Source organism: Eutrigla gurnardus (genome assembly GCF_963514095.1).
Source record: "Eutrigla gurnardus genome assembly, chromosome: 13".
Lineage (NCBI taxonomy): Eukaryota > Metazoa > Chordata > Actinopteri > Perciformes > Triglidae > Eutrigla > Eutrigla gurnardus.
In genome coordinates, this window is record NC_139936.1 from 19,681,796 (window position 1) to 19,806,194 (window position 124,399).

A 124,399-nucleotide genomic window follows, 5' to 3' on the forward strand; every position below is an offset into this window, starting at 1 on the left:
TATCCAACCTTGTTGGCTTTACAGTAAAATAATTAAATAAATAATACACAATCTGACTTGTTAAAATGGATGAATACTTCCAATAACCAATAACATTCTGTAAAACTGAAATCCAGATTAGTGGATGAAGACCACATTTCCTTAAATCTCATCAGTAAAGTAAAAAAACAAACAGGATGTTGTTATTTGTCCGTCAGGCTCCTCATTCCTATCCTGCTTTCAATATAGAGACCAAAGGTGAAGAAAGTGATTTATGTATTGATCTTTGTCCCCAATACTTGAAGACTGGTTTAGTTGTTTGTAATGAAGGGAAAAGAAGACCGCCCTCTTCCTGTCGGGAACCAATGCTGTGACGTCAACATGTAACCTTTACCTGCTTCCACTCATCTCAAAGCTGCCGCTACACTACCTCCGTCATCATCCATTTGTAAAACATCCAATTGTGTTTGTAATTAGAACAGAGACGTTACATTAGGTAAAGAATTTATTATAAAATGTAATACACTATAAAGTGTCAGAAGTACTAAGAACATGGCATTCCAAGACATGCTAAAAGAATGTAACATAAATAGCGACAAAAAAAGACAATGTGTGCAACGTGGTGGTTGGACCGGAGTCTCCGAGGGGGAAAATAGTATATTATATATTTCCTCATCAAACAGAAACATACAGGAGCATTTTAATTGAGGACACTTGTTTCTTTCAGAGCCATCCGGAACAAAAGACACCAAACGGAGACAAAGTTAATAATAATATAGTGATTCCCAGCTTTTACAAAAACATAATATTCACTTCCCTTTCTGAAACATCACTTCTCAGCTTGTATACTGTACAAGGCCATAATAATAATAACAATAATAAGAGGAAGGACCAGTGCGTTTTAGGCACACAACACTGGCAAACAAAATGGTGTTTCTGACCAGTTTAGGACGTTAGATTCCAGCGTGTTTCTGTCCTCACGTTGAGTTTTGCCACCATATCTTTGATTTGTTTGGATATTCTTAGGAGAGATGTGGAGTACATTCATTTTGCCTTGTTGAAGCTGGAATCAACATATTTGGGAGTGAACAGAAAAGTGAGGAGGGCATCGAGGAAACGGGCCTCGACCATCACAGCTGGAAGTCTCGCTGTGTGGATTGGTGAGTTCAGGCCGAGACAAAACCAGCCAGAGAAGAACAGTTTCAGCAATTCAAAGTTTTATCTGTGTGAACACTCAGTAACACTGGAGGGGGAAGTAAAACAGACAGGAAATACTGTACTCTGGCACTTTAGCTCATCTGTTTTCTTTTCTTCTTCTTCTATCAAACTCCTGAAAAAGGCCCTAACTTTTTCGGGATGAAAGACTCCCAACTTCAAACTTCAAAACACCAATATGTGGAAAAAAGGAGCATTCTTGTGCTCACGAACATTAGAAAACACCGGCTTACACAAAAGGACATTTCTGTCGTCAGCAGCCTTTGGCCTTTTTTCAGCTAACAACACTAAACTTAATGCCACCTTTTGCTTTGCGCTTGCCAAGCGGCCGCAGCTTCATGATATCAAAAGATGAAAGTGAAAAAAGACGCGACGCCGCTGTAGGAGCTCACATTTAGTTGACGGGTACAAATCGGACACCGTGGACGGTTACTTGATTGTTGACGTCACCGACGCAGAAAGCTGTTGACGAGGCATCAAAAAGGTGCAGTGTCAGGTGTGTTTACTGGTTATAATAAATACCTTTTCAGCTCAGTAGAAAATGTTTAAAATTTGGTGGCACTTTCTATTCAAAGTAAAGGAAGCTCGGCAGCACCGGAGCTCCACCCTGTCCGCCATGATGACTCTGAACATCTCTTGGCTTCGTGCCGCCCTCGACAGCAAATACATTTTGGTGCTGGGAGGATCAACATCCTTCATTAAGACACACTTTGAGGGGGAAACACATCTGTTTCTATAAGAAAAAACCTAATGTCACTTTGTGTGAATGAACAATAAGTATACAGATTTGTAAGTGGAAACTTTATAGTGACACTTGATTACAAAGGTCCCACAACCGGCTACAATGTCCAAGAAAGAAAATGTACATTTACATTCAGGGCATTTAAAATGCCACGTAAATGTTAAAATGCCACGTAAATGTAACCTCTTTGAAAAGTTCCTGTAAAGGACAAACTTGTCATTTGTAACCAAACTGCACATTAAACAGCAGCAGGATTTGAATGGAAAAGTGACGAGATAATGAATATAAAAAGTCAGTATGCAGACTGAAAAACACTCGATTGTTGCACATTAGCATTAGCCGACAGCTGCATTAAATGTAAAGTATTAAATATTTATAAAGGCTGGATGTCAGTAAAAATACTGATTGCTGCAGCTTAAATTTCAACCATAATATACCTGCTGGAGATGCCCAGCGGATGATTATTTACTCACATTTAAATTGATATCTTTTAGTTTTATCCAACGTTTCAGCAGCTCTTTTAACAAACAAATAACTGTCTCGTGACATTCATACCACATTACGTTGTTCTATCCAGGACACGTCTAGCAAATTATGGGACCCGTAAAGAAGTGTTACTTAAAATTAATTACTAATGAAGAAATAATATTCATACTAAGATGATTGAGTAGAATGGTGTAAACCCTCAAATGTTAATTAAGACATGGATGACGTTGTTTCCCCACAGAGCGTCGCGCTCCACACCGACTCCAATAACATGTTGCACTCCTGAGGCGACTCCCAAACACTAAACAGAAATATGATCTCTGATTTCTGTTTGGTTTTGCCAATAATATGTAATTGTAACGTGAGCCACGCTTTCCTTTTTTCCTTCATCAACCTTTTTGCCAAATGGCCTTTTCCTTTTTAAGACTATAGACTTGATTGACATTTTCATATTCGTGTCAACAAGGCACAGTTCTTCAAATGTTTTGTTTTTAAATAATAACTATGCTATTTGTGCTCTTTAGGGAGGTAGAAGGCCACAAAGGCACTCTGAAAAATGCTGTTGATTCATTAAACACTAAGCTTGAACGGCAAAAATGTCACATCAGTTAAACGGAAGCAAGGAGGGAGATAATATTATATGTAACTGCAGTGGATGGAGTGAGGAAAGATGGCCTCAGCTTTCACTTGGATATGAGAAAACGTCCAAACATGAGGCTGCCATCTTTCTAATCATTCCTTCATGTGGAGATGACGGGTTTTTAAATGTCCTTTCTGTCCTTCAGCTGTAAGATGAGCGAGACTTAAGTGTGCAGTAGAGTCGGAGGGATATTAAAAAGCAGCACGACAAGATTAAGAAGAGAATAAAAGCACAGGGTTCCTCTTTGGAGCTCGGGACGATCTGCTCTTTCACAACATTCATAGTGGAGGGAAAGGTCAGCTGTACAGGTGTGGAGAGCACAAACACAACATCTGGTTCTCACGCCAACTTAATGGAGCGATTAAGGAGCGAGCAGCTGAACGATTGCACTTCATGTTCATTCATACACGAGTCCCGTTTCAGGGGGAAAGGTCACATGGGACTGTCTGACACGTCTGACAGAGAGCCGACCCCGTGCAGTTCAGCGGGATATGACGGAGCTGATGGAGTTGTACGATGTGCCGCCGTTGCAGGTGGGGGGGTAGCCGTTGGCGGCCCCGACCACCGCCTCCATGTTGACCCTGAAAACAGGCGACGCTTTGAGCAGGAAGTCGGCGGCGTCTCGGCGGCCGAGCTCCCTCAGTTTGGCCATCAGCACGCCCACGGTGCTGTTCTCTCGCCCGCTCCACTCCTGCAGCAGCGCCGCGGTCGGGCTGGGCAGCAGCACGGCCTGCTGGGAGTCCGGGTCCGAGTCCAGCTCAGGGCTGCCATTTGGAGTCCCGTTGCTGTGTTTGGCCACCAAGTCTGTGAGGCCCAGGTTCATGGCCAGCAGGCACCAGTCTTTCCCCAGTGCGTCGGGCGGGTCCAGCATGCGGCACAGCTTCCTGCGAGCTAACAGGGGGACGTCTGATATGTGGATGTTCGCTCCCAGAGTCCCCTGCTGGTAGACCTCAGCGCAGCCGAAAGACAGAATGCTGCTGAAGCTCTCTCGGTAGCCGCCCATGGTGTTAGCGAGCGAAGTCTCCCGCTGGACTTGTGCCCGGAAGAAATCTTTGGGTTGGTAGATCATGATGGGGGCGTGGTGCTCCCGCAGCTGCTGAGGACTCAGGTAGTATTTGGCTGTGAGCAGTCCGGGGAGCGTGGAGGACAGCAGGTTCTCCGTTATACTACAGGCGGTGTCCAACAGGGTGTAGCACTTGGCCCGCTCTGACTCGTGCCCGCGCACCTGAATCTCTACCCCTTGGCCGTGGTTGACCAGCAGGATCATGGCCTCCACTCCTCCCTGGCTCACTTTGGCTCCGTTGGTCCACAGGTGGATATCTCCGTCAAAATCCTCCCCGCCCTCCTCCTCGGGCTTCTGCTGGTGGCTCCAGCGACACAGGTTCACCTGCAGTTTGTAAAACAGGCCACAGGGGAACGGGGTCAGGTGCTCCGCGGGGACGAGGCGCACCCCGCCGTAGAGCAGCGACTCCTCCTCCTCTTCTTCGGTCCAGGAGCGGTGGAGGCCGTTGGTCTTGATGAGGGCAGGAATGTCCACCATGGAGGGGTTGGTGGCGTCGCGGGCGCAGATGTCCATGGCGTCCAGGATCTGCAGCAACTCGTCCACGTCGCTCTCAGGGGCCAGAGCCTGCACCTCCTCCAGCCTGTAGCGCCCTCTGTAGTGGTGGATGGCCTTGGGCGTCTCCACGGAGAGCAGCTTGCCGAGGACGTTGCTGCAGAGCCACCGGGGCTCCAGCAGGACAACGTCCTGCACCGTCTCACTCTGCATGATGTTGATCTGTGGGAGCAAACAAGAAGTAAGTTAGACATAAGTTAATATAAGTCATGGATGGTGTGGAGAAACAGAGTGCGGATAAAAAAAATCTGAAAATAAATTGAAATGTGTTAAATAATATCGACAATGATACAAAACAACGTAGAATCAAAAACGGATGGAAAGATGCTGCAGTGATGGTGAACAGGAAACCTGTTTCCTGAGCTCAATCATTCTGGTAAATAACATGTTCCTTCTGCAATTATGCTGAGTAATTGTTTACAGATGAAAAACAAAGGCTCTGCTTTTATTGATTCATGAACAAACAGCGCACTCTGGTGGTAGTTTGATGAACAGACAGTCAAGAAACTGTGATTTAATCTCACAACCATAACAATAACAATAATAACATTATACTTAGATTTTCTTGAGCTCAAAGCAACAAACGTCAAGGTTTAATTTCTGTTTAGCATCAGACTAAATTTGATTCGTGACACGTCTTATCCAGATAAATAATGTTCTTGAAACTATCCTGGTTACGTAAAGTATTAATAAGAATAAATATTTGTTTTTCCACTTCTGTTATTTACAGAGAAGCTAATTAGGGAATATTGTTTTATGTGAATTTAATCAAACCAAAACACTGTTATAATACATATTTTACATTTTTTTCCATGTGGGATTATTTTGTTGGGAAGCTCTTTAGGCATGTAAATCATATCCTCCCATGATCCTAACTTTTATTTTCCTGCAGTTACGTCCAGTCTGGTGAAAGAACCACCCACCTCCCCCATGCTGTGCAGCTGCAGGGCCAGCGTGCGGAGATGATCCTGGCTGACCAGAGGGTTGATGTGCTCCTGGACGTCGCTCACAAACTGCTGCCATGACGTCAGCTGGTTGGGTCCGCTCAGCTTCCTCCAGGTCGGCAGCGTGGTCAGCAGACGCTCCGACAGCAGCGTCATGGGACTACACGTCTGCAGCAACCAAGGATGGCCGATTAATACGTTATTAAATGACAAATGAAGAAGGAAAATGCTCCACATTCAAACGCTGGAATTCAGTTTGTTGGCTGTAGAAATCATGAAAAAAAAACACTTTCATGTATGATGATTAAAGAAATTGTGGTACTTTCAACCAGGAAAAAAAAATGTATTTCCATACAAATACCGTCTTTTTTATCTATGAATTGCTCTGTATGCATGTGCTCTTTGATCAGGATAGGTAACGACAGCTAAAGACAAAGTGTTTGTATGAATGTGTGTGTGTTTGCTCACAGAGATGATGTTGGCGCGAAGCTCCTGCAGGTGATTCCTCAGCAGCTTTATGTCTTTGGCGTTTGAGGCTCCGGCGTCCATCACAAACAGCTGGTCGCTGATCTGCAGGTCGACCCCGAACCTGGACGTTAAAAACAACAAAGACTCTCTTTAAGGAGTGCTGAGATGTATGAATGAATGCTGTAAAGGTGGGGGACAGTCAACTTCTACACCTGACATTTATCACTGTCAAACATATGTGATTTCAGTATGTATAATATTATATTTTGTTTCCCATAGCAACGAATGCTGAGGCTCCTGGGTAGTATAGTAGTGTATTAAAAAACACTTTAAGTCAATTAATTACAGGACCATTTACCTCGTCAGATCTTATTAAATAAATAAGAGGGATGATGAAACATGTCCATTTCCATCTGTTGTGCTCTGGTTTGACTACCAACCTGTTCCTGACTTCCTTGAGCAGCGCGTTCTCCTTGTCGTAGGTGAACTCTCCGGAGAAAGCTCTGGGGATGTCAGCGAGGTCGGCATGCGTCGCCACCAGCACGACCGTGAGCGGCTGCTGGACCCGACCTCCGAACGCTGGCGGCAGACAGGAAGACACAAGTTCAGTGCAGGAAAGTACATTCAATCAAGTACTGTACTCAAGTACAATGTTGATGTACTTTACTTTAGTATTTTTTGTTTTCTATGTGGTGTTGTGGGGGAAGTGACCCTGTCGCTAAGCAACCATGACCACACATTGGTGTAACTTTATTTTTTTCCTCAGAGTGATGACGAAAGTGTAAAGGAATTAGTCATTGGGTATTGGGTAGTTCACAACTATGAACTTATTTGAGTAGGTTACTTTGGGTAGGTTACTTTAAATATATTTTCATGCTAATACTTTTGTATTCTGCAGTACATTTTTAATGCAGTACTTTTACTGTTACTTTTTAGTGTTAACTATAATTATAAATAATTGTCAGATGTCAAAAAACAACCTTTTATAAGCTTAATGTTGACATTAAGAAAAAGGTATTCTCTCAACAACGATCTATTACTGAGATTCAACACAATAATTATGGCTTTTACCTTAGTTGCATTAAAAAAAAAAGTTAATATTTGGCGATAATGTCAAATATATGCGTGTATTTCAGGATGAACAGGACATATTTCAACATCCCATCCAGGAATCCGGTGACGGTAGAAGGCGGTGGGCTCACCGATGTTGTCCTGAGGCAGGTTGAGGGCTTTCAGCAGGTTCAGCCAGTAGGTGATGTGTCCCAGCTGGGTCTCGTACGGCTCCTCCAGGCTGAACAGGACCACGTGGATCGCCGTGGCGTCGTTGGCTGCAAAGTAGTCGTAGGAGCAGTAATAGACTGGGTTCCCCGAGAACTCCCACACGCTGAACTCCCCCACACCTACAGAGAGGGAAATGAGGGACATGTTATTATCATCGCCGAGCTCGTTATTCAAGGTATTCCCCGCGTCATGCTCCGGTTGTGGTTTAAAGGAAGCAGTCTTCTCACCGTGGATGCTGCTCTGCTGGATGTCGATGGCCTTCGTGGCCTGGTCGTCAGCTGTGGACAGAGCATTGTGGACGGGGGAGAAGACCTCCAGGACCCCTTTGGTCAGGCTGGGCTCGAACATCATGCTGCGACTCCGCACGCTCACGTTCTCACAGCCGGGGTACAGGTTGGAAATGCTCACCGACACTAAACCCACAGCAGAGGGACATTATGGAAACTGTTCATCAGGGTCAGATTATATATCATATTGATGTTCTACAATATTTAAAAATATAATATTCAAGGTTTTTTTTTCAACATTCAATTGTATAATGATCTTTTTTTTTACTTTCAGACTGATTGGCGTTCAATTGTGTATCATTTCATTGTTACAAAGTTGAGGTTTTGATGCTTTTGTCTAAGCATAAACTTTTAGTGTGTAAGCAATTGAAAAACACAAACAAAAACTAACCTTAATATGATTTAATTATATTTAAAATCTGTGAAAACAATAGCTGGAAGCAGGAAGCAGGTGGTTTCTTTCAGGAGAAACTGAACACAGATCAGACCAGAGCACCGCTACATAACACAACATGGGAAACAGATTCTAACTACAACGTGAGGGAAAGTTGCTTAGATGTGGTATCAATTCTCAACAGATTAAATATAAGGGAGGAGTAAATGTTCCATAAATCCCAATTGTACTTGTGTGTCTCAATAAACACTTGAATAGTGAAATATTGTCAGATTATTACTATCTGCACAAAGAACAAAGTGAGCTCAAGTCTGCATGACTTCTGCTCTTTACAAGAATAAACAGACCTGCTTTGCCATCTCCAGTCAGATTTTTATCACAATAACTGCTCACTTTCAAACACATGGTGGTGCTATTTTCTTTGCAAATAAAATCCACAATGCAGAACAACATTTGGATTTCCTTCACGCTCCGACGGACCACACCTACAGTTTGTTTACTGTCAAAAAATGATTTTTTTTTGGTGCAGTTTGGTGTTAGTTTAGCGTCATACTGCCTCATTTGGACATAATCTGAGGTGCAGCCAAATGTCACATGGATTCAGTCATTTTGGCGGTGAAGAGCTTTCTGAGTACGGGGAAACTGCTGCAGATGGAATTCGACATCAGGTTTTTTTCCCTCGCAGCCAGTAAATGTTCTCAGTCTTAAACAATCAGCCAAGCACCGAAGTGAACACATGGGGAGTGAGTGCGGCAACATTTATGGTCTTGATCAATACAGCACTTCCGAGCGGGTCACCTCCGAAAACGAACCAAACGTTCTCCCAACCCAAAAGGAGAAGAGAGAAGCTGTTCTGTTCTCTGCTCACCACAAATAGGTTTTTCCTCCAGGACTCAGTGACTCATGTATTCACATTGTAAAATGACAGCTGTAAAAGCATCAAATGAGAACATGTCAACTGAAATGAATCGCCTGGTTTTATGTTGGAACTCTTTTTTTAATATAAGAGCTGCTGTTGGTTCGGACTTCAGGGATGCAATATATCTGTGTCAACACCTTCTCTCTTTATGACGGGACTGAACATCGCACAAGAAAGGGCCATTTATAAGAGCCTCTTCTCTGGCTCTTTTCATAAAAAGTGGATGAATAAAAGAAGATCAGTCTCACTCAATAAGCTGAAGCACGACCAACCTTAAAGGACAGAAATCAATGCAGAGTGTAGAATAGTGCCGGGTGTCATGCTGCGGTGTGTTGCCGACAGCATCACCAAGCAACAAACGTTGACGGAGGTAAATGTGCGTTGAAAGTCGAGCTGAGATGAAAATATCTCTTTAAACCTTTGAGATCACGTTCCTGCTCATATTGTGCTCCTATTTAACAATATGCATAAAAAAAAGAAAAAAATGTTTCCAATTTTCTTTCTACCTGGAAACAACATTTAACACGTTTACATCAGTAATTACCAAACAATAACATCATGACATCCATCCATCAATCAATCTGAAACTTCAGGACAAATTTGTTTCGACCAAATGAAATTCCTGCCAATGTTCCGCCTGCTTGTCCTGTTTCACTCACAGATACGTCGTCAGAAGCTAGGAACTCTTGGAATGCCGTGTCAGCTCGACATTAATGTGACTTAGACTTTCTTGTGGCTTACAAAAGAACAAAATTGATGCACGTTCTCAAAAGAAATCTAAAAAACTAGACGGACGACGTGGTGACGACCACTCGTTCCCCCTCAGCTCTGCTCTTTTGTGCTCCACTGTGGACTCGTGTCACGTATCGCTGCAGATAGAACACAGAGTCAATAAAGGCCGTTACTGAGCTGGAATCGGAAGAACAAGAAAAAAAGAAGCTCTTTCAACCCCTCTGCAGCTCTGACAGAGGCTGCAGATTTCCAGATAGTATAGAGGACGGGATCGGTAACACTACACGGCTCACGTAACCGGCCATTATCTGAGCGAGCATCACGTCTGTCTGGGAGGTAATGGCCCTGAGCGCCACCAAAACAGAGCAGTTAAAGGAAACACAATGGCCTATATGTGTGTGTGTGTGTGTGTGGGGCAGACGGAGTGAAAATGCAGAGACATCCTGGTGAAAGCAGGTGTTTTCTACATTTTGCTTTCAGCTCATTCACCTCGGTGTCAGATCAGTGAGGTGTGTGTTGCCGCCATGTGATCACGTCGTCCACACTTCTATCTTTGACCCACTAGGGGTCACCGAAGTAAGGGGTCATTCTCAACAAACAACATCCATAAACACATTCTCTGTACTACATCACTATGTACTGTATGTTCATTGAGGTTGACCATTGTTTATAAACTGAGCTGCTAGTGAAGCCAGGATGCAAAGATTTTTCGTAGAAAAGTCTGGTGAAATTTGTCTTTGGTGGATAAATAGGCAAGATGACCAATGAAAAGAAATAAATACTCCCCAACAGGCAACAAACCTCATCCTGCTTCTCATCTAACGTCTTCATTTCTTACTCTCCTTTCTAAATTGTAGCAACTCACTGTGCGAGTGCAATGTTAAACTACAACCAATAGTCAAACTTAACAAATAAGACACCAAGTGTTGGTAAACTGGAATTATTGTTCAAAATATCTGCTGCACGTTATGATGAATGATGGCTGTCTGAAAATGGGGAATGCTGCAGCTATGCACGGGATAGAACGGCTAATTCATTATTCTGGCAGAATAAATCATTCTGGTCGGCGGCAGGTGGGAGCTTAATCTTGTGAAGGATTATCTCAGCCTCACCGGAGCCGTTTGTCACCTACCGGCAGGTTTGGAGTTGACGGGGGAGTTGGGGTGGCGGCTCGTATTGGTCATGCGTGTCCTCTTCCTCCTGAAGAAGCTGCGGAGGATGCCGCATTTCAGAGACTCCAGCATGGTGCTCTTCCCGGCCCCGGAGTGTCCGAACAGCTTCAGCTTGATCCTGGGCTGGACGGTCTGAGTGGGCCGCAGCTGCTGGATGTAGCTCAGTTTGTGGTTGTCCTGAACAAATAAATATATATAATATTAAACAAATATAATATAAAATATACTATAATATAAAAACAAAAACACCACAGAGGAGGAACAGGGCACATTAGAAAGAGCTGTTGGCGTTTGTATATGATTTCCATAAATAGAGCTAGTAGAGCTAATTATGAGGGCAAATATGGGTTCTGATTTTAATATTATTATTCAGTGTTTGTGACATTCAAATGAGTCTGTTTTGGAGTTAATCCTCTTATTATTATTATTTAGATCAACTTGTTAGAAGTTTAGCCGTGTAAGAAACATGCTGTGTGTGAAACAACACATAACATTTGTGAACATAAAAGACAGCCTCCAATAGGTGAGTCATGTATCAGAAGTGGTTTCAAATAGTGCGAGTGGTTGTGTGGGGTATGAAAAGCACTCTTTACTCCCACCTGGGTCACATTAACACACATTCATTAAATAAACTGCTATTCACATCTGAGCCGAATAAAACTCATCAATGTTTTCTCTTTTAAAGTTGGAGGAACAGGACAGTGTTGTTTTTTTCCTCCGCTCCGGTTTCTCAGGAAGTCAGAAACTGGCATCGACGTGCCAAAGAGTCTCGAATTAGCCCAGCATATGCAGAGGATGACTGTTTTCACAGTTGCTGCTGTCATGTTTTCACGCCCTGCACTGAATCTCAGCGGGTTTTCTGGAAGCGAACTTGGTAACATCTAGCTTTAGGTGTTCTGATGGATATCTAGTCTGGGAACACTGGAGTTTACTCGCTGTACGACTCTGGACCAAAGAGTTGAGAGAAGCTGAACGTCATAGTCCTGTTGAAGTACCTTTGAGCAAAGCACCGACGCCATACCGGCTCATTCAATATGCTTCAAGTCAGTCAGAAAGCGGAGATGCAACATTCACACAGCATGATAAACTTCTGAAGCTGCAACTCCATAAAGACTATTTTGCCATCCTGGTTCCTCAGCTCTAAAATACAGACGAGCAGCATCTGATTCTTATTTAAAGAGAAAAACCCTGATAATCTATTCTACCTGTATGAGGAGAAGTGCTGCCACAAACTGTCTAAAGATGGTTGAATGCTAAAATCTAACAGCTTACTGACGTCTCTCTCCACACCTCGGCACTGAAATAAACCAAGTGTGATGAGCGTTTGTGAAACCTGGTTCTGCATCACGACTTTTCTTTCCTCCCCTCGTTGGATTTCAATCGCGGAAAACATTTATTGATCAGTTACGTGGCGTCGTGCTTCACCTTTTTGAGCTTTCCCAACAAAGAAACGATGAGCTCGTGTTGATCAGTGTGAGCCAAATCCTCGGCCGTCTTTCCGTCCTGAAAGAGAGAAGACAAAGAGAAAAGGGGATGGATATCTGTGCACGGATTGTCCCTCACATTAGGTTTGTTGGACACTCAAGTGTCTCTCATACACATTTTATTTGTTGGCATCTCATAAGGGAAGCCTAATATCTTCGTTTTAGAACAAGGCTGCTACTGTCATACTGTCAACAACAACATCTAACCTTTTAATGAAAAATAAACATATAATGTTATAATCTGCTGATAGCGCTGCATGATTATAGTTACAAACACTTATACACAAGTAGCCATAATGCTTTATAACAATAATCATAAGACATCATAAAGCACTTGAGGTCAAGTATGATAATACTCCATAAAACACTTATCATAGTGCATTATAATTCCCATTGTTGTGATACATTATAGTCTTTTCATAATGCATTATAATCACTGTTATAATGTGATTAAGAGTTCTCTCAGTGGTGATGGTTTGCTTTAAGTAACATTCTACACACACACACACACACACACACACACACACACACACACACACACACACACACACACACACACACACACACACACACACACACACACACACACACACACACACACACACACACACACACACACACACACACACACACACACACACACACACACACACACACACACACTTCATCCCTCCTTCCAGCTCTACAACTGCCCTCATTTGTTACTCTCTCCCTACATTCTCCTGAACACGGCGACACAGAAACACCACAGTCCTGACAACTTTCCTGTCCCTTTCAGTAACGCAGCCATCTGTCAGCGGTCGGCTCTGGCTGCTGCTGCTCCACAGGGACAAGCAGCATCGACAGCCGGAAACGCCCACAGAGAGCTTCCTACCTCTGCAGGCCAGTACGGCAAAGCACGCTCATCTGGGTTTCTCATGAAGAGACACTGATTGTTTTATATAGAAAAACAACAATACTCACTAAAGAACGTGTCTGGCTTCATATTCTTCTTAGTTGTATCATTTTAAGAGCACAGAAATGTGAATGCAGCTGGAACCAAAAGATGACCCCTTGTGTGATTTACATGAGAGCAAATTGATGGGCATCACCCTTACAGATGGCAGGGTGTTACAACTACTATCGCTGCTTGGCAACTGGCAGAGAGAGGGTGATATAAAATGAATATTAAAATATTAGATCATCTATAATACCTCTTCTGGGGAAGAAGAGGCAGGATGACATACAACAGCGGATGGAAATTAAATTCAAACTCACAATGCTAGCTGACCCTACTGAGCCACACATGCATTCTACTGGATTCAACTGCATCCATTGACATGTTATAATGGAGCAAATGGTAGAAATGAAGCCCTGAGCTCACTTTCAGCTGCTCCACAAGAAACCTCTGACCAGCAGGCCACTGGACGATGAATAATACATCTCAATATGTGCTTTTAGATTAAACATGCACAGCACCTCAGCTGTCATACAATATTAACAGCTAGAGAATGCAGAGAGAGAAAAAGAAAGCTCAGTGTAGGACGTCTGGCCTCTTGAAACAACACTTTTAATAACTGAATATCTGAAATGATATTTGCTCACCAGAGCAGAGCGAAAAAGTGCTTTAACTAAAAGAAATAATTCAACTTAGAAACAGCACCACACTTTGGTCTCTTCCATGAATTTCAAAGCCAGATGTGTAAAACTGGTGTAAGATTATGACAAAGAATACTCAAAGAACCGATGAACTCCGGATCAGAATTAGGATTTAAACAAGTCTTCAGTTTGTTCATTGATTTAAATCTGCTAACATTATACAACACTTTATTGACACCAAGAGGTCAAATTCACAATAGGATAACAAAATAATCTGATATAATAATCTAAACTTTTTCCCCACTTATACCAATGTTAGTTAAAGTTAGGGTATATGCCAATACTCATTATTTCATATTGATCTGATATCTGCTCTCTACATCCTTAAGTATATTTTAAATCCGTAAACCGTACAGCTGCAAACTGCCACTATTTCCATTATCCATTCATATTTATTCCATTGATATTTTCTCGATAAATCGTTTTTGTCGTAAAAACCTTTAAGCTTTAAACCCAGCGCGGCAGAGATTGTGGAAAAGGAAGGCGGTGCAGCTCAGTATCAGGAGGGCAGCGCTAATAACGTATTTCTGCCGATTAAATCCAGCTCGAGTTAAAAAGCTGCCGTCAGCTTTTCTACTTCCATTAAGTGTGCGTGTAAGAAGTGAGCAGCGACGACACGCTCTGCAGGTCAAGCAGGAAATTAACAGCTCGCCAACAAAAGGACAAATGGAGACGTTTTCAGTTAAACTATGTGAGTTATGTCACGTATGTTGCTAATCCATTTTATTCAACCACGGCAGACAGTTTTAGAAGATGTACATTATAAAATGTCACGGTGGCAAATTCTCTCCACGTACCGATGCATTCAGCTCTACTGACAGCAGCCTTCTTCATATAAAACCCAGTTTACACAGTATAATTAATGAAAATGCCAAGAAGCTGCGACTCATGTTTAGCTACCGTTGCTGTAAAGTGAAGGTGAAGGTGAACAGAAGGCAGCAGAGCGGTGACTTACGTTGGTGACGGCGTCAATGTTGGCTCCAGCCAGGCAGAGATGACGGACAACCTCGAGGCTCCCGTTGTTAGCAGCCAGGTGGAGGGGAGTTCTGCCATACTGGATGAAGACAGAAAAACATGACAGCCTGTCATTTAAAAAAGAACCCTGCAAAGCCTGGAACCGACACACAGGTTACTCAGCAGAATGTTCCGTCAATTTTCATGTCAAGTGGAAAATAACAGGAGGACGGTCCTCCAGGGTGAGACACGGCTGGGAGAAGAATGTCTGGTCCACCTTATATAATCCAAAATACAAAAGCCCAAGTTCTACCATCTGCATCCACATTTCCATCCGCCCATGGCCATAAAAGGTCCGCGTGAAGGATCCTCAAGGTCATGTCCACATGGATATGGGCAATATGATTTGGGTTTCTACGAAGCACTGAACATGGATACACAGTTCTTGTTTATATGACACTTGTTGTATGTAAACACAGATTGTCGGCTCGTACAAATGCATATTAAACAGGTAGATGATGATTGTGTCACACAGATGCAGAGAGGATAACTTATAACTCCCGCAGGATTTGAGATCAAGGCTCTGATGCTGGAAGTAAATAAATATTAATAACTACAGTTCATAGTCTGGTATTGTGATAATATACGACGTACGGTGATAAAACAGGCTAGAAAAATGATTTATTATGCCGTCAATCACTGGAATAGCTGTCCACTACATAGTCCTATAGTGAATCCTCAGTGAATTTTGCACAAAATGTAAATGACTGACAATCAGGACACAAAGTTTGTTGCAACAGGCTTAATATGCTGTGAAAGGTTGGATTAGATTCGCTCAATCAGCACATGAATTAATGAGTTATAGCCAAAAATGTGTGTAGTGAGATTTGACCTTTGACCATCAAATTCACTGTTGTACGTTTGAGCCAAATCTTTAGAAATTCCAAGGTGCTGGCTTAACCAAACTGTTTATCTTGCAATAATAATCTTGTGGTCACAGTGCTCTCTGTCGTTTACCACAATACAGTAATAATCAATAACCTACCCTATTTTTCACCACACCAAACACTGACACTGGAAAGTATCAAAACCCACGAATATGCTTGTTTGCAAGCACCGTTTCAATCAATTCCCCTTTGTCACAACTTGGGGAAAAACAAGACGGCATTCTTCCCGTTTTATTCTGCTGTAAACAGAACAGGAGACGTTGTTCGATTCCACCCGTCTCATTTTTCTCCCCAGTGTCTGCAGCCGACGGTGGAGACAAATCCAGGCCCGGACTGTGATGTGCTGCTGTAGATAAGCTTGAAAAAAAAAAATCTGCGACTGAAAATAATGAATAAATCAAAACATCTCCGACAGCGCTGTCTGCTCACAATGCACATCGCTCCCCTGAACTATTCTGGGAAAATAAGGTTTCCGTGGATGTGGAAGAAGCAGAGGGTGCTTCCAGCGTCTGACAAGAGCAATCCCATCGCAGAATACATTAAAATGGATTACATCAAAACAAAAGTGAAGAAGGCAGAAACATGGGGGAAGTCGTGCCTGGCAGAGAGGCAAATATAAAGCAGGTATATGAGAACGCCCTTAAAGGACCAGTTCACCCAAAAAAGAAAAAAGCACACAAAAAAAGACCTAAATACTTTTACAAGCAATGTACTGAATGCCAGGTATTACAGAAACATTTGCTTTCTATGTTTATTTATCCGGGTGTTTGGCCTGCGATCAGTGGTCATTAATCTGCAGCTGAAACAAACCCTCTGCTCTGTTGGGAAGGCTTTCCACCACATGTTGGAACCTGGCTGCTGGGATTTACTCCCGTTCAGCCAAAAGAGCATTACTGAGGTCCAACACTGATGCTGTTGGGTGGAGTTGAGGCTCTGTGCAGTTCTTCCACACCAAACCGTGCATGAGGTCAAGTTGAAACATTACCCTCATTTAGAACTAGTGTGAAACCAGTGTGGAATGGATAGGGGTGTCCACATACTTCTGGCCCTACGCAGTATTATTATAATAATAAAATACAATATGGATAAATACATTTCAATAAAGTAAAACTTAGAAAACATACTTTTTGAAGAATGATTTAAAAACAGTGATAGATTAAGTGACGCTAATCTCTACAGGTAAATCATTGCACAGCTATTAGCTACAAGCTGCCAGCTAAGGCTTGGCCATGTTGAGAGAAATCAAAATGCTCCAAATCTCATGTTATGCAGTGGTTTGTCCTCACCTTGTTGGGGATGTCCAGGCTGGCCTTAGCGCTGCAGATCGCTGTGACGACAGGCAGATTTCCATCCTTACAGGCGATGTGCAGCGGCGTGTTGCCATGGCGATCCTGCTGGTCAAGGTGACAGTGGTGTCTGAGGAGGCAGCGGACCACATCAACCTGACACCTCCGTACAGCCAGGTGGAGGGCTGTGTGTCCGTCCTACACACACACACACACACACACACACACACACACACACACACACACACACACACACACACACACACACACACACACACACACACACACACACACACACACACACACACACACACACACACACACACACACACACACACACACACACACACACACACACACACACACACACAGTGAGGGCTTGTTTCCACAGACAGAGAGATATCATCATAACAAAGACCAAAAAGCACATTTTGCTGGAGCAGATCGGCCGGGTGGACACATGGTTGCTGGTGCGTGTTGTAGTTTTATCCTTGCTCTAACGTTACGGCTGTCAGAGTGGTGACAAGCTCATCCATACAAAGTATGAAGCAAGCATCCTCGGCTTGGTGCTCATGGTGAAAAAAACAAACGATAGATAGCAGCCCGAATGGATAATAAAAAGCAAAGGGATGATGCTAGTCTATCACACATCAGTGGTAAGATTGGTGATATGTTGTCATAGAAACATTTTTAAAAAAGCAATTTGAGTGCTTTTTAGATGAAACTGGGATGAAGCGCTCCCCAGCGCCCTGCGGGAGCTTCTTTGCCAGGTTGAGACGCTGTGTGGGGAGAGGCCCTTAATCCTCCAGAGTCACATTATTGAATGTCGGTCCTTCAACACATTTGTGTTCAGCTTCATGTGAAAATAACCGCAGGGAAAGTGCATTGCAGAAATGAAAGCATTCAATCCGTCTGTGATGCCCTGAGAGGTGACATGTACCGCCTGTTTTTATTGGCCTTGTTTTAAACCCACCTCCCAATGAGGTCCCCGAGAGCAAGGCGAGAATCTCACACATCTTCATACATGACACAGGCTTGAGTCTGCTCTTCTAGATCGCCACAGTAAATGTTTAAACATTAAAATAGAGCTTCATCTTAAAAACGGCCTCACATAATTAAAGCATGCATCGATTTAAAGAGTGGCGCTGAGCTGAGTTTGATCACCTTGTCAGTCGCCTGTATATCGGCCTTGTGCTCCACCAGGCACGCCACAATGTCCACGAAGCCCCGAGCAGACGCCGTCAGCAGCGGACTCTCCCCTTCGCGGTTCTTTGCGTCCACGTTGCATCCTGCCTGGCAGAGCGCTCTGGCTACTGGCGAGTATCCGTGCCACGCAGCGCAATGCAGAGGGGTCTCCTGCTCCTGGAGAGGGAAACGGAGGGCAAAAGTATGAAAACCTTTGGTTCATTCAGCAACATGTGCATGTGAATGCGTGCGTGCCATGTGCTTACCCGGTCAGCCAGGTCTGGGTTGGCCCGGATGCTGCACAGGTAGCTCACCACATCCACGTTGCCATAGCGAGCCGCCACGTGAAGAGCAGTCTCCCCAGACTGGAGGACACAGCAAAGAGTTAACACACAGTATACAGCAGGATGGCTGTGTACAATAAAAACAACAATAATAGGTCATTTTAGAATTTTAACAATAATTACTTTCAGGGAGTGTGATTGACACTTGAGACCCCTCAAATGTCAACTGAAATTGCTTAAGCTTTAAAGGTACATTCGGACCAAACACAAGTTTTTTGTGCGGTAGTTGATTGCCTTGGCTTGCATGCAATCTTGCATCTATCGTACTGAGTTTGTAAGGATTCAGCACTTTGGTACAAAGTCTAAGTGAGGTGGACCTCCGAATCCTGGAAAAACACTTGAAAGCAGTGACTTCCAAGGATATGATGATTTTCCTGTTAGTCATGTTAGCCATTTACGCTGAGTCAGCCACTCGGACACGACAAGACAAAGAGATTTTCCCGTGTGCGGAGACATTGAACTGGTTAGAAATCGATCCATCAGCATGAGCATTATGGCTGCGAGTCAGAGTGGAAGCTCGTTAGCGGAGAAATGCTCGTGTGAAACGGCACCCAGGAGGCCGTGTTCGCTTAAAATAACATCTAATGGATCTATATTGGGGGGAAAACAAACTTTACAGGTGGCTTTAATTAAGAGAATTACATAAAAGCGCAGAGGACAAAGAGAAAAGATTCTCCTCGTTAAAAAAGGCCTTTCCCTTTCTCGTAAGACATATTACACATGTCGCTTGTGATTTCAGGGTTTTAGTGCAATAAAGTGAGATGAGACTTTAATGACTGTTTGCGTCAGTGTTCGCAGACAGAAGAGGACACCACCAGCAGGGAAAATGATTGGAGAGATCAGAAAAAAAAGAAGCTTTGGGGATTTCGTCTGCTCAAGCGAGCTATGTGATGGAGGCTCCATCGCCATCAAAAGCAAACACACACACATACGCAACCCCATCTTCCTCAGTAAGACCTGTTTCTATAGCAACAGCAAATAAGCTGATAAAATGCCAGAGTAAGTGGTTTTTCTCCCCAGGTGCTTACTTACTGAGTGTGAACGTGTGAATTGTGGATGTGTGTATCTGGACGTTGAGAGAATCGACGTCATGCTTTTCAAGACTTCTGAGTGTGAGTAATCGCTGACAGATAAGTGCGGTGGGTAGTGGAAGCATGTGTGTTTGTATGTGTGAGGCGCTCCCTTCACCTTATCTTGGACATCCAGAGGGCATTTCTTTTCATGGAGGAATTTCAGGGTCTCGACGTGGCCGTGTCTCGCTGCGTAGTAGATAGCGTTGGCTCCACTCTGAAGGTTGGACAGAGAAGGGGAAGAAAATCCAGGATTTATCCCTGACCTTTACTAGAAAATCCAGCTCCCCGGGAATGTGTCTGCACCCCGATGATATGACACATCCTTTTAAAAGACTGCATAGCGTGACAATGTGCTTGGAACTAGTTTGTGCTAGCATTCTGCCTTCCCAGTTAGAGCTGCACTCACCGACTTGTTAATGTTGAATGTCAGTGTTTAAAGGTGAACCTGCTAGAAATCAGTTTTTCTTATTTATTTATTTTTAGCAAAACAGTTTGTAGTTGACATTATGAAGCTGTTCTGTTGGTACAGATTAATGGAAGGATCAGGTATCTATCAATCTGAAGGGCTTTTTTCAGGCTATTTTAAACAAATAGCATGCGCTCATCTCGACAGTACGGCCGAGTGCAATGTTCATGTGTTTATGGTGTCGATAGCCAACGTAATAATCCACATGACAGTCTGTCACATTCTTCTGCTCCGACACCCTTAATGCACGTCCGTTAAACTCCCCAGCTGGCCGTCAGAGCGACACTGATTGGACCAAACAGATGAGTGTTTACCTTGTCATGGGCCTGGATCTCGGCACCTTTCCTCATCAGCACCTCGATGATCTGAATGTTGCCACAGCCGCCTGCAATCAGGAGGGGAGGAGTCCCATGCTGCAATGAATACACACACAGTTATTTTTGACTGATTTTGGACACAAATATGTCCGGATGTATGTGTCTACGAGTGTCTGAATGGTGATGGAAACTAAGGCTGCACTACAAGAGAAGAAGGAGAGTGGTTGGAAGAAAGATGACCTTTCCTGAACTTAAACTTAAAAGTCTCTCTCCATACTGCCATTCTCATTCTCCCTCTCATCCTTTTCTTCACACGTCACTGAGTTTAATAAGATATCGCCCCCCCCCCCCCCCCACCCCATTGCTGTCAGCTGACGTCAAACAAATGTGCTCCATTGAAAAAGCGAGAAGAATGAAGATGTGGGAGTGAAGGCTGGATATGCACCTAAACATCTGTTCTCCACGCTTCATTCTTTCATTAAATGTATGCAAGTGTCTGCTGCTTTAACTCGGCTTCTTTCTAGAAATGTCTGAAAAGAAAAACACGCTTGCTGCAGGGTCAAACATGTGGACGCCCTGACAAATGGTTAAAAGACCAGGCAGCTGCTTCAGCGATGACACTGAACTGAACTGAAGTCTGTTTGTGGGAAAGTGGACTCGGCTGCATGCTTGTACAGACATGGCATTCCTTCAAATCATGGAGGATGTAAATGCTGTTAGGTTTCATTTTCTGAGAGGTGGGAGTTTGAATTTATCAAGAAAATGGAACAGGAATTATTTCACACATCTCACGAATAATAATTCATTTTTAATTGGGTTGATAGTATTTATGTACATGTTGTCTGTGTCGGTCACCTTGTTGGGCTGGTTGACGTCGTAACTGTTCAAGGAGCCGAGCAGGTGCTGCAGACCGGGCACGTTGTCGTCGTTTATGGCGTGGATGATGGCCTTCATCACAAAGGAGTCTTCCTCGTCCTAGACGGGTGGGAAAGACAGTTAGGGATGATTACACATTAATCCTGTGAGTTCTTTCTATCACATGCTCCACCCTAAGTCTCTCTTTCATCTTTTTCTCCTGCATGAAAACAGGCAGAAACAAAACAGACCTCTTTTTTTTTAATGCATCTGCACTTCAGGTTCAAAATATACTAAGATTTTTTTCCTTCCCCCCGCCTGTGACATGTGACCCCATAACTCAGAAATCAGCGGTGACGCTCCGCTGCACAGGGAGACGAGGAGTAGAAAGGCAGGGAGGTGAGGAGGAGGGAGGGAGGTGAGGAGAAGGAGGGAGGGAGGTGAGGAGGAGGAGGAGGAGGAGGGAGGTGAGGAGAAGTAGGGAGGGAGGTGAGGAGACGGTGGGAGGGAGGTGAGGAGAAGGAGGGAGGGAGGTGAGGAGAAGGAGCGAGGGAGGTGAGGAGAAGGGAGGAGGGGAGGTGAGGAGACGGTGGGAGGGAGGTGAGGAGACGGTGGGAGGGAGGTGAGGAGAAGGAGGGAGGGAGGGAGGTGAGGAGAAGGAGGGAGGTGAGGAGAAGGAAGGAGGGGAGGTGAGGAGACGGTGGGAGGGAGGTGAGGAGACGGTGGGAGGGAGGTGAGGAGAAGGAGGGAGGGAGGTGAGGAGAAGGAGGGAGGGAGGTGAGGAAACGGAGGGAGGGAGGTGAGGAGAAGGAGGGATGTGAGGAGAAGGAGGGAGGGAGGTGAGGAGTAGAAAGGCAGGGAGGTGAGGAGGAGGGGAGGTGAGGAGAAGGAGGGAGAGAGGTGAGGAGAAGGAGGGAGGGAGGTGAGGAGAAGGGAGGAGAGGAGACGGTGGGAGGGAGGTGAGGAGACAGTGGGAGGGAGGTGAGGAGAAGGAGGGAGGGAGGGAGGTGAGGAGAAGGAGGGAGGGAGGTGAGGAAACGGAGGGAGGGAGGTGAGGAGAAGGAGGGAGGGAGGTGAGCAGAAGGAGGGAGGTGAGGAGACGGTGGGAGGGAGGTGAGGAGACGGTGGGAGGGAGGTAAGGAGAAGGAGGGAGGGAGGTGAGGAGAAGGAGGGAGGGAGGTGAGGAAACGGAGGGAGGGAGGTGAGGAGAAGGAGGGAGGGAGGTGAGGAAACGGAGGGAGGGAGGTGAGGAGAAGGAGGGATGTGAGGAGAAGGAGGGAGGGAGGTGAGGAGTAGAAAGGCAGGGAGGTGAGGAGGAGGAGGAGGGGAGGTGAGGAGAAGGAGGGAGAGAGGTGAGGAGAAGGAGGGAGGGAGGTGAGGAGAAGGAGGGATGTGAGGCTGATGTGGCGTTTGTTCTGTCAAGCGTGACACTCCTGCTACATTCCTGAACCAAAGCTCCCTGCTGGGGGAGCCGTGACTAAACCACCTCAGAGGAGCTGCGATCACAACACAAATATGTGCGAGCAGCAAACCGCCTGCTGGGGATTCGACATCAACACAGTCCGATAAATTGTAATTCATGACACAGGAGGGAGAGGTTGAACCAATCTACCTTGTTTTCTATGTGATGGGAAATTAGGTTATCCACCCTTTAATAGAAAAGCTTTCCAGGACTTTTTCAGGCCTTCTTTAGTGGCCAAACATGTTCATATAAAATGGGCCATTCTCCATGCCTGGCGACTTCTATGTTTCTATGAGGAAAAAAAAAAAATGAGGAGAACACTTTTGAAATAGGATTTTAGAGTTATGTATGATTCTTACTCTATTTTGGAAATTTATATTATTTTTAGACTAAATTAAGAAACCTCAGATTAATCAATAATTAAGATAATCATTAGTTACAGGCCGGCTACTTGCACTTTCTCAGCTCTCACTGCCTCCCCCGATGTGTGCACTTCCTCCCACTCTCTGATACAGAGCCTCGAACAAACAACTTCTTAGGCGAACGTTTACAGAGAGGCGGCTGAACTTAAGCCCACCTCTGACTGTGGTCTTTAAGTAAAGCACTTAACCCGGGAGCTGCTCAGCCAAGAACAAGACAAAAGGCCGATTACAAAGCTTGCACTCTTGCTGCAACTCTGTCTGTGGACTGCAGGAGGCGCTTCGTTCTACCTGCAGGCTCACCTGTGACAGGAGGAAGTTGCAGCGTAATCCTCTGATGAGGAAACAGGCCTGGCCTTGGCATGCAGGTAAGGCTTTGTTAATGATTAAGCCTCTTGCTGAGGCTGCAGTGTTTACATCTCACAGGCTTGGTGCTAACAATGTATAGACACTCATTATATAACATATTTTCTTATGTGTCACTATTTGTCTTCAAACAAGCGGACTTACACAAGTTTGCTTATTATATCATTATAAGCTCAACCTGTTTTTAAGTTACGCGTGCTCCAACACACACACACACACACACACACACACACACACACACACACACACACACACACACACACACACACACACACACACACACACACACACACACACACACACACACACACACACACACACACACACACACAGAAATTCCAACAACCCGATGAACACCTGACCTGTAGCACTGTGGGAAACGAGCAACAGATCAAGTAAGAGTTAAGTAAGTACACATAAGAGCTCAAGAGTCTCAGAGAGATTGCCGTGTTAGAAATATCATTGCTGGGCCTGAGAGCTCCTGGTTCCAAGGAAATGCACTTCAATAAAAAGCAATGTGAAACTCATTAAGCTGCAAGTCTCCCGTTAATGACGTTTATTTCAGAGATAGAGCAGCGCAGATAAAAGTAATGGTCCTCTTGTTGTAGATGTTTTACTCGAGAGCAATTTAAAGCCTCGATGGCAATAATAGCTGCAAACGCAATCGACTTAATGAATTTGGAGCAGGATCTTTGTTGCCCGTCCTGTGCCGTGATGTCTTTTTGTACCAGGCGAAGCACAACACGGAGTCAGATCTTACCAGTGTGTCGTCGCTGCGTGCCACGCTGATGTTGCTCCTGGACAGGAAGGAGCGGGACAGGCGGTTGCATAAGGAGATAAGCCGGACGGATTGCTGGAAAAGAGGAGAAGAACGGCAGATTGTGAACGAGGACAACAAGAACAAGTTCATTTCAAGTTCAGGGGACGGTGAACGGGACGAGGCAGGTGTAGACACGAAGCAATTTTCTGCTCTATTAAAATTCTCTTCAGCTACTTGGAATTCATGCTTTAATAACCTGGAGCCCCTTCACGCTCTCAGGTGACTCGACTCTGGAATTCTTTCTGGAGCAATCGGAGGAAAGCATGTTTGCAAACACAAACAAACAAAACATGAATTCCCACATGTAATAAATACAACATATAAGCTGAAATACATGAAAGGTTAATGGCAGAGACCATTACCAAGACACATTATTCATCAAGCATTTAACTATATACACAAGATAAACTGACTGTATCTTACACTGCAGCTCTTCACTAAAGCTCCTTCTTGGTTTTTACCAAAAAGTCAGAAGCCTCATTCATAACATTAGCATTCAGATTCTTTTTTGGGGCATGTCCATTTATTGGGTTTAAACCTGTATTTCTGCATAGCTGCAGATAAAGATTAGGCTACTCTAATATTAGTATTTTACTCTTTGTTGAATTAGATTCCACTGGTGGCTGCGTAGGATTGCTGCAGAGTCGTGTGATCCAAACATTTCTAATAACTAAAAACAGCAAATGTACAGATTTGATTACACTTGGTCTCAGTCTTGAATCTGACTATTTGATCTCTTATAGACTTGCAAGAATCTTACACAATCTGGTCTTTATTACATCTGGATTTTATTTGCTCTCACAATTAATCAAGATATTTCATAACCTTGACATTTTCTAAAATCATTTTACATTTTTTGCCATGAACTTTACACGTGACAATAAATAAACTCAAAGTCAAATCAAGGTCACGGGAGAGCCAGAAGCCTCCAGTGTACCAGACTTGAGCGTGAAGACAGAGACGTGGCATGACAGCGCTGCCAAACCACCACAGATAAACCATCCCAGCATTCCTTGCAAGCCAAGAAGCAACGCTGTCAGCCGTGATGGACTCAAACAGACAAGGAGACCACCACTGAAGCAGCACTGGCAGCACATCTGATGGCTGTGGCGAGCCTGCAGCAGTTATGGTGACATCACAGAGGCGAGAAGCCGCCAACATGAAGTGTTTTGGGGGTGAGACGAGCTACTGGGCAAGTTTTGTCCTCTTTCCTGAAGCTTGAGTTCGGGATTGTGAAAACCAGAGATTTCAAAATTCAAAGTATCACAGTGAAGCATCAAAGTAAAGCACTTACTTTCCATTTTCTTCGAGCTGCAAACTTCTTGAACTTCTCCATGTTGACAGCAGACTCCTTTCTGCTCAGTGCTTGTTGAGTGTCTTTTGGCTGATTTCACAAACAACAAATATATAGTTAAAAAAAAAGCTTAGAGTAAAATATCATTGAAGATTCGGGTGAGGATGAGTTGAGTTTAAACCAGAGTCCAACCTTGATCCAGGGGTGCAGGAGGCTGTCTTGAATAGTCATTCTCTTTCTGTGGACACAAAAAAGTATTAAGGAGAGGAGATTATTTAGGTAATTGCTATTCCAGAGTTGAGAGTTAACAGTCTAACTCTGTGCTTTCTAGTGTGACACAGCAGTTTAATGCTCAGAGTCGTGTTTATGACCACAGACACACACTACTTTACTTTTACTAATGTATTTCTTAAGAGGAACAATGATGGCCTCGTTCTCAGGTGGTATAAACAAAAATCTAATTCCTGGTACTCAAGTAGGTGGCTAAGAATCAATGAAGCCTTTAATAAACATGGGCTTTGGTTAATACAACCATCCTCCTGTTCATAGTCAGAGATACTGAGTGTTGTGAACAGTTCACAAAAAAAACTGTAATGGGTAATTCATTTATTTGTATAAACCATCTCACTTCCTTTTTTAAACTCCATACTTCTCTTAACCAACGTGGTGAATAAGGTATTGAAACCATTTACATGACAACCACATTGTTCACCACTGTCATGAGATACCTGTATCGTTACAGACCGGATACCTCATTGGGAGAAGAGGTTTCAAAACATCCACGTGGAAATTCCATTTCATTCAGACGAACAATTAACAATTAAAGTGTGGTTTAAAGTAAGAAGCACATCCCTTTATTAGAACTGCCGTGACATTGTTGTGAAACCGTTTCAGTTTGTTCAATGTGAGCCAGTATAACCATGAGGGAAACTGTGTGTGTGTGTACTGGACTGGACTGGACACACACACACTTCCTCCTGTCACGTCTGTTCAATATCACATGCCTGTTTCTAACTGAGGCTATTCACACACACACACACACACACACACGCACACGCACACGCACACGCACACGCACACGCACACACACGCACACACACACACACACACACACAGAGTGAGTCACAGTAAAAACCCACAATCCTTCACTCTACCGACTGAGGTGTGTTTCCACATTCTCGTGAGGAAATGTAACACATGCTGCATGGTGGAATCAGTGATAGTGCTGCTGCAGTCCAGCGCCCTGGTGAACATTATCAAAGTGTGTCTTCTTGGAGGGAACCTTCATTAATCTTCCTGCCAGCTGAGCGGATCCAAGTCTGCTCGCGATGTAGATCAATTACACGCCGTTCCGTTCTGATGCACCCGGTCGGGACATTTCTAAAAGCCCCATTAGTTGAAGTTTGTAAAGTCAGTTCCCTCTGTCTGCTACAAGCAATGCATGCCGTTTCTTACTTCAGCTCCATATTTATAATTATTCACCACAGCAAAAACTATAGTTTTTAATTATTTTTGCATTATTTTTGAATTGGTAATGAGCTGCAGTCTTTTACATTTGAAGTCCCTATTGACACTCCTGTTCCACATGTATTCACAAAGATGGACTTCAGATAGGGATTTCCCCCCAAAAATGTATAGAATTTATCACCACAGGTAAAATTTACACAGTATAGTTGATAGTCGAGAAGTCGATCTCTGCTGGATCAGTCAGACACAGAATACTACTGGCTGATTTATTCGTATTAAATTAGTGGGTAAGTCATTTATTTTGTTCCAAATACATTCAGAAAATGTCATCAATCAGATGAGTGATTTTTAAAATCAAACACAAAGGGTGAGATGGGACGCAGTTTTGTTTGAGGGGAGGCCCACAGTCTCAGTCTCCAAACCGCTGATATGGACTCTTGATTGGAATAGAAGCAATTTGAAGACGTCAACCTGGACTGTGGGAAAGTGTGATCTATTGGTAAGTGCCTACATTGATGTCATGCAGCTCATGCCGTGCAGTTACTACACTTAAGAGAAGCAGCAATATCGTCCTCTCAAATAGCCGACACCTATGATGATACATACTTGGGGTCTTTGACTAGAAGTCTTGCTATGAAGTCTTTGGCCAGGATGCTAGTGCTGCTGAAGAACTCCTCGTCGAACGTGTAGTCCACGGCCGACACGTTGGCCAGCGTCTCCTGCTTGTTGTCACCCAGGAAGGGGGACGCACCGCTCAGACTGCAGAGACGGGGGAGAGGTCACCAGTAAGGTTAGAGGCGTACATGCCCAAAGAGAGACGATGAACACAACACAGTCAAACTGATGTTTGCCGAGACAACTGGAAGAATTTGTTTTTGTTGCGTGGTGTAATCAACTTCCAAACCTCCAATTAAATCTGCTTTAACAGCAGCAGTGCTCTCTCTTCATTTAACGTGAGACTTTGCATTTCCATTCAAACACCAACTCACCAGCCACTGATTAGCTCCAGCCCTCGAAACCGAGACCGAGACCTTACTACTCGTTGATGTGGGGAATGTGATTACGGAGCCGCGTGGAGACTAATGGTCTCTCATTAGTCAAGCCTCACTATCAACCTCAAGTATTTGGTGCGCTAGTCAAACACCGTCACAGGAGAGCCAGCTGGGACGGCTCTCCCTTACAAAGAACGTGCAAGGAGTCTGAGTGCAGCGCAGGATTCTTATTGGTTAATGTGCGCAGCAACATGAGATAAAAGCTCGTTTTTAATGGACAAACAAAGACACAGTAGAGCGCACACAGAGGACTGAACGATGATGCATCTAGAAGAGGTTTTTAAAAGCAGTTAAAGCAAACGCAGGTCTCTGACAGACCCCCGGCCTTCCCTCTCCAGCTTGTCAGCACCAGCCGCTAATTACCATGCCAGCTGGGAGAGACATGGAGTTGGTGCCGGGGTCAAGCTCAAGTTGAGTGGCGATGTATGAGTTTATCGACTGTAAAGAGGTGCAGCTGCTCACAACAAACAAGTAATTAAGTCAATTCTTCACTGAGCCAGGCAGTAAAATCAGCAGGAAGGCGTTCAGTCGGGATTCCGTGGCAATGTTTTATCCACAACGTTCCCCAGCTGAGGCATAAAGATGCACTGAGACCGAGGTTTATGCTCAAATACAGCCGGTGTTAACAAACTGAAACCCAAATTACCGACTTCAGTCTAGATATCAATAACTGCGTTTGATTAATAAGCTGTAAACCTCATTAAGGTGACTGGGATCATTCTCATCAGGCTTGATTTCAACATTGCTTTCCTCACTTTGTTTAATAAAATTGTAACAATTAAATACATAGATTTACTGAATTGCTATTTATCACCTAAATATTTCTGTCACAGTCGGTGCTGATTAACATCCACCCAAAACATTTTCAGGTGACATATCTACAGATTTCAAACTATTTAAAAAATAGAAATTGTAGTATTTTTGAAGACGGAGCTTTTTGTGAAGCATTACAGTGTAGATATAAGAGTTTGGAGATGCTCCCAAAAATCGTCCCCAACGTTTAGTTTAATTGCCCTCCCCTCCTTCACCCCATGTTGTTTCTTACAATAAGAGATGAGCACCTCGCTGCTGCTCAGCTGTGATAATAGGCATAGAAGGACCGATGTTACCTCGCCAGAAGAGCTCTGACAGCTGTGTGGGTGGACAGCGTGAAAAAAGAGCGTATGTGTACAGTATGTGTGGAGCCATTCCTGTTCGTGCAATGTCGAGACAAAATGACGCATCAATTCTAATAGCACCTACATGTTACCCTTTTAAAATGAAGCATGTGATGTTTGCAGATGCTAATTATGTCATACACATTAGTGTGGGCAAACGCACCTAGCGTGCAGGTTTTGTGCACATATTCTTTTGTGTCTGTGCTCCGTGTAGGTGTCTCTATGAAGGATAAAAGGTGTGTGGGAGCTCAGAAAACCTTGTTGCTGGGTATAAAGAGAGGAGGATACTACAGCGTCGTTGAGAGGCAACAGCAGTTGATCTGTGGGTCGCTGAGGGCTCGGACTTGTGGCTCGCTGTCGAATTAAACTGCGCTGACATGGCTGCTTCAAGAACACTAGTTCGATAAAAGCTCTCAGCTGTAAAGGATGCAGACCGTCGTTTTAAAGATCAATTGGTCAACTGAACAATAAGAGTAGCCATACAGTTAAATCATCACGTAATATGATGGAAGGGATATGTAATCTGGACTTCAATAACGGCATAGCAGGGCGAGAAGATTCAAGAAGACCGACAGACCTCGGACAGAGGACGAAGTCCAGAATTAGCTACAGGGGTTTAGCAATCTAGCAGCATAGACGTATTGTTTTCTGATTATTTTAGCTTTTTATTAAAAATACTAATAATCTGGGAATGTATTTTGATTTAAAAAAATGTTTTTAATCAGATTTACAAAAAAAATCATACTACAAAAATATCTACATAATCATTTAAAAAAAAAAAACCAAGACATTTGTAGCACAAATGATTTACTTTGTTTAAGTTTGTGTGATTCAAAACAACTCAATTTACATCGTCAATGAGTTAAAATACCACAGAATTAATATTAATGGAAGCCACCGTGTCTTTTTAGGATGCAATTGTGCTTGAACCCCATGCAGCGGTGGAAGAACTATTACTTCAGTAAAAGCATCTTATATTTAATGTACTGAATGCCATTATCACGATGCAGAATGACATATATTACATTACTGCATAAATGTGGTCATCACTTTACTTTAATATTGCAGCAGGTAAAGCTAGAATGACTTTTAATTACATTTCACTGCTGGGTACCTCAATCTATATTAATGCATCATCATTTATTTGTTGAATATATTTTATATTCCATCAGTAACTAAAGCTTGTATCTCAGTACCTGTGAGTAAATGTACTTAGTTGCTTTCCACCACTGACCTCAGGTGGAAAAAACACATTTATTGGCAAAAGCAATATACATTAATATAATAATTAATAACCAATGACTACAAGAACATGAAAAAAGGGTAAAACTACCCATCAGAGTTTGATGTAATTATAGTCAGGAAGGAGGCTTTAACATGGTCAATGACTCACTGTGATTGGATATCTAATAAGAAGATATCTAATGAGAAGCCAATGTCAGTTAGGGAAAGAATAGCTCTTGAAATAAAAGGGAACGTCAACATGGCTGCTGAAACAATATCACATATAGCGGTTTAATATGCTCGACGCTCCTTGCTCAGGCCGTTGCATTATTCAGGACAACCAGCTCCGTGGCTGCTCAGCGAGTTCAGCGACAGAAAGGTCAAAGAGCAGGCGGGAACCTCTTTGCGTTCCGACTGACTGTCATGTTTATTGAGCGACGACGCCCTGGGGTTTGTGAGAAAATACACCAAGGTGGACGCGGCCGTTGTGAAAGCCCTGCAGTGACGCATGTTTCCGATTAATTGCGTGTTTCACATTTCGCACAATTATCCATCATCGCTGGTGACGTTTCAGATACTTACAGAATGTAGGTTATCACACCGACACTCCTGAGGACAGACGAAGGAGAGAAGAGAAAATCATTGTGCATTCTGACAGAAACAACAACAACATATGTGCACAATGCTCATTGGAGAGCAGAATTACTTCTTGTTTACTCACCACATGTCTGCCTCCAGGCCCAAAGGTTCATAGTTGACTACCTCTGGAGCTGTGAGGCAAATACACAAAGGGGAACATTATTACTATTCAGGCCAGCACGCATATTTTCCCTCACTAATTAACTCACTCGGTTTCTTATTGCAATGCCTTTTTGATGAGTTTTGTTTGAGCTCGTTATCACATTCCGTTTTTTGTTGTTTGTTGACGCCACTGTTGTCCTCAGACGGGTTCAATACAAATTCATTTCTAATCAAATTTAAACAAAACAGTCTTGATATGAATCAGGAATTCTGCAGGAGAGGATGCAGCCCCTTCAGCTCCCTATTACACACTAATAACGGCACTCCAGTTATTATTTGTCTTACTTCTATTTGAGGGATTATCTTGCATTAGTGTTGATGGGTGTTGAACTACATTTCCCATAATTTGGGGGCCGTTTTTTGTTTTTCTGGTTTCTGTTTCCATACAGCTTTTCTAATGTGGTACTTGTGCAAAATGCACAATCAAATCCGTGAATGGAAAAACGACTACTAAAGCAAGAAAAGAAGTGTGCATATGTCTGCGTGTAAGGTCATAAAACTGGTTTACTGATTTAAAAAAACACATTGGTGGAAAGGCAAATGGAAAAGCAAGACTCGTTATACGTATTTGCCAAGAATTTACGATGCATTTCACTTGTACCCCATACATTTCAGAGCAGCTTCGCCTGTTTTGCTGCATCAGCTATCCAAGTCACGATTTCGGCTTTCTGCCACTTGTTCTGTATTTGGACCATTTGATGGCGTCCATCCTGCTGAACTGGGAACAGGCTCTGGTTTTGGCCCTCAGGCAGGGGGAGATTGGGAGTGTTGGCGGCCGCCCCGGGCAAACAGAGGTAGGTGAGGGCAAATGGGACGGAGCCATTAATGTGTCTATTAGCGTGTACAGGAGGGAGCAGTTCTCCAGTCTATTATCAGGTCTCTCTCACTTACTCCCGATGGTGCATTTGGCACCTGCTCTCACAATAAGCAACCCCCGGGATTAAAGCCAGGAAAACAGGGAGGTGCAGCGCTCGTTTGTTGCTGTGTGTCTCGTACAGAAACGATGGAGTTGCAAACTCCTCTGTTGGGACTATAAAATCACGATTTTTCATAAACACACACAAAGAGATACTGACCTACAAATTCTGGCGTTCCAAAAATGTTTTTAAAATCATTGCCAAAATCGATCTTGTGGGCCAGGCCGAAGTCAATGAGCTTGATCCGCGGGTGAGGCACTGAGCGGTTCAGCAGCATGATGTTCTCCGGCTAGAAAGAAAGAAAGAGAAAACTTAAATGATGCTTTCTTTTTATGATTTCAGTAGCATGATGCCAACTGTGCATTGGAATCTCAGTAAGGAACAATGGAACAATGGACATTTTTATCACAAATTTAAAAACTGTCCCCTGAATCAGCAGGGGAGGACACAATCTAAGTGTAAACGAGAGAACGAGAGAGACAGGAACAAGATGGCAGGAAGGACGCTCATCAGCCATGGAAATCCCATGCAAAACACGGGTAACAACCTCTCGAGGAAGTGAGAGAAAGGAAAGGACGGGCAAAGATGTGCTCGAAGCAAAGCCGGACAACAGAAGCCGGACATTCCTGAGGACACAATGTGTCTTGATGAAGCCATTTTCCTTCCAAACTTCATCCTTTCAGCTCCACTATGAGCCCAGTTTGAGGATTAGGTTAGTCTGGGAAAGAACAAGAACAGACTGGCTGTGGGCAGCAGGGGCAACAGGAGGCGGACTCCAGATCAGAAACACTGATGTGGCTGCACAATCTCACACCACACTGAACTGAAATGTGTAATGTCTTTTTAAAAAACACAAGAAAAAAAGACAAGATGTTGGTTTGACAAAGCAAATAAAGACACTTTGAGGTTGAATAGTGCACTATTGCAGGAAGTCATTCAACTAAAGAAATGAAGTCTTCATCCGAGCCGCTGTGAGACGGTGAATAACAGAGGCTGAAACACGAGGCGGAGGCTGCAGCGGTTGGTGAAAGCTCTCCTATTGATCACAAGTGGCTGGCTGGGCACGGTTATTATTTTGTGGAGGCCGAATGTCCTGAACTCTGACGGATGATTTGTGGAGACTGTTCTGTTAGTGGAAGAGTCGGTCTGGACTGTTTCTTATGAAGACGCAGCCGTAAGTGGACAACCGATCGATGATAGTGACTTTAATGATGTACCACAACAATATAGTGTCGTCCCGATACTGGAATTTCAAAACCATTCAAAACCATTTTTGATACCACAGAGAAGAATTGACACAATATTGAGGGCAAAAAATGTTTACATTTCTATTAAAAATATAAACAGTGGTGTGAGCTGATTCACTGAAAATGAGTATTGAAACCTTTAGTAATATTCAGATTATATTTGGATATATTTGTTAATGTGCCGTGTCCAGGGACTAAATTAGGATCCGTTATGTTTTTATGCAATCTGGCACCTTATTTACATTAAAAACACATGTCTTAATCAAACATTGTGATATATTACTACATATTACTTTATACTGTATACTCCCTAGCAGTATATAAAGTAATTAAAATGAGCTCCACCTTCACGAGCTGAAACATTTAAGTGAGTCCTCTGTCTGTCTCCACTGTGATTTTAAGAAAGAGTTTACATTTTTAATTTTGGAGCAACGCTGTAATGTAAAGGTGTGTCAAATAAAATGAAACGTCACCGATGGCAAGAAACACACTTCACATTGTAAATCACTTAGGTTATCTTCCTAACCTTTCTTCTCTTTAAATAAAGATAGATTTGTTTTTTCCCACCTGGACCCGTACACTATGCAAATTCCCCTCTAAAATCCCAGCTGTGACACACACACACACACACACAACAATAAAAAATAACCTTCACTCGTTCCCTCAGGAGTCTTCGACTACACACTGACTCCAACAAACAGCAGAGAATTCCAAAACAAACCCAAAGTGATGAGTCGAGGTAATTAGCCTCACAGAAGGACACAGACTCAAAGAGAAACCGATATGAAAGGAGAGGTAGAGAAGAGGCCGATGCAGAAAGAGAAGCACATATTCACTTCTCCAGTGAGCTGGAGGTTTGGGGAAATTGAAGGGACCTTCTCTGGGGAGGGAGGCTGAACAACTGGCAACTCTTTACCGTGACCCCTGATAAGAGGGTCACAGTCTTTTTGTCTTTCCAAAGAAAACATCCAACAGCTTTGGCCAAACCCAACTTTAAACAAGTTGTGCATCCTCTTTGTCCAAAGTGTATTCATGGAAATCTCACAATCATCGGAGGAGTGAACCTCTTCTTCAGTAACACTGCATGATTCTGTTTTGGATCTCTTTTTGAGGATGCTACAAAGACTCATCACTAGAAGAGTCTCATTTCCATTTGTTGAAGTGTCTGAAACAAAAGATCTATTAAGGCCAAACGCATAAGCTTAGTATTTACTGCTGTAACTCAACGACATCCACATTGCTAACCGTCAGTATATAAGGACTATGTGTAAGAACATATAGGGAGGCAGCAGATTTAAATCGAGCTATGACCTTGGGGACGACATTGTCAATTAAACTTAAAGAGAAAGCAATTTGTCAATTAGTTGACATATCGGTCATTTTAGTCGACTAATCTCTATAGTCAATGAGTCAGTTTAAGTTGTGCCTTTGTCCGATTCTTTTTATTTGCTTCAAACCAGTTAATAATAATAGCAATAATAACTAACTTATATAGTGCCTTTCAAGGAATCCAAACCAGTTGATGGAAAAGATTCGGGAGCTTTACGGATCTGTTGATTATAAATCAACAAATGTATTAGTCCACGTAGATTTATGTTTTCTCAGATCTTCCAAAGCTCTGAATTGTTTGTTTTATATTCAAAGGAGAATTAAAAAAATACTTAGCTAAATGATTTTATTATTGATTAGTCTGCTGTTTATTTTCTTGATTAATCAAGGCAAGGTTGCATCTTCAAATTAAGTCAAAACCAAGGTATTCAGTTTACTATCATAGCTAGACAGAGAAAAGCAACAAAACCTCACATCTGAGAATATGGAACTATAGAAAGTTTGTAGTTTCTACTTAATAAATAGTACTTTATCAAACTCGAAAATAGGTGTAATATTTTATCGGTTGATTTTTTTCAATGCACAACATACGTATAACCTGTTTAGTAAGTAGAGAAGGAATGTATGTTGTCAGTACAACACAAGATTAAATAGTCTCTCCAAACCTGGCTGTACATGACTGACAAAAGGAGGCAGACATAAGACAGGGATGATGTGGCCTGTCTGTAGTTGCAGAAGTACCTTCAGGTCGAAGTGAGCGATTTGTTTGGCGTGCAGGTAGAAGACTCCATCCAGGATCTGCTTGAGGAACTGAGTGGCTTCCTCCTCGCTCAGCGACTCCTTCTCTGCCAGGAAGTCAAAGAGCTCGCCGCCGGCCACGCTGGATGAGAGAGAGAGAGAGAGAGAGAGAGAGAGAGCAAGAGCGAGAGAGAGAGAGAATTAAAATGTGAGATCTCTCAGATTAGAGCCGGCTACAAATCCCTGTTTATCAGAGCTGATCTGATGTAATCTAATCATCCTGGTGCATTAGAGGCCGACCAATTTACACAACCAACGCACATTTTAATCAGCGCTACTCTCAAAAAAATCTATTAAAAACTACAATTGGGCAGCTATGGAAAAAAGGAATATACAGTATATATATATATATATATATATATACACACACACACACACACTAGTATTTGAGCCAAGTTTGTTTTATTGGAATATTTAAAGTCTACCATTGTCATCTTAAAGAAAAAAGACATTGAGGGAATGATGATCAGGGTAAAAATGTGGTTTCAATAATTGAGTACAAATGAAAATCCATTAGGTCTTTATCAAATTAAAATCCACACAGCTTGCATAAATGGACAGGATAATCACACACACATGATCACATATTGGGACCAAATACCATTTTGAGTCACGGCAGTTAGTGAACAATACTGACCCAGACCTGGCTAGTCTTTAGAGTAGGGCCGTCCTCGGGGGAAAAAAGACATTCTTAGTCAACTAATAGTCATACAATTTTGCCAACTAATTGAATAGTTGATTTAATCGACAGAGCTGTAAAAGTTTTTCCACAAATAATCATTCAAAAAGCATCACTTTAAATCTTGCATTTACAAGCTCATACTTGTAAACCCTTTAGCACTAAAAAACCCTGATTCATTTAAATGAATAAGTGGTCGCCTAATTGACTAGAGAGGGGGCAGCCGTGCAAAAGAGATTAACATCGGTTTACTCATATAGCTCCTTATAAAATCCTCTTTTTTTCAGCACCAGTAATTGCTAATGACGACTAACACATTACCCGAAATTCTATCACTCTAAACTTTGCTAATTTAATGAAAGCATGGCATGATGTCGCGCTTCACACTCAAAAGTTGAAAAGAAAAGTGGAGACGAAGGAATGGAGAGAGCAGCGGATTGGTCACGGTCGTAGCATGATAAGCTGAAGGCCGGCAGCGAGGGGAAGTGTGGCGGAGAGAGGAAGAGAGACGATAACTGTAATTACAGCCGTGCTTATTTAGTGGTTGAGCATCCACTCTGCCGTACAAACGGCATACATAAGAAAATATATATTTGAACGTTGCTGCAGAAAAAACTAACACCAGATAATGCTTTTTCCACATGGGTTGGTCAGTGATTAGCGGCAAAGGACAGTGGCTGCCACGGTTGTTATTTACCCAGGGTGCAGCAGGACGAGGAGAGGATGACAAAAGGACACAACATGAAGCCAAATATATTTAGCATCCAACCTACACCTTGTTGTTTTACCTGCTAGCATCATGTCACCCTACCAGCTCTGAATGCTAATTACAATGTAGGAAGAACATTACTGTCATCATCTAAATTACCGTCTCCTAAATCCCCAGGGGGGATTTGCAGATTACTCCAGATTTCCTAAATTGCCACATTTTATTGTGCCTTATAAATAAACATAAAAAGCTAATTGCAGCACATTAAATTATTTTAAATCTAATTAATCTCTTTTGTATCATAGTATAACCGCAGGCGCTATGAGAGCTTCGGCGGCTCGTTCTATTCTCAGTAATCGTATGAATACGGGCGGGTGCGTGCTGGTCGACTTTGAGTCTGTTGTTATTATTCAAGTATGAAATAAGTGGCTTAAAAATGACTTAATATGCTGTTTGTGTGTAATTCATTTTGGTCCCAGTTAGAGTGCACAGAGCACTGTAACCATTTAGTTAATAGAGAGTAACGTGCAGATTTTTCCTTCTCCCACCGGCCAATCGATCGGTTGAAGGTTAGGTGGAATTTCAGTTGACTGAGCAGCCCTAAAAATGAGCAACTCTATTACATGTTAATGATTAAGAGCCTTTCAGACCAACTTTATCATTGTAGGAAAAGTGCAAGCACCCCTCATCTCCATGCTTCAACGACCTAATCCACCAAGCAGGAACTACGTGTTTTTGTATTGAAAAAAGTCTCCAAGCTACACTTCCTGGTTCCTATTTCATCTTCTAGCCGTTCCCCCATAGCAACATCAACATGACACAGACGCACACAAAAGCAGCCTGACTGACATAACAATGAGAAACAACGTGTCATGTGACTTCCTTCGGGGAGAAAATACTATCAAATGCTTGTCAGTAGCTCAGACGGAGAGCATCTTTCTGGGAGTGCTGGATGGATGAGTTTGCTAAATGGCTGGTCAGGAGAATAAACTCTCCACAGAGAGTCTTAAATTAAATTTAACTTGACACAATTAAACAATGCAGCGTAGAAGTGAGCAATATCCTCACTGAGAGCAAAGCTTGAAAGTGTGAGATGCGGTCTGTGTTGTGGAGGTGTTGGATGAAGCCAAACAACAGACGGTATGGATGCCAGCTGGAACAGAGGGAGAGCTAATGGGCCAGTCTTATAAAGGCTTTAGGGTCCAGGCAGATCAGGTGGGAAACATCTCTAGTGAGTTCCTCAATTAAGATGTTTCGGTCTGGCTATCCCCCCAGAAAACAGTAATAATAAACCACCGCAACCAGAATCCCCAGCCGTTGTGAGCATCATTGACCAACAAGCCACACTTTGCCCCTCATGTGATTTATAACAACTTCAATCCAGGACAAGTCTGACATGAAAACATTGAAAAAAGGTCATAAATAATCAAATAGATCACAGAAAAGAATAGAAAGTTTCATTGCTCATAGAATAAAATTGCTCTCGTTCCGGTCAACGTTTATTCGGAGAGATGTGGTTCGGCATACTTGCTCTTTATAGCATCTAAAGTCCAATTACTGGTGAGATCCCCTTTTTAAAAGCAAGATATTATAACCAACAGCTGCTACAAAAAAGGGAACTCAGTGGTAATTGGACTTTTCTCAGCCACATTTCCCCCAGATATAGATGTAGTCCACTCTCCATCGCCTGGGTTTATTCTGTCTGCACAAAGATGAACTCATTTGATTTAATTCAAAGAAAAGATAAACGATGGATCCGCCCTAATGGCTGGAATGATGCAGTATCAGCTGTGGCATTACCAGAAACTGTTAATCTGGATTCATTTACATTCATCACATTAGCTTTAGCTGAGCTATTTTGTTTTCTTATGATTCTTAATATAACAGTTAATACTGGTTAGTGACACCTGCTGTAAAGTAGAAATATCCTGCTCATTTCTAGGATCATACTTGCATTTTTGGGTTTCTACGGCAACATGTTCACATGCTTAAATGTTAAAAAACTAAATTATTCTCTCTGTCATTATACTCTGTCTGAAACGCCCTATTTCAGCATGTTTCAACCAAAATTGTGTTGCTAGGTAACAACTTAGGCCCATGTTTACTTCTTGACAACTGCTGTAATGAATGTTCATATTTATATATAATATAATTGAATAGATGTGGCCTACAACCGTACAGATATTCTGACGGCTCGTTAAAAAATGGGGTTTTTATGCTTTCATAGTATTTATACAGTACTTAGACCTGCTTTATCATAATAAAAAAGACATGAGAAATCTCACTCTTCATAAAATGGGACCTCTAAGATTGTTTAGGCCACAAAAGCATAGTGTTCCTCTTTGCTTATTGTCAATAACTGGACAACGTTGATAGCATTGGGGTGCAAATGTGCATTATTGCAAAGCAAGCATGCTATATGGTTGGACTGATACATTTGGTCGTTGACAAACTTGTCTCTTTGCAGAAGGAGATATTATATAGAAGTGAGATTCCTGGGATCATGTTTTTACTGTTTGTAACTGAGATTTTAGGAATTCTCCTCTGAAGCATTTAATCAAGTGTTAAAAGCATTCAGATGTCATTTGTAGAAATAGTGACCTACTCTACCACTTAACAGTACTGAGCTGGATATGAGCCATGAGACCTGGACTGGTTTTGTGCTCGTTAGTTCCTCGTATGTGATCACGGGTCAGGAATGTGGTCCGGCCACCTCAGCCCTTCACATGACTGGTGGTTGTTAGGTGACCCACGCTTTGAGGTCTAGTCTATTCTGTTTTCAGGCCGATTTGTTCTGAATAAGTGTGTCAGCTGGATTATAATTGGACTGTAATGTAAACATGAATTATCTTCCAGTGTTCGGAGTTCCACCTAACCTGGTAAAACTGGTCTAACTGGGGCTTTGCGGGCTTTGAGCCACACGACACCTCTAACAGGTTACAGCCACAGTTTATATCCTGTCCAACTTGAATACTGGCTATTTATTTGGCAGCCTAGTGTTTTTACAAATGTAGTTCAGTTTACACTTCATGAGGAGTAAAACTGAAAGGAGTTTAATATTTTTAAGGCCCTGAAGGGAGCTTTCCTCAGTTGATGTCACCAGCAGTTTTGGAGGTTGATCGGGATTATCCTCAGCTTTGAGTTTGACATCATCTGGTTTTTTTTGTTTTTTTTTAATTTGTTCATTCTTGCGAGTCCTTCAGCTTTATGGAAGTGTGATACTAAATCATCGGATTTTAAAACAGAACATTTCCCTGACAGCCACTTAAATATTGTATTTATATTTTTATTTTCATACTTAACAACACCATAATAATTTGGAAAAAGAAGCTGGATTTATACGTCTCTCTACATGGGCTGATAATATAATTGATCCTAAATAACATTTTGTAAAAAGTATTTTGCGTATCAGTAGGCAGAATGATGGCAACTTGCCTAATTTTGTCAATAAGTGGTCCGTGATTTTATAATACAAAAGTTATGGGTTTTTGGTCATTTCCTCTTTCAGAATCTCATACTACCACTACTAATAGTTAAAAAAAGAAAAAGCTTCAATGTGCTGTTGTGATGAGTACACAGACGGATAGATAAAAGACTCACAGCTCCAGGACCAGGATGACCTCTGCCTTGTTTTCAAAGACCTCATGGAGCGTGATGATGTTGGGGTGCTGGATCTCCTTCAGGATGTTCACCTCACGCTCAATGTCGTCCCTCGTCACCCCTCGTCTACTCGACTTGCTGCGCCGCTTCTTGATGGACTTGGCGGCGTAATCCACACCCGTATTCCTGTGCCGACATCTTCGGACCACAGCAAACTGGCCGCTAGCAGAGGGAGGAAAGTAGAGAGTGTCAAAAAGTTATATAACATGTTATATCTCATTGGTTTGAGCCAAAAGAAGTGGTGCTCAAGTGGCTGGTAATATTTAACACATATAGCCGGTAAATTGACCTATAGATCAACATGCATACCCGGTCAAACATTTTGGTGGTTAGCCGATTAAAAGTTGATATGAAAGTAGTTTAATTTTGTCATCTCTCAACTCTCGGCAAGAAAAGACAATAAGTGTATTTTTCAAAATGTCTAACGAGGGCTTTAACACTTCAAAGTTACAATCACTAACAAATAAGAACGTCAATAAATCATGACTAACATTCATCTGCTTTTAAATCAACTACACCAAAGGGATCAGAAGTTGATGTCAAATAATAAAAGAGGACAGTAGCCAAAACCAACTAAAATTAACTACAGACTGATATGTTACAAAAATAGATGGGAGTGACCGAATCAATTGGCTTTAAGGACTCTCAAGGACTTCCAATGACTCTCAAGTGTTAAATTCCCACAGGGTTCACCATTGTTCACTAATAACTGCTGTTGGCTGTATCTACGTCAGTTTCAATGTGGTAAACATAGACATCTGAGCCAAAAGGAGTGGGCGGGATAATAAGGCAATAACGCATCTTTAATTAATAACTGGCTGATGCATCGGGCCCGACTACGCCTGGATACACAAAGAGCAAAGAGAGCTGAATAAAGACGCAAGTATTCAGATACAGAAAAACAACACCTGCCCTCACCGTCAGCAACCCCTCATCATCAGTTTGACAACAATGTGAAAATGATATCCAGGCAGCACAGCTCTCACTGTCAGCAGCACGTTGATAAGAATCACAGCTCAGCACAACATCAACACAGCTGACGAACATCCAAGCAGTAATCCTACACACACCAACTATAAAGACGAGAGCAAAGACCTTTACTGCTTATAGGCATTCATTATTCACTACAATGAAGTTATATAGATCATGTTGGTCTAGAATGTTGTACAGTAATAATGAGTTTGTACCTCCACAGTTCAAATGAGCATACCTGTTGTTATGTATCAGCTGCAGACATTTCTGAATTTATATCTTATCTACCCACAAATATGATTAAAAAAACAAACAAATTCACCACACAACAGACAGTGTAAATTATTTGCCGATCAAACTCTAAAATTGACCACATCCATTATTCATACATATCCAAAAATGAGCTGAAACTATTTAACCACTTAGCAGATTTATACAAAAATCATCTGCAACAATTTGGATCATTTTAAGTCATTTTAAACCAAAAACATGTTGGTTTTAGCATTTCAAGTGTTGAAGCTATATGAAGCTATAAATTGCAGCAATGTGACAAAGTGAGCGAGTTTTAGCAACAAAGAAGAAATTTACCAACACTTTTGTGTCATTTTTACCAAAACTATTTAAATCCCAACCAGAAACATTTGATCATTTTTAACAGCTTCCTCTCGTTTCCCTACATGTCCTTCTATATTCTATAGCCATGGACTGAGTAAGTGGATATGAAAGAAAAAAGATAAGCACTTTTACTGTCAGAGCAATCCACATGTGACGAGCCTGCACAACATTTTAGCCTGACAAATTATCTATGTAGGAACAACACAGACGGCGTTATTGAAATTCCGCCACTGTGCTACGATGCACCGGCGTTACCGAACGCTGCTATCTGACTGGATAACGCTGAATCAACTCGCTCACTCCACCAAAATCACTGCCAGAAAAACCACTCGGGGGAAGCAAGGACACTTGGCTGAGGGCTGTTGACGCCTCCGGCGATTGTGGCTCCCTGGCAATCATGCGGCACTTAGTGTACCAAACACCCACGGAGGGAGGACGAGAACAAGGGAGTAGGGGGTGAGGAAAAGAAGGGTGAGAGAAAATGAGAGAGAGAGTGAGCCACATTTTGTCTTTTTTTTTTATTTCCATCCACAGCCAGATTTATGGCAAAAGCTTCCACTGCCTTGGCAAAAAATGACCACAATAAAGAGAGAGATCCCCGCGCTGTCATGTGACTCCCACGGTCCTGTCGAGACGAGAGAGCACAGTAGTCAGGAAACAGTATAGTATTTAGCTATATGTTCCCACTCTAATTCTCCGTCTGTGTGTCTCCCAATATTTGATGAGTAAATGCAGGATCTAGACTACAACACGGCCAGCTGCAGAGGAGCTTGAAGGGGAAAAAGAAATAAGGCCTCAGGGAGTGTCTGGAACAAAAACGTCCCCGCTCTATGAACCGGGACTGCAGTGTGTCCCCGTTGATCACTTGTCACGCGTCCACATTCAATTTTAAAACCTCTGCATGCACGCAACACTTTCTGGTGATTGTGAATGTTTGCTGCCCATATAATGCCAAATATTCCCTGTTGGCCGGACTAGACAAGCACTTTGAAGACTTTGGGTTCTGGGAAATTCAATATGTTTGGATGATTCATTGACTCAACGACTGACCGATTAATCGAGGAAACTAATTGCACATCATTATGAAAACAATTACTGATGTGGTGTCAGCATTTTGAGACTCTCTCAATGTCATAGTTGTGGAGTCACCCAACCGTGTATTGTCCAATTGGCTATATGACACACAAAATAAGCATTTTCAGAAGGAGCTGGATGGTGTAAAAAGCCTGGGGGTCAAAGGCAGCCTGATTTCCAATCTACATGATAGAAGAACAGTGTTTTCATCTACTTTGGCTACAGTAAAGTAGAGTGGATGGCAGGACAAAACCAAGGAAAAACAGATAAACATTTCTTACGTGTTAAAAAAAAGACAAATGCTCGGGTATATTATTTAAATCAACAACAATAAAGGGAAGTCATCGGACTCGGACGGTTGGAGAATTGTTTGCTGACAGACTGAACTGCCGACTCCCTAAAAGGGAATGATGTCTCTTTAAGGAAGTGACTTCTCCTGCGACACGAAGCAGACAATGTGAAGAGGAAGAGAGAGCTGAGGATGAGGGCTTTCTCATGTTAATGTCTCCTCCACCCCCAAGCAGACTGGCTTCGCCCTTTTGTGGTCCCCACCTGTCAGTCAGGCCTCCCCCATGTAGACAGAAGGCACCGAAACATCAGGATTTAATCTGCGCCTTACAGAGACGTTGATAGAAGAGAGTAGAGTTCATATTGTGTATATACCGTATAATATTATATTTATTATTTAACCAGGAAGTCCCATTGAGATCAAAAATCTCTTTTACAAGGGAGACCTGGCCAAGGTAGCAGCCATACAATATATGTGGACCGTCAGGACAATCTGTATTCAAATGACCTGTGAGTTAACTCTGCATGCGATGATACCTCGATAGAAAATCCTTTTAGCTGCAAATGTATCGCTGTGAGGGTGAAGTTTATACAGCCATGGTTACATGTTTGGTACATAAGTTCATATTCAACACTTTTCTAGAAAAACATCAGACAACCAGCTGAACAGGGAGGAAACAGGAGGTTCAACAGCTAAACATGCAACTTCACCAGCTAACCACCAGACTGGGAAAGTAGGAAAAACAAAGATATGTTGGTATCTAACAGACCTGAAATGCCAACATCAGCAAACCAGAACATCCTTAAACGTATTTGTGTGCTGTCAAACTGTCCACCGCCGAGAGTTCATGCAGAGGGAAGTGTGATCTGTGAAGCCGTGGGACTTGGGTGTGACAATACTATTGAGAAGAACACAACGGATTTCCTGTTATTGAATGATGAATGTTTGATGAGGCTTTGCCAGTATGTAGCACTGATGTACTAATGTTTATAAAGCACTTTCGTGTCGGCTGGGGGGAACTCAAATCAAGTTATGAGAAGGGCTGGATATCGTTTGAGAATTTTCGATACCGATTCATTGAATACAACCTTCGGCATAATTAGAACAGCTGTGTTTCTATTAAGGACTAATTTTTTCTACTATATGTAAAATTGCTTATTTTGAAAACATTCAATTTCTTGAAATTACTATTCATAATGTAAACAAGAGGTAGAAGTTCACCGCATAACATGCAAGCAACATCAAAATAAATTCATTAAACACCCATTCTACCACCTCACCAAATTCTGTTCTCACATTCAACACTTATGTTGAATATTTATGAATTTCTTTTTTCAAATATTTATTATCAGCCACTCTTCACATCAGCGTAAATTAGATCCACTGCACACAGCACCGATTACAAAAGAACATACATTACGTTTAAATCTCGTTGACAAGCATATAAAAGGCTATTTTCAGGGTTGACTCCATTTACTCCATTGCAGTGCTCCCTCCACCAAGCCTACATCACATCCAGCAACACTGAAATATGAAAAATATATACTTGTCCAACCTTGTAAGGAGAAACAATCAGATCCATATCATGAAAACAAATATGGGAAATAAGTTTCCAATCACCCGTTTAAGAACACAGACTGTGTCAACACGTACAACAACAACATAACAATAAAAATGCATCAGAAAAACGACTACATCAGTGTGACGGCATGTGGTCTGTGAGAATCAATCTCCACACTTCTGTTATTTCCAAAGCTCTCCCACTGTACACACAGAAAGAGAGGGGGAAGCCCACCTTTTGTTCAAAACACCAGCTGCACACACATACAAACAAGGGGAACATGGCAGCAGTTCAGCTGAGCTCTCTTCCCTTGGTGAGGTAGTGGAGGGAAACCAAAACCCAACGCTGCCTCGGAAATCGGAAAACGCCCTTTCCCCGGTCGGGTTCCTCTTTCTGAGAGCTGCAACGCTGCTCTTAAAAACCTAGCTAAGAGCTAACTTAACAGGAGTCAATGTGGCGGATCCCCTCAATAGATGTTTAGCGTTTACCTGAAGGCTAGTCTGGAAATCCCTCTCATCCTCCAGGGATGCTGAGGGAGAGCACTGACTTGCTGAGGGAGAGCACTGAATCGCAGAGATGGAGCAGAAATAATGAGCAGGCAAAGAAGATAAAAAGCCTTCCTGGGAATCACTGACAAACCAGAGCCAGAGAGGCTGTTTTTTCAAGAGCAGCTTCTCACCCTCAACCCTGATGCAGCGCAAAACCCCAGATAGTGTGCAGGATCAAATTGCTCTGTTGCCTTTGTGGTGCTTAAAGAACAGGCCAGGCTTCCTACTTTTGGCCTACTTGTTTCTCTAAAGCAGCTGGAGGGGGGGGGGGGGCTGTTTGGGAAGGTTTGTTTGTGTCTATCAGGAGCTGCCTGGCTTTGTGACAATGCCTTTCATTACATAACACTGCTGGCTGGAGACTGTTTATCTGTGGAAAGATACAGATTTATCTATTAACGGTGATAAAGCATCGAGTCTGTCTGACAGAGACAGTTAATCGACCGATACCTCAGGTTTACTATAAAGTCCGGCCTGTTGAATGTACGCACAGATGCATACACAAGTACAAAGTATCTGACCCTGCTTCATAAAGCAGACCTGCTCTCAATCAACTTACATGCAAACAGCCATACAGAAGCCAGGCTAAGAGCCTCGGTTCAGCCGCTGCAACCACGGCAAATTGGATTTGGTGTCCGCCGAATTGTTGCTTCAAAGCTCCAGCTGTACACAGGCGTCGATTATACAGCGCTGATGCTGGAAGCGCCTTTAAGAGACTTCTTCATACAGCAGATCAAGTAACTTATAACGAGTCAGAGTCACAGGCAGACAAGCTGCTAAATGAACGTAATGCAATGAAGTCGAATTATTGATCAGCAACTATTTTGATGAACTTTTTTTTTTTTAAGTTTAAATTTGCTGCATTTCTCCACACTGTGATAGCAAACTCATCATTATCTTTGGGTTTTAGACTGTTGACATGTGTGGACTTTGCCTCAGGCATTAGGAAATCTTATGGACTTTCCCCACTGTATTCTGACATTTTATAGAACAAACAATGATTAATTGAGTAATAACTGCCAGACTAATCAATAATGAAAATAAACATTCCTACAATTAAGCCATATATTTGGGAGTGCAACATTCCATCCCTATAAAAGTCTCTGTCCACTCAGTAAGAAGACCAATCACTGGACACTAGAGTCTGCTGTCAAATGAGCGCCGGCCTCGCCTGGATGACTGGCTGATGTTAGTTAGACGTAGCTGCTCTGACTGGAGTGTGGCCTTGTCAAGATGAGGCAGCGCTGGAATGAACAAAGTTCAGTGGTAATGAGCAGCAGAAAGGCCTTGTAAACAAAAATCAGGGAAGTGGGAAGACGAGGGGGCGAGGGATGAATTTGATCTGGACGCACACAACACAAAGTGTGGCCAGTGTGTGACGTGCAGTGGATAAAACACTGTTGATGCATCATTTTTAAGAACAAAGGTCACAAGATAGAGAACAGGAAATAACCTTGAGGGAGGGATCAATTATAATTATTATAATATCGATGCATCTCGGAACGTTCCCCTCATAAAGAGTACCTTTACAGTGGTTCATCATTTCCTTTAACACTACATTTTTGAGGAAGCATTGACTACACCAAGTCACACGTCTTAAGTAGTTGATTATAACGACTAAGCACTCTGTGGCACCAATTATTGATGCCACGAAATGATTCATGCAGTGGCAACCAAGCCAAGAGAAAAAGTGATCGTCTTGTTCTTGTTGACAGGAACCAGACCTATATGCATTTTTTTATTTATTTGTGACGCATGATTTTTCTTTTTAGCTTTCCAAGTAGACAGGGAGTTGTGTTGAGAAGGCAGCTTCCTCGGTGGGAACGAGGTGATAACAAGCTCAGTGTGAAGCTCAAGTCATCAACTCAGGGTGTCTGGCACAGCTTGGTCCGACAGCAGCTGAAGATGACACACATACAGCTACTTTTCTCACAAAAACACACACAAATCACTTCCTGGCTAAAAAATCTGTGTGCTTCCCCTTCTGGAGAGTCGATTTCAGCACAAGCTGCAGCTGGCCTGAGAATCTCCTTAACACAGAAAATAAACCTGGGATTTTACCAGGAGAAACATTTTGTCTTGCGGCCAGAGGCTCCATGACCCAGCTTTCTCTAAGGCCTAGCTTATGCTTGTCTGGATAGTATTAGATCAAATCATTTATTGCAGAATAATCTAATGTGTAAGTAATTCCTATTGAGACTGGGCTGGAAATGGAAGGCATGATACTCACCTTTGTAATATTTGCCCTTAATCCCACCATAATCCATCTATACATTACATCCTCTTAAATACAGCCTACACTCGAGAGAATAATGTATGTCTATCATGACATCGAAATCTATCCTTCCATCCATCGTCAACCGCTTAGCCTGTTATGGGTGGGGGGGGGGCATATATATATATATATATATATATATATATATATATATATATATATATATATATATATATATATATATATATAAAATGTAATTAATGACTAATCTGTCAAAATCATATCAATCTGTTTTCAATTCTCTTTTCTGAGGAAGCAATTACTCATTTTTTAATTTTGAAAAATTCTCACATTTGCAAGCTGGAACCAGAAAGCCTTTTGCATCTTTGCTGCATAAATTAATGAAACAATGAACAGAAAATGTTGGTAATGCATTTTCTGTTGAAGGGCTAGCTGTTATCTCACTCATAACCACCAGCGAACAACAAAAACTACTTGTTAACACAATACACGAGGAAGCACAGAACGTGTATCAACTCTCCTCCACTACCATTTGCCAGCTATTGATTGGCTCCGTGCACTACTACTGTGAAATAGGAGATGGTGCTGAAAAGCTGAAAAGTGTTAAGTACAATAGCAGGCAGGCTAGCAGAGATCCAGGAAGGTAGACACTGCACACACAAAGCTCCTCTGTCAGAACTGATACTGATGCACATGGACGGGTGGCACAATGAGCGTGATCTCACTCACAGCTTGGTTTCCTTTGGTGTGAACCACAGAGGAACTCTGCATTGTTGCATTTTTTGGTATTTTGTTCATTGTGGTTTATGCTGCCCAGTGATAAGCAAAACAAACAAGTCACATGATGGGAACTCATGTGACATCCTTCAAAGCTGCAATAACATTGCCGGATCACCATTTCTTAAGCGGATATGTTGAACTGGTTGGCAAACTATTGTCTATCGTCGCATACAACATACGTGCTGTGGTACTGACCTCATGGCACATGCATGCAAGATCACAATTAATTCTCTTTTAGTTCTGTATTTGGTCTCCATCTTTCAGACTGTTGCAGACTCTGCTATGGTTCGACATACTCTGTGGAAATGGTGATTTGATGTCATTAAAAAGGTATAACGGAACATTTTCCTAAAAATAAATGTATAGACTGACACAAAACTATCTTCACTTAGGACCAAGGACAAGTGTGTGTCTTAGAGATGCCCGTCTTTTCTCTTTGCGTCACATTTTGTTGTGTTCGGGTAGCAACGCTCACAGACCTCACAGCCTCAGACAAGCACAGAGAGAGCAGACAGGCCACGGCACGATGAAGTGGCACATTCCCCCCAATTTATGAGGTGTGTTTATTTGTGCTTTAGAAGCGCCGTGAAACAATCAGAAAATAAATATTTGTTTTATTCTTGTGATTCACAGCTTGGTTCGTTTACATGCCGGTCCCTCCCTTCATTTACTCTCTAGCAACCAACAATGTGACTTCATATTATATCTTTAAATAGAGAGCTACATGTCAGGATGGATAACGCAGCCATCTGATTAAAGTGAGGTGCTGTAATCTGTCACAGATCTCCATCTCTGTCAGCTTTGTGTCAAAGCAGCTTTAATGCAGCGCAATGATTGGCTGATGGCATCAGTCATCACCATGTCAGCCTGGGAGAGAGCAGTGAAGTGTGACAGGCTTTTCATGGGTCCAAAAAGACAATCAACAGTAGTCCAAATCATCAATTTTTAAACCCAGAGTCGCTGTTGAGTGGATAACACAGGGAGATACAACATAATAGAAGCTCCATGTAACCTCTCTTTCAACTGCCTGCACTGCATTTACTCAACTTCTTTCAGGCTGAAGTGCTCCTATGTGCCCACTCCCACAAAGTTTGCAGTACTCCAACAACTCGTCTCAGCAAATCGATAGATATATGACCTCGCTACTGCTTACTGGAAACAGTGATTTAATCGGTGAAGGACAGAAACTGTAAATGTTGAAATGAAGTAGTGTTTCAAGGTTTTACACACCCCTCACAAGTAATGATTGCTCATTCACAAGAACTGAAATGGATAACTGTACTGTCCTTCAATCGGCACTTAGAGTCTCAGGTCAGCCAATCCATTAGTTGTTCATTCGTTTCCAGACTTTTCTCTCTGCAGAGAATGATCTGGAAGCGTTTCCATACTTGTAGAAGAAGCAACACGGTGAAACTCATCCATCCAACACAGCAGCAGCTTGCTGTTTGCAGATTTGGTGATGAACTTGAGCTTTTAAACAGGACTGCCAAGTGTTTTTCGTGACGATCCAAAGAAAAACAGGCATTCTGATAAACCTCGGCTGTGCTGAATTTAGCTTTTTATCAGATTAATATTTAATGAGGATAAAAAATCACTTTCCTGCATTGCTGCCAAATTGCTTGGCACTTGGAATAAAAACAAAAGACAAAGTGAGAGTGAGAGAAAGAGAGCAGGAAGACTCAGTTATTCACGGTTGTTCTTACTAACTTCCCAGGAAAATATTTCAACATTGATAACTGGTCACTTCCTTGTTTTAAACAGAAGCTCTACCCAGCTCAACTGAAGAACCACAAAACCAGTTCCCCAACCATCTACCCCTGTGTGAATTTGGGGGTCTTGCATAGTTTTCCATCCACAACTTCACATGAAAAGAAATGAACCAACAATCTTTGTTTTTGTGCAAGATGCCAGGTCACTGTAATTACAGTTATGCTTCTCTAGTTAATTAAATCTCCCTTGGCTCATAGGGAATGAATAAAGCTCCAAGGCTCTGCACACCGTCCTTTGTCAGTGCCCAAATTCACCAAATCTGACTACTCGTCCAGAACTGCTCAGAGCACTTTAACACTCAAACACCTGAAACTTAGATAAAGGAAATGGTACGTTAAGATGACATAGCAGATAAAAACCAGAACAGAAACCACATACTGCTGACAAAGTATAATTTACTAATCTTTAATACCGCCCATTCTGTGCCCTGCAAAGCAATGTTTTGATATTCTCAACAGTTATGCTATTAAGAGTATAATTGACTGATTAGTAGACAGACTAACTACAGATCCTGATACATTCTCTTAGTCTGTCTCTGAATATATTGTACTATTAGTCGTTCTGGACATTAAAGAAGTCACCTTGGGCTTTCAGAGATTGTTAAATATTTCTTTCTGAGACTTTAGGCTAATCTGAAATATGAGAAGACAAGGGATGGTACAAAATAGATTTTGACCGATTTATGCTATCAGTTAAACAGTCAAAAGAAATTAAAAATGATCAAAAATAGCTGTTTCACCTTGAAAGGTCAGCCAACTTCTAGTGAGCCAGGTTGGTAAACCCGCTGACTTTAATCAGCAGATTGCTGACGAGACACGGGAACTTGGCTTGGGTGTAACATTTATTGTACACAGAAACTGTACACACCTTTCACTGCTAGTTCACAGCTAGAACATTAGAAAGAAGATCAATGAGATGTTTAACATTATACTGTTAAACCAGTAACCAAATGGTTATGCGGCATACCACTTTACCATAACATCCCTGGTTCAATTCTAACTGGAGACCTTTGTAGTGTGTCACACCTCTGTACCTCCCCTCATTTCCTGTCTGCCTCTATGTCCAATAAAAGGCAGAAATATTAGTAAATGATTGATTAGTAATTGATTAGTGATTGATGTTTCCATTAATCCATCATTATTTATTAATTTAAATTCATTTATTAATGTTGGTGAATAGTGAAAAGTCCAAATGTCTTATTTTGGCAGTGGAACGATAAAAGATGTTTAATTTACAATAATGTAAAACTGAGAAAAGCAGCAAATCTCCACATAGGTTAAACAATAGTTGATTATTCTTCTGTCCATCGATTAATTGATGAATCGCTTCAACATCATACACCCCCAAAAAACGGAATCGTTTTACCAAGTTTTTATCGCCATTACAGACCTTTACTGAAACTTTATTGCATTATGTCTGATGGAGTTTACACAGTAAATAATTAATAATCATATCCAATGAGTGCAACACATGAATCATTATTTTGCCATTACAGGTATTGATCCTTGGTAATAACAAGTTGCACACTTGCCAAATTAAAACTTCCCCAACATCAGTCCAACTTCTGAAACAACATCACTGAGAGTCCCACCATGTGCTCACATTGGTGCACAAACAAAATAATGCATATGCAAAAATGTCTCCTTGCTTACTTTTATTATGGTAGAGCAAAGATACGTTACTCAAACAGATCAGTCAGACACCTTAATGTGACCCCGATTGAAGACTGTTTTCCATCAGATTCATGCACCTCCCACATCCCATTTGTTCAGTTTCTATCACCGGTTGTGTCAAACTAGGTTCAGACGAGAAGGGACGCTGCCTTTGCAGCAGGGAGGCAACCACAGGCTCCGAGGCTCTCTGCTGTCCGATATGATTCAGTGTGAAAACTCCCCAGTGAGGGCGAGCTTTTCATTAGCATGGAGCGAAGTGTGGGAGGGCGGCTCGGAGTGATCCCTGCCCACTCAGCTGTAGTGTGGGCCACAAACTGCACCGGCAGAAAAACATTATGCAACCACCACGGCATTGTGTACAGCGGAAAGGTAACCACGGCAACAGGATTCAGAGACTGAGCAGAGGAACTAGTGCTGGTTGGAGGAAGGAAGAGTGTAGATCATCTTGGGTGGGCTTAAACGGCGTGAGTGAGAGATTGTGTACAGATATGGATTTTGTCCAAATGTCTCCATCCTCCAAGTTAGTTTAAACTATTATTAGACCTCAGTTTCTGTTTTTATTTTGAAATTGACCTTCATTTTGATGTCAACTACAAACCTGTTAGGTTTAATGACTGCATCGTGCAAAGTTATGATGCTATCGAGGTAACAAAATCTGTCCACAGATGTAATTGAAGTAATCTAAACCACTGATGTGGTTCCCGCCACAGTAAGTGTCTCCAGCACCACATTTTGCCATGATGACTCACATGCATAGCTAATACAATACCACACTATTGACAAGTCCACCGCAAGGGAAGGAAAGGAAACACTATTTTTCCTTTTGGAATTCTTTGCACATTTACACTTTGATACGCCAGCAGCATGACGAGGCGGCGGCGCTGTGTGTCTATTCTGCTGCATGGGGTTTTTTTCTGGTCGCATACTTTGTATGTAATAACACAGGGTTATTGCATACAAAGTCAATCCAAAGACGCAAATTAGGTGAATATGCAAAATGTACGTTGTATTGTTCAATCTTTCAGCCCTCAGCCACCAAGGCACCACTACCTCAAGGTATTACACCAGGTAACCACAGCAACATTATTTATCCTTCATGTAAGACTACAAGTTTACTCCCAAAAAAATAACATCAAGTTGAAAAGTGATCGGAGGCATCAGTAAAATGATCGGCCCCTCCAGTTTAAAACACAACCAAATCTTTATATTAACGCCAAATACTTAAACTGCTGAGTCAATAATGTTGTCAAGACCTCCAACTTTCTATGACTTGGGACCTCTCTGCAGGTGTTCAGACTGTTTACCTCACTCAGAGTTTACTGCAGCAGCCAAATGTGATCTCAGCAGGGAGGAGTCACAGTTGCAGTGTCAAAAACTATAAGCGACAGCACTGACGGACTGATTACTGACAGAAAGCTAAATGAGAGGCAGGCAGTGTTTGCCCTTGTCTAGTAGCCTCAGTGAAAAGCCATTCAACGTGTCAGAGGAATGTCATTCAGCTCCCCCAGCTCCAAGGTTTTAAGGCAGCGCCTACAATGGATACATTGTGCTTAGAGGTACAAGGAGGTGAAAGGTTTCTCTTACCATCTTCAGATTTTTTATGATCTTCAGCTGCAATGGTTACCAAACATTTTCACTGTCAGCTCCTGAACAGATTCCTCGAGCCCCAAAACGTTTAATTATTATGATCCCTGGGATTTTATTTGGTGTCATTCATTACAGACACACAGACGTGGATTAAATTCAGACATTCTTCCCCATATGAGGATAATCATACTTGATATGAATGATCCCTGTGCTTTCAAAACGAACCAAAACTCTCAAATGTTCAAACAAGATGACAAGCTTATGGTTTGAGCTGAATACTAACACCATCATGCTAACACGGTCACCGTGACGATTCAATTCACCACTTTTGTTTAGTTTTTTGCCGATTAGCTCTCAACGCAAAGAACAGCTGGGACTTATGGGGATGTCGTTAGTTTTGACCTGATGATGGCGCTACAGGAAAGAAGCACCAAGCTTATTACATTTCATCCTGCAGGGTAACGTCAATGTGAAACAAATGTAATGCAATCCATCCAGTAATTGTTGAGATACTTCACTCAATAGTCAATACCAAAAATGTCAACCTCACGCTGGTGCAGGAGGAAATGTCAGCGGATCGCTTAAGTCGGTAGGATTCATCCTCTGGGGAGCATTAATATCTGTATGACCTTTCTTAAAATCCATCGGACAGTCAGTGAACACAGAACAACATTTCTGCTAGCGGGGCTTAAAATATAAAAAGGCCAAAAGAATCTGATCAACATATAAATAAACAAGAATAGAAATTTGAACATTTAATGTAAATATTCAAAACTTGGCAGTTATCAATGCTGAGCACTGTGGACATATTTCGGTCCCTAGCATAAAACTGAGTTAAGATACCCAACCTCAATTTTAAGTTTACTCAGTAATATTCAAACATATTGACTCCTCTGACTCTATCAACCACAACAACCACATCCTTCTTTCATCCTTCAGTCAGGGTGGTTACGCTTTTCTCAGATAGCTCGCGAAACAGGGGGGAGCTTTGGTGTACCTGTCTTTAGATATCAACGTGCCAAGTTAACTTAATGGACTAAGAAAGACAGAGACACATCGAGAAACCAGCTCGATATCAGGCTGTGCATACAAATTTAGGGAAGTGCAAAAGCGTTGTTCTGACAACCAAGGAGATGTTGGCAGAAGGTGAGGAGGGGGGCCTGCTGGGCTTTCAGCTGGTCCATCCATCGTCTCCCATTTTATTTTGCCCTCGCTGTTTAAAACGGGGCCCCTATACGTCTGGTGAAACTGACATTCAGCAGGTTTCGATGTTGGCTGACTGTCATGACTCAGGGAAAGTCGGCAGGCAGGCACACAGACTGGTTTTGTTGGTTTAGCAAAGACTACATGTTGACGTGAACCTATTGTTATTATCAAGACAATCAATAAAAATGACAAGGAGGCAGGAGATGACATTCAAAACCTAAACGATGACGCTGCTTTCTGATTGGCCATAATGACTGCTGAGATCAACAGAGCTGGATTTCCTTACCTCCAGTCTGACCTGGTTGACATTAATTAAAACCGAACTGAGTTTTCAAAGCCCTTGCCCTTTCTTTTGATTATCTCAAAGCAGAAAAGCATCACAGTCAACACAATGATCTTCAAGGAACTGACCTTCAAGTAAACCAAACATAACAGACTGTGTGAGTATGAATATTGCCAAGGCAACACTGATCCACCTCAAATCTAGCGACAGAATAAGTTTGGCATCAAATTGTGTGAGAATGAACAGGACCTTGGGTTGTATTTGCATGTCTGCTTATACAAGGCATGGGAATATAATTCAATATTATTGACGAATGAAGCAGCACAGCTGAAACAGACTGCCTGATGAGTCCCGACAGAGCGAGCAAGAGAGACAAAACTCTTCAGCAGCTGATAAAACCAGACACAGAAGCAGACAGAAATCCGTGGGCGGGTATTTGATTTCCGTAACCGTGCCTGAACACAATAGGTGGCGCCAGCATGTGACTGTATTGATCAGGCTGATTATGCAATTATAAGCGCATCCTTCCTATCTTGCACAGCATGTGCAAACTGAATTTTCACCGATTTGAAATTGGCGATTGGGTTTTTCATGTCACAATAATCCTGGCCACAATAATTGTGATTCAAACTAATATCCTGAGTTCACTATAAGCAACGAGTCACTAATAAGGACTGAAAGTTTCACTAAGTCCAGTGAAAGTTTCCAAGTATGCCATAATGCAAAAAATTCCAATAACATCAATAATGAAAACAATAAATCAGAACCCAAAAAACAAGTGGGGCAGAAACGACTGGTTACTTAAAGCCCTGTTTGGCCACTGAGTGGATTGGACGGTCCTAAACAGGGCTCGACCAACATGCAGTCCAACATTGATGTATACGGTCAACAAAGCTGGAAACTCACGCCAAACAAAGACCGGGAATTCCTCAACCTCATTTTATCACCTGAATGAGCAGTGAGGCTCTCTTTGTACTTCTAATCCCAATTTGAATATGGCTTGAAGCTTGCCTAAAACCTTCTGTTTACATGAGCTAATGCCTCAAGACAGAAACAAGAATCAGTCATTCAGCGTGCACTGCTCCAGCCAGGGACGCTTGAGCCAGACTGAGGCTTTGCAACATGTCATACTTCAAGCCTTCAATAATGATCTTTAATCCCTCTCTGTACTGCTCAACTTTTACTCAGTGCTTCAAACGATCCCGGGTGCAAATAAACCACAAAGAAAACATGAGTGTTCTATTGCACTTTAAAAGATGCATCTGTGGAAACTGTGTAGGCGTTACTTCCTTGTTCATGCCGTTGTTAATAATTACACAAAGACGAGGAAAACAACATAAAAGTGGGGCAGCATGAGGATGTGTGGTAGCGTGTTCAGCGTCTTGTCTACCTGCATGTCCTCACTGACGGGTGAATTGGCTTCGAGGGCTGTTGACAGAAGACCGCCGCTTTGACATTTTGTCGTCAACATCCCATAACAAACCCGCATGGATTCTCTGATGCATGTATGGACAAACATACATACAATATACGTCAGTCGTCCTACAGACGCAGCCCTGGCCCTTGGCCTTTGTCTGCTCCGCTGCTGTCACCATCACTGCTCACCAAGCAGCAAACCAACTAACCAGGACTTTTTACCCTTATTGAACAAGCTGCTTCTAGTAACAGTAAAAGCATCACCTTCCATGCATTTCAGAGAAAGACAGCAGATGAATGATAAGAAAAAAAAGCTACCAATCAATAACAGAAAACAGCCAAATATGTACTGCATTTGCCATATCAGTGAAACTGCTTCATGTTTGTATGGAAATATAGTCCAACATCAACTGCTGCATCTTGGTGGACGAGCATGTGGGATGATAGAAATAAAAAAAAATTAAATTAAAATTAAAAACACATTGGATGGTGTGTTACATAGCAATCATACATCTAATGAATGTAATAGGAATCGTTTTTACCACCCATTCAAAATTAATAGATTTTTTTTTTCAATTTGATCTGGACGGCTCCATGTAAGCATGCAGTGTGTAAAGTTTACTTAAGTAATACGAGGATGAAAGACAGAAAAGGGGAAAGTTGTCTTTTTCCCTCCTGACGATTACTCGCCTGTCTTCAGATCTCTCCTAATTGACCACAAAAGGGTTGTAGAGCCCCCAACACACACACACACACACACACACACACACACACACACACACACACACACACACACACACACACACACACACACACACACACACACACACACACACACACACACACACACACACACACACACACACACACACACACACACACACACAGCATCCAATTATCCTCCTTTGACTGCAGAGATTAATTGAAAATAACTCATTACACTCCTCGAGGACATTCCAATGACTCTGATTTCAATTTGACTGGTGAGATGACGGCAATTTGAGGAGTCTGACTGGAACGATCACAAGGCTCAAGTGGTCCAGGCAGAGATGGACAGACTGGCCTTCGAGACAATGAAGACAGAGAGCAAGAAAAATCTGACTTCAAATCTGAACCCTGCAGGAATCCTGTCCGTTAGTACTTCCACTCCACTGCACCATCATCTCCTTCTCCACTCACGCTCAAGTAAAACAAAATGGACACTCTTCTAGTACTTCTCTCCAACATGATGATCATCACGCCTCTCTTATACTAAGGGGTGTGATGACACTTGTCATTGTGTTACTTTTGTGATTGGACACGCCAGATCCAAACTCACCGTGTCCACACTTGACACTTCAATACCACCTGCCTGATCAGATATATTTCATGGTAAATTAAGCAGCTGTAAAAACATTTTGTTTCCTAGAAATGATTCACAATAAAAGTCTACCATATTTTTGCCTGCTAACTGTACCCCTGCAGTGTTAGTAGACTTGATTTATTAATGAATAATAAGCAAAAGATCTGCAAATAGTGATCAACACATTATTTACTATATTCCTCATTAGTTTGTTTTTAAAAGCTTTTATTTTGAAGCAGCAAAATCGAGATTGGGGGGGGGGGGGGGGGGGGGCTGCTACTGCTGCTGGTAATACAGATAAGAAGCTTTTGCACTCAGTGTCACAAGTGTCAGCAATAATGAAGAAATATGCACAAATATTATGCATGAAGGCGGCAACCAATGGAAAGATACGTCTTGTGTTGATTGTTATCAATGACGTCTTCCCATATTATAAATTTGCTGTTTGACCTCTTGACCCTGCATCTGTCAACAACAAACATTGGGCAGATATTTTGTGGACATGTTGAGTTTTTAAGGTGACCGTCTTCTGCAATGATACATTCAGGCGACGCTGTGTTGTGAAAGCCTATCGAGATGACGTTATTGTGAGTGTTGATGGTGCAGCTACAATCTTAGCACGGCCTAGCATTGATCATTCCAAATTCCATTCAGAAAACAAGCTTTTAAAAGTGGTTTGCTTGTCTTCTTGTAGACGGACCTAACAAAGCTTGAAACCTTTTACAAAACAGCAGCATTATGTAGTCGTGTCAGTCTATTCTGGGTCTTCCACCACATGAAGAAAGCAGCAATAGTGGTTATTTTGGCGATGATTGATAAAAAAGTTCTTGGTGTCTACATAAAGGTTAGCCTCCTCTCTGCTCCAGCGTGTCTAGCATGAGTGATGCATATTAACACGAATGATCCTGCAGCCAAACTCGTTAAGAGTAATGCAAAGCAGCACAAGAGTAAGACCGTTCATGAATATATGTTATGGCCCTATTGAACTATCTCCAGTGTCTCTCTGCAAACAGGCATCAACTTATAAGAGGGTGACATACAGATTACAACAGTCACATATAGCAACCGCTGCAACATAATTCTGTCACAGTGTGGAAACAACGCATTTCCTCGGTTTCCAGTGTCTATCGTTATTATAAAACTACCTCAAATTGAAGCCGATATTCATAAATATAATCTTCTTATAAGTAATGTTTATGACAGAACAGCCTGAATCATATTCACTCAAAGCCAAATCCTTGCACTCAGGGGAAAAAGGAGGTAACAGTGCATTTATGCGACAGCGCTGCTGCTCCCTGGGGTCGAGGGGGGTGGGTTAGAGTGGGTGAGTGAGTGACAGGCCTCATCAAGGACACTCCTGCTGCCCAGACTGCCCCTCCGCCCAATAATGCAATCCAGGGTAGGGGGGTAAATCTAGGTCAGTAGCTGGGGCACAGTCTGCATGGAGAGCGTGCGTGGCATTAGACGCCGCTGGTGTGTTCGAGGAAAAACAGAAAGGATGTCACAGTTTGAATATTCTCAAGATTTATTTTAAACGGCCTGCATAACAGCTTCTTGAGGAAAAATAGAAATTTTAAATCCTGTCACTATCGAATAGAGGATGTGGATTTCTTGCACGTAATCCTATTTTGTATTCATAGAAATGTGGCTTTGGGATATTTTTCGCTGAGGAATAACCCAAATGCAGTCCGGGTTTCACGCTTTTCATGTTCATTTGCATTGCAGAATCCCTGCTGAAACACAGCGACCCCTCCTCCTCAGCGGATAGCACGCACACACACACACACACACACACACACACACACATTATAGACACAAAAGAAGGGCCAATTGGCCAATTGGGAGAGCCACGCAGCAGTCAGATTAATGCAGACTAATGATAGAGGCAGAACACTGCAAAAATATGCAAAGTGTAAAACTGCCCTGAGGACCAGATGAAAAACACAAAGCAAATATACATTCCTCAGTCGGTTCTCAGTTCATGTTTCTCTCTCCGATTCAGCCAGAAAGCAGCTGAGTCAGTGGGTCTCCAAACAAATGACAACATGGAAACCGAAGAGGGGGAGAAAAAAAAACCCGATCTCAACTCACATGACCCAACGCCCTGTTTTTGTTTTTCATGCAGACTTGGATGTTTTTCCTCCAAAAAGAAACCCAGCTGAGGTAATCTGAAATGATTGCACGCCGGCCAGAGCAGCATAATGGTCTGCTGATATTCTATTCCACACTGACGCTGACCTCGTATGAAAGATCAGATATCAGCCGGTCGGTAGCGTCTGCTGCTGACGTGACGGGGGTTTCTCTTCTGTTGACGGCAATGGAAAAATACTCTTGATTGTAACTGCTGTGTCCCAGATTCCCTGTCTTCTCCAAACAACCTCAGAATTTTATTAGTATGGGTTTCAGTTCATTTTTTCTGTCAAATTATGGTGTAAAAAATATGCTTTGAAAGCACTTACGGCAATAAATAAGAAATACTGAATACTTGTCTTCTTTGGGAAGATCACTGGGATGCAACTAATCATTATTTTCATTAACTATTCATTCGCCGAATATTCTCAATTCTCAAAAAATTGTGAAAGAAAACGCTTCCCAGATGACACGGTGACATCTTTAAACATCTTATTTTTGTCCGACTGACCCCAAAGGTGATTAATTTACAGCAATAGACAACAGAGAAATCAATTAGTGATAGAAGATAATATATAGTGAGGGAGAGCGTTGGGGGGTGGATACACACCCTTCAATGTGCTATTTCTCAACTGCAGGCTGAAGAGATGATGGTGTGTGTTTATCCCAGCAGTTTGACAGCCATGCAACACACCACCACTGTGAAACCCTCCAACGCTTCAACGATGCTTCTCCCTTCACTTAAGCATCATTTTGAGGATTTATCAAACGGATGGTAGTGACCGCGACGTCTTCAATGATCCCCCGCTGATCTCGGGCCTAAAGAGAGAATTTTCTGCCAATCTGTGAGGCAATTAGGGAGCACAGATGTGGTCAGCGCTTGGCTTATTAGAGAAGAGGTACTAGAAGGGGGGCAGCAGCAGTGAAACAGCTGGGATTACAGGCTAACAGGACATTTTTTTAGACACAGTTCAAAAGCGACAATTTGATCACTGGTGCATTTGTTCAGGATTATCACACTTTTTTTCTTTTTTTTTTTTTAAATGCAGCTCTTCTGGTCACAACATGACACCTCGCCTGAAGCCTATTGCTGCAACTCCCTGCATGACAGCTCATTTTGCACTTCTAATAATTCCAGTTGCCTTCTACACCTCTAGAGGGTTTGTGAAAATTGCCTAGTTTTCCAATATATATACAGCATATAGACACACCTCACTGACGAGGCTGAGAAAGACACCCTAAAACTCAGTGTTACACGTCTCCTTTGGCTGGATTTACTGCAGTTGCCTCGCTTCTTCCACCCTCTCCTCCTCGTGATACGGCATGCATGCATGCTCACCGTAGCTCGACACTAATGAAGCTTAGATGCTTGGCTTCACCAGCCTTCGGTTCTACCATGCATGCACACCAAACAGGCAGCGTCGGGTGTCAGTGAATGGATAAAGTCCCTGCTTGGGTGATTTCCTATTTTTCTCATTTCGCTTAACCAAATGGGCGTCGTTCCAATCCCAGCCAGAGTCAGGATGCTGGAGTACAGTCAGATCAAAAGCCTCTCTGTCTTTAGGCTTGCGAGGCATTACATTGCAGGTCATGCAGTTGTAACCTAGCCAATGGCCAATCTACTCAACGGCTTTCATCTTAAACTTGCTGATTTATCCAAAATAATACATGTATGAAATATTTGGAAAATGTAAACACAGCACAATGTTCCTACTCATTTTCATATTCTTATCCTTAAAAATCCTTTGAAATATGAAAGGCTAGCGTTAACATGTGTATATCTTTTTAATAAAGCATACATAAAAAGTTTGTCATTTTTAAAAGTGGGGGGAAAGTTTTGGAAACACTGTCCTAAAACTTGCGTGTACAAGTGATGCATGTCAGATTGATAAACATTAACATAACCAACATCCCCAAAACTGCAGTTTGTGGGCAAGTTTTGTTCATTAAAATGTTACCCAGAAGCAAAAAGAAGCCTTAAGTCCTGCTATAGACAAGATGCAAACTGGCATTTCTGTCCATGAGTGGACAATATTAGATGAATCTTCAAAAGTAGGTTGATACTGAATATCAGCTGAATATCAACAGCAGTGGTATGTGTGCTTTTATAGATTAACCAGGCTATAAAAGTAGGTTACATTCCTTTTCTATATCGTGCATTCACCTTGAATTCCTTCCAAGTCACACACAATTCTTCTGACTCATAAAGAAATGAAATCCTTTCAAAAACAGACTTGTGCAATACTATATCTGGGCTGGTGGCCATGAGAACACTCAAAATACCAGCTTTCATGGATGTCTTTATTACAAAAATAGCAAATGTTTAACATATTTCAACACCCCAAATTCATGATGAGACAACCCAAATTCAAAGCTCACTCTCCTAATCAGACCACAATAGAGAACGGATCCCAGTGTTGGTGTGACGAACAAATGACACGACTATCACACTCACATAGCCGTCTCTTTACCTCCAGCCAGAAATTCAATCCCATTACACAAAGCTCCCCAATCGTCTCTATTACCAAAGTAGCATAGTGAAGCAGCTAAAGCAACTCCCCCCCCCTCACCCCTGCACTAATAGGAGGAGCAGTGTTGCCAGACAGGCCCTGTAGAGCAAAAAAACAACTGGTTGACTATTACCAACACTGAATACATGCATCACTTTGTATCCAGGAACTCACAGACATGCTGTTCTTAATGTTTCTGACACTCATTTGAGTAGCCATTTAAGTGCCTGCAATCTACTGTGAAAATAAGTTACGTTAATTATAATTGTACTATAATGAAAGGTAGCTTTAGATCTATGCAGCAGTGAAGTTCATCTGAAAAACAGACAGCCACCAGATTTGACCCTCTGGATTCACATTAAACAAGACAGCACATCAAATCAAGGATATCGCTCACTCTTCAGCCTAATGTAACCACCCTGCTGTCATTTAAAGGTCATATTGATAACATTTTTATTTAAACTAATAATTTGATTTAAAAAATACACAGAGCTTTTAGAGGTGCAGAATTAAAGTATCACTTCTTGTGGAAAAAAAAATTGGATTGTGAATTTTAAAAATGTTGACGGGTCCTGTGTAGATGTGTGACGTGTGGCTGCAGCTTCTAGCAAGGATTGTGAGCCAACATCAAGTGGTATCTCTGCGTAGTCAGGGGTCAAGAGTCTTTGGGGTTGCCAGTTAGTGGGGAAAAAACAGCGAAATGGCATTCTGGTACCATTCCCAAGTGCTAAGTACTGGCAACCCATTGAGGGCACATGGGCTTTGAGCGAACAGCTGTGTTGTGACGTGAATGCGATGGAAGGCAGGAGTGCGAGATCTAGTGGCTGGATGTTATCAATGTTGTCAATAGCACCTTTAAGCAACTTTCCAGACAAAAACCCCTGCAAGACCCAAAACACCTGTCTTGTCTAACCGCTCAACAGCTTTATGCCAATTGTCAAGCCGTCACCTTTGACCAAACCCAGCGTGGGTGAAGTGAAAGACGGCTGTGCCACGATGTAAATCCTCCCTCCCTGTAAAGATGCACAATGATCCCGTCTGGCAATGTCCTGCAATAAATCAGGAGGAGGCAGCTACAGTGGAGACGCTAACCTCTTCATCACTGACACTGATGCATTATGGACTGCATTAATCAGATGCACTCACAGTGGGGGGGAGGGGGTGCATGTCCAGGGGACTACTCACAGGCAACCTTACATGTGCATGTTTGAGTGAGAGCATTAGCCTGTGCGTTTATGGATTCAACCCATGTGTATGCAGGGCTAGGGTGCAGCATGGCATGCGGATGTAGGACTATGAGAACACTAGTATAGGACCTAGGGGTTATAATGCAAAATATAATTTCACATTCAGAGATAATAAAACAAAATCTGATATTTCCGCAGCCTCCCTCTCACAACTCTTAAAAAGAGGAAGTTCATACACATTAGGAATAATAATAATAATAATAATAATAATAATAATAATAATAATAATAATAATAATAATAATAGACCTCAATGAATAAAACTTACCTCCCAAGCTCGTCTCCAATCTGGTAAAATTCCTCAACATTTTCTTGGTTGAAAACAGTCATGTTGTCCAGGCACTTCCTCCCTTTCCCTCCGACCGTAGGCATGTCGTCCGAAAACCGGCGCACCGCCTCTTCACAGCGGCACCATCCCCAACCAGCAGCCTCGGGTCTGGGCAGGGTTACAGCCGCACGGTCCTCCTCATGTTAGAGCTTCCACACCAAAAACAAAACAAAAAAAAACACATTAACAGGGATGCGGTGGGAGGAAATAAACCACCAAATAAACCGTGACTTGAGGATAGGTGGGCGTTCGGGCAACAAAAGGAGAGCAAACTGACGGAGCGGTGAACCTGCACCTCCGGGGCGACGTCACGACTCTCGGAGCTGATCTTCTCCTCCCGGTCCCTGACGCCTCTGTTATTTATTTCCCGGGCAGCCTTTTGAATTATTGGGCTATAGTGTTAAAGATAGAAGCGACGAGTATGTCACCAGCGGCTGGGTGAGGAATGCGAAGAAACCCCCCTCCCTCCCCGAGTGAAAGCTTGGTGTAGCCATGGGAAACACGCTAGCCTCCTTTCTGTCCAGCGAAGAAGAAGAAAAATGACTGCTGAGTAAAGTCATATCGCCTTTAAATAATGAGCCGAGAGGAGTCGGACAGGTGTTTAACAGTTAAACTGTCTGCTAAAAAAGTCACACCCTTGGAAATCCACGTTTAAAAAGCCGAACAATTTTAGCTTTCCCTAAATTAAAACCACGTCTCATCCCTGTGCATGAAATATTCACAATCGTGAACATTAACGTTAGCTTGTATCTGACGTACGTTATTGTTTTTTTTGTTTTTTTACTTGATCTAGACATCTGACTTACATCATATGAATTCACTATAAAGTCTCTTACAGTTTGCCGGTGTGTGTCCAGCTGCCAAACGTAGCCGAGATTTCATACGTTGTGTGGGGAGCCCGAGACGCCGGTGTGGCCGCTCACGGAAGACAAAACGCTGGCTTGGACGGCGAGAAATCAACGTTAACAATGTAAGGCAGCCCTGCTCCTGGTGCTGCATTCAGGTAACATGGGAGATTAGGGGAATACGCTTAGGAGCGCGTCCAGTTTGTCAGTATATCTTATACTATACAATGCTTACACCAGACAATGACAAGTCGAAAAACCCAGAGGGTAGTTTTGTCCTGTGTTATTATATTTAAACTGAAACAAACTTGGTTCTCCCCCCAGAAAACTGTAGCGAAACGGTCTTTTCCAACGAGCAAGCCTAAATTACCGCATTTTGCCAGGCAGTGAATGCATCGATGCATGTCAGTTAGAGAAGCCGCTTCGCTCGCAGGAGGGCAGCAAAGCTCTCACTTTTATTTTAATCACAGTTTAGCAGACAGCTACTTATGTTGTCATTGAAATGATTTTTTATCTTATTTTGAAAAATATCATATCCACAAAGCAAAACGGTCAAAATCCAAGCCCGTTCCTCCGTTTTTATAATGAGTTAAAATGTTACAGCAATACTGAATTATAGCTAAATAGCTAAACAAATAAATCATCAGCCTTATAACATTAAGGCTCATCACAAGCCCCGTGTTAGGCACCTGGTAATGTAAATACCAATACATATTGCACATGACTATGATAGTCAGGTGGGGGTTGGGGGGGGATCAGATGATCTAAGGTTATGAGAAAAAAAATTATCCATCCATTTATCTCTCAGGCCATCTTCTAAGCTGCTTATCCCCCTTCAGGGCTGCAGGGGGCTGGGGCCTATCCCAGCATGCATTGGGAAAGAGGCAGGTTACACCCTGGTGCATTTACAAACCTTACAAATGAGAGCAGGAGGCCCCTGCTGACCTTTCACTCTCTGAGACCCATTATGACTTTGATTTGTATTGTTCATGCTCAGTCAAGGTGAAGTGTAAAACGGTGTTAAACTCACATTCGACCTGGCCCGCCCCCCTTCATATGGCACACTGTAAAAATATGAGATCTATGGTAGATCAGAAGTCCAGAGCTCCAGTAATAATTTCATAACCGATTAATTTGCCAATTATTTATTTTTAGATTGTTTACAAGTAGTCATTATTCTGAAAAATTACCCCTGTATATACGGATATATTATTGGAATATCGGTTTGTCTGTTCATCTGCAACAATGTATGATATTATCAGCACATAATGTGTTTTTTATATTAAATATTGGAAAGTAAACTAAAGTTGTCATGCATTGGAGAAATGTACAATATTTCCCTCTGAGATGGAGTACAAGTTAAGCACCAAATGATGGTCAGTTTTTGCATGTTTAATGACTTGAACAATTTATAAGTTATCAAACTTGTTAAAGACACAGCACTGCTGACTGAGCGCGTATTTCTTTGACATGACACAGGAAGTGTTTTATTTAACACATTAGGGCGAGTGTGGTGATGATGCTGCAATGGGGACTGCAGTTTCTGTTTCCACCAAAAAACGGAAATGTTTCAGTGACTGTGGAGGGATTGTCATGAGGTTTTATACAGAGGTTCTTGGTCCCCAGAGGACAAATCCCCCTGACTTTGGTGACCCCCCTGACTTCTCTGTAATGCCACCAGCAGGTCAAAGTTTCCCCTCATTCTGTGAAATATCTTAACCATGTGACATCAACGGATGGCCTTAAAATGTGCAACACGTTCATGTTCCCCTTAAGATGAATTGAAATAATTAGTCGACACACAGAAGCCCCTAGTTATTACATGAGGGTGGTATTTCATTGGAGCGTTTAACAAACAACACACAGTCTAATTGCAAACTTAGTATAAAACAGACACTTGTGGTTTAGAGACACAAGCTACATGAGAGAGGTTTCAATAATGTTCCAGTTTGTGTGTCTTTGCAAGAGCAAACGTTCCAGCACAATAAGATTCTTTCAATATGACACAATAATAATTAGGAACATCATGTTGTGGTTTGGCTGCTATTTAAAGGGTCATTCTGCCATCTGCTGGTGACGAGCTGCACGTATCTGCAGTCACATTACTGTTTCATATTACCTTAAACTTCACAAACAAATATTATATACAATATTTAATCCTCTGTCCCTTCTGTGAACAGATTTGACCTCGTCACAAAATATGTCAACATTCATATTAAGTTATCTTATTTTTACTTCTACTGTCCGAGATAGATCTTAATACATTTTTGCCTGGAAATATTACCTCACATTTAGCATATTTTATTCCTCTTTCTAGTTCCGTTAGAAATAATCACATGGGTGGATTATGAGAAAATGAGACCCTGAAGGTTTTTCCCGTTCTTTAAGATTATGAACAGATATCAGCCCAAATTAATCTTAATGGTGAAAAAATGTGGAGGTGCCCAAAGACACCATATCTTTAAATAATGACTGAAATGTAAATAATGTTCTTGATCCCAATAAACAACTACAATGACAAACAGCAATTAAATATTTTAAGTAAGTTAGAAGAGCATAAAAATACCATTCAGCTTCAGCCCCTTTAAAAAAATAAATAAATAAAAGGTCCAACTACACAAATACAACATTGTTGCTCTTTTAAATCTTTTTATTGCAGTAAAAACTTATTTTTAGGTACAAAACTATACAAAATGGTTATTAGGAGAGCTAACAGTATATTTTGGTCATGTTTGAAATAGTTCAAATCGAAACAATCAAAAATCCCTTATGTTACAGTCTTCAGGCTGGAGATATGACAGTAATATATTGATAAATATCTTAAGCTTTAATTATGGCTACAATTTTACTTTGGAAAGTACCACAGAAATACAGATAAATACACATTAGTGGACTGTGCAGTGGACGCTCTTAATAAATGGCTTGTTCCATCAAAATGTAAAGTAGTCACCGTCTATGATGTGTGGACGCAGCGCTACAAGGGAACATGGGCTTGAGCTTGATTTAAAAAAAGAATTAACGCTTGCATAGATATCCAATTATTACAGCAACAGTTTAACAAACATGCAGTAAATATGTCTTCTATACATATTCAAAGACCACTTTACAGCAAATAATAACCGAGCTGTCGGTGCTGCGAACCAGCTTCACCACACTGAACCTCAGTATCAGAAGCTCACGCAGTGTTTCTCAGATTGGGGTACTAGTACCCCGAGAGGTACTTTGGAGTACTGCAGGGGGTACTGGAGATACTTTTTTTTATATTAATAAAAACAGCCCATCTTAAATAACTGTATTATAAAAAGTTCAATAATCAACATATGTTCAATATCCTGATTATAAGGCACTCATTACTTCTGTAAACTGTCAATTGCTGCAACAAACACAATCACAATCATGTTTTTCCTTGAATACCCCCCCCCCCCAGCACTTTAATGATTAATATCCAATCTTTTTTTTTTCTTAACAAATACGCTTTATTTTTTAACTACCAAAAATGTTTGCACTGGTTAGCTTGGCTAAAACAACATTTCTAAGGGGTTACATTATTGAAATAAGTTGGAGAAACAATGGTCTAGCAGGACGAGGACTATTTCTTTGCATGATTAGGCGTGTCATTTATTTCCTGCCATTCACTCTCATCCCTCCTGATCGAAGTATTTTACTTTAAAATAAACTACGACACACAGAAACATAAAACAAATCTTTGGTCCACCACCAAAGTCAGTGGGTTACATTCAACTGTGGGAACAATCGACTGGATCAGTCGTGGTGACAGACGTACAGCTGCTTCCACGAGTTCACCAAAACTGATACGTAAACAAAACCAGTAATTGCAGATCTATAGATACCTCGAGACATGGAAAATATGGGCAGCTATTGAATATTATTATTGTATAATTATAAAACCAATTCTCTTAAAATCTTCATGCATCAAATACAGACAAAACAGCACAAACATGATTGTATAAAATAATATGTCTGTTACACATTAAAAGATTGCTAGTCCTTGAAATGTATTTCTTCCAGATGTTGTTCTTGTCCTATTTTTTAATTATAAGATATATGACTATATCTGCCAAGTTGATTGTCAGAGAGCAGCGAGCTTGTTGCTAAAGCGAATGCATGATATCGTCTTCCAGAAATAACCAGGATGCATGATGTGGTTTACAACAGGGTGTGGAATGTATGCAGCCTGATTTAGTGCTGTTGGTTGGATTGGTCTAAAACCAGGTCCTGTGTGATCCCTGATACACGGACACATGTGAAACCCCGGGAACGGATTATATGGATTTATGTGTCAGCGTAAAGAAACATAAACCTCCCAAATGCAGGTAGACGTGGTTGATTTCTCGACAGCAAACAGCTCGGACAACGACGTTTTTCACAACCTGGCATGCCAAATAGCTTATTTCATAACTGTAAAGCAATAATGTTATTTTCTAACCGATTTTCTAACTCAGTGTGTAAGTATGTCTGATTGCAGAGTGGTACTGAAGATTGTAATTTAAACGACCCTGATATTTTGAGCGTCGAAAATAAGATCTGCTACAAAGAAAGGATTTGTTTTCTATTCCTAAATTAATTGAAGTGGCATGAAATTCTTTTAGGACACTGAGATGATGAAATAAAACATACTGTAAGGAGAAAGAAATCATCCAATTTGCCAAGGTTGCTGAATTCTACTGCAAATTCTGCACATTTTTTAATTGCTTCTCTTCCTCTTGGCCACCGAGAAGATGAACGTTAGAGAAGTTACGACACATTCAGGACCGTCCGGTCATCTCCCGCTGCCAAAGTGCTTCCAGGACAGGAAAATCAAATGGTTTAAAAAGTCAAATTAAAATATTCCTGCTAAATGACTCTGCTGGTTGTGTCCTGTGTACAAAGCCCTGCTGTGCATCTGGACTCCCAGAGGAAAGGAAACCTGGGTAGTCTGTAAACATGATGACGATTCGTCCTTCTGGTGACGCCAAACTGTTTCCCTTCTGTGGTTGTTCCTACTGAATCACCCCGTCACTGTTTCTACGGTCAGAAAGATTTCATCTCTTCTCTGCATGAGGCACGTTTCACGTGAACACTCACGATCTAAGGGAAAGTGATCCATCGGAAGTGGCGGCACAATTTCTCATCGTTCCCTTTGATAAAAGTATTACAAAACAATAAAACTAAATGCTTGGGAGCACAAGTCGTGTAGTTGTCTACCCTCGTCCTGGGTCTCCTGAGGAGAGACCATCATGAAACATCTTTGACATGAAGTTCCTTTGAATAGCCCGAGCTAGTGTTGCATGGTAGCAAATGTAGCGGTGGGAGCTTTAGACACCTCCCACTGCCAGTGGCGTACAGCGGTCCAGTCGGCGAAGCTTCTCCTCCCAGATCTTCCATCTTGAAAGTCAACCAGCTGTCTGTCAGAGTGCCGGATCCCTGATAGTCCTGTACATCTGCAGCGACGTCACCTCCACATCCGGGGCCTTGGTGTTCTGGGGGCGTCCCGTCGGGCTGTATCCGGCCGAGCGTCCCATGGGGCTGAAGCCCATGGTGGTGCGGCCCGTGTGGGTGAAACCTGAAGAGCGAGCAGGACGCCGCAGGAACCGGCCCGACGTCACCAGGTCCCCGTAGCCCTGCGCGTGCGAGAAGGCGTAGCCTGAGCGGCGGGAGCTGGTGCGGCGGATGCGGGTGCGGCGTGGCAGAGGGGTGGGCGTTGCTTTGGCCTGTCTCACCTTGAACATCACCTAAAAAAGAAAGGTTTCAAATGTTGGATACAGGCACTCATATATTTAGACACATTGTAATCCTGCTGTAAGTTTTGGACATTTAGTTCCCATAATTTGGGCGGTTTGGGGGGGATGTAAACCAGAAGTATGAATTAATTTACTCAAATCACAAATATGGGGGTTTTACAATCTGTACAACACCCATCCGAAAAAAGAAAAAAAAAAAAAAAAAAACGTGATGATTCACAGCCGAGCAAGTTCTACCGTTACAAGATTTTGTTTCTGTGACTTCGAAGCGGGTGTGGACGTTTATTAGAATAATGCCTTTTCAGCCTGCAGAGCTAAGTGTGCAGCATTTCCACCCGTACCTTGTCGTTGATGGTTGGGCAGAGCTGAATGAACAGAAAGCGGTAGGTAACCACAGGAAGCACACACAGGATGGAGGTGAGGAGGATCGTCAGCCAGATGTTGGGCTGGTTCAGAGAGTTTCTGGCTGTTCCTGGACACACACACACACACACGCACACGCACACGCACACACACGCACACACACGCTGCATGTAAATAACATCAAAACACCTCAGACAAGATTAACAATAATACATTTAGTTCTTGACAAATAACACCATGAATTATTTTCTAAGTGAACTGCTGAAAAACTTAATGAAATAATTGACATTTCCAGTGTTCTCACCTACAACCCAGTTATTAAATGTTACATTTCCAAAAGAAGTTGGGTCGGTCTTCTGCACACACACAGCAGTGATCCAGGTCGGTTTAGGTATCTGGTTTAGTCATAAACCAAATACTTTGCCAGTGCAAACACACCAAACTCAATTCAGGCACTGCATTTGAAAGTGTAATTGAACTCATTTGAATTATGCTGCCACTCTTTCTACCTTTATGAATAAAGGAATGAAAGACATGCTTTTCCGAGCAGCAGACATGCATGCAAACGCAAACCGACAGAAATATGGAAATGTCCACAAGAGTTTCTTTAAAGTCAACAGCCTACGAGGTTCCCACTCACCTATGAAAGGGAAGGCTGCCGGCAGCGTGAGAAACATGCCGTTACTGTACATGGCGAAGGTGACAGCAAAGTACATGCCCAGACTGCCCAGCACGAAGAAAGTGTTCACCGCCGTCCAGTAAGACATCTCCAAGCCCAACTACACACACGGAGAGGAAACGCCTGTCATTCTGTTTATCAAGTCTAATGCAAAAGCTGATCCAAAAAGACGGCGGCCCCTCGTACCTGGATGGTGACGGCGAACAGCAGACACGTCTGGGTGAGGAGGGCGAAGGACTGGTAATCGGCGACGTCCTTCCCGTCGGCCCTCACCGTATCCTGCATGGCGGCGTAGGGGATGAAGAAGAGCACCAGGGAGCTGTAGCAGCTGTGAAGGACGCACTTGAAGAAGGCCTTCTTGCTGAAGTAGAGATTGAGTTGACCGGGAACGTAGAGCTGAGGATGCTGGAAACTCCACACGTCGTTCACATCCTGGCCACCGGGGGGAGACAAAGACATCAAGTCTGCGTGTTTATGTGTATAGCGCTGTATAAAAAGGCGGTCATATAAATGTATTGTACCTGATCAAACAGACTCATTCCCAGAACAGGTAGGGCCGTGTACACCAGGTTGTAGAGAGTGATGAACCACTCATCATACACCGTCTGAAAGGCAAAAGCAGGTCACCTTTAAATAACAACTTCGAATAGCAGCAGTGGAAGAGGTACTCAAATCCTTTACTCAAGTAAAAGTACAGTATTTTAAGTAAAAATACACCACAAGCATGATCAGAAGTACATGCTCTGCAGTGAACAGTACTGTGACTGATACATTTTTAAAGACTAGATTGTTAAAACTGATGCATGACTGTGTAAAAAAACATTTTACTGCTCATGGTGGAGTTTGTTTTTAATTACTTTATATACAGTCGGGTAGTTTAGTCCAGTTATTCCCAGCTAAGGAGTCAGGTCCCGTCAAAGGTCACAAAATAAACGTGGGGGTCACGAGACAACGGCAGAGAAGCACTTGTTACATTTCAAACAATGTGTTGTATATTTATCTGGTCACATGTTATTTCAGATGAAATCTCACATAGACAGTGGAGTACAAAATACAATATTTATAGCTGAATCATAGTCGAGTTGAAGTATAAAGTAGCATAAAATACTCATAAAAGTACCACAAAAGTGTGCTCAAGTACACAATGTACTTTCAACCACTGTCAGATTTAGTTTTTTATAAAATCCTGAATATGTGGTACATGGATATAAAATAGTAACTTAGATATTATTAATGGCTTGATATCATTTTATTCATGATGTCCAATAAATCTTTGTTGATAATTAATTATTTAATTTCTGCGTTTCTTTAATCTCCTTTAATCAGACCTTTTGTCTTTTATTACATGACTATTGTCAGCTGATTGGTACGGACATCGCTCCCTTCCTCCGTCTCACTTCACTCTCTCACCTGCGCTGAGAAGCCGCAGAAGAAGCCGTACCAGAAGTGGACGAAGGTGAAGGTGAAGTTCTTGTAGAAGAAGTAGCGCAGGAACTTGCACATGCGCAGGTAGGACCAGCGGCCGTGCACCAGCAGGAGGCGCTGCAGGAAGCGGAATTGAGCGAAGGAGTAGTCGCTGGACAGCACCGCCTGCATGCCCTCCTGGCCTGAGATGCCAACGCCTATGTGAGCCGCTGGGAGGACACAGAGAAGATTCATTAAGTGAAAACATGTTTGTTATATCAACTGTTTTAGTAGTTAAACAGAAAAAAAGCAGCAAATCCTCAAGTTTTAGAGTCTGGAGAGGAAATGTTTGCCAAAATAGCTGCCAAATAACTAAATAAAAATCAACCAATCTATTAAATCGACTCATCATTTCATCTCTGGTCAGCTTTTTCAAAGGGAACCAAAACACTGAGCTAAGCCTAAAGCCCACTGGAGCTGCACCGTCTAGCAGCAACATAATGAGGATTTTTTCCCGTGGGATGAAAACATCCACACCTCGGATACCTTTGATCATGCTGACGTCGTTGGCTCCGTCTCCGATGGCCAGCGTGACCGCCCGCTTGTACTTCTTGACCAGCTCGACCACCTGAGCCTTCTGCAGAGGAGTGACCCTGCAGCAGATCACGGCTTTACACATGCACGCCGCCCTGAGGAACTCCTGCTCCATGCTGCGCTCCAGCGCGTACGCCTGAGGGAACAGCAAAGTGATGAAAGGCAGGAATTACACAAGAGCCGAAAATATCAAATGTACAGTGTCAGCAAGTGCAGAGTCAGAAAAAAGAAAATACACTCCTCTGCAGCCCATTAAATATGCCTGATGGACCTGGTGTTTTTGAAGTGAAGTATGAGGAATCTATAATCAGTATATATATAATTTTATATATCGACAGTAGCATCAACATAGGAGCAAAGCATTGTACTGCTGTGTCTGGGGCAGCAGCAAAATGTATTCCAGCCACCTAAAAAAAAATCTATATCTGTTTCAGTGTATGTTATATAATATTTTCACTTGTAGCTCAGACAACCCTCCTCCAAACACCCGGACTACGGCTTTAAGTAACAATGTGCATTGTGATTGTGACGTACCAGGCTGTGTCCGTTGATGACCAGGCCGTACTCTCCATTCACCACCTCGTTCGTCATCACATTCAATCCTTTACCCAGAGTCCTCTCTGGCAGGAACACCGAATCCAAATCCTCTGCTGGGTTCATGGAGGTCAGTGCATTTCTGAAAACAAAACAAATGGATGGATGGAAAACGTTTCATCATCGTCTTAGTTCTTCATGTTCGGTGGGAACTTCCTCCGACCTCAGTTCCTGTCTGACTTCGTCAGGTGAGTTTCCTGAGACGACGAAGACCTCGTTCATCTCTTCCCGCAGCAAGTTGCACGAGTACCCAATGTTTTCCGCAGTTTCTGCAACGCAAACGATCAGCATCAGTAAGCGGACGATACGGACACAAATCTTCTGAATACTACACAATAAAGAGACCTACTTCAACATGACTCCTTACAGGAATGCATCTGATGACACTCACATAACGGTGACATTTCTAAAAAGCAGATTTATTGCTTCATCGTGTCTGAAGTTTGTACCTTGTTTGTCGCCAGTCAAAACCCAGATTTTGATGTCGGCTTTGGCCAGCTGCTCGATAGTCTGAGGTACTCCGTCTTGTAGCTTGTCCTCTATGGCTGTTGCTCCAAGCAGCTGGACACATTCAGATACATAATAACATGCAAATTAATACAAACATCCAGCTTTCACAGCATGAGCTTGACTGAGATGTTTGTTTTCTTCCCACCAGCAGGTCCTTCTCTATCTCCTCGTACAGCTCGTCCAGCTTTTCCTCCCGGTTGTCCAGCGCGGTGCTCGCCTCATGGTGGCGCTGCTTCCACTGGTTGAAATACTCCTCATCCAGATCCTTATAGGCCAGCGCCAGAGTCCGCAGACCGTCTCCTGCAAACTCCTGCAGGTCGGCATGCACATACACACACACACACAAGCTGATGGTACTTGAAGTTATAAACACAAGTCAAACTCAGTGGAGTAAATGTTACGATCCAGGCAATAACCTCCAGCAGAGAGAAGACAAACAGACAACCAGGACCGAAGCAGTTGTTTATCTTTCTAGTGTGAACTGAACGAGAACGAAGAGAAATAAAAGGGAGAAGATGGGAAATATTTGAGAGAAGACGTAACACAAACATGACAGACGATACTAACACATTTTTCTAATTTGGATGAACTACATTTTCTTTATATTGCCTCAATCATTCGGGCGGGATGCTTTTTTCAAATCTGTCTCAGAGGCTCAACTGATTTTCATGATTTAGACCACAGCTTTAAATGCTAGAAACATGAGAACAAACAAGCAGAGACAAACATCCAAAGTATGAGAATCATGAACTCTCAGCACACAAACATACAAACAAAGCGTAATGTCACTGACGTTGAGGTGCTCCGTGGTGACGTCCATCAGCTTGCTGCAGGACTGATGCAGCCTCTCGTAGATGACCGTGTCCGCACCTTTACAGTAGAGAGAGAGCTTCCCCTCCGGACTCCTAACTGTACACACAAACACACACAATATGGTTTGCAGCTGTTTGAGCCGGTGATATTGGTTCCATATCATAATCTAGAGTGACAGCTATCTGTATGAGAAATCCCCCTAAGTAGAACTTTAGTTTTACTTCAGTGGATGGTATACCTATGACGGACATCCTCTTGCGGACGTTGTTGAAATCCAGGATGGCCAGAAGTTCATAGCTACGCTGCCGTCCCATTTCCACGATGGAAACGCTGTCCGGTGTGCGCGAGCGGAAGACAAATCCAAAGTTTCTTGCCGCCGTGACCAGCGCTCCCTCGTCTGGAGACTGGGCCTGATAGAAGAGCTCACCTGGAGCAACACAAAGGTCAGATGTCTGTCTGCAGAGAACTTGCTTTAAGGTTGAGGTAAAGGTGTTTCACTAGTTCACGCAGAAGCCCCTCACCTTCTTTCTTCTCCTCGGCCATGACGGTGTGGCAGAGAGCCAGCAGCCTGAAGAAGGCCTGGACCTCCGGGATCTCCAGCTTCACCGCCTCCACCAGGCTGTGGTCGTGGAACAGGAAGCGGGGGTCGGCCAGCGGGTTGAAGGAGAAGTCCACCGTCTCCGCGTGCTGTCGAGAGAGGACGAGGAGGGGAAAAGAGTGAAGCGCTGTAACCCTGGTAACTGGAGACTGATCTTCGGTTATTTTGGATGACTATCTGATAAAGTCACCTCAGTAATTTCCAGTCTTTGACCAGTGTAGTCGAACACATCCCCTGAAATTAGAGAAAGACAATTAAAATAAACTCATAAGTTACAAAGCATAGATGAACCAGTTACATGATGAATACAGAAAAAAAAGCATGAATCCTGTTGATATTATATTTATTTTTCTTCCATTATTTAATCTCATATTTTGTATATTGTAGTGTTCTCTCTTTCTTTTCTGGTGTTCTTTATAAATGACATTCGGAAGTGGAATGCAAAGGAAATATTTAATAAGAAATCATTTAATACATTGTTAATATGCATCATTGTGCGTCAGCCATTATTTATGGTCCAGACATTTTTCGGATCTTATAACTCTCTTTGCTAGTTTTTGAGCAAGAGATCTGAAGCTGCCGTTCCCCTCTAATGGGATCTTCAAAGAAGCTCCTCGCCCCCTCGGAGGCACTGAGGTCCACGGAACCAGAGACCAAATGAAGGATCCAGAAAACGGGGAAACGTCTTGAGTCTTACCATAAGTTTTGCCGTTGATGGAGCACTTGTTGAAGGTCATGATATTCTGGGTGAGCGTCCCCGTCTTGTCACTGAAGACGTACTTGATCTGGCCGAGCTCCTCGTTCAGCGTGGTGGTGCGAGCCTCGGCGGGGGTGTCGTTGCGTGCGTAGTACATCTTCCTGTCCCAGTCGATGTAGAAGCTGTTCCCCAGCCGAATGATCTCCACGCTGCCGAAACATGCAGGCACGGGAGGTGAGGAGAAGCGGATGTAGTCGCGTTACTTTTCCTGCCGTGTTCATGTTTGTTACCTAACATAGAGAGAGATGGGCACCACGGTGTTGAGGATGATGACGTAGGACCAGAACGTGAGGAAGGCGGAGAAGGCGGCGTCGTTGTCGTCTTGTCGGGGAAGGAAGACCATGAAGAGGGAGCCTTCGTTCAGCTCCCAGAAGCAGTTTCCTATCGCCAGGATGGTGCACATGAAGGCCAGGAAACCGAAAATCTGCACGTTTTGGATACAAATCAGAAATCCATCAAGGACAATTCAGACAATTCAAACCAAATGTAAGCCAAAGCTTCTTTTAAGTTATTTGTGATTTTGATGCATCTGAAATATAACACAAAGTGCTTTTCAGGATTAAAACTTTACAGAATAAACATTTTCATTTGTCAACTGTGAGAAACGGTTTGAGGGGAAACCTGAGGGAGGAGGGGTCGCCTGTATCTACAGGACCTAAGTTAATGTTGCACCTAGAGAGAGGGAATAACTACAAAGAAAGTTCAGAGGATTGCTTGGACCCCACATATAGTATAGTCACTTCCTGTGTCACTTTGGGGATAAATATAGTTTGGGGAACAGACTCTCCTGGTGAAAGATGTTGTCATGTCGTGTGAAAACCACAGTGATTAGAAGCCTCTCAAATACAAGACAGTAAGTCGTGTTGGAGGAACAGTACAGTGATCTCATGAATTATGCAGTTTGAACCTGAACCGGGATTATCCTGGCTAAGTAAAGGTTAAATCAAATAAAACAATAAAGGTGAAACAGGCGAATCCTTTGAGGACTCACACAAAGGACCAGGACATTCATCAGCCGGTCAATGCTGGTCCTCTTGAACGTGCTCTTCCCACAGTTCTGCATCAGCTTCGTCTCTGGACCTGCAAAACAGAAGAAAAGAGGAACGTCGTCAAATGAGCTCATATCTTCCTCTATCTAAAACTGTCTTAGTGTGTTATTGAGAACAAGAGTTGAATCAAACACGTATGTTGTGTTCTTCACCTCCAAACAGCACCAGTCCAAAGCACCACTCGGTGTTCCTCAGGGTACAGCCGCGCAGCAGGATCTTCTCGTTGTCCAGCGGGTATTTCTGACCGGCGTAGGTTAGCGTTCCCGCGAAGCGGTCCAGGCGGTTGTTGGGGGGTTCACAGCGTACCTCGCCTTGAGGGGGAGAGAGAGAGGGAGAGAGAGAGAGAGAGAGAGAGAGAGAGAGAGAGAGAGAGAGAACTTCAAATCAATTTGGCAAGTCAATGTGCAAACACATGGTTCTGAAAAAGATAATAACAAAGCTTATGAAATGACTTGTAGTGGTTGAATCCTAACAAAATGCACTGACTGCCACCCTGAATGCTTCAAAGCTTCATTGTTGCCATGGTGATCGACATCCAAAATATATATTCTTATTTTCCCTTTGTTTTAAATATAGGCAATGCATTAACCCCAAAATACTAATTAGCACATAAAATAGAAAAATGAACCTCACATTTCATTTCATTATGCATCAATAATAATCACTGAGTTATTCTCAGATGGATATAAAAAAATAATAATAATACAGAATCAAGAGCTCAAACAAGGACAACAAAGCATCCTCGTCATATCCTGATCTCTGAAACCATGATGCACCGATAATCACCAACATGTTTGCATGCTCGTGATTTCAGAAACCAACAGCTGATCGTCCTCTCACCGTTGAAGTCCGCCAGTTTTTCGCTGTCCTCTCCCAGGTCTCCCGTCACAGTCAGGGCCTGTCTCACCTTCAGGTTAGTCTCCCTGAGGAAGAGGAGGAGGATGGAGGAAGGAAGCAGAGCGAGGAGGACACCGTGGGGACGAAGAGAAGGAGGAAGTAGAAGTGGTGAAGAGGAGGAAGAATGACGAGGAAGAGGACGACAAAGATGAGAAACGATGGGTGAGTGACCTGTTGATGCGCTAACTGAAGAAGCTCCCATCATGACGTCACACAAGGAAATAGACTAACCCGTCCAGTTCTGCTGTCTCGATGTACACCAGGTTGAGTGGTTCACTGCTGGAGAGCAGCAGGAGGTCGGCCTGCAGATCAGGCACAGAGGGTTTAACCACTGAAACTGCTGTTACATCAGTTTTCTTCATCTTCATCATATTATTGGAGCTTTAGGGTTAAATGTATATATTACAAATATAGAAAATCTATATAAGCTTAAATATATATTCACTTTACTCACAGTGACAAACTGGTTGTTCTCCAGCTTGATGATGTCGCCCACCTGGACGTCCATCCATTTCTCGCTCCGCAGTCTGGGGACAGAAAACGGGCTGCTGAATATTTGGACTCAACACTGTCGAGTTCATGGAAAAAGTTTTCTTTTCCCTTTATTTTGAGGATTGTCAGGATATAAACGGGCCAGAAATAAGCATTGAACACCAATGATCACACCATCATCCTAATATTAGTTCCCTTTCCTTCACTGCATGTTCCGTTTCCTGTCTGTTTTCTTTCTGCCAATAATAGTTTTTAAAACTTGGCTGAAACACAAATATGTGATGCTTTTTAGGGTTTTTCCACTTCATGCCTCTGTTCATGCTTTAAATGTGAGCAGAGGACATTGCTTACTTTCACATCTCTCTCCTTTGCTTGTGCTTGTAATGTAATGATGAATAATGGGCATTTTAACAATTTGTAAGTAATCCATCCATTGTCTACCACTTATCCTGTATTCAGTCTATCAGTCACCAGTCTATCACAGGGAGACATGTAGAGACAGACAGGTAACCAGTCTATCACAGGGCCGACATGTAGAGACAGACAGGTAACCAGTCTATCACAGGGCCGACATGTAGAGACAGACAGGTAACCAGTCTATCACAGGGCCGACATGTAGAGACAGACAGGTAAGCAGTCTATCACAGGGAGACATGTAGAGACAGACAGGTAACCAGTCTATCACAGGGCCGACATGTAGAGACAGACAGGTAACCAGTCTATCACAGGGCCGACATGTAGAGACAGACAGGTAACCAGTCTATCACAGGGCCGACATGTAGAGACAGACAGGTAACCAGTCTATCACAGGGCCGACATGTAGAGACAGACAGGTAACCAGTCTATCACAGGGCCGACATGTAGAGACAGACAGGTAACCAGTCTATCACAGGGCCGACATGTAGAGACAGACAGGTAACCAGTCTATCACAGGGCCGACATGTAGAGACAGACAGGTAACCAGTCTATCACAGGGCCGACATGTAGAGACAGACAGGTAACCAGTCTATCACAGGGCCGACATGTAGAGACAGACAGGTAACCAGTCTATCACAGGGCCGACATGTAGAGACAGACAGGTAACCAGTCTATCACAGGGCCGACATGTAGAGACAGACAGGTAACCAGTCTATCACAGGGCCGACATGTAGAGACAGACAGGTAACCAGTCTATCACAGGGCTGACATGTAGAGACAGACAGGTAACCAGTCTATCACAGGGCTGACATGTAGAGACAGACAGGTAACCAGTCTATCACAGGGCCGACATGTAGAGACAGACAGGTAACCAGTCTATCACAGGGCCGACATGTAGAGACAGACAGGTAACCAGTCTATCACAGGGCTGACATGTAGAGACAGACAGGTCCATCCTGCATGTCTTTGGACTGTGGGAGGAAGCTGGAGAACCCAGAGAGAACCCACGCTTACACAGGGAGAACATGCAAACTCCACACATAAGGAACCTGAACCCGGGAATCGAACCTGGGACCCTCTCGCTGTGAGGCGACGCTGCTACCCACTACACCACCGTGCAGCCCGGTTTACAGGTAATGTGAAATATTAATCATTTTTCTCCAAAACAACTGAATATATTATTTTATAAAACTTTTTAGAAAGCAATTGTCAAATTAGCCTTTGAACCCTTTATGTTTTAGTAGATTTCTGCTCCAGTTATTTATTTTCAACTCAATTGACATTTCATACATTTTCTGCTCTGTTTCTACCACGTTTGTTTTAAAATGTTGGGTCTTTGGACATTTAGTATCTTCATAGTTAGCATAGGAGTTGTGATCATTTGTTTTCACCTCTTTTTTTTTTTTATAAAAAAATATTGAATAAACAACTCTTGTAGAATAACATTTTACCCTCCATCAGGCCTCCGATACTAATGAACATGGGAGCCACACCTGAGGGAAACAAACACTCCACGAACACAAATAAAACGTCAAGCATTCCTTACATACTCAACAACAGCAGGCACTGATTCAACAGGAAGAAAACTCTTCCTACCATCCTGCAGCTGCTTCCAGCGGAGCCAAACAGTGGCACAGAGCTGCTGTCCAGCATACAGCCAGAGGAAACACACACACACACACACACACACACACACACACACACACACACACACACACACACACACACACACACACACACACACACACACACACACACACACACACACACACACACACACACACACACACACACACACACACACACACACACACACACACACACACACACACACACACACACACACACACACACACACACCAAATACCCAAGATCCACATCCAGCGCAACAAACATATCTAAACATACAGCTGGCATAATGCTGGCATCTTACTGTATACACACGGGTCTAAGCTCATAAATAAGGTTAAACCTAACATGTTGATATTATGCATTGTTTAGGTTGAACAGAAGCAAAGTTATTATTGAGGACACTGAAGTCATTGGTGTCTCGGTTCTGGATATTTAGGGATTTTAACAATCATTTTACAAACAGACACGTTACATATGAAGGAGTTTTCAATCTGAAATGTGGTTTTTCTTTTTTTTCTTTAACAAACTTAAAAAAGTATTTAGTACAGCCACCAGAATTATATATCTGGAGTTGTACGAGGTCAACTTTAATAAACAAAGTAAAAATATATATCACATGTTTTTTTTTATCATATGTTATCAATAATTTCTTCTCATTGTGGTTGTGTTGGGAAATTTGGGCCCCCAATATCTAAAATACATATTTCAAGTCCACTTTCACCTTTGTATGACTTTCAATTCTTCCATTTATAGACATGCCCAGTGGATAGTTTTGACCTTTCTTGTATATATTCCTGTATTTCGACCCATCAGCGTTTTCCATCATAAACTCCATCTAGTACGGTGAACAGGAAGCAGCTGCAGGATGATGAGGAGCGCTTGTTTTGTGTCCTGTTTGACCCGAGGTCTGCTATTTCGATATGTGAGGTATGCATGATGTAACAAATACTGACTTTAATAACACTAATGGATACCCAAGAAGGTTCCCTGAGGAACACCAACCTGTATAAAAAGGTAAAGGACCCTGACGGTGCCACACAATAAACGGGGATGTAGCCACCTGACACTTAAGACATATGTACACAGGTGTATTTCACACTATTCATATGAACAGACTCACTTTCTGTCGATAAGGACTTGAACTTTTCTGTTGTTGACTTGATTGTCGCTCCTGTGGCGATTCTGGGGAAAAAGACACAGAAATGCTTACATAAATGCTTGTATGAAACAGTAAGTCATAAAAGATCACAGGAAATTCATTTTACCACCGAATTACTGACTCATTCTGATGAAAATTCCTCCGAAACTCATCCTTCAACAACACACTTATTGTGTTAAAACGACATCTCTCTCCTAAAGTCCTGCAGTTCAGCAGGAAGTAGCTTTTTGATAAAATGTCCCTTCAGAGCAGCTTTCCCAACCCTGGCGCCAGTTATTTCAGCATTTGTTTCCCAAGGTCATCCACGCTGCCGTGCACGGTCTGAAGATCATGAACAGATGGCTACCGGCAGCAAGGAGGACCATCCAGGAACGGCGTCGCTGCCAAACAAAAAGACTCTTGTTCTCCTGCTTCTACTAATGTTTAACTCATGACAACACTTATTTCCTCCCGGTGGTTTGGCATTAAATTACATGGTGCAACACACACACACACACACACACACACACACACACACACACACCCACACACTTGTTTGGTTGACCTCGACGGCTGAAACTAAGTAATTTTCCTTTCATTGTTTTAGAGGCACCTTTCGTTTCAGTTCCCGTAAAGCGAGGAGAGAAAAACAGTTTCCCAACGATTAACAAAAAAAACAATAGACTTCCTGATGAACTTGACGCGTAGGTCAGCGGTGATGTGGGGAGGGGACTCTCACATTTCACAATCAATCTCAACTCCCTTGTGACATCACTTTTTGTCATTAAAGGAGAACTACAACATCACAAGATTTTTTTATTTTTACAAATCTGGCTGATGAAATTGTCTGTTGAGGAATAATGTTGCAGAAAAAGGATTCCTTGACTAAAAGACTGTTGAGTTTCATTTCAGGTTTCTATTTGCCAAAAGGAACAAAATACAGACCAGAGATCGACTGATGCAAAAACGTGCTTGAATCAGAAGTTAATCAGAAAAACATTTTAAATGAAGTTGAGGCAGAGAGGGATAAAAAAAGGGCCTTTTGGTGATATGCAGTGAGGACAATATTTAAAACTACATTTTATTAAGGTAGTTCACAGGTATGATAGATCAGCTGGTAAATATGCTCCTTGTACAGAGAGTACAGATTCAGTCCGATTTTAGCAACAGATTGTAGAATCGGGACTTTTATTTGTTGCCAGATCACTTATTATTTGCCTGATTTAAGAAGAGATCCTTTTTTAATGTAGGGTCAGCCATACAGTTGGAATAATTTGCAAATATCTTGTCTTTTACAGCACCAAACAAATTATATGAATGAATGAATTTCAACGGGGTAATTGGGACACATAATGTAATCATTGCACCTGCTCAAAATATTAAACAAAATATTCAAACTTCATGGGTAACAGTGTAATTGAAGTATTTCATAAGTTACACTGCTGAACAGACACACATACTGTCTGCATCTTCAAACCTTCTGGGGCTCCATGTTTTCTTTTTTCTTTCTTATTAATGCTCAATGTGAGTGTCAGCCCAGCTTTATGTCCTCACACAGACTGTAAATGACCAAACAGATCGTTTGACTCAAACTCACCATTTCAGTCTTAGAAGCTATTTGGTCACGGTTGAGCTCACCTTCAGTTTAGGGTGTCGACTGTTCGTCAGAGACTAAAATAAACTGTTTACTTTGCTCACTTTGATCTCAAAGTCAAATCTTTGTAAGCAAGAATCCAACCTATATAACATTCACAGATCTATAATCAGTGACGCAGGAAAATGTTGTAACCAACCAAACCTGTTGTTTTTTCAGGTATAAGGCAAAGGTTTCTTAGTGTATGGGACTAAAATATTTCACATGCTGTAAATCAACTTTAATTACTAACTAGTCAGATGGTAACATTCGCAAAAAAGGTCAAATGCCACACAAAACACGCTTGCTTACGATATCGTCGGTGGCATCCTTGGCAGCGGTGACCGTCAGCACGAGGACCAGAGGGACGACGGTGGTGAACCAGGACAGAGAGGAGATCTGGGGAATCACCTGAACAACACACAGAGAACCAGCTTCTGTTTATTCATGCATACTGTGGAAAAGCTAGTGAACATTTAAGAAAACATGGAGACTCAAGTAAAGAAAGGATGTGGGTGAGGCGAGAAAATGAAGAAAAAGAAAGATGTCTGTGGGTGTTAAGGAGATTAGTAAGAGAGTATGTTGCATAAGATCAAACTTAACCTCGAACACACACACACACACACACACACACACACACACACACACACACACACACACACACACACACACACACACACACACACACACACACACACACACACACACACACACACACACACACACACACACACACACACACACACACACACACACACACACACACACACACTTTAAAAATGTGCTTTAAAAACGGTTCTCACGGTTCATTTGAGGAAGATGACAAAACATTGTTGAACAACGCTGAACTGCAAGAACATTCCTCTACAAGGAGAGTAACAGCAACATGTCTGACCTCCAAACGTTTTCACCAATATGTCATCAACCTGCATGTGTATACGCATTTAATGTGCTCTTAAGATAAAACTTTATTTATCTCAAGGGAAGCGGTTGTCATACAAAGCGGGAAAGAGTGCAAATACCTAAAGTGGAAATTTAAAAAAATAAGAATAAAGATGTATCAGTATTTTTTTAATGAATGTGACAAGCGTTAATAATAATAATAATCATAATAATATGTGCTCATTTGTCCAGATTTCATTTTATTTGGTTGAACATTGAGCCATATACGGTGCTGATCTCAGAACATTTGTGCAATAAGGAGCTACTGAAGACCTGATGGACTTAAAAGGCAACGACACAGAACATGGATGAAACGGTGTCGTTTCAAACTGCTGTTATGCTCCAGCTCCTCCTTGTTGCCGTGCAACACGACCGTTCGGCCCACGATGAGGCAATTTCCTGTACCGGTTATTACACTTCCTCAATCTCTCTGCTCCTGATTCATGCATATCCTGTCTGGTTATTCATTGTGAGGATAGTACCACATTAACGGGCATTTTTTTAATCCATTTCCAACATTTGACATAAAATGAGAGTTAGATGGTGTGTGTGCGTTTGTTTCCCTCACCTGGAGCACCAGTAGAAACAGGAAGTAGGCGTTAGCGATCCTCTGGAACTGTTCAAACAGGTTGAGAGGCAGGAAGGTGAAGGGGTTGTACTTGCAGGTCTTGATAGCGTTCGTCTGCGTTTAAAAGAGCATTCATGCTGTTGTTAATGGTGAATTGGGTTCTAGTTTCTTGAGCGTAGTTGGATGACATGCTGGAGACATTTGGTCGGGGACAAACTGCGGTCAAACAACATTTAAAACAGGAAACCAAAATTCTTGGTCATGATCTGGTCGGTCTGAGTTTACAACATAGTGTGTGACCTCTCGGGCCACGCCGTCATTATCGTAAAAATCATATTCTTATAATAAATGTTACGTTCAATTAGGTCATTAATTAGCCTCTAAACGGTGACATGAGCAGACACGCAGGTCGTTGTTCACGTAGCACCGAGAACATTGTGATCAATACTTGACAAATCGGGGAAGACGGGCCAATAAAATGATGTAATTTTTGACTTTTATTGTCTGTTTTGGCTGGTGTCTAATGTTCCTGCTGCCTCTGGTGTGAAGGTTCCTCCCTGACGACAGCAGCATGAAAGCAAGCATTATTACCAATTAATCATTCAATCATGTAGTTTGAACATGAACCCAGCAGTCACCTATCTTACGCAAACATTCTCTGATAGCACAGCAAGGCAATAAAACACAATAACCAGGTTGCCGCTGCAAACTGGAACACAAACAGACTGAGCACCGGTGGACAAACACACACACTCTGCATGTGAGGGTCATTGTGTCTTCTGTTATTCAGATGAATGATAAAACTTTGGATATGGAAATCTGGCTCAATGCTTCCGGGATGATTAGACAGCGTGGTGGATAATCACACTCTAGCGGGAACAAATATTTGATTATGGTCATTCTCTTTGAATGTCCAAAAGACCACAAAGTCAGGGTGTGAACGCTAACAGAGATGACAGATGGACTGATGTAACGCCACCGCACCCTTTTTTTAAGCTGGAATCGTTAAAGCACTTTATTTATCTGAATTAGTGTCACAGGAGAAAATATTCATATCAATGAAATTTGGTGCCAATCCCCCCAAAAACGCTTCTTTCTTGTAGTGTTGGAAATACTCTGTTAAACTAAATATAAGGTGAACAGGTTTCTGACTTAAGGTAACATTAATGTCAGTCCAGTCAATAACAATACATATTTGTTATGTGTGATTATACACACATACATATATGTACACACATGCAGGAGGAGGCTGGTGGTGTCTCTGACTGTATTGAGTTATAGTTGATGAGAAACATATTAACAGAATCAGGAAATAACAAAAACAAACATCCCAGTCTTCAGTAGCTCAACTCCTTTTATACACAGTTTCAGTGTGGAAGTAAGAGTTAAATAGAAATCATTTTTAGAATTTCTTAGAGGTGGAAAACTCTCTCTGGATGAAATTTCTAAAGTTGTTGAGGTTCTTTTCGCGATCAAAACAGAACCAGATCCTCAGAAAATGTTTAAAGAGAAATCATTAAGAACTCGCCATGTTAGAATTCCTTGTGTCATGGTGTTGTTAGTGTGTAATGAAAGCCGTTAGACTTCAGGACATTATAATCTGGTGGGAGACGATTGCTCTGTGCCAGGTGGTTGTTATCAGCCGGACTGTGACTCCGTTTATCACAGACCCACCGACACCACCCACGGATCTGGTTCTCCTTTAAACATATCCGTACACACAGGGGGGATGTGTTTACAACCCTTTTGGTATTTTTCCACTCGGGGGTCAAATGGACGGATGGTTTCAACTTTACAGTTTCCTTTTCAGATTTTCCCAGTTTCATATACATATAAATGAATAAATACTAACATAAATGTGTCTTTGTACAGTATAAACACTCACTTTGGTGTGTTTATATAATACATAAACACATTATGTTAATGTGTTCTTAAGTATTTGTTTTTTATCGTCTTCTGAATCAGTTTTGGGAAGTGATGTATTAATACAGTGTATTACAGTGTATTATATTTATCATAAATTCCCACTTTCAGAATATCTATTCATCATTTTAATACCCAGTGTTCTTTTTTTTATCATTGATTATCCTTAGTGGTAGTGCAAAAGTATCGTTTATCAATATTTCTTTCCTTTTCATTTACTCTTTTTGAACAAAATCATCCTCCATACAGACGTGGCCATTTTTGAAGCGACACCTCCTACTCAACTTGCTGTCCAACGTTTCCCTCTGACAACCAATCAGAAAACACCAACATGCAGGTTTTATTATGTATTATTATTATGTATATCCTTTAAAACTTAATCGTGAGTTTTGACCTTGCCTGCAGCAACACGGAGCACAAACTGTGGAGAATGAGTTTAACCAGAAGCGACCTCTTGGACTCTGGCTGACGTCCAGCCTCTTGATAGCGGCCAGCCGGCGGCGCAGCAGGACACGCCCCCAAGGAGAGTTCCTCCCGTAAACATTAGTACTGACTGATACGTGGCGGTAAACTGTTTTGTCTGTGAGGTAAGTGGAGTGCATCCGCCGCACATCCCCTTTTCTAGTTTAGAAGTTGTATAGAGGACAATAGAAACTCACAATGATGAGCTGTGTGCGTCACCAACAACACACACGACACACACTTACTGCGTATTTGAAGGAGAGGTTGTACTCGCGGTCGTTGGCGCGGAGCTTCCTCTCCAGCTCTGAGTTGAAAAAGACAGAAAGAAATGTTTGTTATTCATTTACTAGTGAAGTAATGGATGTAGAACAGGAACAAAGGCACTGACGGCAGCAGCTGTAGGTCTTAATCTTAATCTTAATCTACCCACAAGGTCACTCCGGGCAAGTACTGAATGTCTCATTAAACAATGTTTGAAAAGCACACTTCATTTTAACACATTTCAACTAAGCTGGTGAACGTGCTAAATCACAATATACGAGTGTGAAGTCAACGCATGGGCCTGAATGGCCTTTTAATGAGATTCCTGAAATAAAAACTTGAAGTTTTAATGGATTTTTAAAAAAGGCGGTTACCAACAAGCGGCTAAATAAGACTACAAAACATCATCACGCCCACTCGTCGGCCTCCCCAGCCGCGTTGTGTGTACTCGCATCAGAAACAAAAACCAGCAAAGTGGTGTACATTCGTGAAGATCCTAAACTTATTTTCTGCAATAAATTCCTGATTTGACGACAGAAATATGTCATCCCTGCAGCACTCTATAGAAAGGATTCTGATGGACCTCAATGGGACCTGCTTTTGGAAAAACGTAGTACGGTAGTCAATGGCAACAGACACTTTTGACTTTTTTCATCTGGTAAGTATCGTGGCATGAGTTAAACATATGATGTTTGCCAATCTTATTTCATTTACATGTGAAGTAAGTAAGTTGCATTTTGTCACGACAACTGCAAGTTCATAAAACAAATTCAACGCTCTAGAAAAGCTGCACAAGACTCTTTCTACCAACCGTTTCCACAGTCAAGAATGAGATTTGAACCTTAATGAGGAGTTAATTAATCCAGCCGATTAGGATTTACCTCTCTCTTTCTTCTTGACGCAGTCCACACCGAAGAACGACATCTTCTCTTCCTCCTGCTGCTATCTGTCCATCATCCCACTCTGAAGGAGACACAGAAGTTACATTGTGGTTGAATAAAAGGTTAAACTCTGAGTCACCTTATAACTTTATCACCAGGAAAGAAATAAACACACACCCAGACTGCTCACGCCAAATATGGGCTTTCTCCTGGAAACGGGCGAGTTTAAACCTCACTCCTGTTAAAGTGAGATTGACTTAATTCCAGCCATTAGGACATTTTCCGCAATGTGCTCTATGAGGTAATCATCCCCTGCTCTTTCTAAACGTTAAAGGTGAAAGCAGGTTATGGGTTCTCAGTACAGCTGGAAGTGGAGTTTTTTAAATAGATTTTTATATCTGACTTGTGTTTGAGTAGAGGAGGTGTAAACATAGAAATGGTGGAGACAGGGAAAAACCCAGATAAAAAAAACACTTTACTTTCATCTGTTATGAGTGAAACATTTCCACGATAAAAACCCTCTTTGAAACAATAACATCAACTCATTGAGGAACTAATGTCTCACAGCAGGTTGTTAAATAGCCAAGAAGTTTACATGAACACAAATTTCCTACTTTTTTTGTGTCACTCAGCGCGACTTTAAAACTAATGCATTTACACTGGAAGTATCGTTTCTCCTTTGTTTGTCTGCCAGTCGGGACCAAGTTAGACAATAAAACCACTTCAGTAGGTTCAGTGAAAATGTCCTGGTTGAGCTTTAAAAACCAAAATCAACATACAATTAGGTTTAGGCAATATAAATGAGGGTTAATTACAAAAAAACCTAGAGGAGAAAAGAGGAAGGATAGCCTCGACATTGTTTCACAGTCCAGTTTCAAGCTTTGTGTCTGTTTACATTTGCTCCACTACAGGAGTATGTATCCGCCCTCGCTTCCTCCTTTTCGATCTGAGAGCAGTTACTTTAGGTTTGCATCAGCCCTCGAGTCTTAATGTTTTCCCCATGTAGGGCAGAGTGACTCAGAGGGAGGCTCCAGACAGACCCTCGTCCAGCTATCTGCTCCGTCTGACAGTAAGGGGCCAATATCTAGAGCCAAGTCTGCTCCTTGTGGTCCGTCCCAGCTGAAAAGGAGCTGTTGCCACGGTTATTTTAGTGGCTTCCTTCTGGCAGCCCTAACACGTCGAGCTAACGGTCGTCAGCGGTCACCTGTGGTTGGAGCTCCATGGCTCGCCTCAAACCCAAACACTCAGTCTAATTAACAGTCATAAGCCTTATAAGGCTCCCAACCCGCTTCTCTATGAGTTACAAACCAGACTGTAGCCAGAGGTGGAAAGTTGCCAGGTACATTTAATAAAGATGTACTGTATACAATTTTAACACAATTGAGTATTCCTTTTTTCATTTCACTATTTCTTGAGAAAATATTGTGCTTTTTGCTGCTTGAAATGTAGGTTCTGGTTTTTACATTGAACATCTACCATCTCATTAAATATGATGTATTTTTATGCTTAAAACTACCCAAAAGTATGGTAAGTAGTTCAAATTAAAGCATCAATTTAAAAAACCCAAATACAAAATATACAATATAAAAACGAGGCCCATTCAAAGCGGCAAAAATAGAAGATTTTAATATTTATGTCTACCCTGGCTCAAGGAGACACGGTCACTCTGTGCAAAACAACATAAAGTAAAATAACGAGAAAAGCTTAAGCTGTGGTTTGTGGCAATAATGAGAAGGTTTGGCCAGGTGTCGAGTGTGTGATTCTGTGGAAAAAACAGGGAAAATTGTCCAAAAACGCTAAACAAAATTCACGAGAGAAAATAACTTGATGATGTCATAAGTGAAGGGAAAGTGTGTGTGTGTGTGTGTGTGTGTGTGTGTGTGTGTGCCCATGTTGAGGATTCCCGGACAGGAAACTTTGGAGCTATGGTTGCCAAGGTGACGTCAGTGCTGGAGCTATAAATATCAACCACATGTGTTTGTTGAAGAATGTGTGCGTTTAAAAAAAAAACAACACACACACACACACGGGCTGTGTTCTTTCTGTATGATTGTGTGTGTGTGTGTCCACATGTTGCCTCTGTTGCTTTGTGGGATTATGTTACCTTACATGTGCAAACTGTGTAACTTGTCCACCATAAACCCCCCAAAGCAAACAGTCCATCTATTCATTCACTCTCAATTGACCAACCAGTTTATCCACAGCCAAACACAGAGTCATGTGACCCAACACCTCCTTCTATCTGGTTAACAGGAAGAAAGCGGCATTTAAACTCACAGGAAGATGTAACGAGGCTTTACGTTTGAACGTCGGTGTTGAGGAGGGATTCTCTCGATGGGTTTTGGCAGATGCTCAGACTTTCCAGGCTTTACTACATCGCTGACACACCACCGAGACTAAACCGCTCCCAGTGAAATGAGTTATGGAGATACTGGGAACGGTATGCCAGTTAACCGTATGAAGAGTTTTCAACACAATATGGCTCCTCGCGATGTCTGTGGATCCAACGTGGCATCATGACTTTTCGTAAATATACACGCCACGCGAAAAGGCGATTGTGTGTAGTGATGACACGCCATAATGGCATACGAGTTGGCGTGTCATACATCAACACTTCATGAGATCAGTCCGGTGGATCAGATAAGATCATCGGACTGCAATACGAAAAGCCTGTTACAATCTCTCACCACTTTGTAGTTAGGTAACGTGAGCCTGAAATAACCAGACAGGCATTAAACCTCCCTTCTCTTTCTCCTCTCTTTATAAAGACCAAACACTGTAGTTATGACTGCATTATTTGACTTGAATTAACTTGTGACCTTTAATGTGTTTTAAAATATCGAAAACAACCTTAGTATGGTTGGCCGATCGTCACTTTGGATTAAAGGTATATTTATAATCAGAACACGTCACGAACAAGCAGCAATGAAAACATGCGATTCTTTGCCTTTGTGATGCTTCTCATTTCTCACACACACACACACACACACACACACACACACACACACACACACACACACACACACACACACACACACACACACACACACACACACACACACACACACACACACACACACACACTTTCTGAACCGTGGACGCAACACACACGATGGCATTAATACTATTCCAGGCAAACAAAGGTGGGTAACAGTATCCAGTGTCACAGCCACCTGTGACTGGCTCAACAGGTCAAAGGTCACACAGATGAATGGGAGTCTTGTCCGATTAGTGATCTCTGGTTTCTCAAACTGAACAGAGCTCTATTATCAAAACTGACCGCTTGTTTGCAACTAAAAGAAACAACCTTTTCCTCTGTGTGTGTGTGTGTGTGTGTGTGTGTGCCTTGGTGGTGGTGCTGGTATGATGATGTTTGTATAGCTTATCTGTTTCCATTCTTTGTGCTAAGCTCAGTTAATTGTCTTGTGGCTCCAGATCTATACTTTCACAGACATGAGGGTGGCATCGATCTTCTCATATTTACATCAATAATGAACAATCTCTTTAAGTAACTTTAATAACCAAACCGTGTATAAACCAGAGACTGTGGTACAAACAACAAGGTCGCTGATGTATTTATGACCATTTACATTATTTTGAGTGTTGCTGGAGCAGCTACAATGTTAGCATATCCTAGCTCTGATCGATCCATTCAGAAAACAAGCATTTGATGGAAAGAAAACGCTTCTCACAGCGGTGCACGATGACTAACAAGGCCACAAATACGTGAAACAAGTGGGGAAAGATTGGAATCGTTGCATAATACAAGCATACACACAAGCAAGACAGCAATACTGAAAAACGGCTGCAGTAGTCGCTGCATGTCTCTTTGTAACCATTGTTTCTTCAAGGTCCTGCAGTAAGTTTCTGTCCGTGGTCGTTTAGAGTGTCTTTATGGACTTTTTTTTTTTATGTCTCTTTGTATTCATGTTGTTTTGTGCCTCCTCAGAGTTTTTATTTTGTCTTTGTGGTCGATCAGGAAAGCCCTACCTTAAACTTAGTTAATCTATCCATGACTGAGAGAACAAATTAGTCTCCTTCATAAATCATCATCCGTGCTTGCACAAACTCACAGACACCTCAGAGAATTATGCGGTGAAGAACTTTGAAATTGAAATCAGAGCACTCAGCTTTCTAAAATCCATGACCCTGCAGGTTCTGTTGCATCTCTATCAACAGGTACTTGTCTTATCAGGCTGCTAGCTAATAATAGCTGCAGTCCACACTGTATAGAGTATAGACATCTAGAGTGAAGCAGAACCATGACCAGTCAATCAATTGGTTAGTTGGTCTACACAACGTTAATCTGCAACGCCTTTAATAACAAACTGATTATTTAAGACTTTTTAACCAATAATGCCAAATGTGACGGTTCTCAACAGGGACAATTGGCTACTTTTCCTTGTCTTACATACTGAATAGCTTTTGATTTTAAAACAAGATGCGTGTTTTCTGATGATTTACAGACCAAACCATGAATTAATCCTCACGAAAATAATTTGCAGAATAATGAATGATGAAGACAGTTGCTGGTTGCCGCCCTGGACCTTCGTCAATATTGTGTCAGCCCTTCAACAAGTTCCCGGTCAGCTTCTCTCTGTGTACATCCCAGTACATCCTGTATTGTTACAGAATACTAAAACTAATACCACGAAGGAGGCAGGGGAGGAACACTTGTACTTTAAAACCTGATCAAATTTTATACCATTATGTTGAATAATTGGATTTTCTATCCGTATGTAAACTGCACCTGCAACTGTTGGTTTAGCAAACCACTTAAAAGTGTTGTTTCACCATGTCTGCTTTCAGCCCTGAATTCTATTGCAGTGAAACGACAATTGCAGGAAGTAGCAGTGATAGTGAGTTCTCGCTAATTGCCCCCAGAAGCAACAAATCAGGGCGCGTACATGCAATGATGCAGCCACTCAAATGATTGCATTGTTGGGTAAAAGACATCAACAGTCTCCAAACTGGGCTACAGAAATACATCTTCCCTCCAGAATACTTCACTTTAGATTTGGCTGGTCAACTGTCATATGAGATCACTTTACATTCAAATGGTGACAAAGTCAAAATTCAGAGGGAAACACATTTAAGAGAGGGGGATTTTCTTCAAAGTCAGATGAAAGTTGGCACGAACTTAAGCAAAGATCTGTCCAAATACACCAAATAGTAGAAACTGTACCAAAAGATATTAGTTATTTTACAACTGCTTTACTTTAGGGCTGCGACTAACAATATTTTTGTTATCAATTAATTGTTGTTGACATATTAAAATATCTTGTTTTTAAATATAAATAATAAATGATTTAATCTTCATAGGAAACAATAAAAACCAGCAGATCTCTGGTGGGCTCTGGATTTCACCTGCCCACAGTTCAACCACAGATCATCTGACTGAAACCCACCCTCATACCCTGAGACTGGGACTCTGGGTCTGCGGTGGAGCTCAATATAGTTGGAGCTGTTCTACAAAAACCCACTGTTTTGCAGAGTGCATGCTAACTGCTAACTGCAATGACTGATTCAGAAATCTGGCAGGATCTCTATGCAGAAGATGTTGCACCTCAAGGTTCACAGCCTCAGCTATGAGCCTTGACGACATCAAATCTGTGAAAAAAGTGCAGATAAAGCCTGCATGTAGTCTCTATTCAGCTCTGTAGGTGCATATATATATATATAGCTGACCTGTAAATTCAACCATTTGAAACCAGTTTAATATATTTTCGTAACGATTGCAGCGCTGGAAAGTAAAGAACTAATGTTTTTCAGTTGAGTTCAATTTTAGGTAGTTGTATCTCTACATGAGTAGTTCTATTTGATGCTATACTTCTTGGTACTTCCATCAATCAGAGCTGAAGAGGAAACATGTCATTCTCTTACAGTGCACCTCAGACATGGAAAAACCTGCAAAAGGCCTTAAACTTTGACACTCAGCCGTCACTACGCCTGTTCAAAGGTCTAATTTCCAATCTTGTTTTCATTGATTGTAACAATATACTGTCATTTCATCTACAATGTTATATTTTTTGGCAGTTTTACACAGTTGTATTGGTACTTTTATTTAAACGATGGAATTCAAACTGACAACTAGGTTGAATAAACAGACAGAAGCTAACAAACTGGCCGTGCTCCTGTTGGGTTACTGATTAATGAATTACTGTGTGAACTTGAGATAACAGGACAAGTCGTTGCACATTTTCACTGATTGGTCTCCGAAACGTAAGAAGCATCAAACGACCACATTGTGACAGGCATTTAAACCTGGAGTGATCTGTGACTCTGATGCACCAACAGAGAGGTGAAGACCTCGTCCTCCGCTGGTGATGAACGTTAACAAAGCATCAGTGGAAAAGTGAGATGCGGTTATGACACGAGAGCACAATGCAGCGTTGAGCTCCAAGCGCCGCACCAAAAGACCCGAACAATCCACCTCTGAATAATTCACCTGACCTCTCAGGCCACAGAGCCACTCGTCCTCTCATCTTACCCCATAAAACCCCGACATTTTGATTGACCTTTTAAGCTCGATAATCTCCTCCGTGTCCAATAAAGGCTCAGACGCAGCGTCACATCGTTCTGACGACGAACGCCCTTAAAGACGCACGTTGGAGTCATTTGTGCTCCGGCTGAAAGAAACTGATTGAGATCAGATTCAAGGATTTACCTTTCAGGCCTCTTGTTGAGATGAAGTCCAGCCTCTATCATTCACTCTCTCTCTCTCTCTCTCTCTCTCTCTCTCTCTCTCTCTCTCTCTCTCTCACTCTCTCACTCTCTCACTCTCTCACTCTCTCACACACACACACACACACACACACACACACACACACACACAGTCTCTCCAATATTTTTGCTTCATCTCCTGCTTCTTGTAATGATTCATGACCACATTCTTTCCTCATTCTGCAACGTGTTACTTTTGTAAAACACTTCTCCTTATTAAGTTTTGTTTGTCATATTAACTGATTTTTCCCATGATGTCTGCTGCTGCTGTTGTACACCCATTCACGTTCCCCTGAGGATGAATCCTTATGATTGTGGTGATCCTTTGACTTTTCCTCAAGCGCCACCACAAGGTTCACATATTCTCTCTAGCACCATTATCAGGTTGAATTTTAATTTACTCAATATTTTGGTTGATGACCAAATACCTGCAGAACGGATGGCAGTCCCTTCAGCCTGAGTTGTGCATGTTGTGTTTAGTGATGCAGATGTGAGTATGCAATTCATTTTCAATTAAATACAAAGTATTCCTGTTGACTGATGATGATTGTGTTCTGTTCCCTCAACATCAGTTTATGACTCTGACTTTGTGCTTTACATGTACTGATAAGAATGTGTGTATATGGAGCTAACCACTGTGGATTACAGATAACAACAGATGTGTATCCCTTTTCTCTGCCTGAAGACAAGTGTTTTTTAAAGGCTACATCGAGTTGAGACTGCAAAAATATAAAGCATGAGGTGTGAAACGTTAGAAGGTATAGAAGCAGATGTAATGTGTCAGGTGGCTTAAAGAATAAACTCCATCTCAGCATTTGGATGTATCCGACAGCATGCAAACACACTAACAGGACATAGCGGCATGCAAAACTAGTCAGGAGTTTTTAAAGACAGTTTCAGGAGCCCCTGAACCTTTTTGCTCCGTCTCCTGTTTTCAGTGGTTTCAAGCTACTGAGTATATTTTCTCTATTTGCTCTACATGAGTACAATTTTTAATGCAGCCCTTTCATTTTCTGTTGCTTTGTTCTCCAAATTCAGACACAAATAATTTATATTCCACAATAATGTGGTCCTACTTTCCAGATTAATAAAACAAAAAAGGGTTGAGCTCCACCTTCACCAGCTGCAACTTTACAAGACATCTATATATTTCCCACATATGCTGGGATGTCAATGCAATATACTGTATACATATTCTACTTAAGTGAGATCTTGGAAGCAGGAACAGGAGTATTTGTGCACAGTAATTTCGTACTTTTCTTTTGTGTGTTGTAGATTGAAGCTGGTACAGCCAGTTAAACACCGTGTTATCATCAGCAGACAGTGATCTACAGGCTATGAATGAGTGTTTCCACCACATCCCGCCGAACACTTCAGCAGAACGTATCGTCCATCCTTCCTGCTAAACCGCACGGTTTGGGTAACCTTTGTCATCTTCAGCTAGAAGTCTCTGCGACTGTAACCTTCACTTCTGGGCGGAAACGCGAAGCAAAGCCAGGTTTCGACAACAGAACAATCACCGCACAAGAGCAACACCACCGACAATGCTGCCCGTAAAAAGTTATTTAGAAGTAGAGCGCGGTTCTAACAACACACGTAACCTAGTTGTTGTGGAAACAACCGCGAGGAGTGGAAGTTTCGTTTGAGAGGGAAACAAGTGAAGCCGACTTTTGTTGCTTTTCAGCCCAGACGCTCCAACTTTCTCCTGCTCTTGAATTATGTCCGTTACTTTCTCTGTTCAGAACAAAAGTGAGGACTCTCGCCCATTCGCTTCCTGTCCGCCTGTCTGCCTTTCTCTCTTCCTCCTCCATCTCTTCCCTTTACCCCCCTCTCGTCTCGGCATGTGAGCCCCCCTCCCCGCTTCACCTTGACGCCTCCAAGGTCAAGGAAAGGGCTTCTTACCGGGCGTCCGGCGGCGCTCCTGCGGTTCCAGGGGGTCCAGGAAAGAAAGGAGAACACGGTCCCGACTACGAGGAGCAACGAGGGCTAATGTTGTTCCTCCGGGCTTCTCCCCTCCCTCTCTCGTGCTCTCCCCTCCTCTAATTCTTCTCCACTCCTCCTCCTCCTCCTCCCTCCATCGTGGCGTCGGCGCAGCGAACTTACAAAGATTTTTAGAAAAGCAGCGAAACTTATTTGGAGGTACTTTTACTGAAGTGAAACTACGAATACTACAGTTACTTTAGTGGCATAAATGGAAACGCTTGTTCGGTCCAACTAACGGTCCAATTGATTAAAACAGTTGATCAGAATAATCAAAAAGAAAAAGTGAAACAATCCTCACATTTTAGAAACTGGAACCATGACACTAGGGGCATTACTGCTTCAAGTAAAAGTGCATCTGCAACATGACACTGCTTTAACATAAGAGGCTATAAAACAATAAGGTTAAACCTGAAGCATGTTTTCAATGAACATCTCAACCCTGCAGTACAAGAGTACAATCACTCCATGTTTACACTGTTTTATTGTTGTTTTTACTAATGTCTCACAATTCTGCCTTTTAAATTACTTTGTTTTTATACAATTTATCTATTTTTTACACTTAGATGATACATTGTTGGTATTCTGTGGACAGCAAATGAATAATTTCATTGTACAGCAAAACTGTGTACTGTGCATATGACAATAAAGACTTTAAATCTTGAATCTTGAATCTAAAATTACTGGTAACTATAGCGAAGCTGCTGTCATATAAATGCAGTAAAAAGTACAACATCTCTCTGAAAATGTAGGAGTATATCTTTATCGTTCACTTTCTTATATAAAAGGAAATACTCAAGAGCTACTCAAGAGCTGCCGTCGTCAACTGCGAGGAACCTGGGTGTAATCCTCGATGACCAACTATCCTGCACCCCCAACATCACTGCTGTGGCCCGATCCTGCAGATTTGCCCTCTACAACATCTGCAGGATTCGGACCTTCCTCACAAAGGATGCAACACAACTCTTGGTCCAAGCACTGGTCATCTCCCGCCTTGACTACTGCAACTCTCTCCTGGCCGGACTCCCGGCCTCTGCGATTAAACCATTGCAGCGTATCCAGAACGCTGCAGCACGCCTTATCTTCAATCTACCCAAATTCTCCCATGTGACCCCCCTCCTCCGTGACCTCCACTGGCTCCCTGTTGCAGCACGCATCCAATTTAAGACGATGGCACTGGCCTTCAGGGCCATCAATGGAACGGCACCCATCTACCTTCAAACACTGGTCAAACCTCATGCCCCGAAGCGAGCACTTCGCTCCTCTACTTCAGCTGGCCGCTGGTACCACCATCGCTGAAATCAAACAAATGTCGCTCAGCAAAGTCCAGACTCTTCTCTGTTCTGGTCCTCAGTGGTGGAACGAACTCCCAACTAATGTCAGGACAGCAGAGTAATTTGCCATTTTCCGAAAAAGGCTCAAGACTCACCTGTTCAGACTTCACCTCAACTCTACATAGCATGACCCACTAACACCCCCCACCCAAAAAAAAAAACCCTTACCTATAGCACTCTGATCGTACTAGCACTGTTGCTCTTAAGGTACTACTTTTTTACTCAGATGAGGATCTAACACTTGTTCTATTTTTAGCTCTTACTTTATCGGCAATGATACGTTGTGGTTTCTTTGTTTCCTTCTTTTGACAAATGTACTTATTGTAAGTCACTTTGGACAAAAGCGTCTGCTAAATGACCTAAATGTAACTGTAAATGTACTCAGTGGTTGTACTTTTAAGTTTAGTTTAGTTTTTGAAGTTACTCTTCCCATTAAGAATTTCATGCAAAATACTAATAACATCCTATAATAAAATATGATGCATTAAACACAATACTGCTTAAATGTTGATTTATCTGCAAAAATAACTGTTATTATATCTCATATAGTACATGTTAATACTTTTAAAGAAGGTAATTCTGCAAAATTACTACTTGTTGTGAAACATAAACCAGAAGGGGATACAGTAGACTGGAACAGAGGGCCTGTGTCGCCTCCTGGAGGGCAGCAGGGGAAGTCTCCTCAGGACTGAGGACGCGTTCACACTACCTCTACCTCCGTTGACGGATCTACTTTGCATGGGCTTGCATCACATTATGCCGAAATTAATTGTGGGTCTGCTCCGTTGCATCGCTCGCGTCGGAGAAACTGGAAAAATTAAACTTTTCGGCGCTGACGGATCCGTCAGCCAATCAGATCTCGGTCAGAGCTGCGTCTGCAAAAGCATCTCCCCATGCTTCCCTCGTCCAGCACCGGTCTGTCAACGTACGTGCAGAGTGTGAACGCGTCCTCAGTACCAGAGAACATGAGCACATCAGTGCAACACGTTGTTTTACTCATTCATGTAATAAAGGTCAAGCAGCTTTTCATTTGTGGTTTTACGTCTGAGCGGAGGTGAGTGCCCTCTATATACACACTATTGGTTTTCACCTGCTACCTGTTTTTGTATTATTATATATGTCTAAACCACTCTATCCTAGCTGGATGGCCGCGATACAGTATTTATCCCACACTACTGCATTCGTCTAAAGGGGGTAGCTGAACTGATCTTTCTTACAACTTTCAGATTTAATTTCCTTCTTCAAGAAAATAAATCTTTACTTCCTTTTTAGTATATTACTAGAGTCCGTATATTTTTAGTCCGTAGAAATGTTTTTAAGTGTTAAATCATTTTGTGAAAAGTGTTTTATTTTTTAAGAATGGTTATAATTTTTCCATTTTGAATTCCATCTTAGTTTCTAGATGATTACATCTAGAAATATATATATATATATATATATATAAAGTAATAATACGTAATATGTTTTAAGTGTATATGTTTTTTGCGTGTAGATCAGTAAGTTAAGCCATTAAACTATTTGATAACTTCCTCCACATTATTTTAACAGTGTAAATAATTTAATTTCATTTAAAATATCCAAAATGTTTAGGTATCAAGTATTTTAAAGGTCTAATATGCAACAATGTCCTTTGACTTAATAGAAGGAACGAACATTGGATGAACATTGTCAAAGCATTAGTGTTGGGGAGGGACAGACCCTCATGAACACCTTTCCTTTTTAGAAAGAGTTCAACACAGACAAAGTCAACAGACACAAGAACTTAATATGCTACACTTCATTTATTCATGATTCGCAGTAGAAATACTATTTGGATCAGCTTTAATAATACTGCGGTAGTTGCATAAGCAGCAGCAACACTAAAAGATCTTTAGGGCCGTGTCTCAATACTGTTTCCTAGTATTTCTCTCTGTGTCCCTCTCCTGCCGTGTCCCCTGTTTTGTATTTGTATGTTCGTCCATCCTTTCCTGCCTTCACTCTCCTGGCTCCTGATCACCTGATCACCTGCCATCGATGGACTCATCCCCTCTCCCAGTCTGTTCACCTGCCTCACCAGTTCATCAGCCTTGCTGGTTTCAATTCCATATCATAGCTTCCTGCTTCAAGCCTCTCTCGTTAGTAATCTGTTCTTCTGGACCGTACCAACTTTTCCCCTGCCTGTCTGGATGCTGCCTTTCCTGAGTTGGCTAGCCAGCTGCCTGGTCTTGATTTGGTGACCCAGATGCCTGCCCTTCCTGAAGCCTGTACATGTGAACAGTGGCATTGTCATTCTTGTACTGGGATGAATTTCTATTGCTTGTGCTGTTTTAATTGTCTGCAAAACTATTTTCTCCTGGTGGGAAAATAAAGATCTGTTCTTTTTGTTTTGTTCCAGGATCCTGGATCCTGGCTTTCCTGAGACGCTCAGCCCGCCACCTGGTCCTGATTTGCTGTACCAGATGCCTTTCCTGAATCCTCCGAGTCTTCAGCGAACTGTCTGAGGAGCCACCCTGACATCAGACCGTCACCTTTTGAGGTCACTCGCCTGACCATTTTCCCAGGAGTCCTTGGAGGTCACAGAAGAAAGCATGGTTTCCATGGCTCCCAACACCAACGGCTGTCCCAGAGACTCAGACGTCCAACACCACAAAACTGCCACCTGGTCCCGGTCAAGTCAATATGTTCTCGCCTTGTTGTCTCTTCACACATCCAGGAACCAGATGCTTCTGTTCCTGTGGTAAAGATCTGTTTAAGGCCTCTGTTAATGATCTCTCCTTGGTGATACATTCCTGGATTGTACTAACTGTCTCCTCCTTGTGTTCAGGATTATCCCTCTTCATCCTGTCGGCCTGAACGTTTGCCAACCCCTCTGAAACTCAGCTCAGGCACTGATGCTTGGTCAGAGGCCCTAAGCTTCAAACTAGGATGCTCTAGTCTGTAGCCTCGATTTTGGATGTGTGTGTCAGTTTGCACTCGTTACATAGTGTCTTTACAACATGTGTCTTCACGGGACCTTAACAACCTCAGTCGCTGTGAGCGTCTGATAATGAAGCTGGCGGGTTTACACTGGAGGCTTTTTAACATTGTTGCATTAGTTCCTTTACAATTTCCACATCATTGTTAATTTTGAAAGCAGGGAATTATTAATGCATGTTTTGCAGACAATCCTTAAGGGATGGTATGGTCTACTGTCTCATACTAATTAATAGAGAGGGGACAATGTCCATAAAAAGTGTTGAAGTGTTCAATTGTGACGTAAAACATGATTCCCATAAAATATGCTTCAATTGGATCCCTGCCAATTCTGCCTATACGTCCCTCACACATTATTTCATTATTATTCTCCACCTGTCCACCAGATGCCGACAGACTTTCCTTTTATTGCAGATCCTTCCTCATCCATCTACCCTCATTTCCTCATCAGCCCGCAACACATACCAGCCCTCCTTTTGACTGAGCCAGCTGCACCTGCCTTCCTACCAACCAAAATCTTCTACTGAAATCATTGAATTACAATTAGAACTTTTATGTATGCAGATGAGGCCTTTTCCTCTCCAGAGATCCATTAAGGGATTTTTCTTCCTCCAGTCCACTCTTTATTCCTCTTTCAGCTTGTTTGTATTCATTGCTGCAGGGAGAAGCACACAGAAAGGACAGAAGAGTTCTAATATAAAAGAAAACAACAGAAAGAGTGAAAATAAAGGCAGGTGACAAAAATATAGGAAACATCTTCAAATGTCCGGGACACATTTATATCCAAATTAATGTATAGATGATTTTATTTAATCGTGTATTTTAATCTGTCTTTGAATGATTTTGTCCATGTAAATTAAAGCTAATGTGCTCCACTCTTGATACACATTTAAGGTCAAAATGTAATATAATGTGGACGAAGGTTCTTTGTAATCATGGTGGAGATTAGTGGAGATTACATCCTTCCATTCACACCACACAAATCTGCTTTTCTTGTGTTAAATGAGACTAATAACTCCATCATTGGCTCTTCACGGGCCATTTAAAGCAAACGTTTAAGCCTCATTAATACAGTGCGGAAGTTAAGCTGATTTCTTTTTGACTCAGTCAAATTTTCATGGCCGTCCATCAATGTGATTTGACCACAAGATGGCGCTCTGTTCTCAGTAAATACTTTTAGGCCTACATGTGCTGATGTTTTGCTCAAAAGAAAGATACAGTTCTTCATCTTTCAATCTTTTTTCTTTTTAAATGTAGAGCTCTTATTTATTATAACAGAAATACCACAGGGGTTCTGTACTTCTCAAACAAGTGGCTATTCAGGAATCAGGTATTTCCTTTATCACCAACACACTTTGGTCCAAAGGTCAGATTCAGCTAGAGAAAGGAGCAGGTTGGTATTCAGTGTTCAATAAAGGAGAGTTGACAAAATGGACAATACAAGGAAACTGGTGTTCTGTGTGCTTCTGCTTTCTCTCTGATGCACACATGCTTTAGTAGGTTGATCCAGATTTTCCACCATGGTCTTATAAGTCATGGTTAAAAATGTACAGAGAAAAGAAAAGAAAAGAAAAGAAAAGAAAAGAAAAGAAAAAACTAACTGTAATATGTTACCAAGCCTGAATCCAAGTTAAGGGTAATTTATAAAGTATCTCAGTATTGTGTGGTCTTTGTCATTTTTAATCTTTTGTACTCAAATGTTTCCATTATATGTAACACTGTATATATACATCATAATGTAAGGAATTCCACATCGTTATAATTCAATTTTGCTAAATGTGAACTTAATTGGTGTTAGCTGTCAAAGGAGCAGATTCTGTTTATAATGTGACTGTTCTCAGGATGACCCCAACAGGCAGCATCAAGAGTTTAAACTACTTTTTTAAATTCCACATACCCTTCAACACAGGCCTGGAGACTCATTGCTATAACTGTAATTCCAATTTAAATGCAGAGAGAATTTAAAAAAGGTATCTGTATTCATCATTAGTCATATCGTTCAGCTTTTTAAAGAAAAAAAGCTCTGTCTGCTTCTAAATGCATGTCTTAACCACACAGTCCACCTTTAATAGCAAAAATATCAGTCGAGCTTAAAAATGCAACTGAAGGGGGCTCGGTCCTGTGACGTATTTCCCGCTGATTGGCTGCGCTTTCGATGTATGCGGTCATGCAAATGAGCGGGGTGGGCTCGTGGAAACGAGTAGGTGACGTCAGTTCCCTCAGTCGCAGAGAGCGAAACAAACATGGCGATAGACTCGAGTGGACGGGGGTTTACGCTAACTTTACTCGTGTTTTCTTGTGTGTTTGCGGGCGGGCAGACCGAGGAGGCGGTGGCGGAGTCGAGAGTCGCCCCTCGGATACTCGGCATGAGGCTGGAGAAGAGCGACACGCCGGCCGAGACCACCGAGAGAGGGGTGATTCAGGTGACCGAGGGCAGCGACGTCCTCTTCAGGTTCTACGGGCTCCACTTGCTCCCGAACAGCTCGGCGCTCGTCAAGTTCATGGAACTTTACTCCAGCGACAAGGAGGATGATACTTTCGGCGCAATCATGACCCATTCCAACAGGACTTGTTACGAACTCACGAAGGATATAGAAGTGAAGGGGTCCATGCTGGTGACCAACCAAAACACCTCCGGGGTGGTCAACCTGCGGGTCAAACAGCTCCGCAAGAGCGAGGTGGTGAAGGTGTTCGGCTTGTGCGTCCGCGACACCCAGGAGAAGGAGGAGACGTGGTACCTGCTGGACGACAAGGACGGCAGAGTGCGGGTGGTGGAGGTGGCCAAGTCCATGCTGCCCATCTGGCTGCAGGTGATCCTCATCTGCTTCCTGTTGGTGCTGTCCGGCATGTTCAGCGGGCTCAACCTGGGTCTGATGGCGCTGGACCCGATGGAGCTCCGCATCGTGCAGAGCTGCGGCACCGACAAGGAGAAGAAGTACGCTCGGAAGATCGAGCCCATCCGCAGGAAGGGCAACTACTTGTTGTGTTCGCTGCTCCTCGGAAACGTCCTGGTCAACACCACCCTCACCATCCTCCTGGACGACCTCACCAAGTCCGGGATCGGCGCCGTGGTCGCCTCCACGGTCGGCATCGTTATTTTCGGCGAGATCGTCCCGCAGGCGCTGTGCTCCCGCCACGGTCTGGCGGTCGGGGCGAACACCATCCTCGTCACCAAGTTGTTCATGCTGCTCACTTTCCCCCTATCGTGGCCCATCAGCAAGCTCCTGGACTGCGTCCTGGGCCAGGAGATCGGCACGGTGTACAACCGGGAGAAGCTGGTGGAGATGCTGAAAGTCACCGAGCCGTACAACGACCTGGTGAAAGAGGAGCTCAACATGATCCAGGGCGCGCTGGAGCTCAGGACCAAAACAGTAGAGGACGTCATGACGGCGATCGGCATGTGCTTCATGATCCACAGCGAAGCCGTGCTGGACTTCAACACCATGTCCGAGATCATGGAGAGCGGATACACGAGGATACCCGTGTACGAGCAAGAGCGGTCCAACATCGTGGACATCCTGTACGTCAAGGACCTGGCCTTCGTGGACCCGGACGACTGCACCACACTCAAGACCATCACGAAGTTCTACAACCATCCGGTCCACTTCGTCTTCCATGACACCAAGCTGGACTCCATGCTGGAGGAGTTCAAGAAAGGTTTGTGGCATCGAAATACACTCGAAACACCAACAAAGTTCTTATCATGCAGCACGGCCCATTTCAGAATAATGTTTATTATCTGGATTATAATTTTAGATGCATTCATGTTTACGTCACCTACTACAATTTGCTCCATCTTTACCGGCTGTAATATTACTTTATATACTGTTAAATTCTAAAAGTTGAGTTAGTGTTGTATTAATCTGTGAAGCATCATATGCGGTACAGTAGAAAAAGTACATTATTTAACTGGAGTGGAGTAGAAGTACAGTGTACCCTGAAAATGGAAATAGTCAAGCACAAAATAGTACTTTATAGTAATACAATATAGTAAATGTGTGTAGTAACATTCCACCACTGCAGACTCAGGTGTCTTACCTCCAGAAATATTGACACCATCCTACCTCATTTCGTTGTCTTCCGTATGACAATGAGTTCAGTGTGGTTTAGTGATCAATCGGGGTTATGTTTAGACAAGGAGGGTATTGCTGAACTTGACCTTTGACCTCTCTGTGGAGTTGGCCTAGAAAGGAAAGAGGGTTCCATCTTGGGGATCAGTGATGTGTGGATTTATCCGGCATAGAAAACGCCCCAATGTTTTTGTTGCTGTCTTTGCTAATACGTGATAGAAAAATGTATCATGGTTTTTGACCTTTGCCCTTATCCATACTGGGAGGATGAAGTTCAGTGTAATGACCCGTATGAAGACCGTATCTGTCCGCCAGAGTCCGGCTTGTTATGTCATGTTAGTTTTAAGTTTCAAGCCGGTGAATTCGGAATTAATTTTCCATCTTTATCATTCTCTGCATTCAGCCTGTCGACATTCTTGGTAGGATTACAAAAAAAAGAAAGAAAGTGGGTTTATTTCTTGCAATCCAAACAAGGTAATACTACAGTCTGTGCTGATGACATAAATGATTCAGCTGAGAAGTGGTGGTGAGGCTTTGTCAGGAATAAAACGCAACCTGGGTTGTGTTTTGTGGTTGCCGGCATCTAAAATCACTTCTCTGTTTCACGTCTCGCTTCTTGCTTTGCTGCCGTACCTCACGTGCACACTCCTTCTCCCTGGAGGACACACACACACACACACTGACGCCACCCCCCGCAGGGATGTATTTTTCCTTTTCTCAGGCGTCTCGTCTCAAGGTCACAGACAGCAGACACACTTGCTGTGTCTATATCTCAGCACGGTGAGCAGGAATGAGTTATTACTTCTGTGTCTCTGTAGCAGCATCAGTATCTGACCTTAAGGTCATAATCGTAATGAGGCTAAAACGTTGTTCATACCGCCATGATTTTTGATTTTGTCTTACTAAATTCAGCACAACTGGATACATAAACGTGTCTTCATTACGCATCATTCCACCTTCATTCATTGTCACTTATCTCAGATCAGCTGCTGTAGATTGGCATTTGAGTTGCTGTAGGGGGGGGGGGCGCTGTGTGACATTTGGCCAAGAAACGGCTCTGCGGCTCATCTTAGTAGGCTTGGCTGGCGAGGTGGGAGGGTTTGGCAACACGCTGCAGTGCCCACACACACACACACACACACACACACACACACACACGCACACAGGCTGCACAGAGATTCACTGCAACTCGTTATGAGAATACACTCAGTTGCTTTATGAAGTGTTGAGTTTGTGTATCAGAATGGAGAAAGCCCTCAGTGTCTCTTATCACCAGGGATCAGATATACATGAGGAATAGAATACTTTTTTTTTTGAAGGCCTCAGAGTAACAATGAACATTTTAACAAGAAAGGATGCCAGGTAAAAGGATGTTGCCTTGTCATCAGCGTCCTATGACTACCTTGATGTGCGTGAGGTCATTTTCAAATTATGCTCAGTCGAATTTAGCCATCTGGTGCTCCAGATTTGGTCGCATTAACCGAAAGGTGTTGTTGACACATCGGGACACTAATAACAATAACAATAAGACAAAAGGGTTGTTGGTGCATTTTGCAACGTTTTGGGTGATGCAACTGCTTAATGACATGTCTTCCCTTTGAGTGGTGCTGTCGTTTTGACCAGCTTGAAACCTAATGTGTTACTAAATTTGCACAGAGCGGCGAGGCATGACAGAAAAATGGAATTGAATATTGCGGTAACAACAATGATGACGTGACATTGTGTGTTGGGTGTATCAGTTGATCAGTGATTTAATATCTCAGTAAACATGAGATCATGGTCTCAGTGGCTTGTGTGTGGTAGATTATTTACTGAAGAAATCCTCGGACACATAAGGAGTGTTTTTATCTACTTTTTTAAATGGAAAAGGCTGAGCAAAAAGAGCATCTTACAGTGTTTTATTGATCTTGCAAGTAGTACAAAAACACAGCACCAAGTTCTTCATTCCAAAGAAGTTGCAAAACTTTTTGTTCCTCCCACACCGGCCTCCACGCTGTGACCTTGTTGGCATGGTAGCGTAACGTCTTGATTGAACCCCCCCTTCTCTCCTCTGACCCGACTTCCCGCTAACATCTCAAGTTCCTCTCACTTGCTGCTTGGTATCAGTAACCACGGCGATGGCATCCAACGGCGTCGGTGTGTGTACACAACCTGCAAGATTTTGAGATGTTATAAAAGTCATCAATACTATATTCTGGCATTTCTCCTTCATACACTGTGTGTGTGTGTGTGTGTGTGTGTGTGTGTGTGTGTGTGTGTGTGTGTGTGTGTGTGTGTGTGTGTGTGTGTGTGTGTGTGTGTGTGTGTGTGTGTGTGTCCTTTTCAGTCAACTTGATGTGACCTTTAATATGGACTATGGCGTGACCTTTTTAGATGAGATGACATTTTAATGACACGCTGTCTGTTGATGCAGGGAATAGTAACAGACACCAAAGAAAAAGAAAAGAAAGCTATGTATTAAAAGAAGGTGGGGATGATAGAATCCACATGGAAGTACAAGCTATAGAGCATACTGATTTACTCAAATAACTAGTAAGACCATCGGTGCTCATTTGTCGTGTTCGCATCATCACTTACAGGGAGGTTTGAATTCGTGCACTCTCTGGACATCAGGCGTAATGCAGAAAACACACAAACACAAGTGAACCGTGAATTCACTGGAGGCACATCCCACTCAGTCAACAGACTGTCACATGATGTACCCTCAAGCAGCAGCATATTATATTAGTCCCGTTTATGCCTCGGGAACTTCAAATAATACCAGTATAGGATCATAGGAAAAACAATTTTTCCTTTGTATCATTTTCAAACTAGTTTTCCCTTTTTTTCATATGGATGGTAATGATGAAAGCAAACAAACACAATTTTGATAATTATTTATTCTTCGGAGTAACTGTTTTAATTGCCAAACGTGGAAAATATCTTTGTTTTGAACAAATATCTGAAACATCAGAAACAAATCTTTTAGTTGATCATCAGTTTCAGCTATAAGCCTCCCAAATAATGATATTTTGATTGATTTTATCTCTGGCTTCTATATTATTATCCGCGTCCTGATTTGACAGAACAGATATTTGAGAAATTGTGATGGACTTTCATTTTGCTGACATTTTATGGACCAAATGCCTATTCTGCTAATTAAGAAAACAATCAACAGTTTTATTGATAATGACAATAATTGTTGGTTGCAACTCTAGTTGATCACAAAGCCAATGGATATCTATAAGATGACCATATCAACAACAGCTCTGTAGTAACTGACTAGTTGTCCCTTGTAAGTCACTGATGCAAAATATCCCCCTTTTCCCCCAAACATGGAGATCACTCTTTGTATTTTCTTGCATTGGAGAAATATTTAGCCACCACAACTTGAACAGCTAACCATAACCCTTAAAAAGACAAAACAACATGAATTATCAAGTGCTTCTGTAAATATTTTGGTTGTGATGGAAAAAAAACTACACTTAAATTATTATGATGTGTGAGACTCCATTAGACTGGAGGTGAGTCAGATTGGAGAACAGACTAAACACAACTTTCCAGCTAAACATTAAACACTTGAGCTTCTCAGGAAATGAACCAGCTTTTGTTTTGTTTGTGGTTGTCAGGGCCGTCTGCATTGTCTGCTGTTTATCAGTGTTTGGGCACTTATCTGGCCACCCCTCCCAGCCGTTAGGACCCCGTCATGCGTGCTGCGGTTTGATGACCGTTTGTCTGTTAGGTAGCAGTGACTATCAAAACAAATGTGTCAGCAGGTTTCAGTCAAACTTAATTGATCATCAGATGAATTGCGTTTGTCTTTTAAAAGGAGTTCACAACCCCTCTTTTCTATTACTGTGACATAAGTGCTGCACAATTAGTGGATTAACTGATTTTTAAAGAAAACATCTGATTTCAACTCTAGATTTTCTGGTTTCTTTGCTCCTTGATGACAGTAAACTGAATTATCTTTGAGTTGCTGGCAAAACAAGACATTTGAGGACGTCATCTTGGGCTTTTTATAGACCAAATAATCATTACTTGCAGCCCTACTGGAAACGTGATGTTTTTCATTATTTTCTGGCATTTAATAAGCTAAAAGATTGTAAAGGAGGAGGCGTTAATCGAATTGACTGACAGATTTATTGAAAATTACAGATATAAACAAACATTTAACTGGGAGAAAGAGACTCCTGAAATTGAGCTGTATTTACTGTTTATAGCAAGAACCATGTCGGCCGGTTTACTACAGCGGTATGAACCCAAAACAAACAATTCAATTGTCATTTAATTGCAATAAATTGATATCAATGAAACAAACAACTTTTAAAATGCTTTTTTCTGAATAGGGTTCAGATCAATCAGAAGTAGGCTATGCTAACATCATAAAGGCATAAATACAGCAGTGACCTTGCTGTTTGTACCATAGACAGCCCATGGTTTATACAAATAGTTTCCTTCTAGAGGTGGCGTGCATCAGAGAGATTTGCCTCAATTCTTGTGTATTCACGTCTTTGCATTGATTTTGTAGGCAATAGTTCCGCGCATAAACCTCAGTTCTTCATGCTGAGTGGAGCGTCTTCCCTCATGAACAACACTGAACACTGAACTGCAGAGAGCACTTTGACAAGGCTCCAGACGAGTGTAATTTTGGCTCTTCATCAACATACAGAGTTAACGTTCACTAGCGACGGCTACCATGATCTACAGCCGGCGACGTTTGTCCTTTAACCTGCAAACATGATGGATGGGACATTTCATGACTTTGTTAAAATGACACATTTAGAGGACTGTACAGTTGGTGGTTCTTTGTAGTTTCGTCCCCCTCGCCCTCCTTTATTGAATCAGTACCTAATTGTTTGCTTCATCATGTGTTCTGACAGCTTAAACCCGCTCTTCCTCCCGATCCACGTGAGACCGAGCTTGTGACACTCCCTACATACATTAGTAACTGAACCTAATCTCAACACTAATCTCAACCTTTAACCCAAATCCGACCTGTGAACCTGACTCTTTATGAAATGGGGGACCAGAAGTATTTACTCGGTCTGCCTCTTTGAAGTATGAAATAACAGAGTTTTACAACTCTGAGTAAAAGATTAGCCAATCTCAGCATGATAAAGCTGTCACCGGGTAGACCTGAACCTCCACTCCTCGTTCAGTTAAATGGGTGTGTCTCTCTATCTCTGCCTCACTCACCCTGTCCTCCACCTCCAGTTACCATTTCTCCGTGTCTGCCAATTGTCCTTGTTCTTTGGCCTTTCTTTGTTTTGTCTAAGTAGGAAGGAGCAGTTTGAACTACTCTGGCAATGATATGCATGTGAATAAAACCCACTAATAGTATTTATTTCTGCAGGTAGAAAGCACTTATTATGTAACAAGTACTATGTTCACATTAGAGGGGGGAGGTGAAAACATGGAAGGACTCGCAAAACGAGAATCTTCCAGACAACTGAACAAACATCCTGGAAATAAATTCAAATCCCTCAAATTATTCAGTAAAAGCTGTTTATGACTACATTTCTCTGTCACTTTGGATATTTTGTTATCAACATGTGAACCATAAAGAGCTACTTTTTGTCATATGTTTGACATTTTTCACCTGGAATTCCACAAATGTGTGGTAAAACATATCTTCAGGGTGCAGGGGATGTACAGGGTTCCCAGGGCAAAGTGTAGGGCATTTAAAAATGTGGCCCTCATGCTTGGAAATGTCTTGTATCCAATACTATCTTTTTTAAACCATGTTTTTACAGACTTTATTGTTGTACTGTTGCGTGTGTGCTTTCATTGTTTATCTGTGCTCTGCTGCAAGCCGAATTCACCCCAGTGGGGCAATAAAGAACTGAACTGAACAACACATTGTTTAGGGATAGAGAAGTGTAGACATGGATGTTATCTTTTATCTTTTGTTTATATTTTCAACATCAGCTTTGGTCACATTGGCATGAAAATTGGCATGTTGCATCCTAAAAAAAAAGATAAGAAAAAAAGAAAAGCAATGAAAAACATCATTCAGAGTGAGTTGGAGATGACAGATAATGGAGTCAGAAGTTAAATGTGTTTTTGAAGAAAAGCAAAACTCGCTGCAGCTTTTTAAAGCTTTTCCAAAAATACACACCAGCCAAGCGGCCGACTCAATCTCAAAAGCATTCTGCAGGTATTGGTGTGTCTATCAATGGATATTTTACTGTTTTTTAAGAGCCAACCCCTCAGGTGTTGTGCTGAGTCACAGAGCATAAACATTCTCCCCCTCACACTTGCATCAGCGGACTTCCCTGCCTCCAGGACTCTGATTTCATTTCTGGATGATAGCCTGATTGATTTGGGTCTACAACCAGCTGTTTTATTTTCACTGTTTGCCACGGTTTCTAAAAACACTTTCTTAAATAGGATCCAGCCACGAAAATATATTCTTGCATTTTCTGCTGCTATTTCTAGGCTTTTATGCATTTTTCTCACTGTCACACCTCCTTCCTCAGTAGTTGCACATTTCCAGATTTGTAGATTACTTTGTTTGAATTGTAAATATGCATTTTTCCTGAGAGCACTTGAAGGGCCTCTTGTCCACCCATATGCTTAAAAATTGAGTTCTGAATTATGAATCTTGATGATGGATACTTGCAGCCGCAGATGTATCGGTGCTTTGGGAAGTGTGCACCGACTCCAAACATGGTGAAACTTTACTCTGCCTCATCAAGACTTAGACAACCAGCAGCTAGAAATCAGTAGCAGACCATTTTCTCTCTGATTCTCTCTCTTCTTATCAGCCGCCTGCTGCTTCTCGTCCCTTTTCCTGTCGCGTCGGTGTAGAAGTGCTGAGTGTGCAGCCGCTGTCCTTTCAACTTCAACTTTTAGTGTGCATGTTTTGTGTGTGTGTGTGTGTGTGTCTGTCATGTCAACACTTACAGACTTGTGTGCCATAATTATGTCGGTCAGCATGAAGAAAGAGCACCTCAGCACATTTGACTTGATGTCTCAATCACAAGCGCACACAGAAAGCTGTTTATTTGTTTGAATGCAGAATTTTTTACACATCATATTTCATAACGTTCCACCTGATATAGACCAGCCTGGATCCCACACAGCGAAACTCCCAAAACGTTTTGTCGTGGATTACATTTGCTCATGACGTATCACAAAGTTGTCTGAAGACTGAAAGACTTTTGTCACGTTTCCTTGGAAACACAAGTAGGAGACAGAGTTGTATGGACTTAGTAGGATTCCTCTCATTCTAACAATTAACTATAATTAACTATAATTAATGTACAACATCAATGATTCATCTAAAAGTTATTTTTTATTATTGACTGATATCACAATTATATCTCAATTAATAATTTGTTCTAAAAGATGTCGGACAATTGTGAAAACTGTCTGTAAAAGTTACGAAAGTTGATATAAAACACTATTAAATTAGAGCTACAACGACAGCCAGTACTTCCAACTTTGCCATTGGGAACATTTCTGCTTTAGTCTTATTAGAATTTCAATAAATTATGGTTATGTGTCTGTACGTCTGACGGAATGTGACTGGGACAATTAATGCAATGACCAAGAAAATATTCATCATATTCGCCATAATAAAAGTAATCTTCATTTGCAGACCCCGTGCTGTATTATCTCCCCGTGCGGTGCGCTGTCTTGGTGTCTGATGAACCTTTAAACTCTGATTATATTTCATCTCCTCACTGACACTCTTTGGCAGCAGGTCCACACTATCGCACCCCCTCACATTTTCTTTTTTTATGCAGCGCTATTCCAAGTCTGAATCCAGCTTAAAGTGTAACAGTCACCGCCTCTGCTGTGTGTGCTGCCTGTGCTGAGCGTGTCGACGTGTGATGCAGGGAAGAAGTTTTGGTCTGAAATCGGTATTAAGTCTCTGAAGCAAAATGTGTTTTTCTTCCCCGAAGACCAGCGTAGACCTATCTGCACCCAGCTCCAGTTTTAGCTGGAAAAACAGGTTGGAAGAGTTTGACCCGTCCCACACAACAAGCCTTTATTTGTGTGTGTACTCTATTTGCATGCATATTTGCAGCCGTGCATTTTTGTTTCATCCCCGCACAGCACGCATGTTTTGCAGCCGGTGGCTGTGGTCGGCGTGGCTGATATGTGGTCAGCCGGTTGGGTTTTGTGCGTGGGCGGTATGCGTGTGGCATTCTTTTCCCATACAGACTCAACGTTCTCCCCCTCGGCCTTTTGTCGCTGATGTTTCATGTCAACAAACAGGCCGGTTGCAGGCTGGTGATGGAAGAGCCAGGGAGCAGAGAAACAGATGGGAAGGTCACCCGGCAGGCTGGGAATATCTGTGCGCGTTCAATAAACGATGAAATGAAACCGAGAAAAAGGCAAACAAATCTCCACAAATTAACTATGGCAAATGGCAAGATGGCGGCGCTGGGTGAAATGCAGGCACCTCGCCAAAACAACATTTAAGAATAAGTAAAGAAAACCTAAATCCATGGAACTACCGGAACAAACTCAACACAGAACGCTTCCTGCACTTAAACCACCTCATCACCCAGAAAAGCTGAAACGTTCTGCTGCAGCCTGAAGGAGTTTTACCGTTTGTGACAAAGGTCAACACGTTTCTCAGTTCCTGTTTCGGCAAAGTTGCACATCTCTGCACAGGCGTAGGTTGCTGTGTTGTAGTTTTGGAGAAAATCAGTGGTTGAGTTTTGTTTTTTGAGCACAAAATCTCTCTGATGGTCATAATTCATTTTTTTTGGACTTCTGGTCAAGTCAAAAATGTATAGTTTGGATGACTTCACACAGTTTTTGACGTTTTGATGGACATATTTAACAGTTATGTGACAAATCAATCGATTATCAATCAGGTTAACTGATAATGAAAATAGCAATCCTTAGTTGAGCCGTAGATGGATTGCTAGATGTATTATTCATACCCGAGGTGGAATCAGCCAAGTCACACACAGTTGAGACAAGGACACATAATAAGGAAGAAAATACAATAAAACGCTACATGTACTGTAAGTACTGCAAGTCAAGAGGTAGTACTGGTACGCAAGATGCTACATTGGCGTTGCATAGTTTAAAATAGAATTGGCTGTATATTGTTTTTCCCCATTTGTAGATTCAGTATCTGTATTCAGTCTGAAATGTGTGTGTGTCTGTGTGTCTGTCTGTCTGTCTGTCTGTCTGTCTGTCTGTCTGTCTGTCTGTCTGTCTGTCTGTCTGTCTGTCTGTCTGTCTGTCTGTGTGTGTGTGTCTGTGTGTGTGTCTGTGTGTGTGTGTGAGAATGAAAGGCACATTTTAAAACTAGCAGGCTGTGTAAACAGGTTACAGCTTAAAACCTGTTTGAAAAAAAGGAGCTAAACTGAGGGCAGTCAATAAAGGATTAGTACACCAAAGCAGGTTTATATTAAAAAATAGTGACACAAGTGACGTCAGAGTCAAAACACTTTCCAAAGTCAAGGAGCACCGACGGCATCACTGTCCTCGGCTCACAGGCTGTAGAAAGGATGAGCGACGGAGAGACGGATTTTACAGAAAAAACCCCGCTCTCTTGTCATGTCGGACTCTCAGTTTGATAAGTGACAGCTGTTTGTTCTTTTGTGTGAGCCCGAGGTGAACGTGCTGCACTGAAACACACATCTCAGCAGCTACAGATGCACAGGAGCTGGGTTTTTTAATTGTAAACTCAGCGGACACAGGTCAGACACCTTGTGTGTGTCTGTCTGTGTGTCTGTGTGTGTGTGCTGTGAAGCAGTCAATAGACTCTCCAGTAACTGGGGGTAAGTATGTCCCCCGGGGTCCTACTTCCTCTGAAATATTGACTCAGCACCACAGGGAGAGGTCTCACACACACACACACACACACACACAGGCCTTTTCCATTACATGATGCCTCTATTTTTGTTGCGATAGTGATATTGTGTGGAATGAACAACAATCAGTTAATGAACTTCCTCGGAAGCTTTCTTACTGCAGGAAACCGTTGACTAATGTTCGCCATCGTCCCATGAAATTATATCATTCTTATGCGATGTACTTCCTGAGGATTTGTGGGGGGATAAGGGACACTTAAAGGGAATAATCAATGGACTTTCAGTGTTAAAGATCTGGTGTGTGTGGGTAGAGCTGGGATACATGGCCAAAACCTTCTCTCACATCTCAATGTTGATAGATTTTCTGGTAATTCTGTAAATGAATGGTCGATATGAAATATCCACGTGGTGCACCCTCTTTTTGTACACTGCTGTGTGAATCAAATACTGAGTATTTTGTCATTGAATTAAGATATTTAGTGCAAAATGAACGTAACAAGATATCTTTCAATTCAAGATAACGGATATTAGACTTTTTGTGAAATTTGAGGTAGAATGTGTTTGTCAGTTTAGATGATGTAATTGTGTATTGAGATATCTCAGTACATGGTTTCATCACAATGTGATTTTCATTGAAAGACAAATGATCATCCAGCCTTAGCGACAGGTGTCATGTGCCTCGCTGCATGGCCCATCTCAGGGTGTTGCATGTAGGTCCTCACTGAAGATGTTTCACTGTTTGCCAGGAAGTTCAGGTTCCTATTTCATGCTGTCGCTCATTTTGTTAAAGTTAAACTTCTCAACCTCAGAAGTTGGTTTGCATCTCTTCTTTTACTGTAAATGTCAGACGAAATAAGATGGTTAAAAAAACTTCATTCTACATTAAAATTAAAATAATCCTCCCTTCATCCCTTAATATGAATTGTCTGGACCGTTTGTAATTTAGCCAGCGACGATGTCCAGCCTTACCGCTTCCTCCCGAGAACGGAGCGTCCAGACTAAATATACAGTACATCATCCGCCCACCCCGACATGACATGGTGACATCACAGACTCTCACAGTGAAGCTGGCCTTGTGGGAAATGGATCTCTCAAAGTCCCTCTGCGCTCTTCACATAGTAAAAACAAGCAAGGTCAAAGCTGAGAATGTTTGTGTCGGTGTGCCGGCAGCGCCCATTTTACCAGGACATGCAGGCAGGCATCAAGGACGCACACAACAAAGACACAACACTTATAGCCTGTGGTGTTCTTTTAATTGCCGGTCATGTGAGCTCTTGTTAATCCCATTGATCTGCTGCTCTCTATTTTTGGAAAACAACGACAGTCGACGGACCTTCTTAAGATTCCTCGCTGTCTCTGAGTCCCCTCTCTTGTTTTTTTGCTTCATCTCAACTTGATTGCTTGTGGTTTCCGGGGAGAATGAGAATTTTAAAAAGTGTCTGTGTGCTACAACACATTCTTTTTTTAGATGCTTTGTTTTGACTGACAGCGAAGACGGCTTCTCCTATATTTAGGAATCAAAGTGTCTCACTCGTGCTGCTGTTCAAACCCACTCTGTTCATGGTGTGTGTGTTTAAACTTTGTGAATTCATACATGTTTGACTGGCTGGGGGGACAAACCCTCAGATTTCCTCTCCAATGCTTCAGTCCTGCCCCTCATTAATGATTCAGAGCATCGGCGGCGACCATCTCTGAGTTTGGACACGAGTTTACAGTCGCCAAGCGTCCATCTGCACTTTGAACAGTTTGTCATGTGAACAGCAGGGCGTGTGTGTGTGTGTATGTTGTACAGTAACGCTCTTGGCCAAAGTCCAGACACAACCCCACCTTTAACGACCTGTACACATTAACAGGCTATTTGTGGTGCGAGCAGAGGGAGCGGGGCCGGCAGGTTAATGTTAGAACGGAATCTGTCATGATATGATTGTTTGTCATGATGGAGCAGCTCCGACAGGTTTGTATGCATCTTCGGCATCAGGAGTCCTGTAACGTGTGCCGACAACCAGGAGCTCTGCTATAGTGAAAATTCACCAGCAGCGGTACAAGTACTGGGGGGGATCTCAGACTTTTTAAGACCCGATCCCGATAGTGGTACCTGGGCTTTGGGTGTCGGCTGGAACCGAATACGTGTTTAATTAAGAAGGTGACTTGGATCATTCTTTCATGTTGAAGGCAACATCAGGTTCCACTAAAAGATGATATCTCTTGACGTCCAATCAACGAAATAACATCTCTATTTACATCCAATGAATTGTGCTCATTAGTGTGCAGCAGCGTTGCCCAAACGATGAAACAAAATAAGGAAGTGGTAGCGACTGTAGTAAATTCAACAGAACCTGTGATGGGCATGTCTGCTCTGCTTCCTCTTTGTTCATACATTGCTTACCTAATTGGTGTTTTACTTCCACCTTCATGCTTGTGGCATTTGACATAATTCGGGTATGTTTAAATAGCCCACATGCTGCTGATATGATTTGTTTCTCTGGTTTGCTGGTACAAATTGTTCAGATTACAGCTTGTAGAATAATAATAATCAGGGCAAAGCACCCTACTTCTAATGTACTTGATTAGAATGAAAGTAACGGATGGCTTAATCAGGTTAAAACTTCCACTTTGTTCCACTTTAGGAAAATCCCACCTGGCCATCGTCCAGAAGGTGAACAACGAGGGGGAGGGAGATCCCTTCTACGAGGTGTTGGGGTTGGTCACCCTTGAAGACGTCATCGAGGAGATAATCAAATCAGAGATTCTGGATGAATCGGACCTTTACAGTGAGTCACTCAGCTTGTCTTTACTGTCGGTGCAGATAATCATATCAATCTTAGTCACCTTTACAAAGTTTGAATAAGGTGGTCATATTTTTCATCTTGCCTTCAAGATTTCTTTGGGCCCTCTGCAGTCTACTCAGTCAGATTGAAGAGGTCTACACTGATTTGTCAGTCTATTATATGTTCAGCTTATATTAATAGTGCTAACCTGAGACTTTTATTTCTGCATGTTAATATTCCAGCTTGTGGTTTGCTGCATTATTGTGTGCATGACGCTGAAACAGGAAGCTATTCCTATTTAAATCTGCACACATTTTAACCAATGACTGGTGATTTCTTCTGTTGTTATTCAGCGTTTTGAGTTTTGTTCTCCACGTACAGAACATATCCTTCTTACAAGATAACATCTATTTGTGAAGAGAACTTCCTCCAACCTACAAGCATGAAGGATCAAGATGATTTTTACAGCGTGGCCTGTATTCTGTTGACAGAATAAACCTTTCAGCGTTTAACTGTGCACTTTTGTAATTAAATACTTGTTGTGTGTGTGTGTGTGTGTGTGTGTCACTTCTCAGCTGATAACCGCAACAGGAAAAAGGTGGCGCCGAATAAGAATAAGAGAGACTTCTCTGCCTTCAAACACGAGAGTGAATCTAAAGTGAAGATCTCTCCTCAGCTGCTGCTGGCTGCTCACCGCTTCCTGGCTACAGGTGGGGAATGGACTGATGCAACCACACACACACACACACACACACACACACACACACACACACACACACACACACACACACACACACACACACACACACACAGAACAATGAGGATCTGTTATTTTATGGTCTAACTCACAGCCAGTAGATACATTTATAATTAGTAAATATTAAGTTATAAGTAATATTTTAAAATGGTAAATATTGTCCCTTTTGAGCCTACCACATTTATCTGACAGCTTTGGTTGCTTTTCAGATAACTGATTTCATCCTGTTCAGTGAAAACTACGTATCTCCAGATGTGTTGATATTGAATGTTTGTGATGAACTGACAGGCAAAGTGTTCCTTTTATGTGTTTAAAATAATTATGAAGCTACAAAAAACAATTGATAAAGCCTCTTGGATCAGCTGGAACAAGCATCGTTACAGAGCTGAAAACAGGGCTGTTTCTTTTTACAGTATATACGTATCTAACGTTAGATGATCACAGGACAGCGACGGTACAACTTTATAGAACATGATGCATCGCTGTAGATGAAACCAGCCAACCGTATATAAAGGAGTTAAATGCAACATACACACTAATGCAGCAGTAATATTATTCCTGGTTTTGAATGCCGTACTTTTACTAGTAGTGAAGTATTTTCACAGTGTGCTATGAGTACTTTAATCAAATCCCAATACATCTTCAGCACTGAAACTCAACATAGCATAAACTGACACCTTGCCATCTGACAAAGCAAAGCGGGTCCATCCATGCAGGGAGGACGTTTAAATGTGTTTGTTTACTAGGAAGGTCTCTTCCCGATCGGAGCAGTATGCCCGTCTGAGCTCACCACCACAAGCAGACTCTGGAGCGTTGCCAGCTGGATGCGATGCCTTGACACGGCCACATATCACTTGAGAGCGTGTTGCAATCCGTCTGGTTAGCGAGCGTTAGCGCATGTGCTCTGCCAGGAAATCTTAGCACTAGCCGCTGCTAGCATGAGGTAGCACTTCCTGCTCTCTGTGGCTGCGGTGGAGGAAGCACAGCAGAGTCTAATACAGGCATAACGTCAGTGTCTGCTGTTCATGTGTTCTCTCTCAGGATGATGGTTTCATTTTTCCTCCGCGACTCACTACACAGGAATGCACTGGTTTTGTGTTACTGATTCCCCGTTTCTTTTCCTTTTTTGTTCTTGTTCACATCAAGGATCATTAGCCAGCTCTTTTTAGACTGTGTCTCATTTCCGTTGCTATTCATATCTGATGTGGGATATCTGGGGTGCACTGATCTTTGTATTCCAGACAAGTCAGGCAATATCTGGGATTTTTTTTTGCATGACATCATGCTTCATTAGATGAGTTCAAGCAGTTATGTGTTTTGCAGTTTGGATGATTTATATTTATTTGGAGCTGGAACATTAACAAACCAGGAAGATATACGATTTACAGGCTTTAAAGTGATCATCCAAATGTCCCAACAGAAGCTCACAGCCCTTTTTTTCCTTTTCTATTGTGAGCCATATTGACTTAATATGTAAACCAGACTGAAACCAGTTTGTTAGCCTTTTTAGATGATGAATTCCAACTTTGGTCATGTTTGCCTCACCTCTCACTGTGTGTTGCATCGGGTTTTGTTTGCAGGGTGGACTGTTTCTTTGTTCCCAGGTTGGGTGGGGTCGAAGGCACTCATGGTTGGGCTTCGATTGCACCAGCCTGGTCTGTGACAGTAAAGCAAATACATTTCTTTGAACAGGAACAGTTTCAATCTGTTGTACGTTATTTAAGCAGGATGACAGATCCTCTGTGTGAAGTCACGTGCCTGTGGTGACGGGTTTCTCTGTTTTCAGTTCCTTGTTCTCCACTTTGTTGAAAGATATTGAGCAATTGAACTCCGATGGTTTGTAACAGAAGTGCAACTATTAAATCAGTTAGTCGAGAATCACCAATACAAACTGTAGTATCGATATCTTCACCTGTAAACTGTGGAGTATTGTCTGGAGGTGATGGAAGTACAGTATAGAACATGTTCAGCCCAAAAGTAAAAAAGAAAAGCAAAAGCTGGAACCAGGATATGTTTCTCATTTTTATTTATAAAAATGTCACAATAATTGCTGATTGAATTTATATTGATTATTGACAAATTGTTCCAACCCTTATTCACACAAATGCTCTACTTTACTGTTAATACCGATTCTGTAACACTTTCCATGATACCCATGTCTAAATTGCATTATAAACATACTTATAATGTGTGATAATCAGCTCATTGCTCAGTTTAACTATAGTTAGAAGCACTTTATCGTGACTTATCATGTCAATTATCATAATTGATGGTCACAAAGTGAGTAAGGATCGTAGTGTGCTAGTTTTTCTTCATACTGTTACGTATATTCAATTGCATCAGCATCCATTATACTATTTTTTGTTCTGTGGGGCACATTTATTTATGCCCTTTTCACTAAAAGTGTCCCTCTCTCATCCTTCTCTCTCCCTGCAGAGGTGAGCTTGTTCAGCCCGCCTCAGATCTCAGACAAGGTGTTGCTACGAATCCTGCGCCACCCTGATGTCATCCAGGAGATCAAGTTCAACGAGAGCCTCAAGCGCTCGCCCAATCACTACGTCTACCAGAGGGGCAAGCCCGTGGACTACTTCGTTCTCATCCTGCAGGTACACAGGGATTTTGGGAGGGGGGGCGTGAAGCAGGATTTCTCTGCCTGCTTGTTGCTTCAGTGTGGGAGAAAAGTTCAGCTCACACTGCTGTGTGGTTTCTCAGAGGCAGATCGACAGGCAGATTGAAGCCTCCTCCCACACACTGTGTACGCCAACACGTGTGCAAAGTGGAAGCATATCTAGTCGTCAAATATGCATCGAAGTAATCGCTGTATGGACTAAAAAGATTTGGACTTCATATAGTTTTATAGCGAGCGAGTGCACAAAACGAGTAAAAGTCAGTGAAAATTTGGGGAGGAAAGATTTTCTTTCAACATAACTGTTTGCCGCGCCCTAATGTCCATACGCTATGATGGAATGTTGCCAAATTCAATCTTGAAAATCACGTTACCTACGTGCTTTTCCCTGCCTGAGGTCGGAGTACTTTTTTACAGACCAGTTACAAACGTATATCAGCTCTCTGACTCACTGTGGTGAGCACATCCCGCCCTCTGAAAGTCATAGCAGCATTGCTTTAGCCTGAATAAAAGCCAGCAGGTTGAGCCTGTCTTTTGCCCTTACTTTCTCCTTTCCGCCTTCATTTCATCTGCTCACCAAGTGTACTTAAAGCATCGTAGTTTAACGTGGCTCTGAGATGCAGCTTGTGACAGATGGCAGTAGGCGTCGTCCACAGTGTTGACCCAACGGGGGTCCCGACTCCCGATAAAGCTTAGTGTGTTGGTGTTTGCCTGGGTTAGTATTTGCATGTTTATATATATATGAAACTAAATTTCAGAGCATATCTATTGCTACCACATGGTGACAGCTGAGTCGGCGGCTTGCAACCAACTGTGCTAGCAGCACAGTTGACAGAGCTAATAGTGTTTACTTCGCAAGTGATTACTCTTGGTTCTGAATGTTGTTTCGAGAACCTCCGTCAGTTTTTCAAAGTCGTTAAAAAAAGTTGGAGTTCTCAAAAGTATTTTCCAGAAATTATAGGTTAAAAGTTTTGGAGACATGAAAAAATGGCCTGCATTTCTCATTGGGTAGTTTTTATTTTGCATTTATCTTTCTTGTGTTTAGTTTAAGGCAGCAACAGTCTCTTTATCTCTCTTTAATCTGCCCTTCTAATGATAGCTGGATAGAAGCCAGGTGTTACAACAATAACCATAACAATATAACAAGATACAGAATACTGCTCACATCACTTCCACAAAAGAAAGCTCACAGCAAGAATTAAAGTCTTATTAAGTCCTTAACTCTGGAGTATTGAGAGAAATTAAGGAAATGTACCAGCACTGTGAGTCTGTGTGTTGTTTGTTATGCAGCACACTGAAAATAATTTGGGGGTAAATTGCAATGCGCTCTTGTTCACTCTTTGGGGAGCAATCAGGCATGATATCTATTTCACCAAATATTAACTTTCACGTCGGTTGGACTTCTCTTAAAGATTAACAAGCGATTGAGTGAGTGATTAACAATGAGGGCACAGAAAAATACATACAAAAAGTCAATAAGTCTAATAAGATTAAATGATTAAACCCATGAGAAGACGTCATTAATGCGTCACAGCAAAATAAGGTTAAAATCCAGTCTTTTCTTCTTCACTACAATAATGTTTTTTTTTTAACTCTTTTTTTAACTCCGTTCACAAGCAGCTCATTATTTCTCCATGAATATGTTGTCATGTGATTTCTTCACCCGAAGCCAATATAAATTATCTTGCTTGTACAAATGACGCGACCCGAGAGCACAACCACACGAGGCTGGAGAACGTTAGGAAAACCTTTAATTGTAAACGGTTGGTGCACCAGTGATCAGTCAGCGGGGGAAACGATACCAAAGGGGTTAAGACTAAAGAGTAGTCGAGAAACAGAACA

At 42.2% G+C, this 124,399-nt stretch overlaps 3 protein-coding genes across 4 annotated transcripts in view; 1 reads left to right on the forward strand and 2 right to left on the reverse strand.

Moving 5' to 3' along the window:
- Window positions 1-468: 468 nt before the first annotated feature.
- dapk1 (death-associated protein kinase 1) lies at window positions 469-65,353 on the reverse strand. Its single transcript, XM_084025472.1, has 26 exons — window positions 65,224-65,353; window positions 64,328-64,536; window positions 40,765-40,986; window positions 35,720-35,858; window positions 32,562-32,691; window positions 31,406-31,454; window positions 31,267-31,293; window positions 27,858-28,010; window positions 25,977-26,022; window positions 25,785-25,874; window positions 24,431-24,523; window positions 21,424-21,543; window positions 20,566-20,664; window positions 19,901-19,999; window positions 18,635-18,733; window positions 18,348-18,545; window positions 17,184-17,381; window positions 14,952-15,050; window positions 12,300-12,377; window positions 10,835-11,051; window positions 7,598-7,783; window positions 7,292-7,489; window positions 6,530-6,668; window positions 6,090-6,210; window positions 5,601-5,789; window positions 469-4,839 (listed from the first exon to the last, which is right to left on the reverse strand). Exons 2-26 carry the CDS (start codon window positions 64,429-64,431, stop codon window positions 3,544-3,546), a joined length of 4,389 nt encoding a protein of 1,462 aa, XP_083881598.1. The 5' UTR covers window positions 64,432-64,536; window positions 65,224-65,353; the 3' UTR covers window positions 469-3,543.
- Window positions 65,354-69,718: 4,365 nt separating this feature from the next.
- On the reverse strand, window positions 69,719-98,357 carry atp8b5a (ATPase phospholipid transporting 8B5a). Its single transcript, XM_084024056.1, has 28 exons — window positions 98,206-98,357; window positions 89,581-89,662; window positions 88,684-88,742; window positions 86,054-86,167; window positions 84,856-84,954; window positions 82,893-82,954; window positions 79,686-79,758; window positions 79,463-79,533; window positions 79,175-79,257; window positions 78,487-78,645; window positions 78,277-78,365; window positions 77,516-77,709; window positions 77,226-77,434; window positions 76,719-76,762; window positions 76,452-76,617; window positions 76,169-76,357; window positions 75,911-76,026; window positions 75,263-75,427; window positions 75,057-75,168; window positions 74,771-74,876; window positions 74,548-74,689; window positions 73,966-74,149; window positions 73,426-73,649; window positions 72,537-72,620; window positions 72,202-72,447; window positions 71,977-72,115; window positions 71,315-71,445; window positions 69,719-70,964 (listed from the first exon to the last, which is right to left on the reverse strand). Exons 2-28 carry the CDS (start codon window positions 89,621-89,623, stop codon window positions 70,641-70,643), a joined length of 3,627 nt encoding a protein of 1,208 aa, XP_083880182.1. The 5' UTR covers window positions 89,624-89,662; window positions 98,206-98,357; the 3' UTR covers window positions 69,719-70,640.
- A 6,392-nt stretch (window positions 98,358-104,749) lies between these two features.
- LOC311023558 (metal transporter CNNM4) overlaps window positions 104,750-124,399 on the forward strand; it is a 40,542-nt gene continuing 20,892 nt past the window's right edge. The window contains exons 1-4 of one of the 2 annotated variants that reach the window (XM_084025473.1): window positions 104,750-106,226; window positions 119,034-119,177; window positions 119,750-119,884; window positions 122,368-122,537. In XM_084025473.1, coding sequence (XP_083881599.1) covers window positions 104,813-106,226; window positions 119,034-119,177; window positions 119,750-119,884; window positions 122,368-122,537 — 1,863 coding nt within the window. In that variant the 5' untranslated portion in view covers window positions 104,750-104,812. The remainder of the gene's footprint in view (window positions 106,227-119,033; window positions 119,178-119,749; window positions 119,885-122,367; window positions 122,538-124,399) is intronic. The other variant, XM_084025474.1, reaches the window with a different exon arrangement.

Bases quoted from the DNA above. Each gene is read 5' to 3' on its own strand.
- dapk1 (XM_084025472.1), bottom strand. From the start codon at position 64,431: ATGCCTACGGTCGGAGGGAAAGGGAGGAAGTGCCTGGACAACATGACT. The intron at 32,692-35,719 runs GTACTTCTGCAA...CTTTCTTTCTAG, and splicing joins TCGCTCACTTCGACCTGAAG to CCGGAGAACATCATGCTGCT. The intron at 26,023-27,857 runs GTATGTATCATC...TTGTGTCCACAG, and splicing joins CTTCTAGTCAAAGACCCCAA to AAAGAGAATGACTATTCAAG.
- atp8b5a (XM_084024056.1), bottom strand. From the start codon at position 89,623: ATGTCGTTCTTCGGTGTGGACTGCGTCAAGAAGAAAGAGAGAG. The intron at 88,743-89,580 runs GTAAATCCTAAT...TTTTCAACTCAG, and splicing joins CGTCAAGAAGAAAGAGAGAG to AGCTGGAGAGGAAGCTCCGC. The intron at 86,168-88,683 runs GTAAGTGTGTGT...TTTTAAACGCAG, and splicing joins ACCTCTCCTTCAAATACGCA to ACGAACGCTATCAAGACCTG.